Source organism: Pantherophis guttatus, chromosome 1 (genome assembly GCF_059756535.1).
Source record: "Pantherophis guttatus breed Tessera chromosome 1, ASM5975653v1, whole genome shotgun sequence".
Taxonomy (NCBI): domain Eukaryota; kingdom Metazoa; phylum Chordata; class Lepidosauria; order Squamata; family Colubridae; genus Pantherophis; species Pantherophis guttatus.
Genome location: NC_142063.1, coordinates 194150742 through 194294920, shown reverse-complemented (window position 1 = coordinate 194294920; position 144179 = coordinate 194150742). Strand labels below are relative to the sequence as shown.

General features: G+C 37.7%; 1 long non-coding RNA gene across 1 annotated transcript; it reads right to left on the bottom strand.

The window, feature by feature from the left end:
- Positions 1 to 34954: 34954 nt before the first annotated feature.
- On the bottom strand, positions 34955 to 120246 carry LOC132711085 (uncharacterized). Its single transcript, XR_009621874.2, has 5 exons — positions 120129 to 120246; positions 47036 to 47118; positions 36250 to 36395; positions 35997 to 36095; positions 34955 to 35686 (listed from the first exon to the last, which is right to left on the bottom strand). It is a non-coding gene; the product is annotated as an uncharacterized LOC132711085 (long non-coding RNA).
- Between the last annotated feature and the right edge of the window lie 23933 nt (positions 120247 to 144179).

Sequence of the window (144179 nt, the reverse complement as noted above, 5' to 3'; positions counted from 1 at the left end):
TAAAGGATGATGAGAAAAGTATGCATTTTAATTTCCATTGGGAACACGTGTTATGTGAGACAATTCTGTTATTACTTTTGTTTTGAAATACACATGGAAATCTGTAATGTGCGTGAGATATAGGCTGTGCAGAGCAAGTAAGCTGGAACAATGAAATAGGCCTTGGAGAACAATGTTGTCTTTGGGCTTCAAATAATTTATGCAATAGGCAAAGCCTTTATTAAGTGAAATACACTACAGTGTATGAAGTGGCACTTTAAACAGTGTGAACAATCCTGATTCTGTAATGAAAAATTGAGCACAGAAGCAATCTGTCAATTCAAGAGCCACGTTCAGCCTATCTAGAAGAGTGTCATTTCAAAAGTGTATGGGGACAAGGAACATTCTGGAAGGAGATTAAAGAATATGAAGGAGGGACAGAGATGTCATAAACATCTGTTTGCCCCTTAACCCCACCATACACACACTCTACCCCAAAAGTTGCTCATTCTTGAGATTCTGAGGGACACTAAAGGGATGCCGTTGGGCTGCATCACATTTTGTTCATCTTGCCCTAGTGTTGGCTGTCCTCACCAATAGGAGAGTAGGGCCAGAGATTTGCTACCTACGTTGAAAGACAAGAAGGTGTATCCTATCCCTTTTTATTTTATGTGCTAAACCTGATAGACTTTGTTTGAATCTGGAGGCAATAGGCTAACTATAGGCTAACTATGCAGGAAATTTATAAAGCTAACTGAAGTTCATCTTCCAATCTTCATGGTTACTCCCCAGTCCTCGGTTTCATTGTATGAGGAAGCTATTCCATCTATCTATCTATCTATCTATCTATCTATCTATCTATCTATCTATCTATTTATTATCAAATTTATAGACCGCCCTTCTCCCGAAGGACTCAGGGTGGTGTACAGCCAAAGTAAAAAACATAGATACAAACATTAAAAACAATTTAAAAAGATATATATAAATTTGGCCCCAAAGTTAAAAAACAGTAACAAAACATATTAAAAACATTTAAAAAGCATTAATAATACTACAGCAATGAAGCTTGTGCCTTCCAGATTGACACGAGATTGCCAAGAGTTGTAGGCCTATGAAAAGTGGCTGGAACAAACCTGGATAGAGTTTTTTAGAGCATTGTACAAAAGTGAAAAATTCATGACTCATGACCCCTATCAACTATCAGTTGAAACTACTGTCGTTAAGATTAGCTTTTATAACATACCTTTGGAAATCTTGATTATGCTATCCCTCTTTCCCTTTCTTATACTTCAGTGAATTAGGTAGGCATCTGCATGAGCCATTTCCAAAAATTGTTTTGTTCTTATGAAATAAAATACATTTCAGTCCCTTTCCCCTAGATAAAAGTTCTTGCATATTTCTATCAAGATAATCTTCTTTCTACACCCACATAAGAACCCTAGTACCCATTTCTAGTTACTAAAACACCTCCAGAGAAAGCAAGGTCAAACCTACAGAAGCTTTAAAAATGACTATTAGAGGGACAGTAATATACTTCTAATATAGGTAGTCCTCGACCAGTAACCATTCATTTAGTGACCATTCAAAGTTACAATGGTACTGAGAAAAGGGACTTACAAACTATTTTTCACACTTACAACTGTTGCAACATGATCAAAATTTGGACATTTGGCAAACTGACTCTTATTTATTTATTTATAAACACAAATAATACAAACAGTACAAATAAATCTAAATACAAAAAAGGAAAAAAAATAAAAATATTACAATGCACACGCACCCCCAGAGACCATTTTTTTCTAGTATTTCTTCTTCTATAACAACTAAAAAAATATACAATATATTCCAATTGTGTCCTTATCCCCTCTAAAATAACATATATTCTTGAGTAGATTTATTCCCTTTGCCTTCCACCAACACTGTTTTTATAAAACCCACCCCATATTTCATTATAATTGTTTGCTTTAATCATCCCTTTTTTAAATTTAATTTCTGTTGTTAATTTATCATTTGTTGCCATACTGCAAATTTCATTATATCACTCATTTCTTTGAATATCCCAATTTCGTCCCCAATATTTAGCCATCATAAATCAGCTAGCTGCCATTATCAAATTTACAATCAATTCCATTTTTTTTATTTATATCCTGTTTTTCCACCAGCAACAGTAATGCAATCCTCAGTAACATATCTAAATTTACATTCAAAAGTGCTCTAATTTCCCTAAACACCATGTCCTGTATTTTTTGTGCACTATCACACCACATATGTTTATATGTTCCAACCTCTTTCTTGCACCTCCAACAAATAGTTGTATATTTACCATCTATTTATTTCAATTTACATGGTGTTAGGTACCACCTGTTAAGGAATTCGCAGAGTAACCCTTGAGTAGCAAGTTCTTCTGGAGTTGCAAACAGTAGCATACAGAGATATCATAGAGCAAGAACAGCAAAGAAAAACAAACCATGTTTCTAGCTCCCTCTTAAGGACATTGGCTACAGAGCTAACCAATCAGGACACAGTATGATGCAATACAGCAGACTTAAAGCTACATTGATGGTTTATATATTGCCAACCCAACAAGTTAGGTAATAGTCATTTCCTAACACCACCTCCAACTGATTCATATTTATGACAGCTGCAGTGTCCCGGGGTCATGTGATCCCCCTTTGCAACCTTCTGACAAGCAAAGTCAATGGGGAGGCCAGATTCACTTAACAGTGTTACTCGGTTAACAACTGCAATGATTCACTTAACAACAGTGACAAAAATGTCATAAGATGGGGAGATCTTATTGGCTTTACAACTGTATTGCTTAGCAACAGAAATTTTGGGCTCCATTGTGGTCATAAGTTGAGGACTGCCTGTATTCTCATCGTTGTTTTTTTTTTTTAAACCAAGTTGTTCCCTCATTCTCTGTATTATGTGTGATATCACCAGGTATGTTTACTATGGCCTCGAAGAAGAAACAATTTTAATTCTGGTTCCTCAAAAGTAACCCATCCCAAACCAATACATCAGAACTCACTCCTGGCAAAAGCCTGACCTTGTGTGTATATTTTTCTTGACTGTACACCGCCTTGAGTCCTACGGGAGAAAGGCGGTATAGAAATATAATAAATAAATAAATAAATAAATAAATAAATAAATAAATAAATAAATAAACAAACAAACAAATAAAGGATTGTCAAATGAAATTAGTCCAGAGCCGGATATTGTCATTCTTAAAATAGACTCGTGTATTAAATGGACATTGATAGCCTGCACAATTTAAAATGCAAAGTGAATGCTTTACTTTATATTTCCAAGTATAGTATAAATCCATCTCTCTATATACTTTTCCTTTAAAAATTGGGGGAATGATCTTAGAGAGAGGAAGATCTGCATTTTAGACAATCATCATGCAAATGGAATCTCAGCCCTCAGAGGGAAAAGGGGCACAGGAAGGGACACTTCCTAATTTTCTGGAAAATAAAAATAAGGGAGAGAAGTACTTTTATACTTGAAGGATTCTATTCCTGTAACTTACAATAAAGAGAGCCTTGGTTTAAGCCTTATGACTTGAGCTTTTTTTGTCTGGATTATCTTGAAAGGTTGTCAATTTTTAAAATATATTGAGTAACAACCAATTATCAATCCATCTATGAAAAGAAAAGTTCTAATTTGAGGTATAATTTCCTGCATTTCCACTCAAGAAATCAAAATTACCTGCTATATAGTGATTCCATGTGGTCTTCTATCCAGGTGCTCAGCAGATCCAAAATTGTTTAATTTCAGCAGAGCAATTCTACTCTTTTCCAATTAAAGCCTGCCTTGTTGGACTTGTATCTCTAACTTAGAGGCAACATGTTTAGCTGGCTCTTGCCTGAAGCTGTATTTTAACTACATGTTGGCTATATTTCAAGTTAACATTGAATTACAGTTTCATGTTTCACCATTTTAATTTATGTTACCATTTGCCCCACATCACATGCTGTTTTATTTTTTTTTTCACAAAAGTAAATGAATTTCAGTCCCTGAGAGAATTATTCAGATTTGTTTTCCTCTAGAAAAAAAGAGAAAGAGCAATCTCAAAAGCAAAAACTCTTGTTCCAATGCAACAGAACCTCCTTCCAGAGGCATTCCTTGACTATTTGGACTGAAAGCAAAATGAGACACCACCTTTCCCTTACTTCATGCCAATCTTTAGATGTTGTGGGCTCTTGGCATATACCAAGGTCAGCTTTCAGTGAGACATTCTTTTACATACCAAGATATCCATCATCTCCAAATATATGGAATGAATCACTGCAGAATAGAAGTAGAAAACATAAGTTAAAGTAATATTAATAAGCATTTTTGGCAAGGAAATTTTTATCCTCTGATACAGGGTTATCTCTTTAGCTCCACTCCTCTCCTCCCACTTAGCATTGTTAAGATCCATAATTCCTTCACAAGACTTAGCTCTTGTTCACTTAGGTCTTGTTAAAAGCATCGTGATCTTAGACCAAATGGTTCTCAGAATCTTCATTTGCCCTTCAGAATTTTATATATTTCAATGGAAATTTGAGAGATTGTATTCACTTACTTTATAATGGAACTAGACTTTTCTCTTTTTTTTCAGGAATGTGTATACCACCAATATTCCTGACACCTAGCGATCCTATTGCCCAAGTCTTTTAATTGAATAATTGAAAGGAAAGAAAGTTTATCCCACCTTGTTAGTTGCGATGATGATAATGATGATGATGATGATGATGATGATGATGATGATGATGCCAGCTGCCTCCAAAATAAATCTGGATGGCTTACACTTAAAAACAGTAAGAAAAAATCTGATATGCATCTGGGCAAACCGCACTCTATAAACACAACCAACAGGGGCTCTACAAACAACCTACCCTAAGGCCTGGGAGAAAAGCCAAGCTTTTAAACACTTCCAGAACATTCTTAAGACAGGAAGATGCCAGGAGCTGAGAATTAGAAGACAGATAGAACATGCTCTTTTTGAGCAACAGATAAGCAAAGATAATGTCTCAGCTAGGAGTAAAAAATATATATATTCCTTTGCCCATTCCTCAACTTGCACCAAACATTTCCCACCCCGCAAAGTAGTTTTTTTTAAAAAAAAAGGTAAATTGAAAGTCTCTTCATCTATTTACAGTATCATGTCTCCTGGGATGAAAATGTTTACACTTTCCCCTTGATCCTGTTTGGTCACTTCAGGGGGATAGAAGCAGGAAGTCAGGCTCAGTCAGCTGTCCTCTTCATTGGCTGCACAGATTACACTGTGTAAACAATCACTAAAATATACAAGCACCTCTAATTATTGCTGCAAACAGAAGTTACTGCAGCAATAGAAACAAAGAACCAATTGTAACAGAAAGGACATAGTAATGTCATCAACTGAATGCTAAGAAGCTCCATCTTCTCTGTTAATAAATTGGAGCCTATTATCTAATAATGCTCACTGATTTCAACTCTTGTGGAATCAAATAGAGCATAGAGTTCACATAATATATTTAGTTTGGTATTTTTAGTATAGATCCAGGCAGTGATGGGATTCAGCCAGTTCGTACCACTTTGGGAGAACCGGTTGTTAACTTTCTGAGCAGTTTGGCAAACTGGTTGTTGGAAGAAATCATTAGGGCAGGGAACCGGTTGTTAAATTACCACTGGATCCAGGAGGCAAACAGGCAAACAATCAAAACCAGACATCAGAATTTTTTCCTCTTGCACAAAGGTTTCCCCTTCCCTCATCAGTTGAACCTGAATCAAAACACTTTGGGAACAACTTGCTATTTAAACAAAAGGTAAGTGAAGTATGAAATTTGCAGACATTAGATATGAAAATGATCATCAACATATACGGTTTTAAATGGAGAGTGCCTACACTAAATGGCAATTCTCAACCCCCCTTGACTGATTATTTTTTAAAAGCTTCTGTATATATTAAAATTATTTCTATATTTCTGCAAAGGGTCTTTGCAAAGGGAGAAATTTCTGAGGAAACCAACCATCAATAGTTACTAGTTTCACTGTCCGTTGTCCATTTCTTGAAATGCAGAAAAAATACTTTAAAGTCCAAGAGTGAAAAGAGCTCTTGTTCTCATGGCGTGCTTGAAAACTTTCTGACTACATATCCCTTTCACCTAATGCAGAATCATTTTATATTCTTACATAGGAACTACCTTACAACTACAATACATGAAGGGACCTTCCCTTCCCTTTTCTTGATTCAAGTATTAAATATAAGTTGAGATCTGAAACTTCCATGTACGCAGGCTATTTTTGTGGTCATAAGTGGAAAAAAATGTTATGCACTATGCACTCTGGTAAATTGATTTTCTTTGAAAGAGATTAGTGAAAACTTGGCATATTCTGATATATTACATAGATGTCATACATCACATAGAAATTTAGATTTCTAAATCAGCTACTAATGCCATTCCATAGAATTCTCACAGAAAACAATTCAATCTTTATGAGTGTATTTCATATTGAGTTCCAGAACTAATAATCCTTTCTTTTGATTTGGGGGGCAATTGGATTAGGTCTGAGTGGATCTTCAAAGAGGCACTTTGTTTTAACAACCATTCAGCCTCTTCTTTGAAATCAAGTGGTACTCCACTTCTAAGGAATATAGTGGTTCCACTGTTTCAATTCATCTACCAACAGGAGTTTCTGTGAGTGTTCTCTGAGGTGGAGTAATATACTTCTGAAGGCTCTTCACTTCCTTGAGGAAGCACAATGTTTGTTTGTGAGGTAAAGAGCCTCACCAAGGCAGAATAGGATATTGTCATTTGTTTAGATTATTTATTTATTTATTTATTTATTTATTTATTTATTTATTGGTTCGATTTATATGCCGCCCTTCTCCGGAGACTCAGGGCGGCTTACAATGTGTTAAGCAATAGCCTTCATACTTTTGAATATATCTGCTTAGTAGGGCTTTCACCCCCCCCCCAAAGCAGTGTTCTTTTTTATACAAAGTCAGCTTATTGCCCCCACCGACCAGGTCCTCATTTTACCTACCTCGAAAGGATGGAAGGCTGAGTCAACCTTGAGCCTGGTGAGATTTGAACTTGCAGTAATTGGAGGCAGCTGGTGTTACTTAACAGTGCTTTAGTCTGCTGCGCCACCAAGGCTCTTTTTAATTTCAGAAAAGTCCAGGCAAGATTTAGTCCCATGATGGCGAAACTATGGCAGTGTGGCATGCAAAGGTGGCATGCAAAACCCTCTGTGCGGGCACACGAGCTGTCGCCCCAGCTCAGTTCCACCACACATGCGCATGCGCCTCCTGCCGGCCAGCTGATTTTTGAGTCTCTGCTGCACATGCATGGGGGGCGAGCGCAAACATGCATGGGCTCATGCACGCATGTGCAGGGTCACATGTGCATCTGTGGGGGTGGGGTAGTACGGGGGGGTCATGCACGCATGCATGGGGGGCAGGGGGAGCATGGGGGTTTGCACACAAATGGGGGGAGGTCGCATGTGCATGTATGGGGGGTCAGCTGCACCTTGCATTATGGGTGTGGGCACGTGCGCGCACTATTGGCACACAATGACAAAAAGGTTAGCCATCAGTGATCTAGTCAGATCCGAATCCTTAGCAAGGAGGAGTAAGAAATTAAAAAGAATCCATTAAAATCTTGCTATACTTAAATGTTTACAATACTCCAAGACTACTTGTTCTCTGGCAAAAATCTAAGCAAGGTTCCAAGAGTCCCTATAAAGTTTGTCACCAGATTATCATTTTTTTTTCATGTCATTGAAGGGGAAATTATTGCATACATAGAGAAAAATAAAATTTAAAATAATTACAATCTGTTACTGGAGACAGATTAAGCAGGTAAATTGTTAGGAATTGAACCTGACTTGATGGTACTTAATTAGCTAATACTAACAATGTTGAATCCAAAAGGAATTTAACCAACTTAATTAAGTTCCAATTTTTTGTTCTGTTTCCAGCCACTTCCTAGACATATTTATTACTTCCTGCACATTTTTTCAAGGGTCAAGTGTGGTTCAAAAAAGATTATACTGTATATTCTTGAGTTGGACTAATTCTGAATGCATTAGAAGACAAACGTTTTGAATTGGCTTAAGACAGTTGCAGTACATTCTTCACAAATCACCTATATGTTATTGTCAATGGAATTTTCTCTCTTTGTTCTATCCTCATATGTTCCTTACTAAGCAAGATAATTTCCATAATTTCATTTGGATAAAGGCCAAAATTCTTGGATTCAGACTACAGGGAGACCCTTCTTACGTTATATATATGAATAAAGTCAGAGGGCAATTTGCTACCTTAGAATGCTGTGGGCTTCAGATTCCATAAACTTTAGGAGTTGTAGCAACTTTAGTCCAAACTATGAAAAATGTCTACAATTATCAATTATATTAATCCACCCTTTCTCTTTTTCATGATTGTGCACCAATTCAACATTGCGAACATTTTAGGCAATGCTATGTTAGCATAATGAATGTTTTTAGAGAAATTCAGAGAGAAATTTAGTAAAATTGTATATAATTTTTTAAAATATGTATTCAAATATGTATTTGAAGCTTTGAATGAGTTATTCTTCAGAGATCTTGGGTAAACTCAGTTGGAGAAGCCATAATATCTTTCCATGCATTTCTGATATTTCTGAATTGTCATAATGTTGTAAAATTAACAGGGATTCAAAAGGAAGAATATTTTACAGCTATTTCCTGAACCTAAAGGAAATTTTAAAAGTTCCTTTAAAAGGCCTTAATTTAACAAAATAATTAGACAAGCAACTCCATACCTGATATTTTAAAAATATGGGGAGGGATTTAATGAATCTTCTGTCTAACAAGCCTATGATGATCTGTCATGTTAATGCATCATAATGACAACATAGATGAAGTCTTGGGATATTAATTACTGAGATATTTCTCTTGTGCATATTTGTACATGTTTAAGATAAAACAGTTTGAAAAAACAAAAATAAAGTAGCAAGGAAGCCTTTAAGGTTTTTTTTTAAATTATAAAGGTCAACTAATAAAATCAATGGGCAAGAAAAAATTATTTCAATGCTCTTTAAATATTTTGGCCTGTCTTTTAGAGTTGGGTGTGTCTTAACTTAAGAAGCTATCTCCTGCCTTATGCTCCACAAATATATATGAATCAACTTGCCTGAGATAGAGATGGTAAAGGCACATGGAAACATTTCCAGTGTGCTAATGACATAAACATTTTTCAGAACAAGTGTTAGAGACCAATGTCTTGGAAACACTGTCCTGGGATTCTATACCATACAAGGCATATAGAAAAAGAGGAGACGGTCAAAGGACACTTCTTCTGATAGATCCAGAAGAAGATGGAGAGACAACATCAAAGACACACTACTACAACAGCATCAAATAACAATGGTTGTGGCCACGAGAGCTGCAAGAATTTTGCATCTCCTTAAACATCCGGTGTTAAAAGAGGACATAAAGAAGAACTGTTAGAGATGGCCCATGTATCTGGATAGATGATTTTTGAAAAAACATGGAATGTGGATTCTTTTATATTTTCACTTGGAACTTGCCACATAAATTAGCATGCTATAAATTTTTGGAGAAGAGTGGAAAATATGTCCAAATACATACTTACATACTCTTCCTTCTGTAGAAAACTCCCATTTTTGAACTATTTAAAAGTTAGAACTGCAGTCAAAAAAGTGCTTTTTCAAAAGGCAACTAGACTTCCCTTTTTTTTCTTGAAGATGTTTCGCTTCTCATCCAAGAAGCATCCTGTTTTCAGAACTGGGGATGCTTCTTGGATGAGAAGTGAAACGTCTTCAAGAAAAAAAAGGAAGAAAATCTACCTGTCTTTTGAAAAAGCATCTTTGGGACAACTATGAATCTCCATAGACATTTAGAGTTGCAATATGCACTCTAGTCCATTATTACAACAATTTAATGGCCCGTTGTTATCATGGGATAAGCCTAAGCATGACTAGGCTAGGCAAATATATTCCCCTTCTCTTAAATAGCTGCAAGGAATCTCTGAGAATTATGACAATTAGCTCATCCTATCCAAGAAGAATTAGGCAATCTGAAGAAAAATTATCATGATCTTCATCATCAGAGTTCCAGACCCCTTTAAAAATATATGATGATAAACCCATAACAAGCTGTCTCATATATAAAAAGCACAGTAAGTTGCAGGGCATAGTTAATTAGTATGTTATTACTTGGTTGCATGCAATTAACATACTATTAATTCAAATTATATGTAAATGGGATAGAATATGCTTCTAGGACAATAGAACAGATTCTGAAATTGTTTCCATCAATTAAGAACAAAACATTTACCCAGGCTGTGAAATACCTTGATCAATGGATTTACACAATCATGAATTAAAAACAATTAGTTTGGGCTTTGATTGTTAACTTGACTTTTTGTTTCTCACTCCTTTATCTCATGTGCATTTACATAGCTTAATCTTAAATTTATTCAAAAAAAAATTCATATGAATGCAAACGGACATATCCAAAATAAGCAAAAACTGGGCTTAGTGGGTAATAAAAACCAGTTTTGGAGAAGAACGATAGAAAGAAATGTGCTTTTTAAAAATGTGGTATTCCGGTAGTCTTACTTAATGTTTCCACTTCCAAACTACATAAAGTAAAATGGATTTGTAGTCACTGAGTTTGATTAGCCCCCACCCCAATTCGGAGGTTTGGCATGTTGCTGGAGGCAGCTGCTGAGCTGGTCTACTCCCTAGTTAAGAAGCCCCAGTGTTCACCCAAGCACCAAGAATGAAGTGAAGAAGCAGATTGCAGAGATATGGGTCACATTGGGGAAGGAGTGTGATGCCATGTCCCAAAGCATGAATCTGCCATTACCTGATTTAGGTGTTTATCTGCCAATACCTGATTTTTGTATTTATACGGGGATTCTTAGAATATTTTATACATTTATGTTGTTAGCCATCCAGAGCTTGTAGAAATATCCATGCAACATAAAACAAAACTTTATCTCAGTCCAAGAGATAGCAAAACAATCTTGGTGATTATTGGCTTGGTGATAAGTGTTCTGGAAGTATATTCTTATATCCAGTTGCTGTGCCAGCTCAGTCTGGCAGCATAGGAATCAATGGAGATTTGTCACTTGAAGAATGGCAGCCATCAAATGTTGACAGCAAGGTGGAAATAAAGCTTGAAAGTTGTATTTCCTTCTTTAAAATCATAGCCTTGTTTCAATCTCTGGTGGGGAAATCTAAAGAATCCTCTTTCCTGGGATGAAGTCCCAGAGATTAAAGAACAGCACCCTAAACACCTAGTGATGATTTGAATAAATTGTCTAAATTTATCTCTTACTATTCAGCTGGGTTGAATTTAGAGTAATTCTTTGAAATCAACAATTTATTCGAAGTCATTAGCTTAAATTATCCATGGAATCCCAGTTATGATTGACTGTGTGAGGTCTGATAGTTGCTTTTTTAAATAGATGCTACAAGGACAATGGAATGCCTCTTGTTCATATCACATTGATCCTAATTATTTTGATTGGGATCATAAAAGTACATGTAGTTACAAAGATACACAGGGAGATGAACATTTTGTTCTCTCTGCAGACGTGATACAATCTACATTTTATTGGCAAAGCAAGCTATTGTCTTGTGGAAACTATGTGATTCTTTTCTATTATTTAGAATAACATTTTCTTTGGCTTCCAAAGGAATTTAAAAAACCAGAGTGTACAATGTAACCCATGTATGTCTTTTAAAATCCACCTGCACGAGGGGTTTTTATAGGTAAATTTATATCAAGAAAACTATTTTTTTTTCAAATTGCGTATTAATACTGCACTTAAAACTAGCTAGAAATAGGAAATTAAGGTTTCTATTGCAATATCCCACATTGTACACTTGATATCTGCAAGGAAAATGTAATGCCTGGGGCTTCTTCCCTTAGTTTTATTATGTTTCATACAATAAAACATACATAATAAAACCTTTGGGTTTAGCTAGTCTAGAGAAAAGAAGGACTAAGGGTGCCATGATGGCAGTATTCCAGTATTTGAGAGGCTGCCACAAAGAGGAAGGGGGTCAACTTATTTTCCAAAGCACCAGAGGTCAGGATGAGAAACAATGAATGGAAACTAATCAAGGAGAGAAGCAACCTGGAACTAAGGAGGAACTTCCTAACAGTGAGGACAATTAACCAATGGAACAGCTTGTCATCCGAAGTTGTGGGTGCTTCATCATGGAGGTTTTTAACAAAAAAGATTGCCACCTATCTGAAATAATATAGGGTCTCCTGCTTGAGCAGGGGGTTGGACTAGAAGACCTCCAAGGCGGTGGTGAAATTCTTTTTTTTTTTTACTACCAGTTCTGTGGGCATGGCTTGATGGGCATGGTGTGGCTTGGTGGGCATGGCAAGCGAAGGATACTGCAAAATCTCTATTCCCACCCTATTCCAGGGGAGAGGGGGAGAAAGATACTGCAAAATCCCCATTCCATTTCCACTCCTGGGGGAAGGATATTGCAAAATCTCTATTCCCACCCCACTCTGGGACCAGCCAGAGGTGATATTTGCCAGTTCTCCAAACTACTCAAAATTTCCGCTACCAGATCTCCAGAACCTGTCAGAACCTGCTGGATTTCACCCCTGCTCCAAGGCCCCTTCCAGCTCTATTCTGGTTGGTTGGATTCATACCTACAGGTAGTCCTTGACTATTGGGACCAGAATTTCCATTGCTAAGCACGACAGTTGTTAAGTGAGATGCATCCAATTTTATGACTTGTTGGTTATAGTTGTTAAGGGAATCATTGCAGCTGTTTAGTGAACCACACAGTCATTAAACAAACCCAGCCTCCCCATTGCCTTTGCTTCTTGGAAGTCAGCTGGGAATATTAGAGATGGTGATCATGTGACCCCAAGATACTGCAACCATGGTAAATATGTGTTGGTTGCCAAGCACCCACATTTTGATCATGGGTCCATGGGGATCCTGCAATGCTCATAAGGAGGAGGGGTTGCAAGACTTTTTTTCAGTGCTGTTGTAACTTTGAATGGTCACTAGACAAATAATTGTAAATCAAGGACTACCTGTACTTCACAGGTAGTGAATTTAATAATTCCCTTGAATTTAATAAGTCTTGAGTAGACAAACTTTAGTTATAGGGCTTATTTACATTTCCTAGTTCACCAATTACCACAATAAGACAGCAACATTTTTTTAAGGGCAATGTTGTTTATTTACCTCTGTCCCCTTATAAATGCAACCTCTGGCCATGTTTTCCTCCTGTACTTTTAAAATACTGTTTTCCCTTCCTTGTTTTGATCCAAAGTGCTTTATTTCCTCACAGGACAGCCTCAGCAGTTGATTGTCTTCAAGAAACATGTTTATTATTATTCAAAAATAGTAATAGTAGTAGTGGTAGTAGATCAAAATCATGTGGGCAATGGTTTTCCTTATAACGCTTTATGGAAGTGAAAGTTGAACTCTGAACAAGTAAGGTAAAAAAAAGTATTGACCCTTTTGAACAATGAGACAACTGGAAAGAATCTGGAGAACGCCACAGATAGCCCAAAAAAATAAACATAGAATAAATCAATTCAGAGTTTTCACTCCAGGCACAAATTATTATATTTTGCATATATTATGTGAAAACGTAGCTCCCTGGAGAAGTCTGTAATGCTGGGAAAGATAGAAAGACGGGGGGGGCAGGGAGGACAATCAGCAGCAAACTGGATGAACTCAGTTACAGCGGAAACTGAGGCTTCATTGGAAGATCTGAAGAACCAGATGGTCCTAGAGAAACCATCCATGTGATTGCTAAGAATCAACATCAACTTGATTGCACATAATTAATCAATCCGTCTTGTGTATATGTGTGTGTCTATGTGTGCTTGTGCACAGGGGGATACAGTAAGATCCACCCACATAAAGAAAAGCAAATGGCCATTGTTTCCTCAGTCCAAACTGAATCCTTTTCAAAGAGTTGCTAAATTGACTCAGTTTGGGCAGATTTTTCTTAAACCAGCTTAGATATAAACTTTATCAGTGCAGAACAGGTACAGTTGATAATGCAGTGTTGATGTACCCATAGTTACTGTACAATCAGTAACTGTTAAGTGGCCTTTTTCCTCCCTTGTAAAATGCCTAAAGAGAGTGAGGAGTGAGGTAAAGTGGGAATCCAAAGAACGTAGTACTTTGTTTTTCAAGGCTGAGAAAAATGGACTCTGACAATGCAATCAACTCAACAACAATGGAGATTCAATGCAAACTATTTGTAATTGTCTCAAGCCTTGAAATAATAAACAGAAAAAGAATCCATGTGATTATCTTCTATGAATATGATCAATTTGTATCTGTGTTATGATGATTTAAAATACAATCTAGAGAGCTCTTCTGTCAACAGGTGACTGTATAGATCTCTTCCAAATTCCATCCCATCATTGTCTCAATATTTTTATTATGAAAAAAGACCCCTGTCTCCACTTGGAGATGATCTATTTCAAGACAGATGCTTCACGAAATCTCCCAGTCTGATCATAGCATTTCTTGGTTTAACCAATTGGAGACAGTTCTATGAGCTTATTCAAGAATTTGTAGATGAATGTGTCCATTTTAATGCAGAGCTATTGTAACTCTACTTGTTGAGTCCACAGGACTAGCTCCTGTACCGGTCTTGGAAATCCTGCTTGGCTTGATTGTAAATGATCTGAACTCATTGAATGTGGAAGAAGAGGTAAGACTATTTATTATCTAGATCCCAGCACCATTATACATGATCACGACTCATCAGTCTCCCATTATCCATGGCATAAAATGACATTTGATAACAGCGAAAGACAGCACAGAAAGCAGAGCTCTTTCTGAAAATTATCATTTCCAAAAGCCAGTCTGAGCTAGAATCACTCACACACTCTGAATTAGATTGGGATCCTTCTAAATTGCATCACTGAGTCATGGAGACATTTCCTCTTAGCAAAAGAAGTCACCTTTCTTGACAGGTAGGTAAAGCATATCGGTGTAATGCACACATACATTTATATGTTTGCTATATCAATTAAAATATTAATCCAAATAACTACTTTGGCCAATCCGATTCCTAAACTCGTTTTTATGCAAAGGTATAAGATTCTATTCATTTGTTTTTAAAGAATATAGTGTATATTTAGGTCCTTTGGTTAAGGACCACTCATTCAGTGACAGTTTGAAATTACAATGGCACTGAACAAATGGAACTGATGGCCAGTCCTCAAACTTCTGACCATCCCAGAATCCTTGCAGTCACATGATTGTGATTTGAGAGTTGTCAGCCGGGTCATCCTTAACAATAGCTGCAGCATCCCAGAGTCATGTGATCGCCATTTGTGACCTACCCTGCTGACTTCCCATAAGTACAATCAAGCTAGCAGGGAAGTTTGCAGGCTGCTCAGGTAAGTCTCCCCCACCCTGCAGTAGCCATTCCCAGCCCCTGTATGCTCACACCATGTCATATGGCCCCTCATGCACCCTTCCCCACCCAGTAGCAGCCACTTACGTGCCCACTTAACAACCTATGATCCTCACTTAATGACAGCAACATGGAGTTCCAGTATCCAGATGTGAACACATGTCATCATTCAGCCTCAGACATTCCAGTCCCAATTACCATTGTTAATTATATGTAATATATGTGACATTATTGGATTACAATCCAGATTCAAACTGATTGAGATCCACTTCAGAGTCAATACTATAAAATGAATTAAAGAGCCTTGGTGGCGCAGCAGACTAAAGTGCTGTTAAATAGCACCTGTTGCCTGCAATTACTGCAAGTTTAAATCTCACCAGGCTCAAGGTTGACTCAGCCTTCCATCCTTTCGAGGTAGGTAAAATGAGGACCCAGATTGTGGGGGCAATAAGCTGACTTTGTATAAAAAAGAACACCGCTTGGGGGGAAGGGCTGAAAGCCCTACTAAGCAGGTATATACAAAAGTATGAAGGCTATTGCTTAACACATTGTAAGCCGCCCTGAGTCTCCGGAGAAGGGCGGCATATAAAATTGAACCAATTAATTAATTAATTAATTAATTAATTAATTAATTAATTAATAGATACCAAACATTTGGGTCTACATTGTTTAAGACGGATGTTGAAAGATGCCTGGATTGTGCTCTTTATTTTAATACAAAGAGTATGAAATTGGTAACTATGGAACAAAAATGTATTCTGCATAGCATTGGCTAATAATATTTCAGCTCAACAGCATGAGTTCTTTTTAAAAAATGTTTAGGATTGCAAAAAGAAAAGGCCTGTATCCTCTCAACTGGATTACTTTTACTGTTCTGATGCATAATAGCAGGTTTCAGTTTTGGAAAATATGGATCAGGATAACACATACCCTGTTTCCCCAAAAATAAGACCCAACCGGAAAATAAGTCCTAGCATGATTTTTCAGGATGCTCGTAATATAAGCCCTACCCCCCAAATAAGCCCCAGTTAAGATTTGTCAGCCAGATGGATGCGTTTAGTACCGTATTTTACCCAAAATAAGATTTAACCATAAAATAAGTCCTAATGCGTCTTTTGGAGCAAAAAATTAATATAAGACCCAGTCTTATTTCCCCAGTCTTATTTCACGGTAGTATTTTGCCTCAGAGTTGAATAAAACTATATCAGATAATTTAGGTTTCTGAGACCCCACCAACAACCAAAGCAATGCTAGCAGAGCCATTGTAAACACATCTCCAGTTGAAAAACACACTATCAGCTTGGAACACTGTTTAAGAAGTTAATTTGCCAATTCTTTTTCCTTTTAGTCTTGTTGGTTTTTTTTTTTCTCCCTTCCTCTCTCCTCACTCCAATTTAAACAAGTTGCAAAGACGCACATTATGTCCATGCATAGAGTTTTGCATTAAGTTTGCTATGTCAGGTTTGTTTATAAAACTCGTATTTTAAACACTTTGCCTGGAGGCACTGTTCTGGAGCAGCACACTGATTTATTCCCCCCCTTAACACCCACCCCCCACCCGGCCCCAAGCAGCAGTTTTCATTTTCTGTGAACTATAAGTGGGGATTGCAGAATTCTGGATGGCGTGCTTGCTTTAAAACATCTCAGTACGCCACAAATTTACAATTAAGTTTATTTACTTAGCAGCGGGGAATTGACTTGTTTTACATGATTGGCGCATGACCCCGCACATACCTCAGAGAAATTGGCAAGGGCCTTTTTACCTCTCATGGGGAAAATTGCTTTCCAACAGTTTGGAGGCCTGTTTACAATAGGCTTTTCCCCTCCTCTTCTCCTATTGTTCACATCCTCCACACCCTTAATAGTTACACAGTAGCTAATAAGGGACAGAAAGTCTCTCTCACAGTTGTTAAAGTATTGCTACTGTGATGCACTCCAGCCAGGTGATTTTGGAAAATGAGAGACCTGTATTCTCGCAAAGTGAGGAACAAGAGGCCCTTTAATAATTCCAAGCCTGGACTGAGCTGCCCAATATATTCTACAGAAAGGAAATTAAAATGCTCCAAATTCATGGGTGGGGGGGAGAAGGAACCTCTTTTGAAATGGGCCAGTTTTAGTATGGCTACCACATCTGGGTTGCCCAAATCCAAATGACCATCAAGTAGAAGCAGAGGTACAAACACTTTGCTGCCCTCTAGGAGTCATCTGGATTTTTGCAGCCCTAGTTTTTCCATCAGGTTTCAACCTGATGCATAGCACTGTCACGTTTCCTTTCCTTTCCTTTCCTTTCCTTTCCTTTCCTTTCCTTTCCTTTCCTTTCCTTTCCTTTCCTTTCCTTTCCTTTCCTTTCCTTTCCTTTCCTTCCCTTCCCTTCCCTTTTCTTCTCTTCTCTCCCCTCTCCTCCTCTCCTCTCCCCTCCCCTCCCCTCCCTTTCCCTTTCCCTTTCCTTCTCCTTCTCCTTCTCCTTCTCCTCCTCCTCTCCTCTCCTCCTCCTTCTCCTTCCCCTTCCCCTCCCCTCCCGTTTCCTTCCCTCCCTTTTCTTTTATGAAGAAGACATCTATCTGCCTAAATATTTCCTGCAATTTGGAGGGTGCAGATGATTAGCACCCCCATCTGTGGACTATGTCAAATCTTAACAAATGCCCTTCTGTAGAAAGCCCTTCTGTGAAGAAGGAATAATGTGGTGACTGCTTTCAGATTGGATGGGTCAGGTTTCTCCCAGTGTGTGGTCATTTGACACACCTATCTATCAAGTGTGCACATGATAGACATGCTTTGCTCTAGGAAGCTATGGTCAATTATGCCCTCCCAGCACTTTGGTACATGAGATGTGCTTCAGTCATTCCTCTCTCCAGGCCAAGGGAGGAAGATTTGTAGGGGAAATCTCCCAGCGTCTCCTGAAGGATCAGTTGCTTTGCTGTCTGGGTTTGGAGTGCAATCTTCGCAGGCAGGCTGAAGCATTATGTTGCTGAACAACTGGGCATGTTGGGCTAGTTGGGAAGATACCCATCCACTTGGAGCAAAGGCCTGCTTCACGAGCTGCTGAAAGAGATGCCTCATTTACTCACACAGTGCCCAGATTTAGAAGCAAAGTTAGGAATTGCCTTCTTTCTTGTCCAAACTTAATGGTTCTGATTCATTCTCCATATATTCTCTGGGCTGTATGTCTCAGCCCATGGCAAGTTAAGCCACACTGTGACCTCCCTCTTGCAGTGCCTGGAGGCTGTTAAGGGATGGATGGAGAACAATGGGCTGAAATTGAACCCTGGCAAGAAGAAAAGGTTCTGAGTTTGGGGCCCTTTGATCCATGGAGAATTACCATGGGACCAAGAAAGAGGGTCTTCTCCATGGTGGATCCACACTGTGGAACATAATCCCTGCAGAGATAAGATTGGTCTTGATACTCTTTCACAAGGCCTTGAATTCATTGTCTGCCAATGGACTTCGGGACTGCAGAATGATGTGGAGCCCATTAAGTGGCTTGACCGATTGTTGTCGCTGGGGAGTGGGGGTGGGGTTATTGGTTTTTATATTATTTTTGTATTTATTCATTTATTTTTTATTTATTTTTATTTAGACTTCTATACCGCTTCATAGTGCTTTACAATCCTCTCTAAGCGGTTTACAAAGTTAGCATATAGCATATTGCATATTAGCATATTGCATTAGCATTAGCATATTGCCCCCAACAATCTGAGTCCTTATTTTACCCACCTCGGAAGGATGGAAGGCTGAGTCAACCTTGAGCCGGTGAGATTTGATCTGCTGATCTGCTGAACTAGCAGTCAGCTGAAGCAGCTGCAGTACTGCACTCTAACCACTGCGCCACCTCGGCTCAGTATTCGGTTTTTTTATCCTTGCAAGGCACTCAGAGTCACTGAGAGTGAATTGGGTGGCCATATAACTGTTCTTAAATAAATATAATAAAATGTGTTCCATTCAGTTCTAGGGATTCTTCTGCTGCCTTGATATATTTGTTGTGAAAATAATTCACTCTGTGGGTATTTTTGCCTAATGTCTCTTTCTATGCTATCTAATGTGTGGATTGACATGGATCTATTCAGACCACAGTGTGTATATTAAGACTGGCTTTTCACCCTCAAAAAAGGTACAGCAGAAGCACTTACCGAAACACTGTCACTACTGCATCACACTTTTCTTTATGTGCAAGTACTTAAGCTTTGCCCCACTGGCTATTTTGTGGTTTACGGATGGTGTTTCTTCATTTTAAACCTTGTCACAGTCTCCATTAAGCACCTGCGTGTGACTCCCATAGGCTAGGTAAACAACAAGAGAAGTGAGCCAGCCAAGGCAGGCCCCATATCAACATGGCAGCCTTTCACCGAATTCCAATAGCAATAACTGAGAAGATACATGGACAATAAGTATGTCCCGAAGATGTAGGTTATGAAGATGACCACATGCCCCCAGGCCCTTCTAGAAAGAAATGCCTTGTTTTTGCAGCTGCTAAATATACTCTGTCAGTAGCCACAGCTGCTTGCCTTGTTTCTTCTGAAGTTAGCAAGGAATGAATGAAACTAGAGAGAAGTCCATTAGCCAAACATTTCTCTCAACGGCAAGATGCTGGTCCAAGTTCTCAGCTCATTTGTCATTTTTTTTTAAGCCTCTATTAGAGTAAGGTCATGGCAGAGTACTGATTTATGTCTGTGGGACTGAGATCCACTTCTGATAGGTAAATATCCCACCATCTTGTGAAGTGACTCCCCCTTTCTTGTTCTTGTTCTTGTATAAAGCTCTTACTACATGATTGTTTATTCAATCCAATCATTTGGCTTCTCACCAAGAAATTCTTCACTGATTGGAAACCTTTGGATAAAAAGTACAGAATCTAATGGGATTCTCCTCCCCACCATAGGATTTAAACAAACCGTTCACACATTAAAAACATATGTGAGTAGGTTTCAGGGTCAGAGTAGCTAACCCTTCCTCTTCAAACCTTTCCCACAACAGTCTTTCACCCGATTGCTAAATATATGGCTTTGGAAAACACAGATTGTGTGACTGGTGTATCTCATTGTCATCGAAGCTAACATCACTTGACCCCTTACATATTGAAAACTTGATTGGGATGATTCATTCAGTTGTATTGACCAAATGCCACCAATAGTTTTGCTTCACATTATTTTTTTATTGCTATCTTACCTATTTCATCTTTAAAATTTATTTAAAAAGAAAAAAGTTTATTTTGGGGGGTTCATCAGAATTAAATTGTTTAAGAATTCCATTCATAAATGTTTTTGGCTATTGGAGGATGAAATTTCAATGCATCGAGAATGAAGAGTAGAATTTAACTGCAGATTTTTCACTGAGGCTGGAATACTGCGGATTTTATTGGATTGAGTTTGTGGTTCAGTGGATAGCTGCATTAGAGAAAGGAATAAGGAAATGGTAAAGAGTAGGAAATACAGATGGACATTATCATTTATTTGCCAGCTCAGATTCACCAACGTTGAATACATTTTCTCTTCTCAGACCATAAGAACAGAACAAAATTATGGAAATGTTATCAATATAATTAGGATTAGATTTCAACTCTTTGGAATCTCAACAATTCCTTCAAGGTATTGCTACTTTTGAAAAGGAAGTTGCAAAAAACAAACAAACCCAGCAACGTTTTAATATTATTTTATTGGATTTCTAAATTTCTTAGTGCCATACAATTTCATAAATTGGTTGACAGAAAGATATGATAGCCACATCTGTATAACTCCAAATATGTGTTTTTAAAAAGCTTCTAAAACATAGCTAATTAGCTACCTTGCTACACAGGGATAATTACAGGGACATCAAAAAAGTTAAAATGGTAGTCACAAATCTATGAATGAAGTCCCACCCCCCTTTTTTTGGTAGCAAATAAGAAAATGGATGGTCTACAGTCACATGGTTGTGGCTGTCATCTTAACTTTTTTTAATCCCTTACCTGCTTGACATTCTGCTGTTATGGTCTTTCAAAGAACTCTCAAAGAACAATTTTAGAGCAAGAAGTAAATGTTTTGTGCAAAAAAAATCCAACAACAGTTAAATAGCTGAATAAATTTACAATGCTTGTGCAAAGCTAGTTATCCATACATTGATGAACTCTAGCGTTCCTCATCATTGGTCTGCTGCTGTTCACAGCTGTTAAAAGTTGTAGCTCAGTACATCTGAACTACGACTCTACCCATCTATCTCCCATGAGGATTGTTTCTGTTCTTATACAGGAAGTAGAATTTCGCAAGACTCAAAAATGAGAATTCAGAGAACTGATCAACTCAGTTCTGCCTGGAGATGGATTCCTAAATTAAGTGAGCTTTCATTAATTTTATACTTTTATTTGGACAAGGGCAGGATGGAGGGAGCAGAATAATAGCCTTAACTTTTTAAAGTAGAAATTGGATAAGCTCCCATATCTTCCTTGCAGATTACTCCAGTAAATCACCGGCTAGTACACACACACACAAATATTTGATCAGATGGACCTTGGGCGTGATGCAGCAGAATATTTCTTATATCTTTGAATTTCAGATAAATAAAATTCATCCAGTAAGGGTTGTCTTGTATTCTTTTTGGTGAAACAGTCACCCGAAAGAGAAAGTACTGCCATGATTGTTTTCATCATTATCAGGAATCCCACATTAGAACTTAGTCTGCTTCTCTTCATAATGAAGAAACAAAAAATCCTGGTAACAAAGTAACAAACCCTGGTCACTGTAACCTTCATAATTCACTCAGATTGTTTTTTCGTTTCCAAAAATCGGGACTGAGACATCTGACATTTGGCAGCTGCATGGGCTGAGGCTGCCAAGAGAGACTGGTGATCCACCAGTGTCATGCTTATCATTTCCTTCACTGAGATTGTCCAGAAGCCTTACCTTGTATGGCATCAAGACAGCTGAATCCACCTTGATGTTATTCATTCATACCATCTAATTATTGGGTCAAAACCATTCCACCCACTCCTCCCACCTCTGGATTAAGCCTGCTATTGTATTCAAAGCAAGCCTGAAACAAACTCCCTTCTTTGCAAGAAGATGAATGGATTTATGATTTGGATAATTATTTTCATTGTCTTAAGAGTTTTCTTTTCCCAATGGCTGGATTGGAATTGCCTTCTTCTCGGTCTTAAGAGAAACCACAAGACTAAAGGGAAAATGGCAATTGAGAACAAGTGAGTGCAAAGCCCTTCCTTAAAGCTGTGATGTTCGAACAAGAGAAAACCATTGAAGTTAGTGGACACATTCAAAGTTTTGAGGGACCTTATTCAGTGTTTCTTTTGGAGAAACTTGTGTAGTGACTGAATAACTGCTATAATATTTCTGACAACCAGTCACAAAATCCATTCCTACCTTTTTAATTTGGGAGTAGATTTCATTTCTTAAAAGCTTTGCAAATTATTCAGTGGCTAATTCAACATCTGACTAAGTCAGGGCTTGGCAACCTTAAACACTCAAAGAGCCACAAAGGTCCTAACTGGAAGCTCCTGTTAAATTCTGGAACTGACCAGAAGTCCAGTTCCCACATCATAATTTCCTCCTAGCACGGCATCCTTTTTCTTCTGCCGACTGGAAGTCAGTTCTCCCACCATAGAGTCTCCTCCTAGCATGGCATCCTTTTTCTTCTACCTGTCCTAACTGAAAGCCCTATCAATTGTGGAGCTGATTAGCAACAGGGAGCTGCAGCAGAGGGATGAAAGGGCCACATGCCACTCCAGAGCCGTGGGTTGCTGACCCCTGGACTAAGCTGTCACATGTTTGATCTGCTTTTTGATTACAACTGATTTCTCATTCTGTTGGGGATTGTGGGTAAATGTGAAATATTGAGACAAGTTATGGGCATTTCACAAAATAGCCATTCATTTGCCAGCACTTCCCTTCCAAGAAGTTGTCTTCGATCCTAGCTTACTTTTCTCCAAACACTTTGATCCTAGCCAGTCTCGTGAGCCTACACTGGACACTTGTAGACAAATCTGTCTATAGCCACACATCATTCTTAGTTTTGAAAATTACTTGTGTGAGCTGATAAGGGGCCCAAGGCTATTCCTGTAAATAAAGATGCTATTAAAGTGCGAAAGGGGTGGGGAGTGTTGCTTGTTTTATAGCATGCTAGCTTTGCATTTTTAAATTTTTAATGAAAAGAAATTCTTAAACTTAAAAGTCAGGTTGGGAGGGAAGCCTAGTCAAAAGGAAGTAATGGAATAAGAAACAAAATAGTTGTTTTAGTCTTATTTGATTAAAAATTAATTTTATATCTGTAATCTGTAGCATAAGCATAGATTATTATACAATAATCTATAATTTTATAATGTAGTAAATTGAAAAATTATTTTATTTGACTCTGCTTCATTGGCCATATTTAATCATAATTATGATAATAACGTATGACCAAAGTATAGTAACATTTCTGACAATAAGCCAATTATCATCTGGCTAGTAGAAAATAGAAAATGTTCATTGCTATAAAGTTTTCTGGACCAGCTATTTTCCTATTGATTTTTTTCCCCTGTCATCCTTTTCTCTTTGTTGGCTTCAAAGCCTATGATTTTCCTGTTTTGATTCCATCAAGTTGTCTTTAAAGGATACTTATTTATCTCAAAATCTTATTTTTCATTTTGTTACCTTCCATCCTGTTTCAGCTTCATACCTCTTACCTTCAACTAAACCAATACCTGTTTCTGAGTGATTTGAGTGGTAATTGTGGTGTTGGTTGGCATGGATTGGCTTTTTGTAAATACTAGTGATTAACTCTTGTTTTCTGGATAAAGACAGCCGGGAAATATAAAACGTTGTTCTGTTATTTTTCCATTGTGACAGACTAATCCCATACTAGTTTAATGTTTATTGTTAAAATATTGAATTTTTATACTGTACTTGTGTTTTACATTAAAAAGTTGGTGCTCATGTGACCTGCAATCATAAATGAAACAGGTTCAAGTAAGAACAACAGTGATGTCTAAATGGACATTGGTGCTTGTGCTTATGATATTCACTCATAGGCTGCACTGGACCAGTTAAAAGAAAGTTAAAGGAAAATAGATGGTTAATAGTCAAATATGTGCTTTTTGTATACACTTAGAATGAGGCGGAGGTAAATATTTTTAGGAATTTGGAGTATTGGTCCCAACAAAGTTTTATTACAATTTTTTTAAAAACAGGATTATTTTGAAGAAATCTGAATCTTTTAGATGAGGAAGTTCTTGTCTAATAACTTTAATTAATCAGAATATTTAAATGGTGAGGTCCTTCCCCTCACATTGCATTATTCATGCTATTCCTTTAAGTGGTGGGCCTTCTGATGGAACGTTCAGAGAGTTGTCACTAGAGATATCATTCCCAATAAAGAAAAGCAACTGTGATAATCAGAGGGCAGAAGACAATATATATGTCTGTGTATGTGTTCATGCACACACAAAAGAAGAGAGAGGCTTAATTTTGTTTATAAGATTCATTCACAGCACAGCAGGTAGCATTCACACTGTAATAGTCTTTGTAACACAGATAATTTGATTTTCGACTTGGTTATCATGCATTCAGACATAGATTACAGGAAATAGTGCATTTTAGCAGTGCATTTTCAACAAGGTTGCACACTTCCAGTCAGAATTTATTAGGGATGAGTGTTAAAGTTAGCAGTTGGAGAGGCCCTTGAAAGCCTCCTTCCTCTTACAGTATGCTACAAAATCATTACATGGAGGCAAGGCTGATTTTACACCTTCATTTAACTGTGCAATGGGCAAATGCTGGATTTTCTTGCATTTACTCGTATTTAGTTTGCGCTGTTTTTGAAATTCTCTACACCAACTCAGTGAAAACCAAAAGGTATTTTTAAAACTGAAATGCTCTTTTGAGGAGGAAGGTGTTTGGGTCATTCCTGACAAAACTGAAATTGACAGAGTTTAAGGGTTTACCAACTGTTGAACGACCACACACACAAAGGTTGAGAATATATGTGGTAATTTTATTGCCTTACATAGTGACATTATATAGTTTGTTACTTTCAAGTTACAGCATCTTGGCAGAATATCATTGGGTCACAGAATCTTCCAGGTAACTTAAATCATAGGTAAATTATTACTGTTTTGCTTAAGCACTTCTAATATTTGGCTATAATTAAAATCTAACACACATCCCACTTCCTCTCCTCCTGTTCCTCTTGTTTACAGAGTTAGGGACTTATCTTCTAATGTAATTTCCTGGCGCTTACGTGCAAGTAACCTTCCTTATCTGAGGTTTGCCATCCAAGATAAGAAAATCCCTGCACATATGCAGATTGCGGATTCCTACAACCAACCTACTCAAAAATTCTTCGAAGTTCAACTCTAGACATCCCTTGTATTTTATACTTTTTTTAAAAAACCTGTACTTACCTGATCTCTATCTGAGGCGCACTGAGTTGTTTCTTCTTTTAAAGATAAATAATTTTGTTCCCATTTGATTAAAACCATCACCACCCACAAGTATTTTAGATGACAATGATGATGTCATGATAGAAAACAAAACTGGACAGGTTGGAATGCTTAGCTCTTGAGGGTCTTATTCAATCAAGTTTGTAGAATTACCCCCATTTTATTTTTGAAATGTTTCTTGTCCATTGCAGATAGGCAAAGCACACTCTTCTTCAAAAAGAAGACATGCACTGAATACTGTAAAGTTATCTAATTCTGATGGATGAAAATTGAACAAGCTTTTCCATAAAGGATATGAAAAAGTTTATGTGTGTGAGTGTGTGTACACAGTGTGTGTGTATTAGAAAAAAAATGAAAATAATTTTGCCAACATGATCTGCAATTAAGGAATCTTACTCACTTTCCTTCATGGAAGAGCTTTTTTTAAAAAAAAAATTCTTATGTATAGAATCATAGTGTTTTGCCAACTGAAAAGGCAACCAACAAAAGAAATATTATTTTGCTATGCACGTTAAGATCAAAAGCATAACTCCTTTGAAATATCTGGAAGCAACTAGCCAGGCAAAAAGCCTATAGTGTCAACTCATATAGATTATAGATTAATAGATGGTCTAAGAGAAAATGAGAAAGGAGGAAAAGTGAAGTAAGAATAGAGAAGGGTTGAAAGAAAATCTTATTTCTATCTTTGCTGTACAAGATGTTAGACAGATAACCAAGCCAATGGAATTTTCATGGAAATTGTCTGAATAATGAATTAAATAAAATGTAATAAGTTTGAAAATTTATTATCAAGTTACACTTTCATGGATCACCAGCTCCAGATAATTCCTGAGGATTCTTTTTAAAGTACTCAAATCTGAAATTGTTCATCTTCTAATAAATAAAAATACATTTTAAAATTGTAACTGTGTATCTACTGCAAAGCACACTTTTGTGAATCTATGTGGGGGGAAACACTTCTTTTTCAAGAGCTAACAAATTCACTGTGCTAAGGAAAAAATCCTTTATTAAATATTTGTTTCTCTTAATATCTTTGTTTTGAAATATACTTTCTTTAACTTCTCACAATATAAAATGCCGGAATTACACAAATCCATTGTATCTTGGAGGACTGTGTACAATTGTTGTTACCAGATTTATAACAGGCTTTCTGCTTCTTGCTTTTTTACTCCTGACAATGCAAAGCTAGCTGCATATTAACATTTTCTAGATATTTTGCCAGTGCACTGTTTATATATTGCTATCCTCTCAGCTCCTCAGGAGGCAAGTCTTCTTGTCTAAAAAACACATTCCTAAGTAGCAATGGGAATCAAATTCTTATACTTTTGGCCTTTATTTCATGTGCTTTATCAGATGATCTGTCCTCAGCGCTTCTTTGGGTCCTCAGCAGTACCCCCAAATCAGGGGTGAAATCCAGCAAGTTCTGACAGGTTCTGGAGAACCGGTAGCAGAAATTTTGAGCAGTTCAGAGAACTGGTAGCGGACATTTTTAGTAGTTTGGAGAACTGGCAAATACCACCTCTGGCTGGCCCCAGAGTGGGAATGGAAATTTTGCAATATCCTTCCACCAGGAGTGGGGAGGGAATGGGGATTTTGTTGTATCTTTCCCCTGGAGTGGAGTGGGAATGAAGATTTTGCAGTATCCTTCCCTTGCCACACCCACCAAGCCACACCCACCAAGCCACACCACGCCCACAAGCCACACCCACAGAACCGATAGTAAAGAAATTTGGATTTCACCACTGCCCCAAATTACTTTTGTTTACCTCAAAAATTAAATGTTGGTACCTGAATTGATGGTAATGGATTTAGCAGTTCAATTTTTGATCCAGCAGGCAGGGATTTTAAGAGAGAGAGAAGCTTATTAGCACAAAATGTTTGTCATGTGATCAACTGCAAAACTGTTGTATATCAGAAGGCAAAGCAACTCCAGGAGTACCACTCGCTACCCCACTTTTCTTTTCTAAGTTATCTCTTAAGTCAATGTCAACAAAGAAAATGCAAGTTATGTTTGAAACTAATAATTCGCTTTGAAGAGTTCTGCATTCTCAGTAACCTTTTCTATGTGTGAGGTTTTTAAAGGAGAGTGGCAGGCACCAGAGAATGTTTGTGAACCCATTGTTATCTCCAAACTGAAAAACAAGGGAAGGTAGTTACTATGTAGCATACTTCAAAAGTTTTCATATAATAATTATCAATCTTACCCAAATGGCTCCCTTCGGACATATTAGAATAAAAGTTCAGAAATGATAACTCTTTTTTCAAAAATAGCAATAGCAATAGCCCTTAGGCTTATATACCGCTTTGTGGTGCTTTACATTACTCTCTAAGCAGTTTACAGAGTCAGCATATTGCCCCCAACAATCTGGGTCTTCATTTTACCAACCTTGGAAAGATGGAAGGTAGAGCTGGTCAGGATTGAAGGAATTGAACTCCTGGCAGTGAGAGCACAGTTAGAGTGCAATACTGCATTCTAACCACCGCGCCACGAGGGCTTTTCCATAATAACTGGAGGATGCAACATTGGAGAAGACTGCTAATGCTACAGAAATACCAACTATCAATGATAGGTAGATCACAGAAGGAATCAAATATTCTGATTGTCCTCTCCGAATGAAATCTGGAACTGGAAGAAATAATCCTTTTTAACTGAAGCCAAGAAGTGTTGCTTCTACACTTGTAATGTCTTACTGGCTGCAATCAAAAGGATTTTCTAACAGCTTCTGCAAATGAAAGATTTTAAAAGACTAAATAAGAAGCAAAACAAAATTTTCAATAAGGTATGGCCAAGAAAGGGTAATAGCAAGCCTGGCTCCCAGTTTAAAGGATTCTTTTTACCTTTGAAGGTCTCTTTCTCACTGGCTTTCCCTAGAAAAGATGACTCACCTGACAGTACACCTACTGGTACAGCCATAAAAAGAATCATGTGAAGGAGTCACTCATTTCAGCACACCAAGACTTGGCTACTCAGCCTTATACACATTTAGTCATTCATAGGCAAACAGTTCTCTTTCCCACCCATAACTACATGTAAGATTGCACTGTCATCTACAGGAGCCTAAACTGGCTGAGATGAAAGAACATGCTAAGCCCTGGACCATGCTTTACACACTTTCAGCTTGGCAGATTAAAGTGAAGTTAGAGTAAGAAATAATGTGCTTGTTTTTTAAAAAAAAAGAAGGTGTGGCACAAATGTGAAATCCAGCAGGTTCTGACAGGTTCTGGAGAACCGGTAGTGGAAATTTTGAGTAGTTTGGAGAACTGGCAAATACCACCTCTGGCTGGCCCCAGAGTGGAGTGGGAATGGAGATTTTGCAATATCCTTCCCCCAGGAGTGGGGAGGGAATGGGGATTTTGTAGTATCCTACAATGGGAGCTGCACTGGCTCCCTATTGGTCTCCAGTCACAATTCAAGGTGTTGGTTATTACCTTTAAAGCCCTACATGGCTCAGGGCCAGGTTATTTTCGAGACCACCTTCTACCACATAACTCCCAGCAACCGGTAAGATCCCACAGAGTTGGTCTCCTCTGGGTCCTGTCAACTAAACAATGCTGTCTGGTGGGCCCGTGGGGGAGGGCCTTCTCTGTGGCTGCCCCAGCTCTCTGGAACCAGTTACCTCCTGAGGTCAGAGACTACCCCCACCCTATTGGCCTTCCGAAAAGCGGTGAAGACCTGGCTTTTCCGTCAGGCCTGGGGCCGTTGATCTTGCTGTTGCGATCTTGTGAGATCCAGCCATGAATGGTGTGAATGGGTTTTAATGTTTTAATTTTTAAATGTTTTTATAATGGTTTTTTTTTAAATGCTTAGTAAGCCACCCTGAGTCTCCGGAGAAAGGTGGCATATAAATTGAACTAATCCTCCTCCTCTTCCTCCTCCTCCTCCTCCTCCTCCTCCTCCTCCTCCTCCTCCTCCTCCTCCTTCCCCTGGAGTGGGATGGGAATGGAGATTTTGCAGTATCCTTCCTCTGCCATGCCCACCAAGCCACGCCCACCAAGCAACACCATGTCTACCAAGCTACGCCCACAGAACAGGTAGTAAAAAAAAATGGATTTCAGCACTGGTGTGGCATATATGTGTTTTTGCTTTATATTTTAAATTACGTTAATCTTGACTTTTGGTTTTTGATCACAATACAATATCTGGATTCTGCTGTTAATCATGTTCAAGATGACAGACTATAAGTAGATTTGTGCTATTCATTGTTCAGTCAAATTCATTTCTGTACAGAAATGGTTAGTTCAGGAACAAAGCAAGCCTACAGGCTCAGTGAAAGGAGATTGAGATTGCTAGAAACATGACCTCTTTACAACTCTTAACAATGAATGAGTTTACCTTTCCAGGATCAGATGAACTGACTGCACCTCAGATAGCTGAAGGAATTACCTTCAGCACTCATGTCTGAGCAAGTTCTAGATCAAATCATAATCAAATCAATCTGTAAATACGAGCACAAGCATAAATCGACTTTGATTTTCAAGAGCAAATTTTATCTGATCATCTGATATGGGAACTTCATTAATGTATTTTCTTAATAGAAGACATAGTGTAACTTGATTTCAACCAAACATTTGAGAAAGTACTCCATGATATGCTGATAACAGGCTACTTAATTGTGGGTGACATGTCAGGACAATTAGGACAATACAGAACTGGTTAGGAAATTATACTTGGTGCATTGCAAAGTTTCCTAAACAATTAGGGAGAAATATGTGAAGTCATGGGATATCACAAGGATTGATTCTGAGCAGGGGTGAAATCCAGCAGGTTCTGGAGAACCGGTAGTGGAAATTTTGAGTAGTTCGGAGAACTGGCACCTCTGGTTGGCCCAAGAGTGGGGAGGGAATGGGGATTTTGCACTATCCTTCCTCCAGGAGTGAGGTGGGAATGTAGATTTTGCAGTATCCTTCCTCAGGAGTGGGGTGGGAATGAAGATTTTGCAGTATCCTTCCTTTGCAATTCCCACCAAGCCATGCTCACCAAGCCACACCACGCCCATCAAGCCACGCCCATAGAACCGGTAGTAAAAAAAATTGGACTTCACCACTGATTCTGAGTCTTCAGTTCTTCAATGTTTTTATTGTATGGAGAAATGGAAGGAATGCTTATTATTAAATATGCAGGTGATACAACTTTGAGAGGTTGATCAGCTAATACCCTAAAAGAAAATAATGAAAACAATCAGTGACAAAAGCAAAATACTTTACTTAAGAAGCAAACCCGAAATGCAGAGGTATACAATGGGAAATACCAGTCTTAGTAAAAATATTCTCAAAAAAAGGGGGGGGGAGGAATAATTGTTGATTGCAAGGGGAATATTAGCCAGAAGCATGATATAGCTACCAAAAAAAAAAAAAAGGTTAAGTGAAGTTTTAGTGTGCATGGACAGAAGTATAATTTTCCAGTCATGGGAAGTAATCATTCTACTCTGTTTTGCTTTAGGCAGATTCCACCATGAACACCAAACCTTAAATAGGATTTAGAAAAAAATTACAACATTTCAATGAAGGGCAACAATGATGAGCAGGGCAGCAATGATGAGCAGGGGATTAGAAACTAAGCTAGTTGTGTTTAGCCTTGAGAAGAGACAACTGGGAAGGATAAAAATAGCACTGTTCAAATACCTGAAAGGATTTCAGTCACATAGGAAGGTCAAGACATGTTCTTACTAGCTCCAAAGTACAGAACACAGAATACAGGTGTCATGGTACGGAAAGGCAAACAAGGAAAGAGGTGAAATGCAATACGCACAAAAGAAATGTATACTGGGGGGCATTTGTTGTTCAGCCCAACCTTCTCCTTATTACCATACATGGGTTTGTCCCTTCAGGCCATCATCAAAGAATTATTTCCTTTTATTTTAATTATTCTTGGAGTATGAAATTTGCTCTACAATGGAGAAGCCTACAAGATGCAAATAATGAAAATTAGGTTTAGGCTCTACAGATGGTGTCTAGGTGTCAAAATTCACAGATATCTGGCAAACAGGTATTTTAGGGGTGTGATTTGCTTGCATTTTGCAGATGCCAGATGCCTTCCTCCCTCTAGTTCACTGTGCATGGGAAAAAGACATCTCAGCTCAGTTGTTGTCCAAGAACTCAGAGTTCCTTTTGATAGTGATAGGGATTGCAGGGAGGCATGGGAAAGAGAAAGGGAAACTGTACATGATAAGATCATAGTTCTTCAGTGTATGTTGTTGGCAAACAAGTAGAATGTGGAGATCCTGTTCTATAGTGCCCACCATGAAATGCAAATTAGAACTTTTGAGGAAAAGTCTATGGCAGAAATCTTCAAATTTGGCAGCTTTAAGACTTGTGGACTTCAACTCCCAGAATTCTCCAGCCAGCTATGCTGCCAAGTTTGAAGACCTCTGATCTATGGAGACTCTCAATCTTCAGGTTGTGGTTGTCCCAAAGGTGCTTTCCAACTGGCAACTGGACTTGTTTTTCCCCCCAGGAAAACTGTTTTAAGGAACCAGTTTCTAAGCATTGGGATAAAACTAGCATAGGGACAAAACTATCCCTATATCTGCAAATGAATTTATTTATTTACATGTTTAGTATGGATGAACCCTTATCTGCAGAACATATGAGCTAAAGAAGTATCCTTCTGAAAATATCATCTCCCAATTCCAGTCGTTTTACTAAAATGCCACTTAAATTCAACATTGCTTATTTACTGTAGTTCAGATTAGATCTTTCTCACTCATGCTACACCACCATGCTAAATTGTTGTTGTTGTTAGTTGTGAAATCATGTCCGACCGATTGTGACCCCATGGACAATGTTCCTCCAGGCCTTCCTGTCCTCTACCATCCCCCAGAGACCATTTAAGCTCACACCGACTGCTTCAGTGACTCCATCCAGCCACCTCGTTATCTGTTGTCCCATTCTACTTTTGCCCTCAATCTTTCCCAGCATTAGGCTCTTCTCCAGTGAGTCCTTCCTTCTCATTAGGTGGCCAAAGTATTGCAGTTTCATCTTCAGGATGTGGCCTTCTAAAGAGCAGTCAGGGTTGATCTCTAGGACTCCTCTAGGAATGCTAAATTAGGTTAGGCTAAAAAATGACAACTTGTGGAGCAACTTCCTGTGTCATTCACGCCCAAAGCCAATACTAAAAAAAAAATCTGATTGTCCGTTGTATTGGGTTTCTAGAGTGTACAATATTGTATTTGTCAACTATATGTTAACATTGCTCCTGGCAGGAGTTTGTAAATCCCTAGCCAAAACTGGAATTACAAGATGGGAAAATCCTCAGTTTGATTCCAGGTTTACAGAATAAAATTGCTTGATTAAATAAAGGATGTGTTATTGTTTCAAACTGAATGTCATGATTTTAAAACGGTCGATAAATAATGCCTTTCTTGAAAAAGAGTGCTTTAAAAAAATAAGAAAGAAAAAAGAAAAGGGAAGTAAGCAGTTAGGTCATTTTAAAAACACATTGGTGGTGATCTACAGTTTTAGCAAGTAAGTAGCAACAGATATTACAGCAGTTTGCAGCACCAAACCAGTCTTAACTGATTAAAATAAAATAAAAAACACCTGAACAGGTTCAGGATCACTAGGAAATCCAAGGACTTTGGGTTACCTTGGGATGAAGCAATAAACAAATAAAAAAATAAAGGATAAAACCAATTTTTATATAGTTGCCAAGAAAGCATGATGGTGCCCATATAATTACTAAAATCTGACTGGATTTCAACCAGGGGTGGGTTCTACTTACTTTTACTACCGGTTTGCAATGGGGCCACTTGCGCTAGGCGCAGAAGCTTCCTGATGACATCGGGGTCAATGGGTGGAGCCTCCCACCGGTTTTACTACTGGTTCTATAGAACCAGTCCGAACCAGGGGGAACCCATCACTGATTTCAACTCAAGGGAGATCTTAGCTTCTCTTTGTTTGCTTACCTTTTTCAAAATTTTAAGCATTCTTTTAAGATGGCTTTACCATTATGGCAATGTAATAGCAATCTGAGGTTCTGGTCAGATTGGGTTATCTTGTTCCTGAAGGCATCTGAGAAACAGTGCCAGATGATGCCTTTTAGGCTTCTAATCTGCCCTAATGTGGATCTTTCTTTCACTAAGTCAGGGTAACATTTTATTCTGACTGTTGCAAGTGTTCAAAAACCTCAGGGAACAACTCTCCAAGTTATCTTTCTTACTTCTCAACAAACCTGGAAGAGTTTCAGAACCAAAGAAAGATTCAGCCTGGAAATAAGGAGAAATTTTCTGACAGTGAGAGCAATCAACCAATGGAACAGAAGTTGCCTTCAGAAGTTGTGGGAGCTTCATCACTGGAAGCTTTCAAGAAAAGACTGCCATCTGTCAGAAATGGTATAGGGTCTTCTCCTTAGGCAGGGGAGGTTGGACTAGATGACCTACAAGGTCCCTTCCAACTTGTTAATCTGTTAAACCTGTCACACTCCCTGTTTCCAAAGTACAGGCAGCTTTGAATGTCTTTGATAAACTCAGTACTGAATCTGAGATGTCTTTCTTGCTGAGCAGTCTGCCCCATTCATTGCGGAATCTTAGCTGGCTTCCAGAGTCTTAAAATTGGAAGCAAAATATTTATTACATGGAGCAAACCCAGATCTTCCAATGCAATGGACTTCAGCTTACAGGCTGGCTAAATATGGGAAGGGGAACTCATCCACAGCAGAAACAGATTTAGAAAGAAAGTTAGAAGTTGTTACTGCTTCTATTGTTATTCTATTGTTATTACTGTTAGAAGCAGTAGGCTTTATTTCACTTGGACATAGACATTTCTGAGATTCCAGCTTGCGAAGCCCCCAATCATAATAAGGTGAAAAAAAATAAAATAAAAGCACAAGCACCTATCATAAAATCATTTGAACACTTTAAAAATAAGAGATTTTTTTTAGTTTGGTCTAAAGGCTAAATGGTTTTCTATCCCTATCCCTTGCCACCTCTGATTGACTCTACCTGGATATTATGATTATTTGCCCTATTAGCCTTTAATTCATACAATATAGGTATATGGTTGGGCGCAACTCCCTAGTAACATGAGAAATAAACCTTGGACATGATCAAAAACGACTTTAAGCTTCTTCAAAGTAAGCATGAACTTGGTTGAAGCTTCTCAATGAACTGAAACAAAGTAGATAGGGCTTTTGGTAATTCTAGAAAATAGACATTACAAACAATTGAAAGCCACTGAGTTGTGGAAATACAATTCAGTCTTTATTATTTTCCTAATTTAAATTCAAAGTCCTCTTTTCCTATTTCTCTCTTGAGTGACAGACATATTGCCTTTTACTTCTCATGCACAGTTGTTAATACTAGTTGTACATTTGCATTCACTATATTCCACTTTTGAAAATCTCTGGCCTGTAATAAACTCCAGGCAAACTTTTCCTGTTATCATTTACATATTTCTATAGTCTGCAGAGCAGAGGTCCATGGACAGCATGCAGATCTCCAATCCCCATGTAAAATCTCACTGTCAAAATTCAAATTCAATGGAAGGAAGGAAAGAAGAGAACATCAGCCTTGGGGATAAAAAGTTTAAGAGTATCCTCAGACCAAAAGGGGATATGTTGGTTCAGTGGCTAAGACGCTGAGCTTGTCGATCGAAAGGTCAGCAGTTCACCGGTTTGAATCCCTAGTGCTGCGTAACAGGATGAGCTCTCGTTATTTGTCCCAGTTTCTGCCAACTTAGTAGTTTGAAAGCACGTAAAAAATGCAAGTAGAAAAATAGGGACCACCTTTGGTGGGAAGGTAACAACATTCCATCCGCCTTTGGCATTTAGTCATGCTGGCCACATGACCATGGAGACGTCTTCGGACAGCGCTGGCTCTTCGGCTTTGAAACGGAGATGAGCACCACCCCCTAGAGTTGGGAATGACATATGTGCGAGGGGAATCTTTGCCTTTACCTATACAGACCAAAAAAAAAAAGCCTGATTGGCTCTAGAATCACTTCTCAAATCAACCCATTTGTGGAGGGGCAGAAAGAATGATTAACAATTAGGTTTACTGAGGGATATGAGATATGAATATTGCACAGATGCCAAGACATCAACCTAGTAGTGAAAAAACTAAGACTTTGCCTGAATGGGTGGAATCTCATTCAAGAATTATGAATTTAGGCTATTCAGCATTTGAGCATTCTACCTAACCCCTCAGAACAAGTCTTATAACACTGGCTTCCCTGCAGGCATTTATGTGTTCAGGATAGATGCTTACCAAACAGAAGCTGACTGGACTGCATACATGTAGGCTTTCTTCTGCAGACATTCATACTGAGCTTGCAAATGCTTCCAAAAAGCCAACATTATTTCATAACTAAGGAGAAGGAAGAATAGAGACTTAGGTAGAGAGCTTGTCAGTTTGATAATGCCTAAACAAGGCTCATAGATTAGCTAAGTGAGAAAATGCTTTAATTTGCATAATCTTTGTAGCAATTCTATTATATTTGATGGAAATCTTGCTTGCTTACAAAGTAGGGAAGAAGAGGCAAACACAAATTTCCACCCTTATGTAGTTGCTAGTAGTGGTCTCGATTTCTCTTGGCTGCTATCAAAAGAGCTTCTGAGAAGCAATCCTGTTTTGTCAGGATACATGTAGAAGCAAATTAAACATGACCTAAGAACAGAAAGCAAAATGAGATAACAACAAAAGCAGACTCAAGCAAAGAGTAGAAATAATGGAACACCTTGACCTAGAACATTCCTATTCATGTTGGCTATTGAAAAAGTTGCTGTTGTCATGCTTTTTCTCCTTCTCCATCTGAAGTGGCTCCCTGTGAATTACTGTATGTCTTTAATCTGGAAGTCAAGGACAAGACTTTGTTCTTATAAGCCACTGTGGGAATCTCTTCCTCCTCCTCGGAAAAAAGCTAAATTCTGGAACAAATAAATAAAATACTCTATATTGAAATCATGAACAGTTCAAACAGAGCCTTAGTAGTACAGTGGTCTAAAGTACCCTGTTATTAAGGCCAGCTGCCTGCAATTACTGCAGGTTCGAATCTCGCCAGGCTCAAGGTTGACTCAGCCTTCCATCCTTTCTAAGGTAGGTAAATTGAGGACCCAGTTGTGGGGGCAATAAGCTGACTTTGTATAAATATACAAAAGGATGAAGGCTATTGCTTAGCACATTGTAAGCCGCCCTGAGTCTCCGGAGAAGGGCGGCATATAAATCAAATATTAAAAAAAAATGTGGAAAGTAAGTTTTGTCTGCTTTTTTTTTTCTTTTGCTATTCCATTTGAGTGTTAGTTCTGCAGAAGAAATGGAGATTTCAGAAGGACCCTTCTAAGTATAGAAAGTAATCTTCAGAGAATATAACCAAGAGCCAGATAGCCGTATGTTTGAATCATTGGCTTCACATGTGCCCAATCAGGACTGGCCAGGTTTCTAGTGCAGCCTTAACCCTCAAGAGCTGCCACTAATCTGCCACCAATTAAAGATAAAAATAAATATTAAGTTTCATGATTTTACAATTACAAACATGTATGGGATAAACTAGATTGATAATAATGTTGGGAGCAGTTTCTGAAAATGCCTGTTTCTCTACACACACATACACTTTCCTCCCCACCCACCTCACGTGCAACTTGTAACACATTCCACAAGTCTTCCTTGCCAATCTCAATCCAAGAAATACGTTTGCTGGAAATAAAAGGTGATTTGTGCTGCCAGACCTTACCATTTGGCACCAAATTTCAGCAACATGATCTTAATCATCCCCAGGGATTGCCAAAAGGGGAGAAGAAATCCATGCAGCCTTGCTAGTTATGGATTGTTATACCTCTGGTACAGGGAGGAAATCTACTTACCTTCCTTACCAGTTCAGAAGCGCATGCTCCCCGTGCGTGCACACCTTCAGCGCATGTGCAAAACCTTCTGCACATGCACAGAAGGTAAAAGAACATTAATTCCTGGTTAAAACCAGGAAGTAATGACACCCAGGCGGCAATCGCTACCGGATTGCAGAACCGCAGGGAAAAATTGCTACCAGATCAGGTGATCCGGTCTGATCCGGGAGCATTTCACCCCTGCCCTGGTATAACAGGAACCAAAACTACTGTATTAAGACAGAGAAGGAGAAAGTTGTTTAAAAAAAACAAAAACAAAGGTACTGCAGAGTCAAGGAGTCAGCTTTTGGTTAGGACCTGCTCCCTATATTCACTATGCCTGAATTCCTTACTATTTAAAACCAACCCAGTGTGAAGCATGTATTATATGAGAGAAGACAACCGGCCTTTGCAGTAGAACCTGAAATTGGCCAAGGGAGGGAAAACATGCCTTTCTGGTTTGAAACAAAAGCAGGCTGTACAATAAGCATGCAAAAAATCCCATCCCACAAGTCGGCTTGCACTGGAAACCTCCCCGGTCAATAGGAAGAGATGAATGGAGGTACCCGCTGAATAACCTCACTTTGCAACTTTTATGTGAAGGGTTGATAAATGAAGGCAGGGAGAGGTACAAGAAAGTGATTAAAACCAGCCTGCAGAAAAGGAAATCATAACCTCCCTAGGCTTTAAACATTTTTCCCCCCTGTGCTTGAGTTGGTTGGATTTTTAACCCCTTCTCATCTATGCACATTCATGCTGACTGCACACAGGTATGTGTGTTTTACAGCAACCAACCAAACCATTCAACAACCTCAGTGCCTCTTATCTTTTAGGTGTGGGTTTGCAGACATTGTACTGGTATAATGGGTGGCCAAAGTGCATATATGTGGCTGTCCTGCTCCCTTGCATTTCACCAAGAGGTATATGCCATTTCCAAGAGAAAGGATGAAGAAGTCAACTTTTTCTGCTCAACATTTTATTTAGTGGTTCTTCAGGAAATGATTTGCCTTTTAAAAAGTTTCTTGATTTTTTAAAAGAATATATAGTCTACACTAAGGGTGTCAAACTCAAGGCCCAGGGGCTGGATTCGGCCCATGGGTACTTAGATCTGGCCCACAGGGCCGCACTGGAATCAGCGAAGGACTGGCCCGCAGTGCTTCTGCCAGTGAAAACAGGCTCCCAAGCTCCATTTTTGGCTGCCACAGCCTCCTACAACCCTCAGCCAGTGAAAACGGAGCTCGCGGCCCTCCTGAGCTCTGTTTTTTACTGGTAGAGCATTGCAGGAGGGCGTGGCAGCTGAAAACGGAGCTCAGGAGCCCATTTTCGCTGGCAGAATGCTTGGGCCACCACAGGCGCCCCCAACAGGAATGACTGAGCTGGTCACGCCCACTCTGGCCATGCCCACCTCCCAAGGTGAAACACAACCCTGATATGGCCCCAATGAAATCAAGTTTGACACCCCTGGTCTACACTCTACAGGCTTGGGATTTTAGAACTATACTCCTTACTTTTCTTACATAGCATTTAGGGATCTAAATTATCCAGCATCAGTTGTGGGTTTCAAAAATTTTTACTACCAGTTCTGTGGGTGAGGCTTGGTGGGCATGGCAGGGGAAGGATACTGTAAAATCTCCATTCCCACCCCACTCCAGGGGAAGGATACTGTAAAATCTCCATTCCCTCCCCAATCCAGGGGAAGGTTACTGCAAAATCCCCATTTCCTCCCAATCAGCTGGGACTTGGGAGGCAGAGAATAGATGGGGGCAGGGCCAGTCAGAATTTTTACTACCGGTTCTCCAAACTACTCAAAATTTCTGTTACTGGTTCTCCAGAACTGGTCAGAACCTGCTGAAACCCACCTCTGTCCAGCATGGTACCTGAAACTAGCAATCTCCTAGTTGCATTGGTGGAAGTAAGCAGATGCAGCACCACTCAATGGAAATTAAACAGGGTTGGAGTTGGTTCATACATGGATGAGAGATCATCAAGGAATATCTGGATGGTAGGCTACACTGGGTTGTTACAGTAGGGAAAAAACACCTCAGGAAATGGCAGTGGCAACCTAACCAAGATGTTCATGAAGTGACCAGAATTTGGCCTAGACATGAAAAGAAAGCAAAGCTGAAAGATTTTCTAATTTTTTTCTTAACAGCAATATATTTTAATATTTATATGGATTTTTCCCAACTGCATTCTTTGCCTTTACCAACAGAATGCCAGACAATTTCCAAATGTTGAAATTGTCATGCTGATATATTTGAAGATCATTGGAATGGAAAACACTACTACTGATAATGCTTTTCCTGTTCATTCTTCTTACTGAGAATAGCTGCATGACTGCTTTGATTCAGAGTGGGAAATAGAATCAAATGGATTAGATTAGAATGGATGCTACTGTATGAAAGACCTAAACATCAGCCATTTTCCAGAAGCAACATCTGAAATTAATCTCCAACCTCTATTAACAAGTATCCAAAAGAAAAGAGAGGGGTAAATGGTAACTCTGACATTTCCTATAGATGCAGGGAATCCATGCATGCAATCCAAACAACTCGATCCCAAATTTCTGTATACCGAATAACAACTGCAAATTCTTATAAGTCTAGAAAAGTTGCAAGGCAGTTTGGGCATTGGAACAAGCCTTTTAATAATTATTCACTGATTAGGTGAATGATTAGGATTAGAATTATTGTGTTAGGCTGTGGTTTGCTAAACTAATAACTGTTGAACAGGCCATAATTGGTAGATCTCTACCACCTGTTATTCCATAAACTATGATTTATAAATAAAAATGGCTGGGTTTACCCAACACACTACGTCAAAATCAAACAAACCACATGAGGGTTCATTGCACTGTTGAATTAACTACTGAATCTTTGCTCTGGATTTTGGAAATTTACATGGTGCATGTATTTATCCATTTATTTATTTATTTTAAATATAATCCTCTGAAATGGAAGGGAAAGAACTAGACCACATTTATCTTAAACTTGACTAGTTACTCAACAATCTAGTGGTTGAGTAACTAGCTGAATCTGGAAAATGCAAGACTTAAATGGTAAAATACTATCAAACATTGTTAAATTGAATAAACATGCCTAGAGTTGCATCATCAAGTTCAACTTTAAGTATTACATCAGGCATTAGACTGACGGTTTTAAAATCAGTTCCATCAGTCTTTTCAAAGGATGCCGATTATTCTTTTGCTGCTTGAAGTAGATATATAGCTAGATAGTTTTTAAACCATACAGGCCCAAGCAGATGCAATTTCAGACTGCTTAATCTGAAATAGTATCATTAAATTCTGCGAGGCTATTTCTGATTAGAAAATGCAGAAAGAAATTGCTACACTAAATCAGCCATTTCTGAAAGGGAAGCTAGCTAAACAAGAAGTGATCCATTTAACAATATGCAGCACTTACTTTAAATCAAGTAGTATTTAATTATTATGGGTGTACAGGTCTGTCTCAACCAATCCATATCGCTAATGGCAACTTCTATGCAAGCCTTGTGCTCAAGTCAGTATTATTGAGTGAAGTGGTGCAGCTACTTCATTTTTGCTATGTAGAACTGGAATTTTTGTGATTCTCAGATTCTCAGGTTGTGTGATTCAATAAAAAAAAAGCCCCACTGCAGAATTCTGCAGAGTATTACTGATTAGGGATGGGATTTCAGAATTTATGCATAACAAACCTTCTAGTGAAGAACTGCACATAAGACTTGGTTTGCCATGCTCAGTATACGAGGTATAGTATCATATAGACAGTATCATATCATATAGTATCGTATACACCATCTACGTTCCAACCTATGCCTAGTTCATAAGATTATTTACCAAAAGGTCCTACCTGTAAATGAGTACTTTAATTTCAATTAATAAAACAAGGGCTATCAATAGATTCAAACTCAATGTAATTTGCTCTAACCTTGATTGTAGGAAATATGACTTCTGCAATAGAGTAGTAAATGTCTGGAATACCTGATCCTGTTGTTAGTCTCTCTAATCCCCATACCTTTTACCTTAAACTGTCTACCGTGGACCTTTCATGTTTCTTAAGAGGTCCCTAAGGGGGCGTGCATAAGCACACCAGTGTGCCTACCATCCCTGTCCTACTGACCCCATTTATATGTAATCATTCTATGTATTTATGGCTATGTTTTGTCTATTTATATCCTTTTATTTGTACCAATTTTTTTCATGTGTCCATGTCTATGTCTATACTGTTACTTGTTTCCTTGTACTTGTTGACAAATAAATATAGATAGATAAATGAGTGGCATATAAATCTAATAAATAAACAAATAATAAAAACTAATTAATTAACTCTAAATATACCTTGTGATTAGTCTCCAAGCATAAACATAATATTTGGCCCATTCTGCCCTTATTGTTTTATTGTATTTATTGTATTATCTATTATTGTATAATTGCCAAATTGTGCAATAATAACTCCATTTGAGTAAGCCTGCTTATATATATATATATATATATATATATATATATATATATATATATATATATATATATATATATGTTTTCTCAGGTTTTCGCGGGTGTTTGTATGTAGGTCTTTGGTTATTCGGGTCTTCTCCCACGTAAAATTGGAAGTGTCTTGGCGACGTTTCGACGAAGTCTCATTCGTCATCTTCAGGCTGGTGTTCTCGGCTTCGTGCTTCCAGGAGCAAATATGACTTCTGCAATAGAAGTCATATTCGTGCTTCTCCTGGAAGCACGAAGCCGAGAACACCAGCCTGAAGATGACGAATGAGACTTCGTCGAAACGTCGCCAAGACACTTCCAATTTTACGTGGGAGAAGACCCGAATAACCAAAGACATATATATATATATATATATATATATATACAGTATGTATGTGTGTGTGTGTGTATGTATGTATGTATATATACATACATACATACATACATACATACATACATGAACTTTAGCTTATGTCAAACGTTTTGCAGTAACCTTAATCAAAGCCTGACTTGAACTGGACTTAAACTGGTTTTCAGGGGGCATGTTTATGTTGTATGCATGTGCACGGGACTTTTCAAGAGCATATGTGACAATGAATGTGCACATGCCCTTGGCATAACATTGCTGAGCTAAGCATGCTCAATTGTATGTTAATGTGCCAATGAATAATGTATCCAGTGACTGTATAAATGGATGCTGTTAAGATGAGAGTCTTGCACTTTGCCACTGAACCTTGGTAACTCCGCACTCTCCCTTGAGGGTCAAGCAAGAGAATCTGCTGCAGCCAAATCTCTCTGTCACCTTATTGGGCAATGGACAAAATCTGCAATAACATTTGACCAATTATAATTTGGGGGAGGCACTGAGGAACTTGTACTATGGCCTGCAGGGGTTGTGTGTGGCTCTTTACTATGATTATGAAATGATCTCATAAATTCATTTCAAAGGGCATCCTCAAACAAGGGTGTTATTGTTGGTGTAATTTAAAATAATTGGTTTGATTGGTGATCTCTAAAACAAACTGGATCCTATTTGAAAGCTGACAATTATAGGTGGGTCGTGCCAGTGAATTGGGGACGTGTAAATGAAGACACACCCATACAAATATACATATATGTAGTGTATTCAGCTAAAGTCAATCTACCAAAGAACGGAGAAAGTCTCTTAATTGAAGGTTAAGGACTGTCATCTACCATGATGGTCTGGTATGGATTTGTGGATAGATATTTTTCAACTTCCTAGACTAGAACTGATAGTGACTAGCCCAAGGTCACCCAGCTGGTTTCCATGCCTCAGGGAGGATTAGAACTTGGGTCTCCCATTCCTAATTCTTCCCTTTAATCATTACACCACACTGGAACATTCTCTTTCTCCTTCTCCCAGATTTAAGGAGCCAAGACAGAAGCAAGATTTCCCATAGGAATGATCTTTTATCCTTCCTTTCTTCCTAAACCTGAAGAGAAGATTCATCCTGCTTCTCAGCTCAAGATGAAAAACAACTGTTTGTTTGATAGCTCTACATATCCGTTCATCCCGCCAAGGTACTTCTGAGCATGCCCGGTTGAAATGATTTAACACGCGGCTGATGACTATCAGCAGAAGAACTTCATGGAGAATGGTAGTCTGTCACAGCTAATGGGCTGTTGTTGCACAGGGACTCTGTACGTGCATTACCAGTGGATGGAGAAGGTGCAGAGAGGCCTTGGCAGACATTAGGAATGGAGTGTTGCTGATGATGAAAAGGCACTTTGCTCGTGAGGGAATGGTGGGAGAGAAAGGCCTTATCTGTCTTTTTGATTAGAAATGCATGCTTCCTTTCATCATCTCAGCTGAAAAATTGGCTCCCGCTCTTGGTTTATGAAACCATTTTTCTTTTTCCTTTCTTCTCAGGTTTGCAAACCCTTTAATAAATTAGTCGCTCTGAGGTGCCGAGGTGTCACAGCAACCTCAGAGGCTTTTCCCAAATGTGTCTTTAATATTTTATAAGTATTTTAAATAGATTCATTTGGTTTGAACAATCTGATTTATTCATGCCACTGGTCTGCCCCCCACACGCAAGTAAAATGGAGGGGGGCTGTTTGCTACAAATGGGACTGTGTCACAAATTTCTCTGAATCAGATCTCAATTTAACAATAGATGTTTAAGAAAAAAAGACCATTATCCTCTAGTTGTTGGCATGATACCACCCTGCAGCAACGAGTTGGGCCAAAAACAATAGGTGGAGAAAATAGATGCTTTCTGGGGAAGACTGGGAGAAGTCTTTTATTTTGAAATCCCTCTTTAAGAAGATGCCAGCATAAAAGTCTGAGGAAGCCATTCACTATTCAGCTTTCTTCTTATCTTGCAGAGCCTGCTAAAACAACTAGCTATGATAATTGAAGGCTTAGCATAAGGTTTTACTTTGGCAAGTGTGTACTCATTGCAATACATGGCAACTCTCTTGATATCATGGATTTAATAGAAACACTCAGCACAGAAGGCTGCAAGCGATATTATTGCAAAACAACTGTGTGGAAATTGGAGAATTTGGATTACTACCTCTGGATTAGCTTTCCAGATATGATTGCCTGCCAGAGGTATGGGACTATAACCTCTATTACCTCCATTCAGTACATGTACTGTAGCTTCATACTATACTTGCTGTGAAGAATGAGGAATTGTAGTCCAGCAAAGCTGGAGGAGCTAAGACTGGGCAATGCCAATGTCAGGGCTTTGAAGGAGGCCAGGTCAAAAAACAGGCACCACAAGAAGTACTACAAATATCCCATCTCCACCCCAATTGCATATTGGTTCCTATTTAGCTACGTTTTGTTAATTTTAATGTTATCATTTTAATAGCAATAGCAATGGCAATGGCAATAGCAATAGCACTTAGACTTATATACCGCTTCATAGTGCTTTACAGCCCTCTCTAAGCAGTTTACAGAGTCAGCATATTGCCCCCAACAATTTGGGTCCTCATTTTACTGACCTTGGAAGGATGGAAGTTTGAGTCAACCTTGAGCCTGGTGAGATTCAATCTGCCAAACTGCTGACAGCCAGTGATCAGCAGAAGTAGCTTGCAGTACTGCACTCTAACAACTGTGCCACCATGGCTCATCTAATTAATGTTTGATATTGTCTGTTTTAACATGTTGTAAGCCAGAATTCCCCAAACTTTCCGGCTTTGAATACCAGTGGGAAGGGATGGTTCCACACAAGCAGCAGGTAAGTGTATGCGCGCATGCAGCTCCATTTCCACAAGCGGTAGGCACGCGCTCCCACTGCTCGCGCAAGTCGGGATGCATGCACATGTGCTGGCCTGTCACTTCCACACTGGTTCTGAACGGCTCAAGGCCCGGTAGTGGGCAGCAGCCCAAGGGTTGTTGTAAACCATGTCACTTGATTGCAAGATGGGCAGCATATAAATTTAATAAATAAATAAATACATAAATAAATAAATAAATAAACAAACCCCCATTTTATTGATATGGACTATAATAACAGAATCATGAAAGCTTGGCTGCATTTCTCCTTCTCCCCCTTTTATACCAAAGAGAGCCAAGAAGGACTACCTTGAGTTTCTTTTTAAAGTTTTCTTATATTCCTGGACTGAGCTCATATTTTACTAATGGCTGTCTTGTATCTTCTCCAAGGTCATCTCTGTTCTCCTATCCAGCTGATTTCCAAACGTGATGGAAGTGAAACCATTTTTTTTTTCAGATTTAGTTGCCAGTTATGCTCTCTGTGTCTCTCTAGTTTTTGGCTATGGAAGGCTGGATATTTTTTAAAAAATGCAATCTTCATGTTACAACATGCTGTAATTGCATAATACCTAACTTCCTCAGTTGATGAGATTTGGCAATAAAGTCATAATGGTCAACACTGGTATCTTAACTGCCCTGGCATGTTATCTAAACTACTCTAGGATATGATCTTAACTACAACTTGGACTATTATAAAAGCTTTAAGCACACTCCCAGTTGTCAATTAACTGTACTATTCCTTTAACAGAAATAGTTTAGTGCAGGGCACTTTCTAACATTGCAGCAATAATGACCCAGCCTGCAGTGATAGCTGAATTGCAATAAATTATGTCTGATCAACAATATGAATAGAAAAAAAAATACTTTTAGCTGTGCATTACCAACGATGTCCTCGTTCAACCCTATCGACATCTCAAAAGTGTTATTAAAAAAATAAGATAATGTAATGTTGTAAAATTACCCTTAGCACCATATAAATGCATGATAAGTAGAGATGTGGACTGGCAAAGAAAGTGAATTCCACTGGAATTACAAAAGCTGCATGCTTTAATAAATTGGAGAAGGCTTATTCATGTGACTTTACAAAGTCAGTTCTAATTGTGTACGAGACAGGGTAAAGAAAAGTTTATGCCTTCCTATAGGCAGCTGTCAATTTGATTAAATTCAGAGGTGAAACCCATTTGTCTTTTTTTAACATTAAAAAAACATGTGTGCTCTCTGTAGAGAACTTAACCCTTTAAATGAGGAAGAGGAGCAGTGTTCCTTATATTAGGAAAGGGGATAATTGTTATATAGGTTGTTTTCCTATAATTTTGTCCACAATAAGTATTTTCATATCTTAGTGAGTGGGGTTGAAGTCTGGGTTGAAAAAAACAGAGAAATTGTGCCAAAATCATAACAAAGTCCCATTTATGGAAGTTCAATAAATGCCTGAGAAAATTTCAAAATATTTAAAAAATGATAAACACTTTTATTTATTTATTTTTTAAAAAATATTTCAGATCAGAGATGGTGTTGCCATGACTGGCCAAGAAAACTTTCAACTGCAGCCTCTTCAAATTAAGAAAAGTTTCCCAAATTCTCAGGCAGTGCGGTCTCTAAATGGTTCAAAGTATCCAGAAGGTACCAAGTTGGGTAAGACTGAGAAAAAAAACTAAGATTAGTAAACTCAATGACTTCAGCAGACAGAAGTTGCACATACCTGGTGAATGCACAGTGCTTCTTCTTTGATTGAAGGGGTGCTCTCTTCATGGGAATTTGGGTACCTGAGACAAAACCCTTCCTCTGTAAAGCAAATGGGAATTTGGTTATACAGGTAGTCCTCGGCTTATAACAGTTCATTTAGTGACCAAAGTTACATCACTAAAAATAGTGACTTATGACCATTTCCACACTTACGAACGTTGCAACATGGTTACAAGATCAAAATTCAGACAGTTGGCAACTGACTCACATTTATGATGATTGCAATGTCTGGGGATCATGTGATCCCCTTTTGTGACCTTCTCACAAGCAAAATCAACGGGTAAACCAGATTTACTTAATAACCATGTTACTAACTTAGTAACTGATGTGATTGACTTAACAACTGTGGCAAGAAAGGTGATAAAATGAGACAAAGCTCACTTAACAAATGTCTTGCTTAGCAACATAAATTTTGAGCTCAATTGTGGTCATAAATTGAGGACTACCGGTATGGAAAAAAAATCTGGAGAATAACATCACAAGTTGAAAGCCATGTGCTTGTTGGTTTGATTTATACCAGAGCAGGGGTGTCAAACTCATGGCGTCACATTGTCGTCACATGACATATTGCAACTTTTTCCCCCTTCGCTAAACCGGGGGTGAACGTGGCCAGCATGTGACACATCCAGCCCGTGGACTGCAAGTTTGACACCCCTGTACCAGAAAATACTAAACCATTACAAGATTCCCGTGAGTTTGTTGTTGTTTTGGGGTTTGTTTTTACTATTTCAGCTGAGTGAACTATATCCACAGACAGATTTCAGTGCACCTACATAGAGAGATACTTTTTTTCCTCCCTCTCAGTGAATCTAAAGTGTTGCAATTTGACTGGTAATCTCTGTGCCTTTTCTAGGATATGTGATTTAAAGCTTCCCTCTCCCAGCCTTCCTTCCTAGTATAACGTGTCCCTGCCTGGTGTGAAAGCCTTGTTGGAAGACTTTTAAGAAAGAAATGAACTGGAAAGACATAGAATCTTAAAGGAAGCTATAAATGGGATAGGTCAAGGACTAGGCATGTAAGCGAAAGGGGAAAATCTTCCCTTTCATTTATACAGCTCCAGTTTCCATGTCTGTGTAGACTCCAAATAAGGCATAGTAGCTTTTCCTAGTTGTGGGCCTGTACATTTTGCCTGACCTTATAATTCTCACAGTTCTAGACATTCCAAGGTAGAGAGCGGGTCATTGAGAGAGAGAGGGAGAGAGAGGGAGAGAGTTTGTAATTTCTGGTGCATATTTGCTTCTAAAGTATCTTCTGCATAGTTTCCCAGTGAGATCATGTACCAGGCTTGGAGATTTTTAAATAGGTTATTTTTCAAGCCTGCCTACAAAGGACCTGTCAAATTTAACCACTTTGGACTTACTAAGTAAAAGTGTGAGAACAAAAGTGGTAACAAGGCTTCTCAAAATTACTGTTGTTTATTGGCTTGTTGTTAAACCGGCAGCGGGCTGGATTACAGTGACCTGCAGTTTCACCGGAGTTGTTGTGAAATTTCATTAATATGGACATTATTTCTGATTAACACTTAGATTAACAAAGCTGAACAACTCGTTCTTCCCACGGGTTATTGTAAGGCCAACAGTATGGATTTTTGTTGACTGATATTTTGGATCACTGCAGGAAACATTCCACGCTGATAGAAAAATTCTGAGGCAGGGATGAAATCCAGCAGGTTCTGACAGGTTCTGGAGAACTGGTAGCAGAAATTTTGAGTAGTTCGGAGAACCAGCAAATACCACCTCTGGCTGGTCCCAGAGTGGGGTGGAAATGGAGATTTTGCAATGTCATTTCCCCAGGAGTGGGGAGGGAATGGGTATTTTGCAGTATCCTTTCCCTGCCGTGCCCACGAAGCCACGCTCACTATGCCCACCAAGCCATGCCCACAGAACCGGTAGTAAAAAAAAATTGAATTTCACCACTGATCTAAGAGCATATGGATCCCTGACTCAAGGGCAAGGACGCTCAGTTCAGTCAGTGAAAACAAGAGACAGCCCAGCAAAGCTCAGGGGAAAAGCTAGTTCTGGGTTAGTTCTCTAAATGATACATTGGAGTTTTTACAAAATTATCTATAACTTTTATGTTAGGGCAGATAAGGTAATCTTGCCATCTGGGGCTCCCTTACTCACTTTTTGAGACATATGAAGCCCCCACTTGGACTGCTAATGGAGAATTCCAGTAGCAAAGCATGAAACTATATTTTTAATTTTTTCAGCAAAAATGCCAACCATTATAACCCATTTTATTATTCTGAAAATACCAAAGCTTCCTGCCCAGTGGTGGGTTTCTACCGGTTTGCCCCAGTTTGGGCAAACCGGTAGTGGTGGTGGTGGGAGGCTCCACCCACCTGCCCGGACATCATCACGGATGCTCTGCGCATGCACAGAAGGGCCGCGCACGGTCACAGTTCCGAACCAGTAGCAAAGGTAAGTGGAACCCACTACTGCTCCCGCCCCAAAGCCTCACATATTTGGTGATAATGTTAAAATATGATCCTTGAAGCTCCTAGAGGCTGAAGAATTTCTTTTCTAAATGTATAACACAAACAATTTTCATCACTGTCTTTTGCCATGAGACCTAGAAACTTGTTTAATTAAAAACTAAATACCACTTGTTGAATCATCTACCACTGATCCTCACCTAAGTTGAAGATCAGTGTTTTCTGATTACCTGCCTCTATTCAAACATGTTTTTTTCAAATATAATATTTTTAAAGAATGCCCAATAATTTTAACACTAGGTAATTTTCTAACTTAGAAAGAGCTATTATATAGGTTTAAGGTAAAAGACGGCATTTGTTAAAAGAATATTAGAAGAGGTTATTTAATGAGAACAAGGAAATGAGATTTCTCTTTAAAGTGATGGGGTTCAACAATCTCAAACATATACTGTAGTATACAATCAACCATATTTCAATAATCATTGGATAAATGTGTTTTATTTGGAAAAATCTGAAAAAACCCAGCTGAATGGGTTTTTCTATTCTCTTTTAGAATCACAGCTGTGAAATCCAAAATGTTTCTTAATGAAATGAATTGCTTTTAAGATGTTCCTTTACACATTGCCAGAAAAGATAACATAGTCCAAAAAAGAAGACAAAAATAAAAATAAAAATAAATCTATAGTTTTTTGGGTTTTTTTTACAGAATTGCAAATATATAAATAAAGAAGTAGGGGTCCAATATGGGCTGAAGCCTGAACCCAGCATAGAATAGAGTAAGCCATACTTTCTTTCTTTCTTTCTTTCTTTCCTTCCTTCCTTCCTTCCTTCCTTCCTTCCTTCCTTCCTTCCTTCCTTCCTTCTTTCTTTCTTTCTTTCTTTCTTTCTTTCCAATTTCTTGTCATGGAAAGCTTGCAAGGACCTACTTTAAGCTGATCATTGCAATTTTCTTTCTTCTTTGTAAAAAAAGTTGCATACTTCCTATTTGTCCTCTTTGTCTGATTACATTCTCAGCAGGGAAACAATATTGTATGTTTTTCCAAATAGTAATGAAATGACATCAAAATGGCTTCACAGCACTGAACAGAAAACAAAGAACGTTCCTCTTAGTATTTATCATTATACAATGCAAACTGTCTGACTGCAAATTCACTACCACATTTTAAGTGACTGCTTGTCTGAACTGTAAATGAATGACCAGGTTCAAAAGACTAATAGCAGGATGGACGCCTCTAATTTTTATCTGTAGTTAGTCCTCAATTTACAAGCATTCATTTAGTGACAGTTCATAGTTAACATTGCCAATGAAAAAAAGTGACCTACAACCAATCCTCACCCTTATGACCATCCCAATATCCCAACAGTCACATAATCAAAATTCAAGCACTTGGCAACTGTCATGTACAATAAATACAAATGTTGCAGTGATTACCATTTGCGATTTTCCCAGCTGGCTTCTGACAAGCAAAGTCAATGGGAGAAGCCATTTTTTTAATGACAGTGTGTTTCGTTTAACAACTGTAGTGATTCACTTAAAATATGCAGCAAAAAAAGGTCATAAAATCAGGCACAACTCATTTAACAACCCCTTTGCTTAGCCGTGGAAATTCTGGTCCCAAATGTAAGTCGTATGTTGAGGATTACTTATCATTTCAAATCCTGCACAAGATTTCACTTCTCCTATGAAACCTGGAACAACATGGGGTTGCAAAGATCAAGGCATCATCACAGCAGCCACACCTGAATATGGGTGTGTACTAGTTTTTACCCAATCCTCCTCCATCTTTCATTTACCCATTCATTATCTACCAACTCTCTGTGTGTGTTTATGATGTAACATAATTGCAAATAATAGCTTTGCTTGTGTGTCTTTTTTCTCTCCTTTGACCTTGTCAGCGGTATTTTTTTTCCCTAACCCATTTTGGTGCCACTTATAGGCGTGTATGTCTTAGTTTGGTATACTTTGCAGATAGTGTCATCAGAGAGATTAAGAAAAGGTAGGGCAGGGCTGGGTCTAAGTCAAATTGCAATTGCCAAGGATTAGTTGAAGCTTTCAGGATGCTGAAGAAATAATCAGGCATTGTCATGATCAATACTCTGCTTTTAGAACGCCTGATTCCTATGAACTTTGGCATGCTTCAGCCCCTGATTATCTTTTCTGAAAATGCCACTCCCTTTTAGCAAAAGAAAAAGAAAAGGTTATCAGAAGTTTGGGTGTTCGTTTATTTTTGCCTCCATGGGAAAGGGGGACCTGTTTCTCAACTGGGATCCAGAATTGGAAAGACCCCCAACAGGCTACGCCTAGGAGAATATGAAATGAGCAGCGGCAACAGGGGTGGGTTCTACTTACCTTTACTATCGGTCCACAATGGGGCCGCGCATGCGCAGAAGTGTTTTGATGATGTCAGGGTCGGTGGGCGGAGCCTCCCGTTGGTTTTACTACTGGTTCTATAGAACCGGTGCAAACCCAGGAGCAACCCACCACTGAGTGGCAAGAATTATTTATGTGCAAAATTGGCAGAATGAAAGCATTTCTTCTGATGGAAAGGCGATAAGGAAAGTGCTAGAATGTGCGGAGATGGATAGGCTGACAATGGAAATAAAAGACAGAGGAGAAACTGACTACTATTTGATTTGGACTTTATGGTACAACTAGTTAGAGAATAGAAGTAAAGATTAAGGATGTTAAAGTAAAATAAATTGTGATAAAAATGAATATATACTATTTATGTAACTATAAAAAGTACACAAGATCAAGCTCCGTGGTTAATTTATAGTTAACTGGACTGAATCCAGTTTTAACGGGAATTTTAATTTCTTTTATTGTTTGAATTTTAATCTGGACTTGCTGTCGTTTATTGCTGTGAGCCGCCCTGAGTCCTTGTGGAGAAGGGCGGCATATAAGTCCGATTAAATAAATAAATAAATAAATAGTCATGAATTATAATGTATATAAGAAAAAGGGAAATAACCTGTATGCACATATGAGGTATACTGATACCGAAGTGCGGTAAAGATGAAAATTGTGATAGAAAACAGAAAAAATGTTTAATATATTTTTAAAGAAAGAATATGAAATGAGCAGCCTGTCTCCTGGGCATCAGATCTGGACCCAAGATGAACAGACCAACACTTGAACAGGATAAATGATTTTTTTGGGGGGGGTAATTTAAGCATAATATGATTTGCCTCAGTGTCATGATAACCTTTTTGCCTGTTCAGTTTGTGGTCAGATAGTTGGGACAATGGGTAACTTCAAAATCCTATTTGTTCTCCTTTCTGATGGTTTGTTACATTTGCCTGGGATTTAGACTATACAGGCTTTCCAATGGAGCCAGTTTATTTGTTTGTTTGTTTGTTTGTTTGTTTGTTTGTTTGTTTGTGTTTGTCTGCACACATGTGCCTTTGAGTCAGTATTAACTCCTGATGACTGCTTGGACAAGTCCCTGCATTTTTCTTATCAAAGTTTTTCAGAAATGGCTGGCCATTGCCTGCTTCCGAGGGCTGAGAGAGTGACTGGCCCTAGGTCACCAAGCTGGCTTTGTGCCCCAGGCAGAAATAGAACACATGGACTCCGGGTTCCTAGCCTGGTGACTTAACCACTATACTACAGTGGCTCTCTAGAGTAGGAATGGACAACGGTTTTTCTGCAGGGGCGACGTTCCTAATGGAGGAATATCTGTCTCTGTCTCTGTCTCTGTCTCTGTCTCTGTCTCTGTCTCTGTCTCTGTCTCTCCCTCTCCCTCTCCCTCTCCCTCTCCCCCTCTCCCTCTCTCCCTCTCCCTCTCCCTCTCCCCCTCTCCCTCTCTCCCTCTCTCTCCCCCATCCACCTTCCATTTTAAGCAGGTTCCTGAGAGCCATGAAGCCATGCATCATTTCACCTAAAATCTGAACAGACCGCCTGCACTAGATTTTGAAATTAGGCTGTGGAGAGTTATTATGAAAGTGACGCTGACATGGGAGCTAGACGCTGCACCATGTGTTTTCATGAAATAGATGATCGCCCTTTATAAAGTAAAACTCATGACCACACTTGGAGGTTCCTGTTGAGATATGAACTACTATTCTATAATCCAAGTTTTTGAAAGTGGCTTGTGAAATGCCCAAACCATATATTCATATTCTATATTACTTGAAGATACTTGAGAAGATTCATGTAACCGAAAAGCAGGTTAACCGAGCCAGAGTGTAATAACCATTTGGGTAGATAGGCAAAACAAGCCTTGTAAACTTGTTTTTAAAAAATGCAGAATGTGGCCTTCATGTTGGCCTTCAAATGCTTCTGAAAGTCTACTGCAAACATGCTTCACCCTTTCAACCAATTTTGGCTGATGCTGCTGGAAATTATGCTTAGTGACATCTGGGGAGCCTTATGTTGCCCACCATTATTACAGAGATTAAGGGAGTCTATCAAAATCCAACTCTTCCCCACCTCCCACTCTTTTGATGATTTTCTGTCAGTCTTGCCCAACTGGCGCAGGATTCCTGGAGGCCTCTCGACAAGGTTAGTCCTCATTCACTATTTTAGGTTTTTGTTCTGTGTCTCTTTTTCTTTAAAAAAAAAAAAAAAGTTGCACTTCTGCATACCTAGAAGTTAAGCAAGCATGCTGACATTTCACTCTTCATTCTTCAGTGACTTCATTTCAGCTCCAGCCCTGTTGACATTCACTCTTTGAGTTCATTATTAGAGGGAGTACTCTACTTTTTTTGTATTTCACCTTTAGTTTTCCCTCCTTTGTAAAATTTGATTGCTTGATTATGCCAGCTTCTTCTTCTTCTTTTTTACTTTTCTATTGTCTATTTTATCAACTTCTACAAATATTTCATTATTTTATAGAACTGCTTTATCGTAAAAAAAAAAAAGTGCTTTCTTGCTTTTTACTGTATTCCAAATTAAGAAAGTTTTTCCCTTTCCCAATTTCTTAACTGCTATTATCTCCTAAGGATATTACTTTTGTCATATTTTGTTGTTTATGCAAAGTACTGTAACATGATTATAGAGACATTTTATCTGATACTATTAAAGTATAAACAGCCTTATTGCATATTGTGAATGTATAGAGGGATGTATTTCAAAGAAAATTGAATTAAATAATATCCAGGAGATAAATGCTGAAATTGCAGGAAAATAATTACCTCTTACCTAAAGACAAATTTGATTTGATTTGAAAAGGAGGGGATTATACAGTATGCCCTCTCATTAATATATAAAACTGCCTAATTTGGTTCTTAATAATGACATTTCGAATGTTGTATTAAGGCTCCTAAACATATAGGAAAATCTGAACTTTCCATTCATGTTGAATTTCCTATTTTTCAAAATTTATAAAGAGGAATTGTAAAATATTCAAAATATGTATATCATAAGGTAAGATGTATAAAGCTACACATATGAGAGGGGAGGTGCACAAAAGAGGCCCTGGAGCAGATCTATCAATGAAATATTTCCTCAGTAGACACAGGTTATCTTGATATCTCCAAACACACCTTTCTTGTACTTTTATTTTCCCACCTAAGGTATTCTCTCTGTATCTCTAAAATATAAGATGCCATAAAAAGTAACCAAAAATAGTACTTTCCAATTAATTTAATTCAATGTAAATTATATTGCATTGTATCAATCTTTACTGGCAATGTGACTCTACCACTTTTAGGGCTGCAGATAGCCAATCACTGGTGTCCGTCTAGTATCACATTATTTATTCAGAAACCTAATATATTGAAAGATAATGCACATAAAGATTTGATAGGATCATAGATCTTCTTCTCCTGAGAGAAGAGGACCAGTGTGCCAATTAGTTATTGATCCTCACAAGTATAAACCAAAGAAGCACATTTACTTATGGTGTTGATTTGATGCTTTACCTTCAATCTTACTGAGCTGAAAAAGGCATTTGGTTATACCCATTTCAGTCAAAATACTAGGAAATGTACACTGGGCCATTTCCATCTACAGATAGTCCAGCCAATTTATATAGCTCCTTTTATTTTTATATCGAATTTGGTAGGAAGGATAGAGGTAAAAAGCATACATTACCTACATCCTGTTAAGTCCAATATGTAGAAATTTCCAATTACAAAATTACAAAATTTAGTTTACTGAGTGTGCACTAGAGGCTTTAACGGCATGCTCTTGATCAAAGATTCAGTTCTGGAATATCCTGTATACTTTTTTTTTTTCTTTTAATATTTTAATGTACAAATGTGTTTTGTATCTATCTGGAATAGTCATTACTTGTAACCTGATCCTGAATTTATTTATACAGCGTTCTTTTCTTTTAAGTAGAACAAAATGGGTTACTTTAAGTTTCCTTCGACTGTATACAAACATTTCTGTCCCACCCTTCTAATGCAGATCCATCACTCAGGCTGATGACTAAATCTTCTAAACCAGACTTCCCCTTTCTGGCACTCTCCAGATTTGCTCAGGGGTGCAGTGCCTTTGCTTGGCTGGCCAGGAAATCTGGTGGTCCTGATACATCTGGAAAGAACCAGTTGGGGAAGGCAGGTCTAAGCAAAGACCACTAGAAAACATTTGTTTTCTAGTTCCAAAAACACGGATTTGTTGATTCTTAGTAAATATTAACTAGCAAGAAAGTGTCAACTGTACAATAACTTTCACAGCATTATGGGTCAAAATGTTTTCAATTTTTCCCCCTTTTGCATCTTTATTCCAGAGTTAACTTTTATGGGTCACTTGCTTCTGATATATCAGAAAACTGGGCTCACATAGTTATTACTTATTGGTCATAATCAATTAGGGAAGTTTTTAAGATCATGGCAGTTTTATATAAATATGCTGGCAAAGTTCAGCTCCTATGATTTCTGACAATTAAATTGTTCTGTCACTTTGGGACTCTCATTAATCTCAACTTGTCATCCTTGTTTATGCAGGTTATAATGGGTTGTGTGTGTATAAGTAAAATGAGATGCTTAAAAGCCCTCGGCTGTTTAACTCTTTGATGAGAACAGTTTAAATCCTTACATAAAGGTGCTGGAATAAAATCCATACCGTCCCCCAACCCAACCCACAAAAAAAGAAACACTGTTTTGAAACTGAGCTACTTTCTGTCCTTAATAATTTATTTAAATACACTTAGAAATTAAGGAGGGGAAGAAGTAGATAGAGATAGAATTCTTTATTGGCCAAGTGTGATTGGACATACAAGGAATTTGTCTTTGGTGCATATGCTCTCAGTGTACATAAAAGGAAAAAAAGAAAAAATAAACATTCATCAAGAATCATAAGATACAACATTTAGTGATAGTCATAGGTTACTAATAAGCAATCAAATCATACTAGGAAACAAATAAAACAATATAAATCGTAAAGATACAAGCAACATGGTTATAGTCATAAGTGGGAGGAGATAGGTAATAGGCTGCTGCTGGTTCAGACTGGTTCGGGAAAACCGGTAGTTCCGGTGATCAGCTGCCCCCCCCGCCTACCCCCGCCCTATCCTGTCCTATACTTCCTTCTTTCTGGCTCAGCTGATTCGCACAGCACAGCTGATTTCTGCACCTCCGCTATACTACTTACCGGGGCTGCCTTAGAAGGTAAGCAGCTGAGCTTCAAATTGCTGTATTTTGAATGCTGTGCACGAGCACGTTAGGCACACATGCGCGAGAAGTCCATGTGCGCACACAAAGCACATGTTCACAGAACCAGTTGTTAAAACCAGTTGCAGCCCACCACTGGTTGGATGAGGAAGGATGAGAAGAAGAATAGTAATACAGACTTAGTAAATAGTTTGACAGTGTTGTGGGAATTAGTTGCTTAGCAGAGTGATGGCATTTGGGAAAAAACTGTCCTTGTGTCTAGTTGTTCTGGTGTGCAGTGTCCTAGAGTGTTGTTTTAAGGGTACAAGTTGAAACAATTTATGTCCAGGATGTGAGGGGTCTGTAGATAGTTTCGCAGCCCTCTTTTTGAGTCATGCAGTATACAGATCCTAAATGGAAGGCAGGTTGGTAGCAATTGTTTTTTCTGCAGTTCTAATTATCTGTTGAAGTCTGTGTCTGTCTTGTTTGGTTGCAGAACCAAACCAGACTTAATGCTGCTGTTTTTCCTGGATAATTTATATATTTTTTCCACAGAAAGAATAAAGGTGTAAATAAGAAGGCAAGTATATCTTTACAGGAAGCAAACCCCATATTGTACCCTATATTGTATATAAATACAAATTCAAAGATTTCCCCTTCCCAGTAGTGTCTGACTCTAGGCAGAGTTGCTTATCTCCATTTCTTACCTGAGGGAGACAGCATTGTCTGAGGATATATCCGTGGTCATGTGGCCAGCAAGATTATATGCCAAGGTGGACAGAACACTGTTAACTGTATACAAACAGTGAGCAAACTCCACACCTACTAGCACTGATAGTATTACCTAGTCAGGTAATGAAATATCTGCAAGCAAATAGCCAGGCTCAGATAGGACCAAGGACTCCAGGGTCATTTCTTGTACAAAAGTATTTATGAGGTGTTGCTGGGATGAAGATGCAGGACAATGTCAGAATAATAGAATAACCTTTCAGTGTATAATCCTCTGTCTGACAGCCAGTGATCTCATTGGCTTCCCTCAGAATCCCTTATTTCATTTAAAGCCCTGATGAAGACAACATAAGGAAATTCTATTATGCTTTTTAATTTGGCAGGTAGGAACAGTTGGGGGGGGGGCTTGGGCTCACTGAAACTTATGTCACAAAAACTCCGCTATTTATAACAAGATTATAGGCTTAAAGGATCATAAAGAGAAATCCAGAAGAAATTCTGAAGCATCTTGAGAATAAAAGACAAAGGCAGAAGCTGGTGTCTCTGAGGGAGATAAACTTTTGAGAAATTGCAAGTCAAAATTCAGCACAGCATCCATTTTTATGCAGCAGCCTTTGCTCAAGAACCCCCCTCTAACACACACAATTAGCTTTAAAATATGTATGACTCAAGCTTCATTGGTGGTTCAGCACTTAACATAAATCCTAAAGTGAATTTTAAAAGATTAATGTTACTGTTCCATGCTTGGAAACCATATAGAATTATTTACTTTTTCCTTAATTGACATACACAAAACCAGGAACAGCTCATTGAATTATCCCAAAGGCTAAAAGAACTAGATGAGCACTAACCTAATAAGATTCAGCCATGTCCAGTTTTGTTGCTATGATAATAGAGTTAGATATGAAATTAAGAAAATCTATAATTTTAAGTCCATTGCATCATGGATATTTTAACCTGTCCATGTCCTGAAAGTGGTGCTTGTATAAACTGTATAAGAGAAAGAGAATGAAAGACAGCAGCTTCTGTTTTAAAAGCTATGTTTTATAAAGCAGAACATGACCTGTATAAACTTAAACTAACTGTAATACAGAGAATTAAGGATGAAATACAAAATAAAAATCAATATCAGCAATTATTTTTAACCTATCAAAACATATTTCTGAAAAGGAAATAGGAATAATACAGAAATAGAAAAAGTTTTCCTTGGGAGCAATAGATAGATCTAAATAAACAAAAATAAATAGAAACACAGAAAGTATTGGGCATAGTATAATTTCTTGCATATTCTATTATTGAGGAAGGAGTACAACTAGTAAAAGATAATATATAATTGTTTTGATCCAATTTGAAGAAAATAATAATCATTTATTTGATATTTAAATATTTAAACCAGGAGACTAATAATAATCTACCATGGAAGTGGAGGCAGAAGTTTACTTCAGGTCAAACTGTCAAAGAAGAAAAGTGTGCATTGGTTGATTATATAAAAAATGGCCAAGAATAAACAAGTTAAAATTGGAGCTTACTAAATGTAAAGGAAACAAAAAGTGAATACTGAAATTATGTAATAAAAACATGAACAGATTGCTGACAAGGAAGCATCTCATTGTCAATTTCTACAAAAGATTGAGGGGAAAGTAGATAAAAATAAAACCTGGCAATGGTTTACAATTGGAACATTTAAAAAAAAAGAAAGAAAGAAACTGAAGGCTTGATTTTGGCTATTCAAGAGCAAGCTATTTGATTCAAAGTACAGATTGTACAACGAGGCAAAAGAAAGAGTAGATCATAAACACAGCTCATGAAAGAAGATCACATAAATAACGATATAACACAGTCACCAAAATGATTCATTGGAACTTCTGTAAAAATTATTATGTACCAATTGTAAAAAAAAAAAAAAATGGTGAGAACATATAGTTGAAACTGAGCAGGTTAAAATATGGTGGGATTTCCAAATACAAACTGATAAAGTATTGGTTCATAACACACCAACCTTAAAAACAAATGCAAGTGAACCCAGAACTGAGTAAGCAACAAATAGCAAATGTTGCCTATTCAAAGAAAATGAAAAAAACAACGAAGAAACTACAGCCACCTACTGTAGTTACCAACAGGAGACCAACAAAATATTTATGGTCCCTTGATCTGATTCAGAAAGTAAGCAAATATCAAGACACAGAGGGACTGGAAACAGGAGAACTAAATGAAGTAGTGTTGTTCAAATCAGATAGATTTCACCTTGGGACCAAAATTATGTATAATATTCCTGCAAGACCTGTATCATATTATTAGATGTCTTGCCTTCCTATCAGCACAGGAGGATTTCAGAGGAGAGTTGGAGAACATACTTCCATTGAAGGCCTGCCTTCTCCAGGGTTTTTATTGTCACTGCTATGAATGATGATAATGATATAAAAGAGGTGATAGTCTATACAGCAGTCAATATTTTTACTAGATAAAATACCCCAAAATAAATCCTTGATTGTACTTATATTTTTGTCAACTACAGCAGACCAAACTTTCTGAAAATAAATGTTATCAAGTAAAATTACTACACAAAAGTTGTTTTGCCCATAATTAGCAATACATCTTTTCTTATTAAAGTGATAATTTAAAGAATATATTCAGATGCCATAGAGCCAATGCTTACAATGTGTTGGTGATGCCTTCTGCATAATCTATAAGGCATATATGGAACACATTTCTTGTTGTAATGCCGACATTTTAACTTTAAGTGAGATGAAAGCAAATATAAAATTAGCACTGTAGGGAAGCTCTAGCCCCTCAATTTATGTTTGTGTTTAACACCTTATTTTGTATAACCTCCTACATAAACAGTTTTTATATTAGCTTTTGATAGGGTGCCTTCAAAGAATTAAACATCGAGCTGTTTAAAAACACTAATTAGCAGCCTCCGTACAAAGGGGAACACATTTATTAGTAAAATCTTTAAACCTACAATGCCCTATGGGCTTAGTCAATGCATGTGCCCAAATGTATGTGAAGCAACTCAATAAAAATATTATGTGGTTAATCACAAAACCTTTCAGAAAATGATCGGCCTGAAAAGTATGGTAAATGGTTTTTGTTTTGTTTTTTAAAGGAAGAAAAGCAGCACTTCATATTAAATCTAAACAATAAAATCCCCACAGAGCATAAACTCATACTAAAAGCAAGCATATTTTATACCTCTAGTCTGAGAGGTCTGCAGCCTTATGTACATTTGCCAAAGGATACATGTTAATTATGTTTAGTTTCTCTGCAACCAGCAACATGTTTCTTAAATTAACACTTCATTCCTTTCAATCACATCTTAACAATGTCAAGGCTTTAAAAATATATGTATAGATGATGGTTAAAAAAAAGTATTGCATACACACACACATCCACACTTTTCCCCTCATTCCTTCATGCTCCAAATGCATCTAATTTGCAAACCACGTAGAGCAGTGTATTATATGAAAATGGCATGTTTTCCACTTTCAACATTACAGAGGGAAGAAAAGATTATTTTGATCTAGTTTGATCAGACTAATTCTGACATTTGTAATCTTTTTATAATTTCCCAGTACTTTTCATATGTTTTGTGTTACTGGCAAATATGTTCAATGCATGTCAAGAATTACTGTGTTCCAAAATTTACTAATTCCTATTAAGGAAAAAAACTAACTTCAATTGGAAAATTATAAATTATGTTAGGTTCTTCATAACATATGTAAATCTGGGAGAGAGAGAAAAAAGGGGGGAAGCAAATTAAGAAAAAAAGACATTTAAATCTCTTTTTAGTCTTGTACAAAATTAAATAATAATTTTCAAAATAACATAAGTTTATATGACAGAAAAGAATAATTTTAACTATTATTGAAGTAAGTAATAAGCATTAGAAACCAATATAACCAGCGTTATCAATCAGAATAAAAAATTAGCAGGAGTTTCTGCCCCATTTAAGAAAATCTAATATTTTAAATTTTTATCTTGAGAGAAACTTTAAGATGTGGAAAGATTCTATATACAGAATTATAATTATAGTTTCCATGTTAAATTCTCCTTTCAGATTTTTTTAAAATACATACTTATTTTTTACATTAATGCATACTCCTACAGCTTAGTCGCCCTTTCATCTGAAGCAGAAATTACATATATTTTCCCATGAAAATTATACAGTATCAAAATAACTATTGGGAATGTAAGGTTTAGTAATGCTTACACAAAAACAAGCTACTTAGAAAGAAAAATCAGTATTTATGATTTATTCCATTGTCTGGTGAATCATCTTTAAGAACTCTTGAGCTTTATAACATTGTCACCAGATATGGCAAATAATCCAGCCTGATTATTGTACTTCTTGGATTTTTTTAAAAAAAAATATGAATGATCTATTTTGGATAATAAAAATGGGGTAATATATACTAACAAAAATCTTTCTGTTTTCTCAGAGTATAATATTCACATTAAATTTTATATTTATCTTCTGTTGATATTCCCACTGTTACATATCAGTTGTCCTTTTAAATTTTGCATCCATTCAATCATACAAACTTGGCTTGTTTACTTCGATGTTGATAATGTTGTTCCTGAGAGTTGTTGAAGCTTCTCTCCCCGCTTAGGAATCACACCCCTGAGTGCTCCTAGAACTACTGGGACCACTTTGGCCTTTACTTTCCTTATCTGGAATGTGTAGTGATTAGAACACTGTCTTTGACACAGGAGACTAGGTTTCAAATCCTGACTGGTATCTTTGGGCAAAGACCCTAATGATTGAACTGCCTAACTCAATGATGAAATTGACACAAAGTAAGAAAATCATGCTGGCTTGGGCATCACCTGGATTAACATGTCAGAGGTCAGGGAACCAGGACAATCTGATGATAAGTGGGCTATCACATATACAGGTATACACACACACACACACACACACACACACACTATTTTCTCATTCATACATATCAAAATTCAGTCAAGTCTCTGGGTGTTTCATCTTGTTATTGTAACTTATTTTGAACAACACTAGTTAGATAACACTAGTTATCTAAAGATACTGAAACCAGTGATGTGTTCCAAGGAAAGAAATATCAAAATATTTTTTTTGTTTTATTAAAAATTAAATCATGCAACCTATACAAATTATTCTCTCTCCAATGTTCAAATATTTGGTATGTTTACCTTATGAAAATAAATATCTAATACTGAAGCTGCTTCTTCCATATTTATTAGATATTTTTAGTACAGTATTAAAAACTTATTAATTTCTTAGAGATGGCAGAGATTTGCATCAACTAAAGCCTTTTGGGAGTTTTTCAAATGAGGCAGTCCTATTTCAATTTGATCCAATCTGTAATGAAAGTAAGATAACTGCCTTGATAATACATACTTGATAACTACATATTCTCAAGGCTTAGAGAGATCAATACCAATGCAGAGGTCAAGTTTTTGCATACATTTCAACTTGAGTTCCCATGAGCATTGCTCAACATTGTAGTTCAGAAGAGGGAATTGCCTTGTAGTACTGTGTGGAATTTTAATTTTGTGGGATTGGCTAGAAACTGGATGTTTCTTTGGAAGTATCAACTAGTGATTAGGAATGGTGTTGGTTCTATTCTTATTGGTCTGCCTCATCAGTCTTGGGTATGGTTGGAACCTGGTATCTTACTGGATTCCAACCATGCCTAGTGGTAGAAGATCATATCTGAGTTCACTTATTCTAATTGCTCATTTATTTAAGTGAAGGGATTCCAGGAACTCCCTGGTACTTTTAATGTGTTGTCAATTATTCTCATATTTTTCAGTTGAATGTATGGTTCATAACCATACACAGAGACTTTGCAGAATTAAATCCTCTTAATTGCTGCAAAAGTTGTTTTTCCTCTTCGGATCAATTTCATGTAATAATTTACATGTTGTTTTTGTTAATCCAATGTTTTGATCATGAACCATATTGCTATATATGTTCCATTGTTGATTCTTTAAAAAATTGAAAGGGGAACTGTAAGTACAACTCAACAACATAATTTCTAATTTAAACTCTTGATTTGGCAACTTGTTTCCTGAAATTTTATTTCCTTGCTCTATGTACCTTTCCAATGATTCTAATATCAGCAAAAATAAAGGAGAAATGGGACAAAATTGTCATTTTATAATAAATTTGGGGGATAAAAATAAATTTACAATCAACTTCTAAACACTATCCATGTGAGAAAATCTAAACTACAATTCATCTCCTTCATCTTCCTCAATGTCACAACTATAAAAGATTATTCCAAATTATAAAAAGCTTTATCTACATTAAAAAAAAACATAGGTGCTTTCTTATTTTATTATTATTAGCAGAGGCATTCAAGATATATTTTATATTGTCTCTTATGGTCAAATATATACTGTATACTGCACAAGTCAAAAAGAGAGCTGTGAAAGTATTTACAGACCCCTCGCATCGTGGACATAAATTGTTTCAACTCCTACCCTCAAAACGACACTATAGAGCACTGCACACCAGAACAACTAGACACAAGAACAGTTTTTTCCTGAACGCCATCACTCTGCTAAACAAATAATTCCCTCAACACTGTCAAACTAGTTATTAAGTCTGCATTACTATTAATCTTCTCATCATTCCTATCACCCATCTCCTCCCACTTACGACTGTATGACTGTAACCTTGTTGCTGGTATCCTTACGATTTATATTGACTGTTTCCTAATGTGATTTAATTGCTTATATGTTCCCTATGACTATCATTAAGTGTTGTACCTTATGATTCTTGATGAATGTATTTTTTCTTTTATGTACACTGACAGCGTATGCACCAAGACAAATTCCTTGTGTGTCCAATCACACTTGGCCAATAAATAATTTTATCCTATGCTATTCTAAATTCAGACTGATCAGAGCAAATTAGTTCAGTTAGAAACCTAATTTGTCTTCTTTCAATTTTTAATCTTTGTTTTAATTTGAAGACATATGAAAAGAGACCCCAATTCACCAAATTATTCAACCCAGGATTTACCTGTAATTAAAAATAGCAATACCACATCATAGGTGCAGTATCCCACACAAATCTGCAAAAGTCAGCGGATGTGGCTCTCATGAGAGTCATTTGCTCTGTGTTGTTCCAAATATCTTTCTTGGTCCTTGTGAAATAATCCACTTCTGTTTGGGCCTGCAATCATATGACTACTTACTTGAGACTAAAATCTGCTAAATAAAGTGGGATAAACTCAGAGGCAGAAATACACAAATGGTTTGAAAGAGATCCTTTGGGACAAATGGAAGCCAAATGAAGTACCTCTTTAAATCATTAAAACATCCACGTGTGGAAACTGGAGGTAGTTTCTGAAGTACTATGGAAGAAAGAGATGCTTCATCTGCACCTTGCACAACCTTAAGCACTCTTTCTGATGACTTCCACAATCCTACTCAACAAGAAGTTCTGCTTTTCCACTGGAGATGAGTTAGTCAAACCCAACAATGTGAGTGAAGTGTGAACCATGCCTTTAATCACCATCGAAATCAATGTCACTTAGAAAGGCAGACATTGGCTGAAACACAGACTTTCATTTCTGTAATGGTACGTTATTATATTTCTGCTCATAGTCCTGAAGTTCAGCATAGTTTTCTACTTCACTGAAACAAAAAAATGATCCCCTTATTTCTGTCTAACATCCAATATTATTTAAATTTGGGTTGATATCAAATTGTTGCCTTCTTTCCAGCTTTTAGCCTCCTTAGAAACAGATCACCTCAAGGCTTGCCATGCAATGTTATAAGCATTCCCCTAACATAACATTATGAAGCTGGTCAGACCTTGGTTTTTTATAGTGTTTTATGTTACAACCCAATTAGACTCTTACAGTGCCCTTGCATGTACTTAGAGTCTAGAATTTCACTAAATACACTGAATGCTTTATTTGGGGGGACCTTTGTGACACTGCCTAAGCAGTTTTAAGCAGGCTGAAAAATATGTTTCCAGTCAATCTCGCTCTTCAGAGATACATTATACACCATTGGGTAGCGCAGAGTCATAAACCATCATCTTTCCTGATTGCAAGATGCAGACGGTTATTATACCAATAACTGCCCACAGCTATAGAATTTAGCAGGGGAAAAAAAGACAATTATTTCCAGTATTTCACAGAGCCCTACTCTAACAAATTATATGAAGATTAACTAATGGCAGCTGCAGCCACTGGATAGTTAGTCAAATTGGCCATGACGTGTCTGCCTAATGCTCTGTCTATTCTTAGAGAAGGTTCTTTGCCAGCCTTTGGTACCAGGTACTTTTTTTTCTTTTCTAAAACCAGACTGGATGTTAAGTCTTTCCCTTGCCTAAAACAGAATGGTTGCCTAAATCTACCATTAACATCCCAGACATTTCCAAACATTTGGAAGTAAATCTAATATATTCCTGCCTTTTTGCTAAGAAAGAAAATCCAGTGTGCATAATCATGTGAAGGAAATACCTTTCCCAGTCTAAAATATCATGATGGATTAAGAACTCCAAATGGTTTAGTCTCCTTTCAGGGGGAGCGGGCCATCCATCAGCCTAGAAGGAAGGGCTCTGTCATCCCTTGAACTGTGGAGGTCTTCAATGCTTGGCTAATTTCATTGATGGGCATAAAGATTTGGTGCCATCATTTCTTAAAAGAAAGGGGGGAAAGGCTCTTGAGCACTAGGAAAAGGGTGACACTTATCATTAACAGAATAACAGAGTTGGAAGGGACCTTGGCGGTCTTCTAGTCCAACCCCTTGCTTAAGCAGGAGACCCTATACCATTTCTTAGCCATACATGGCTTAGGCCCAGGATACTTATCGGCCATCTGCAGCCAGCAACGGCTTCCTATCACCCGGTGCGTTCTCACAGGGAGGGCCTTCTCCGGGTGCCGTCGGCTAGACAATGTCAGCTGGTGGACCCCAGGGGTAGAGCTTTGTCTGTGGGCACGTCCACTCTTTGGAATCAACTCCCCCTGGGGCTTCGGTTGGCTCCTGACCTTCGCACCTTCCGCCGTGAATTAAAAACATGGCTGTTCACATCGCCCAGCCTGGACTGAGGGTTTTTTTGATTATTTTAATGGATTTTAATATATGTTTAAACTATATATTTATACATTTATATATTTTATGTATGTATACTTATGTATTTTATGTCTTTTATTGGTTTGTTTCTACTTGTTGTGAGCCGCCCTGAGTCCTATGGAGCCCTATGGAGATAGGGCGGCATATAAATTATATTAAATAAATAAATAAATAAATAAATTTCAGACAAATACTGTAATTGTCTAATCTCTTCTTTAAAAAAACCCCAGTGTTGTATCACCCACAACTTCTTCAGGCAATTCGTTCCATTGATTAATCATTCTCACTGTCAGGAAATTTATCCTTAGTTCTAGGTTGCTCCTCTTCGTGGTTCTACCTTACTTTTTTTCAAAAAAGTATCCTTTGTTCTACTTTTTTAAAAGTATCCTGCTTTGAGAAGGAGGAACAGTTTGTCCATGCCAATTCTGTTCAGTTCTCAAGTAATGTGCCAGGAACCAGAGCATGTTCCGAGCTACTTGGGACTCCTTAGAAGATTGTTGGTATATTTAAAATACAGAAATATATCTTCATGTTTCAAGCAGGTTTATCAGATTCCAAAAAAGAGGAATCTTCACCAATACAAATAAAAAAAAGGGGGGGGTTTGATTATAGTTACTCTTAGCTTGACAGATTCAATCCCACCATCTTTTAAAACCAAGAAAGGTGATCAGGTTGAAAACACCATTCAACAGAGCAAGGATGGGTTTCTACCAGTTTACCCCGGTTCGGGAGAATCAGTAACGGCGGCGGCAAGAAGCTCCGCCCACCCGCCCAGATGTCATCAAAAACACTCTGCATGTGCGCAGAAGCTTCTTTGCGTGCACAGAAGTGCCATGCGCTCATGAAGTAGCGCGTGCACCCATGAGCTACCAATAGCGAACTGGTAGTGCCAGGATTTGAACCCCATCTCTGCAACAGAGATGAAACAGGGAATGGAGAATATGACGACTGGCTTAGGGTTCTCAGCCTTTCATTCTTCTGAGGTTGGTAAAATGAGAACCAAGATTGTTGGAAGCAATATGCTGACTCTGTAAACTGCTTAGAGAGGGCTATAAAAGCATTGTGAAGCTGTATTTAAGTCTAAGTGCTGTTGCTATTGCTATGCATAATGCTACTGAAGAAAAAGCAGGTTCTGGAACTACATAATGTGTTGCTTGCCATTGCTACAAAATCTGGGGATCTGCAAGAATGGGTGAATTTATTTTTAAATGTAGGATGACAGTCTTATGTTCTCTGCAAAGGACAATGAAGAGGAACCTGATCAGGCCAAACTTTCCATTCCCAAACAAAATCCCAGCTTCTGACTATTTGCCTAATTATCTCTCCTCGTTATCTGTCATTTCTTGAATATCTCATTCAGATACCAGGTATTTCTGATATTATTTATGTAGCTAAAAATAGCATATTTTCATGCAAATGGACTTTATTACGTGAAGTGGGGTGGGTGGGTAGAGAGCAAGACCCTTCCTTTGAGCAACAGGAGCCCATCTGCACCAAGAGGGGTCTGAAACCTCACATGCTACTTTCTCAAAGAAGATGTGTCCCATGACCTCCCAGCAAAAGTTCTGCATCCCTCCCTAGGAATTTGTTCTTTGTGGCTTTTACCCTGGGCCTTGAGGCATGATAATTTTCCCCTATTGTTTCAGGGTGAATGATTTCCCAGCCCTCACAAACAAAGCTTTTTCTTCTTCTTTTTCTTTTGCACAAGTCTCAGGGCAGAAGAATCTGGTGTTTGCCTCTTGCCATCCTAGGTTGCAGTATCCAAATAGGACTGTCAAAAGAAATGAAATTTTCCTTGACTAGTTCTATAATTCTTACAAGAAAAGTAAGCCGCTGGACCTATTTTCTTAGCTGCAAATATTCAGTTCATGGAGTTTTAGAGAGGAATATGGACAGTCCATATGCCTTGCCTTTGTTTCCTCTCACTTGCAATGTTAATGTCCAGCATCTATGTTTGACTCCACATTCAATGGTGGTTAATAGGTTATAAGAATGCCATCTGCAAGCAAACCCCAATCCTTTTTTTTTTCCCTCTCATTTCCAGAGCCCCTCTACTTACTGTGGCTAAATTTGGTGATGTGATTGACTGCCATTTTGAAGAAAGGATCATATGACACTTGTAGCACAGATTCCTTTAAAAAAATGTAATGAAAAGCACTTCTCATAAAATCAGGTAAAAAAAATATCACGAGACTGCATGTTTGCCAAAATACCCCACTCTTAATAAGCTTCATAGTAACTGAATTGAGTTCATGCCCTGGATGGAAAGACAAAAGATACCAATTCTATACCGTAAGATGAAGAATCTGAAAGGGGTTGTGTAAAAGATTACATTCATTGGTTGTGGGTGCTCTCTGACTGAGTAGTGCTCCTGGGCTATCAGTAATTGTGAGTGTGAGTGTGCTAAGCAGACCTCCTTTGGTTGTCAAGCACCATCTTTTCTCAGTCAGACTGATTTGGTAAAAGTTTATCCAAGCCTGGCTTGATATCTCTTTACGTTATAGCATGTATTCCTTATGAAGCCGCCAGTTTAAAGGAGTAGTGCGTGTTACAGTCCTCTAAGCTTTGAATGGCCAAAGTGTGCAATGATTACGTTCTGCAGGAGAAACATTTTTGAGAATACCATTATCCATTATCGGACATTCAGGAAAGAACTTCCTTCTATCTTTCCCTAATAATGGAAGGCTCTCTTTACAATTACAACTGGCCCCTGCTTTCTTAATTTTATAGGAAATAAAGACCCACCTTTTTTATTTGACCTTCTAGGGGATAAAAGATAAGAAATGGAAAGATGCTTATAGTTCACCAAGCAAAACCCTCCTGCTTGATACAACAGAGGTGGGTTTCAGCAAGTTCTGACCAGTTCTGGAGAACTGGTAGAGGAAATTTTGAGTAGTTTGCAGAACCGGTAAATACCACCTCTGGCTGGCCCCACCCCCATCTATTCTCTGCCTCCCGAGGAAATGGGAATTTTGCAGTATCCTTCCCCTGGAGTGGGGAGGGAATGGAGATTTTGCAGTATCCTTCCCCTGGAGTGGGGAGGGAATGGAGATTTTACAGTATCCTTCCCCTGCCATGCCCACCAAGCCATGCCATACCCACCAAATCACACCCACAGATCCGGTAGTAAAAAATTTTGAAACTGAGATACAGGGATCTACTGAACTATTCCCATATATCCATATAGACACCATTTAAAAACCTGTATTGAGAGGGAGTCCACCAGACCAATTAGTTCATCACCCTTACAAGCAAGAATTTCCTTCTAATATTCACCCTGATTCTCCTTTGATTACAACCCGATGCTTGTCATGATCTCAATTACAACAGAGCTCAGTTCTATATCCTTTATCCATGCTAGACTTCAAGATACATGTAGACTGCTATCATATTCCCCCTTAGATTTCTTTTTTTGCAAAGACAAGAACTTTTATACTGTCTACATCTGAACCAGGGGTGGGTTCTACTTACCTTTACTACCGGTTTGCAACAGGACCACGTGCGCATGCACATGCACAAAAGCTTCTGCGCATGCGCAAATCACCCATGAAGACGTTGTGGCGGGTAGGCGGAGCCTCCCGCCGGTTTTACTACCGGTTCTATAGAACCGGACTGAACTGGGAGCAACTCATCACTGATCTGAACATATGTTCTTCAGAACAATCTAGATCATATTTTAGACTTCTATTTTCAGCTTGTTGTGTTGTACATAAGCCACTGCAGAGCAGCAACAAGCTTCTTTTCTTCTCCGAGGTCATCTCTAAAACCTATTCAGAAGTTATCTACTCACTTTTTAAAACCTACTTAATTTGCACATGGGACTGCAGGATAGAGGAAACCTGTTTTACCAGTGGATGCTATGCTGCTGGTGGATAGATTCACGCATTCTGAGTTCAGTTTGCTTCTTCCTAAGACAGATTTAATGAGCCCAGCAACCATTAAGTTTAGCAGTGCTACAAAAATACACTGTTCTTTTTTGTGTAGAGTGTAACACTCTAATGTGTTACATAATTAGTCAAATTATGTGTCTGAAGACGTATTAGCCCCAATAATTCATTCAGGCAAGTGGGCCCCTTCTCTGTGTACAATAACACATTTCCAAAGTTCTTACAACAGCACCATCTCATTTTCTACTCTTTTGAGCTTTGAAATTCATGCGCTAATGAACTGATACCTTTCTTTGGTGGTTGTGGTACAATGTAACAATATTAATTCCATGTGACGCAATCTAGCATTGACTTTAAAAAGACAATAAAGTGTAATACACTTATACTCACCACGTCCCTATTCTTTTTCACTTATGAAGGCAATAGGGACATGGTGAGTGTAAGTATATTCCAATTAATATATTTAATTTTAAGTATTAATCATAAACATTATGATATAACTTTAAGTTTAAAATGAAAATTCCAGTCAAAATCCTACTCATGTTTATGAAGATGAACCAAGTGAGTTACAGTATTGCTGAGTAAAGTACACATAGAATGGAGTTTCTTTTTTATTTTAAATGTATTACACGTCTTCTCAGTGCACACAAGATATGCCAGCTGACAGCCATTTTTTGGAATAACAAAAAATGTCTTCTGTCTCTGTTTGCTGTCATCAAGTGATCAACTGGATTTTTGAAGCCCAAATCTGGAGGCCTTAATTTCATGGAACCAAATTTCAAAGTAGGCTTATGTTATTGCATAGCTCAAGGGAGGGATTCTTATCAGTGAACATTTCTCTTTTATCACATGCATTACACTGTTTATTGATGTTTGTAGTAGCGGTTCTCCTTGATTTCTGAGAAATGTTCATTGCCTATAGGCTGTAAAGGAGATAAACATCTTACAACCCTCTTTTTAATTACTCAAAGACACCAAACATTGGAAAAATCCCCAAGTCACTTCCGATTTTCTTGGAGCTGCTTTCATAGCTAAGCATGTAAACTCTGGGGAAAATGAGTCACAGCACAACTGGAGTTGGAGTGATGTATTTTGGCTCTTTCAATGCTCTTGGAATGCTCTATAAGAGAAAGAAAGGTAATTTCAATCCCTTTATTTTAATCCTGATCCTAAGAAGTGCATATATGGGGATCGGAGATAATATATTATTGTAGTCCCAAGCAAAGTGGTTTCTGGAAGACCCTTCGCTTCTTATAGAAGAGGCCTTTTGGTAGAAAGTCATCTGAATAAAGAAAATGGGGATTGGCATTTTTGTTTTCTATCAGGCCATGAGATAGTAAGAAAAACTAAAATAGTGGTTCTTATGCTTAGTAGTGATGTCTGGCCTGGAACCTCATTATTTGCTGATTGTTTTAATCAAAGCTGGGCTGCTGAGTCCAGGAGATTGATTTTACTATCTTTGATAGTTGCCACAAAGATGCTTTTTCAATAGTGAACTGAAGTTTCTTAGTTTTTTCCTTGGATACGTTTCACTTCTCATCCAAGAAGATTCTTCAGTTCTGACATTTTTCAAGGAAAAAAACAAAGAAAGTCCAGTTGCCTTTTGAAAAAGCACTTTTGGGAGAACCATGACCTGGATGACTGAGAATCTCTATAGACACCTTGACTGTTGCCAATTTTTCTCATAAGTCTGGTGCACATGAACGCCCAAAGCAAGCAGAGGTTTCCACCAAATAAAGAAACATGCATCATAACCTTGCATGCAAGTGGTGCCCATTATGTACTTGCGATGTCACAACTCCAATACAAAATGGGCAGAGTTTGTATCACCAATTGCATTTTGGCATTTGCCTCCTTCCCCTCACTCGAGGATGCCTATACTGGTGCACAAATCCATTTCTTTGCATCTATATTTAAAAATATTCTGACTGCGATGATGATGATGTTCATCCATTGTGTTCGAAGAGGACCTTGACATCTAACTGTACAGGCATTCTGACTGTAAAATAGGATCAAAGGCCAATGTTGTGACCCAGGCCCAAGTAAGGAATAGTAAAATCAATCAGTGAAAAAACAAACTAACTTTATTCGAACATCTGAGAATAACTTCATTCCCAGCATCGTTCAACTAAATTAAAGCAAATTCCTCCCAATACAAATTCCTTAGTCCTATCGCAAACCTTAGTCCAATTAGGCAAATGCCAAAGGCCTTTCTTGGCAAACATTCAGAAGTCACAGATACAAAAATAAATACAAGACATAGACAAAGACGAAGACGAAACTACCAACGTTGTTTTCCGGCAAAGCCCAAACACTGTTGCTGGTCTGTTTTAAGCCTTAGGGAGAGGCCAATCATCTTGGCCCTACTCCCGAGTTGTCCTCTTTGCTTGAGCTGCTCTTGCCTTCTGGCAGCTCTTCTCATGCGTGCATTAGGAACAGGCTCCTCCTGTTCATCTGCCTCACTCCTATCAGTCTCTGGAGGCTCTGGAGTCCGCACCTCACTCCCCGATGGCCCTGGCCCCATCTCTGCCTCTGATGCAGAGCCCTCATCCGGGCCTTCCCCAGCCTCCAGGACTGGCCCATGTTCTTCCTCAGCCTCATCGCTTTTTGACTCCACTGCCAGCTCCGCAGGCTGCTGGCGGACCACAACAGCCAATATATTTGGTAGGGTTATGATTTAAATTTAAATAAAGTTAAGCATTTGATAAAGTAAAGCATTAGTAAAGTAGACCATAACCTACTACTAGATAAAGTAGAAAAATGTGGGTTAGACAGCATCACCACCAGATGAATTCGTAACTGGCTGACCAACCCCACTCAATGTGTAGTCCTCAATGGAACTGCATCTACATGGAGGGAAGTATGCAGTGGAGTACCCCAGGGCTCTGTTTTAGGCCCAGTGCTCTTCAACATCTTCATCAATGACTTGGACGAGGGGATAAATGGGGAACTCATCAAATTGGCAGATGACACCAAGCTGGCAGGAATAGCCAACCCTCCAGAATATAGGCTCAAGATACAGAAGGATCTTGACAGACTTGAACATTGGGCGCTATCTAACAAAATGAAATTCAACAGTAAAAAAAAGTAAGGTTCTACATTTAGGGAAGAAAAACAAAATGCACAGGTACCATATATGTGGTACCTTGCTCAATAATAATAACTGTGAGAGGGATCTTGGAGTCCTAGTGGATAACCATTTAGATATGAGCCAGCAGTGTGCAGCAGCTGCCAAAAAAGCCAACCCAGTTCTGGGCTGCATAAACAGACGGATAGAAACAAGATCATGTGAAGTGTTAATACCATTTTATATGTTGCAATATTTTCAGGATCAGACTCAATAATAATAATAAGAGTTAGAGGTTTAAATATAATTCTCTTTAATTATAATAGGCATTCTATATTCACTGAATATTCACAGATAGAAGCAAAGAAAATGGTGAAGGTGGCTCCTTATATATACAAAGGGTGGAGCCAAGAGTGGGAGTGGTGAATTATGAATACATTAAGAGACAAAGAATAAGTTAACCCCTGATATCCCATATATACATTATTTACACATTAGGGAATAAGGCATTTACATCTGACAAATCCCCCTCTAAATGCCGGTTCGCTATACAACACCAATTACATTCAGATTCAGGACAATATAAAACATACAATTTAGAAGTTAAATACTTGTGCTGTTTAGAAGGTAAAGGCTTCGTCAATATGTCAGCTAATTGTTCAGATGTATCACAATGTACTGCTTTGATAAATCCATCTTGAGACAATTGTCTCACATGCTTAAATTTTATATCTATATGCCTGGATCTTTGTCCAATGGCATCGGATCTAGATATTTCAATGGCTGCTTTATTGTCTTCATGCATAACAAAAGGCAAAGCAGGTTTTTTCCAAACATCTGAAATTAAATCATTAAACCATACAAGGTTATTTGCAGCTTTGGATAAACAAACATATTCCGCTTCTGTGGTTGAAGTGGCTACCAGTTCTTGTTTACCAGTGTACCAGTAAACTGGACAGTCATTTAATAGAAAAATATAACCAGAAGTACTTTTTCTGCATGATATATCTCCAGCCCAATCTGCATCTGCGTAACATGTAAGCTTTGGTTCTTTATTATCACTAGGTTCTAATACTAGGCAAAAGTCTAATGTACTTTTCAGATATCTTAAAATTCTTTTGACAGCTTCCCAGTGATACATTGTTGGTTTGCTAACGTGCCTTGATAATAAATTGAGTGGTAATGCAATATCTGGCCTAGTCCAATTAGATATGTAAAGAAGTGAACCTATGACTGATCTATAAAATGTATTATCCTTGAATTCAGGGGAAGATTCATCAGTATTTCTAAGAAAATCAGTTTGCATAGGAGTGTCACAGGGTTTGGCATTGTTTAAATTGCATTTGTTTAGAAGTTCAATAATCTTATCTTTCTGAGTAAGTTTGAATCCCTTTCTAGTTTTGTTAATTTGTACACCAAGGTATTTGTTTACTTTACCTAGAGATTTCAACGAGAAATGCTCATTTAGCTTGTTTACAAAGATTTCTCTTCTCTCTTTGTGTTTTCCTATATATAAAATATCATCTACATAAATCAATACGAATTCAACGTAATCATCACTCTTTTTGACAAAGAAACAGTTATCAGCAGTGGTAGCGTTGAAATCCATGGTCTTAAGTACTTTTACCAAGCAATCGTACCATCTTTTGCCAGATTGCTTTAATCCGTATAAACTCTTGTTCAATAGCCAAATTTCATTTTTATTAGTGTATTGACTGTGAGGTGCTCTTACATATATTTCCTTATCTAGTTTTGCGTGTAGATACGCAGTCTGTATGTCATATTGAAATACATCAAGATTGAGTGCAGATGCTACTACTAGAGCTGTTTTAACACTCTCTGTTCTTACTGTGGGAGAGTACGTGTCAGTATAGTCCTCCGGATATTTTTGTGCATAACCTTGTGCAACCAATCTAGCTTTGTATAGAGTATTGCCTCCTTCTAGGTTCTTAATTTTATAAATCCACCTGGTACCAATAATTGTTTTATCTTTAGGTGCAATCGCAGGTGTGAATACATTTAATCCTTGCAAACTTTCCATCTCTTTTTTCATAGCTAGTTCCCATTTTTCCTTTTCTTCACGAGGGAGTTTTAATACTTCCTCATATGTATTAGGTGTTATTTGTTCACCATCCATATGCATTATGTAATCTCTGTATTTATTTGGCATTTGATTTCTGTTGTTCCTAATAGCTCTTTCAGGTTTGCTATGGTTGTCATGCAAATATCTTGCTTCCTTTTTTGTTAATGTGTCTGTCTTTATTTTGTGTTGACTATTTGTCCATGTTTTGGTTTTGTTTTTATTTTTGTTGATATTTTGATTTTCTATTGTCCCTTCCTCACGAGATTTTGTATCTTTGCATTTATTTGGAAATATTTCATTAAGATGTAATTTAGACCAGTTGGCCTGTTCATGGAACACAGCTGTCCTGGAAACTATAAATTTGTTATTATTATCAATGAATCTGTACCCTTTGGTGCCAGTTTCATATCCCATAAATCTTAGTCTTCTGGATACGTTTTCTCCCTTTCTTCTCAACTGTTTAGGTATGTGTACGTCTGCAGTGACCCCAAATATGTGCATGTGTGCTAATTTTGGTTTCCTATTATACATCACCTCATATGGTGTCTTATTCACAATACTGGACCAGGTTCTATTTTGAGTGTAATTTGAATAATGTAAGGCTTCCGACCAAAATTGTTTGCCTAAACCAGCATCCTCTAATGTGCACCTAATCATGGTTTGTAATGTGGAATTCTTTCTCTCTGCAATCCCGTTCTGGAACGCAGAAAATGGACTAGACGTGTAATGTAACATTCCTCTATCCTTTAACCATTGGGAGAATTCTTTAGACATGAATTCACATCCCCTATCTGTCATAATTTGTTTTATTCTGATATTATGTTGTGTTTCTATGCGTTTGTAAAATTCCTTAAATTTTTGAAAGGTTTCATCCTTGTGTTTTAATGTGTAAACAAAACCATAGCGACTGTAATCGTCTACTATTGTTAGGAAGTAACGTTTTCTATAAGTGATTGATGGAGTTAATGGGCCAACTAAGTCCATGTGTACTAAGTCAAAAATTTTGTTAGTTGATCTGGTGGATTTTTTTGGCCTGGGACTAGTTTTTAGTTTAGTAGATTTACATACTGAGCATTCCAAATAATTTTCACAATTTTTTATTTTGACACCTTCTGCGTGTTCAGTCATTTTTTGTACTACAGGAAAACTTGCATGTCCTAACTTCCTATGTAAGATGTGAGCGCACTCATCATGAATTGGTTTACCTATTTTTGGTTTCTTCTCATTGTGTGTATCTGCGTGATCATGAGATATTTTACATTCATCATTGTCACTGTTACTAATATTTTCATTATCTGCCTCAATACAATCTTCCATATTTGAATCAATGTTATGTAACCATCTTTCTTTTGTTATCAGATAGGGTAGGCCTCCTTTAATCATCACAGTGCCTACATTTGTTTTATTCTTCTCTAAAGTTGCTTTTCCTTTTGAGAAAACTATATTGATGTCAGAATCTCTGCTTAGTTTTATGGCACTTAGTATGTTATGGGGTATTCCTGGTATTAACAATACCCCCTCTATTTTTCCTAGACCAGGCAATGTCACACTCCCTCTGCCTAATACTTGAACCTTTTCTTGATTAGCTACCTTTATTACAAACTTATCTTCTGTAAATGAAGACAATATATTTTTGTTATTAGTGGTGTGATTAGTTGCCCCAGAATCAATAAGCCAATTATTGTTCTCATTTTGTTGCGTTTTAGTGCTGTCTTGTTTATTTAGTCCATTCAGTGAACCAGATTTCCTCTCTTTTGAATTTTCTCTGCCCCCTCTACTTTCTCTGTAATTTGGTGGGCTTCTATATTTATGTCTATCTGTGGAAGATTGTCTATAATTGTATTTATTCCTATATTCTGACCTATGTCTTCCCTTCGAAATTTTGGGACAATCTCTTCTATTGTGTTCCCTGGACCCACAATTGTGGCATTTAAAAGTTTCATTATATTTTTCTTGGAAAGCTACCTTCCTAAAAGATTTGTGTTCTGTGTGATTGCTAGAACGATTTTTTCTTGAATTGTCTTCTGCTATCAATTTGTTAGATAGACTTTCTATGGTTAAATATTCTAGATTGATGGTGTCTAAGTGTGACATAAAACTATCCCATGATGAATCAAGTGAATTGATAATAACACTTTTCATTGTTTGATCTGAAATCACTTCCCCCCTCAATTGCAGCTCAGCTCTTATTTTGTTTAAAGATATTAAATGCTCACTTATGGAAACCCCTGGTTTTACTCTGGAAGAAAAGAAGTCCTTAGACATTCTTGTGGTGGTAGCTACACTATCGCTGTGAATCAAATTAAACATGCATTGAATTATTTCTGAAACAGTTAGATTTGGTTTGATGCTATGATACATTGCAGGAGACACGCTAGATATTATTAAGAAAAATGCTCTATGGTGTAAACAATCTATTTTTAAAGTCCAAGGTCTTCTTGGGGGACTAGTGATAAAGAATAGTAAATTTTCTTTCATAAATACAACCTGGAGCTGTTGATACCATTCTTGCAAATTAATGCCATCAACCCTAAGTTTTGGGAAGTCACTGGGTAAGTTTCCCACATTATTTTGTCCATTACTTACAACCTGAGGTAGTCCGTGGTCTCGCAAATGTAGGAAATTGCAAAACGGCATGGGGATGCTCGCAACGAGTCTGCGCGGTTCTCCGGCCAGTTCAAGTCTTTCCGGACCGTCTACGTAGTTTCGCACATGCGCGTTGTTCATTTCTTCTTTGGCGTCGTTGTGGAAGGTTCTCTCCATTGTAGCTCGCTCGCTCCGCTCCTCTTCAGACGAGTCGGTCTCTGGCTCGGTCTTAGGAGTTCTGATGGCGGCGACTGCTCTTCTCTTTCTTTTGGGTGCGTTGGCACTTGCTTCGGTCTGCGGTGTAGGGCGGAATCGACATGGCTCTCTGGGCTCGGGCGTCGTCGCTCTCGAAGTCAGGATGGGAGCGTGCAGGTCTTGAGGTATCGGCTTGTTCGCTTGCTTCTTCGTTGGCACTTTGGAAATTTTTAATTTTGGCCCAAATGCAGCAAAAAGCGTCTTTATTGCTGACTTTACTTGAGATTTCGTTAAGTCGTCTTCACTTTCTGATTCTGGCTCTTCCGAAGAGTTTGAATCCTCCTTTTCACTTTCGTTGTCTGATAACGTTTTTCGCGCCAGAAATTTTGAACTGAGCATCTTGATTGGCTCTGCTTCGTTCACTTTGGAGGCTTGTTGAAACCAAGATGGCTGCCATTCAAAATTTCGCGCGGGATCACATTTTTTCTTTTTCATAACGACTTTCTCTGTAGTCATATCACTCACAGTTTTTTGGTCTTTGGGTTTCTCTTTAGCGATGTTTTTCTCTCTCGCTGCTCCGCTGTTCTTCAGCATTTCTTGGAGGTTCGCGATGAGGCTTTCATCATTCTTCTGGCTTTTTAATAGCTTCAATATCTCTGACCTGAGTTCGTTATTTTCTATTTCGATTTCCTCCTGGTCATCATTTTTATTTATTAATTCTTCTTCTTCAGTGGTATATTCTTCGGATTCTCTCGAAATCGCGTTTGTGGATTCGTTGATTATTTCTTGTTCAGTTTCTATTTCTTTGCTGTAGGCCCTGGTGTTGGGCCTATCTTTCTTAGACATTTTTAGGTATTTATTGAGTCAATTAACCATCCTCTGCTACCAGCTTGTTGCAATATTTTCAGGATCAGACTCAATAATAATAATAAGAGTTAGAGGTTTAAATATAATTCTCTTTAATTATAATAGGCATTCTATATTCACTGAATATTCACAGATAGAAGCAAAGAAAATGGTGAAGGTGGCTCCTTATATATACAAAGGGTGGAGCCAAGAGTGGGAGTGGTGAATTATGAATACATTAAGAGACAAAGAATAAGTTAACCCCTGATATCCCATATATACATTATTTACACATTAGGGAATAAGGCATTTACATCTGACATTATAATGCCTTGGTAAGGCCATACTTGGAATACTGTATTCAGTTTTGGTCACCACGATGTAAAAAATATGTTGAGACTCTAGAAAGAGTGCAGAGAAGAGTAAAAAAGATGATTAGGGGACTGGAGGCTAAAACATATGAAGAACGGTTGCAGGAACTAGGTATGTCTAGTTTAATGAAGAGAAGGACTAGGGGAGACATGATAGCAGTGTTCCAATATCTCAGTAACTGCCACAAAGAAGAGGGAGTCAAACTATTCTTCAAAGCACCTGAGGGTAGAAAAAGAAGCAATGGGTGGAAACTAATCAAGGAGCGGAGCAACTTAGAACTAAGGAGAAATTTCCTGACAGTTAAAACAATTAATAAGTGGAACAACTTGGCTGCAGAAGTTGTAAATGCTCCAACACTGGAAATTTTTAAGAAGACATTGGATAACCATTTGTCTGAAGTGGTGTAGGGTTTCCTGCCTGGGCAGGGGGTGGGATTAGAAGACCTCCAAAGTCCCTTCCAACTCTGTTATTCTATTTCTATTTCTAATTACTTAATCACCAGCAGCACCCAAACAAGGTATACAACTGACACAAATCAGAGAAAGCAAATTTTTTTTATCATGGGAATTCAAAGGAGCATGTCCCACTTCACATACAAACACACATAGAGAGGGGGGGACATTTTAAAGGAATCACAAAGCACATGTATGTAAGTTAATATAAGAAATACAAGGTCATAATTTTAATATTTACTCAGGTCTTGATAACAAAAGAAACAGTTTAATTCCAGACCTGGAGTACAACTTCACTAGAAAAGGACCTCAGATCTGGGTGTTTCCAGGTGAGTTAATATTCTGTATAAATATTTCCAGCATTTATCATCATTAGCCCTAATGATGGATACCAGTATAAGAAACAGATTGACACACTGCTGCATGATTTAGGTGGCAACTAGTAACACCAGAAAACTTTCCCCTATGACAATTCTAATCTACTTATTTTATTAAAACGTTAATAAGCAACTTGTTTATGGAACATAACTACCTACATGGGAGATCTCTATAGTGTGGTCAAAGGCTGTATATTACTAAGACTGAATTTGGGGAGTGAAAATATAAGCTAGAAATCAAATGTACCATTTGATACAGTGAATGTAATTAACCATTGAAATAAACTTCCCATAGAAAGGGCTTAATTCTATGTTAATTCCCCCTCTTTTACAAGGTATTTAAGAGATAGGAAAGACTTTAGATGAAAGAGATCATGCTGGATTCACAATTTGGGTCGTTTCAAATATCTTCTGCCATTGTGTTGATTAGAATCATCCTCAATATCAATTCTAAGCAGCCCAATAGGGGGGGAAAAACCAACATAGACCACACTACTCTTTGTTCAATAAATGCTGGAATTAATATATCTTTTCAAGACTTTAAATGATTAATTTCTCACCCTGAACCAAAGAAGCCAAACTGATGTTCTCCAGTATTACAGATGGAAAATATCAAGTGAAACAAGATGGATTAGCACAGGCAGCTCTCAGTTGAAAAAGGAAAATGTAGAGAAGCAAATTTGGTTTAAAGGCCTTTTGAGCTGGATAGCACTTTAGGTTTTTTCTATGTGTGACAAAATCTTGTCCGGAGTCATTGTGTGTGAGTTGCATGGCTACATAGATTTGTTTAATATATAAATAATAGATAAAAATAATCTGATTTCAAAGTGGTGTCCTGGAAGTATAGGTAGTCTTTGACTTGCAACCACAATTGAGCACAAAACTTTTGTTGTTTAGTGAGACGTTTGTTAAGTGAGCTTTGCCCCATTTCATGATCATTCTTGCCACAGTTAAGTGAATTGCTGCAGGTGATAAGTTACTAACCCGATTGCTAAATGAATCTGGTTTCCCCATTGGCTTTGCTTGCTAGAAGGTCACAAAAAGTGATCACATGACCCTGGGACACTGCAATGGTCATAAATATGAACCAGTTGCCAAGCATCTGAATTTGGATCACATGATCATGGGGATGCTGCAAAGGTTGCAACTCTGAAAAATGGTCATAAGTCACTTTTTTCAGTACCGTTGTAACTTTGAATAGTCACTAAATGAACTGTTATAAGTCAAGGATTCCCTGTGCCAGCTTGCAGACACAAACCTGTTCCTCACTTTTCATATATAGCCAATCTAATAATGCACAATTGTCTTTGCGGCCTTACTAACTGGTTCATCCCTGAGCCTTCAGACATACATAAAAACGGATTCAGAGTCACAATTTTGACTTTTTAAACCCACCCACCCCGGGTTTACCACATCTTCGTGTTGATCCTACTGATCTAAAAGCGAGTCTGAGTGAATAAATTAACATCAAAGTTTGGTGATTGTTTCATTTATTACATAAAATATAGTCCCATAACATGTGATGTGTCAATGGGAAAAGTTATACTTCCCTCTACCCTACACAGTTCAATCATTTCAGTTCAAGGGATAACTGGAGCCACTTGTATGAATACTACAATCAACATCAGGGTTGGATCATCACTGCCCTACTTAAATTAGCACCCCCCCCCTTCTAGCACAATGAAGTTCTCACCACATAGATGCTAGATGAACATCATGTCTTACTCAGAGTAAAAATGTCGAAGACATCTGTAAAATAACCTCCAGATGCTAAAAGTCTAATAAAAGATTACAAGCCTACCTTTAAAGCTTTCAGTCTCCACCTATACACTGTCAGAGAGTTTCAAAATAAGACTTAAGACAATTGTGAATTTTCCCAAGAGAGGGTTTCCTGTCAAAATCATTCCAGGGAAACAGAAGAAAATGATCGAGGAAGACACAAAGAATCCCAGAACAATGTCAAGGGATATGCAGGCCTCTTTCACTTTAGCCAAGGTCAATGTTCACAATGCCACCTTCAGAAAAGCACCAGGTAAAAAATGGAATTCTTGGAAGAGTAAGGCTGAAGCCTTTGGTTACTTAAGAGAACATAGCACTCACCTCAAGTCTACCAAAAAGTACCTAGATGACCCTCCAGATCTCTGGAGGAATATTCTATTGACAGAGGAATCAAAAGTGGAATTAAATGTACATGGTATTGTTACATCTGGCAGAAACCAATCAAGTCAAGTCTCTCTACTTCAGACACCCACCAGCAAAATGAAGCCTTGACAAATAGTTACATTCCTCCTGTTGAAATAATAGTATAAAAAAATGAATAATTAGCTCTAAGTATAAAATCATAGCAATACTATTAAAATGTTAAGTTTAAGATTTAAAATTTGTAAACCTATGGAGTCAGAATAATAAATAAACTAACCTGAAATTTAAAATCATGTCACCCAAATCTATGCATAAACCATTAATATTAATATTGTGTTCATAGAAATTATAATGGTGTAGTATATAGAGTTTAAAAAAGTATATAGGAGAGTGATTATAACTTAAAAGTCTAAACAGTTAAATAGATCAATTGGAACAATGCATTTGGTTGATAATAATAATAACAACTCAGCATGGAATTTACAATTAGTAGTGGAGTGAAAAACAATATCTAAGTACTTGAATAGCTTGACTTATTCTGTTAATGACATGTTGCTTAAGGTGTTTAGCAAGCATCATAATCTTAGGTTTAGAGGAACTGTCTTTGTACATTTCTTCTTGACAATACTCAGCAATAAAATAAGCATCTTATTAAATAAGCCTATTTATTAAATTTATATGCCATCCATCTCACAATCCAAAGTATGAAGAGTGTAAACCAAACACACCATTCATAAAAAGGTCATATCAACTGCTGTCTGAGGGCCTCAACAACTTGCCATCATTGATAATAGCATGAGTTGTGCTTTGTATCAGGAGAATATCAAACCATCTGTCGAACAGCTGTAGCACAAGGGGGTCATGAAGCAAGACCTTGATCCCAAATGCACAAGCAGGTTTACAAGAGAATGGATGAAAAGGAATAAATCTATGTTTTGGAATTGCCAAACCAAATTCCAGAACTAAATCCTATAAACATATCATGATCAGATCTGCAATGAACATTTCTTGCTAGAAACCTTTCAACTGTTATGGAGTTGAAGCAGTTTGCCCTGGAGGAATGGGGCAAAATGGTTAGGAAAGGATGAGAGACATTGATTACTTATTGCAGGCAACATCTGTTTGCAGTGATTGCAACTAAAAATGTTAAATCAATTGCTTAATCTAATGAGAGTTATTACTCTTCCACATTGGCACAAAGTGTGGTAGATGACTTTGTTTATAGAAAAAATGAAACAGGCACCAAATGTTGATCTTATTTGATCACTCGGGTTCCCATTATATAGAACACTCTTGAAGCTTTAAATTGCAAAGATATGCAAAAATTTAGAAAATCCAGCAGGGATTATTTTTCCCACACACAGATTTTACTTACTTACTTACTTACTTACTTACTTACTTACTTACTTACTTACTTACTTACTTACTTACCTACCTACCTACCTACCTACCTACCTACCTACTTAGGGCTCATCCACACTGTTCCATTTTTATTGCCAAATTCCTCCACCTGCTCGAGCAGGAGACCTTATACCATTTTTAATAAATTGTTATCCAATCTCTTCTAGAAAATCTCCAATGATGGAGCACTCACAATTTCTAGAGGAAGCCATTCCACTGATTAATTGTTTTCATTGTAAGGACATTTTTCTTTAGTTCTATGTTGGATCTCTCTTTAACAATCTTCCATCCATTATTTCATGTCCTGTCCTCAGGTGCTGTGAAAAATAGGTTGGCCCTCTCTTCTCTGTGACAGCTCCTCAAATATTGAAAGACTGCTATTACATCAACTCTAGTCCTCCTCTTTCTCAATGTAGACGTACTTAATTCCCATAACCTTTCATTGCATAGTTTTGTCTCCAGTCCCCTAATCACCAGTGTTTTATTTTTATTTTTTTTATTTTTAATTTGATTTATATGCCGCCCTTCTCCAGAGACTCAGGGCGGCTTACAATGCGTTAAGCAATAGCCTTCATACTTTTGTATATTTTTACAAAGTCAGCTTATTGCCCCCACAAACTGGGTCCTCAATTTACCTACCTTAGAAAGGATGGAAGGCTGAGTCAACCTTGAGCCTGGCAAGATTTGAACTTACTAATTGCAGACAGCTAGAGTTAAATTACAATGCATTAGTCTGCTGAGCTATCCAGGCTCAGTGAGCCACCAGTATTGCTCTTCTCTGCATCCTTTCTATAGTCTCAACAGCTTTTATATATTGTGATGACCAGAACTGGTCCAAGTGTGGTCTCACTAGTGCAGTATAAAGTGGTACTGTCACTTCATGTGATGTTGACAGTATCCTTCTGTTGGTGCATCCTAGAACTGCATTGGCTTTTTTGGCATTAGTTGCAGCACACTGCTGGCTCATATTTAAGTGTTGGTCCACTAGGACATTTACATCTCCCTCACAGTCATTTGGTCAGCACTCCAAAGTTTGACGTATGAACAGCTTCTGCATTAACAAATCCATGCCATGCAGACAGGAAAATATAAATTGTTGCCTATTCTCTCGTTTCCCTATTTTCTAAAGTGTACAAACATTTTATAAAAACTTGGAGCTCTGGGTGTGAGGGGACAGCTGATTTCATCAAGACATTGTTTTCTCTTTATGTACTTTCCAATTGGAAATTGCTATGATAGCCGCTTGGCAACCAGTCTTTTTTCCAAAGTAGTTTTAATTTTTTTAAAAAGAAGAAGATATGAAATATCTTTTGGCCACCTCCTGCCAGTATGCATTGTTGGTTTGTATCTTTTTTTGCCTTTTGCTTTTCTAGGATAGATTTAAATCTCAATCCTGAGGATTCATAGGCATAAGGCTATCAATGGCTCTTATCTCCCAAGGTTTAGAGCACTGTTTTGTTTCAAGAATGGAGAGAAAGCAAGCTGAAAAGAAGCCTCCTCTCCAAATGAGAATTGCTTTGATACTTAAGATTAAGAACCAGGAAAGTGTCTGCCCAAATGTGTACTGCTTTTAAGAAGCAAGGCTGTAACCAAGATGGGGGAGGATGACAAACATTGGATGGGGACGGACCTCAATCATTTTCTCAAATCTGAACTTTCCTAACTTTATTTAACTAGGCAGAATTTTGCCAGTATTTCATTTTTTGTGCTGCAATTGCTGGCTCTTTTCTATGAACCTGATATGCCAAAATGGTTCATGTCAGAGTATGAATATTTATAGACTGGAATCAGTGGTGGGATTCAAATAATTTAACAACCGGTTCTCTGCCCTAATGACCAGCTGGGTCAGTATGGCTTGGTGGTCATGTGATTGTGTGGGCATGGCCAACTCAACGTTACTCACATCGATGGTGATTCACCTTAGCTGTTACAATGTAATAAGGGTTAACCAGAGAGGCAGTTTCTGTAAGCAGGGCAATAAAGATTAGGCTAGAAACAACACCAGAATGTTTCCTTCCTGCCTTCCTTACAGGATTAGCCCTGTAAAGTGGAAAAAAACAAAATAAAATTTCTTCCAACAACCGGTTCTCCAAACCTCTTAGAAAGTTAACAATTGGTTCTCCCAAATAGGTGCGAACTGGCTGAATCCCATCACTGACTGGAATAGACATGGTAACAAGGTCAGCCAATGTATAAGCATAGTAACAAGGTCAGCCAATGGGAGGTGATTGGTGACTGAAACAGTTTTGGAGCTGGGTGTGGCTTAGATTTAGCTTAACTGCCCTGTATAGAGGAAGTGCTCTTTGTCTGTATTAAGCTCTGAGTGCTGTGCTGAAAAATAGTCTGCTTTCTGGAACTGAAACCTATCTCTTCTCTCTACCACATTGGAAGAACCACTCTTGGTATTGTATATAAGTCTCATGTGTTATTATGTATATAAAGAGAAGTTAATGAATCCTGCTGAATCAGTTACCCGTGTGTGCTTTCTGGATTTGATTTCTGCAACAAACTCTGACAGTTCAGCTATCCTGATGACCTCTGAATGAATGGAACTGGGCATTACTTTTTGCTCTCCTTTGCCTGATTGCCCATATCTGCTGGCTCTGTAGCCTGATGTGGCTATCTCAATAAGCAATGGAATTTCTGCTCAATATGCCAGCCTAACTACCTGCCTCCTTCCCTTGTGTCCACTTAGTGCAGTCTCTCAACTCTGAGAATTTTTGCAGCAACACAAGGCTGCCAGCCAGTCTCAGCAATTCTAGCATTTAGTTTGCAACATGATTACTAAGGAAAGGGCAAAGTCCTCACAGTGAGCCAGCTTGTCTAAATGCCTAAAAACTATAACCCTCGGATATTCATATTTTCTATATTATGATTTATATACCACACGACCAAACAATGCTCTAAGTGGTTTACAAAACAAGACAAACATTGAAATAGAAACAATGACTTTAAGGGCTCCCAGAAACTAAGCAACAGATCTTTCCTTAGAGAAGATAACCTTATAAACCAGCTACATGACCCTCATGATACCCTGCAAAACTCAAGGACTAGGCAAGGCAAATCAATTGACATTCTTCAGTGCTGTTCCCAGGAGAAACCAAGTTTGCCAGTGTGTTATGCCAAATATGCTAACCCAAGAAAGCAGGTGGGAAAGTAAAAAATTTACTTTTGAACACTCTGAAACTTTTTTTATTTAAAGCTGGGATAAGACAATTGCCTTGTGAGACTACAGCACCTTCCATTTCTCATCCATTCAATCTCTGCCTTAAAAGTGGTATAGGAGGATATTTCAAAAAAAAAAAAATTACCGCAGTAAAGAAGCTATCTGGGGAAAACTTGGCAGGCTCATGTCCTAAAAGGTTTCCTGTGCCTGCTATTTCCATTCTAATCTGCCACAAATCAAAGCAGCTGCAGCATCTTGATGTTTCCTCATTATAGCATATGGTCAGATTTTTTTTTTTAAATGTCACTTTCTTTTCTTTTCTTTTTTTAAAATCAAATCTCAAATCTTGAAGCAACCCACATTGGATCAGATCAGATTGTCTCCAAATCCTGGAGTACAAAATCATATTGAATCATGTCAGCTCCAGCCCCAAATTTCCATTTTGGATTGGTTTGAGAGATAATTTGCATAGATCTACTAATTATAGCCTTGCTCCTCTGAATGCCTCTTCGCACTCCCAGGCAAAATTATAATTGAAACCCAAGGAAATGTTTGAACTATTCTTACCCAGCATTTCATGCTTTACTTTGGGGGGGGTGGGGAGACCCGGTTTGCTATGTCATGTGGAATGCTATTCCTTCTTTAGCTGCATACATTCAACATTTGTATATACTTCTGAAAATTTAAAGAGAGGAAATAAATAAACATCTGTGTTTTATAATGTATTCATTGTGTAAACATTGGCAACTCTGGAATCTATCTATGCTTGCCCTTTGGATTAAATAAACCAAAGCCTTTCACTCTGATGCTTGGTTTGTTGCTAATGTAGAGTATTCTCACAAAACAGCCCAGTCTCATGCAATTCATTGTGCACATTCAGGCTCTGCTGCAAATTTTCAGTTTTGGAAAACATTCTGATTTATCCAGGTGTTTTGAAGAAACCAGAAAATCTCATTTTAAAAATGTTTAATGTTACTAGGATTTATATGAGCGGATGAAAGACTGAGGCCACTGTATGCCCAGAAAGTTTTCTTGGCATAATGTACCATGCCCTCCTTGATTAGTATAAGGGTCATTTAAAAAGAATTGCATTTTGTACTCACTCTTTCAGTTAAAATAACCTTTAGATTTCTTCCAGCTATACCATTTTGTACATTAACCCAGTTTCCCCAAACTTATACACTTCCAAATGGTAGGTTGGCTAGGTCAGGCAGTGACTCACATACACAATAAAGGAAAGAACATTATGACAAAAATTAATATTTTTATTAGGGCATAAGCGGTGACAGATCAAAAGTAAATTCTGATCTCTATGCCAATAAAGTCACAAAACTTTTTGTGATTTTGACTTTCATTTATCAATGCATGCACTACTCCACTGTGATAAGGAGTTTCATGCCTTAGGTGCACTTATTATTTTTATTGTTTATTAACCAAACAGAAAGTGGAAATATTGCTGTTTGACTTTGCTAATATGCTCCAGTTCACACTGAAGCTAGAGTGAGAGAACAAATTGGTTTTTGACTAGTCTGTTGTCATCTTGTCCTATAATTCTGTTTGTACTTCAGGAAAGGGAAATTTTCCTGGAGGCCTTCCAAATATCTGGATTTTAAGTCCTAGAATGTTTAGTTGGGAGCTAATCCATACATTTGGAGGGCTTTTAGAGTGGGGAAGCCTGATCTGTGATGATCTAGGACAGGGGTGTCAAACTTGCAGCCTGGGGCCTGGATGCATTACGTGCTGGCCACGCCCACCCTCAGTTTAGCGAAGCAGGGAAAAGTCATGATATGTCACATGACGACAACGTGACGCCACAAGTTTGACACCCCTGATCTACCATCAGTATTCAACAAGCGTCCCAGAAGGCAGGACGGGAAAGTAAAAGGCAACTATATTTGTTGATGTACACCAATATTAAACTTGTACAAAGTGCTTTGCAATCCTTATTTATATTCATAAAGATGCTGCAAAGCAGATTATTAATATATGCATTTTATAGGGGTCTTCCTTCATATGGACATTTAAACTCAGGCTCAGTGCTTCATTCTCAGGATCTCATTCTCACTCTATTCTTTAAAAAAATCAGCACTAATAAAGAAATAAAAAAATCTACTCATTCTGCAGGAGGCATAGAAAATTTATAAGAAGGGAGGTGTAATGGAAGAAATTGTTTATTTGTTTGCTTGCTTTTATAAAGCCCATTCGGGAGGAACATCAGTATATCTACCATACATCAGTTATCTAGCTTACACCAGTTAAGCTGATGCTGTGGCCGTCCTTTGTTAGAAATTAATGTGCGCAATAAAGTTTTACATTTTTCATATGTTTTGAAGTATGTGGGCTATAATTCTTTTGACTGCATAATTACTTTTTGCACAGAAGAAAAATGAGATGCTTAGTCCTTCGTAAATAACTCTCAAAGAAAACTCAGAACAACAGTTTCTTGCTTATTTTATCATGGCAAACTTAACACATAAATATTTCTTTGGAAATATCTTCGGGGGGGGTGTTTATCTGCAGCTATATTATTTTAAAAAATAAATTGCAGTTCTTCCATATAATTTTTCCTAGAGAAAAGAAAAGAAAAGAAAAGGCCTACAGGGATCACATACAAGAAAGAGTGCAATTCTGATCAGGAAAAAAAAGAGAGAAGATTTCTTAGGGGCCATTTTTACTTGCCCATCGTTTGCAGTGAGCTACAGAAGCAACTCTGCTTATGCCACCTTAGTTGGTTTACTTTGTGGAAACAAAGGAAAGGGCTTTTTCTAAGATGTGGGGGGAGGAGGAATTAAAAACAATCAAGGTCAAACCCTGTTCCCCTTTTTAGGGTCAAGTCTTACCATTCTGCCATTTCTGACTCTCTGGGACAATCTTCAGATTGATTGCAATGGCTATTGGGCTTTTATCTTGCCTTCTTTTCTTCTTCTTTTTTTTTATCCCAGCTCAGGGCATTTCACTTTGCCTTTTGTTTCATAGCTTTTACTTTTCTTACTTTCTTATCTCGTTCTTTCACAGCTTAAATTTCAGGGTTATTCTCATGTAAAGCGAGTCCTGAATCAAATAACTAAGATCTCACTTCTACAGAGAACTTGTTATTGAACATGATATAGGATTTTGCTGTATATAAAGAGGTAATTTAAACCCCTAATTTCAGTAAGATTTCTGGTCAGGTAGCCCCAAAATGTCTGCAGGCTAAGCAGATAGAAATCATAAGCAAAGTCTTTTATACATACATCTCCTTTTAACATTATCTGTGGTAAAAATTGGCGCAAAAGCTATTTATTGTGTATAAATATCTGCCTATATTTTCAAATAGCAATTTTATTTTTCTACAACTATAGGACCAGTTCATCCAAGAAGAAAACAAATCAGATATAAAATGAATCTAGAAAATAATGTGTTAGAGAAAATTCTAGATATTGAACAGATTAGAATATATTACCAACAATTACAACATGATGCAGCAATGATTCCATTCAAATAAAAGGATTTTTTTTAAAAAAGATTTATTTGAAGTGTTAAAGCTGCCTCAAAATATTTCCTATCGAAATAAGTCTTTTCAGTTTTCGACAATATGCTTCCGATTATGAAAATCTCTGAGAATTTGCCTATTTTGCTACTGATACACAGAACCTAAATAGGTCCTAACACGAGTTTTCATTCCATTCTTGCAAAATTAACATTGTCTTTTCTGTAATAGAGAAACTGGAGAAACAGTTTGGTCTAATGATTCAGATACCAGGCTAGAAAATGGAAGAGTGTGAGTTCTAGTACTCCCTTAGGCATGAAAGCTGGGTGAATGACCTTGGGCCAGTCACTTTCTCTCAGCCCAACTCAACCCACCTATTGTGGGGAACAATAGGAATAATATGTTTGCCACCTTCAGTTATTTATAAAAATGATAAAAGTGGGGAATAAATAAGGGTATAACATACATGACAATCTTGGGTGAATCTAACGTTAAGTTTTCAATGGGGCAATAAGTCCTTGTCTGAACAGTATCACTTCAGATTACAAAATGGAGAATCACGCACATGTTGCCTCCATTAAGAATAGGAATTTCTTAGTCAGAATGATAGACATGAAATCTTCTCCTCAGTATCTAGCACAGTTTCCTGAATCAGGAAATTATGTATTATGGAGGCCTATTTGATCAAGTAAACCCTCATTGTCCATCCAAAGGGCTAAAGCCCAGACACTGTCTTACTATTTGAGGAAGAACAACCTCAACCATTGCGAGGAATCACTCAATGGAATAAACAGATACTCTACACCTTGACTCATACATACTGTTTAAATGTTCCTCAGTCATTACCCCAATAGGCAAGCAGAAAGGGGAGTCCCTCATATGGCCCTTCTCTTGATGAGTAGACATTGTAGACTCATCCCCCTTCATGCTTATAAACCAAAAGTCTGTAGAAATAAGGCTTTTGTGCACTCAGGTTTTCTGTGGAAATAACTTCTTAATGGATTTGAGGGAGAGAAGATACATAATATGTTAACATTGAGGGGGAGGAGTTACTTAGCTCAGGCCCATGTTTTTTACTGTTAAGGATGCTATGATAGAGCTATGTTCATTTATTACAAGTACTTGTTGTTACTACTCCAGCATTAGTATGCTCTATTCCCTTACATAACATATTGCAACGTATCTCAGGGTTGTTTCTGTATCTTTTTTCCTGAAGTCTTGGCTTCTGTTTTGCAAAAAATATTTATGTTTGAGTTGTAAATCCTTGAAACAGACTGGCACTAGTTGAAATGCTGATAAAGAATTAAGAGACCCTTAACCTGAAGTTTAAAATGCCCTTGTTGTAATTAAAGGTCCGTCTTTTGTTTTCAATAAGAGTCATCACATCCTTCACTCTTTTATTTTTTAATTAAAGGAGAGCTCAGGAAGGGAATTATTACTAAGTTGGGGTTTTCACACTCTCTAAATTCAATCTTTATTAAACATATAAAATGCTGAAGAGGCAAGATTGATTTAATAGCTTTTCCTCCCCTTCTTCTGGCCTGGCTATTTGTCCTCTTTTTTTTTTCCTCTCCTGCAACTGAAATTTTAGCTAAAATCTTAAGTAAAATGAATATCTATGAATTGATTCCCCAGGTTCCCTAGTCAGCAATGAAACTGCCTGTACTATACACTTTAAAGGTTAATTAGCCAGGTACAAGTTGACATTTTATGTGGGAAAGGTTCCAATGGTGCAGATACTTATGGTTCTAAAGATATATTTTTTAATCTGAAAATGATTAGCTATAATGGACCTGCAGTGCATTTGAATGCTGTAGCTCGGCATTTGCAAGCTACTTGGTGTGGCTTACTTAATATCTTTTTTTCCATTGACTTATTTTTATTCTTTAACCATTTCAGCAATTGAGAGCAAGGCTCAAAATATTTCTAGCCATTGTATATTTTCAGGGATATTTTGATACTTCTCCCTCCCTAAAGGTGAAAAGTTTTCAAAAAAAAATATTTTCAAAAAAATTAAAGCCAACACATCTTTTTATAGGCTTTTATAGGCTACCATCTCTTTTACTGTAGATCCTAAATTTCTTAGTCTGCCAGCTGTGGGTTCCTCTCCTACCCTTTGTTTAATCTGATCATTCCCCAGGCAGTATCTCTTCCCTTTATCTCCCAAGTCATTCCACATACAATGGCATCAGTCTTCAGAGGTCAAATTTCTTTCCTTCCTCCCTCCCTCCCTCCCTCCCTTCCTTCCTTCCGTCCTTCTTTCCTTCCTTCCTTACTCACTCACTCACTTACTTACATACTTACTTACTTACTTACCGGTACTTAAGTTTCTGGCCATGAAACTTTACAAGGACTTGCTTTTTGCTGATCATTGCAATTTTCTTTCTTCTTTGTAAAAAGGTTGCATATTTCCTATTTATCCTTTTTGTGTGGCTACATTCTCAGCAGGGAAACTAAAACAGCATTGTATGTTTTTCCAAATAGTAATGAAATAATTTCAAAATGGCCTCACAGCACCGAACAGAAAACAAAGAACATTCCTCTTAATATTTATCAGTACACAATGAAAAATGTCTGACTGCAACTTCACTACCACATTTTAAGCAACTGCTTGTCTGTATTGTAAATTAATGGCCAGGCTCCCTGCACTGGAGCTATGGGATGAAGAGTATTCAGCTTAAAATTTATGAATGTGACTCAGTGTTTGAATCTCTCAGAAGTATAACTCTGAGATGTTTTAAACTACAGTGCTGCTCCTTTACACTGTATCAGACTGTTTGCCTAGAACTCCCCTTTCCTTTAATGAGATTGAAGAAAAATAAATGGGAACAATGCCATGAATGTAATTGTAATTGTGTGGGTGACGGAACAAGAAGAATTATAAATTACCTTCAGTTTATTTATAAATCTCCCAGACAATTGCCTCCCAATATGCCTGGATCCTAGGGTCCATTCCATTCCTCACTTAATGGAAGCAAGAATACCTAAATTCTAGAAGTAATTAACCTTCATTGGTACCATATGTAATTTTTTTCCCCTCAAATGTTTAGGCTCGATGTGTAGTGGCTTAATATGTAACCTGGTTTCATTGAAAAGCGCTCTATCTAAGGTGATGTTGGTTGACATTGCCTATTATAGATGAGACTCAGCCCTAGATGTTGCAGTCAGTGAGGAGCATGTGTACGTAAAACAGCCTTTCATTGGAACTGGACCTAACTTAATCCATAAATTGTTGCCTTGATATGTTTCATCTTTTGACTTGGACATGGTACTTTCCCACCCTTCCCTCCCCCCCCTGAAATTCAGACTATAAGGCAATACAGGCCAAAAAATGGGGTCTGCATTTACCCATGAAAAGACTAATAGTTTGAATGAAGAACATGCATGAAAAGAAGCTTGTGTTAAAATACTAGATTTGATTGTGATAAAATACTAGATTTTACCGATGATGGAAATGAACATCTAAACCCAGGACTGCCTTTTGATTGTATAGCCTCTGTAATTGGCAATTTATGGCCCTTTGAGTATAATGGAACCTCAACTTTTTTCTGAACTGAGTAAGACAATATTACAAAAGATTACAAAAATAATGAAAGGTATAATTTAACAATATTGGAAAGGCCATATGTTGCCCACCCTTGATCTACCCAGTGAACTGCCACTCAGTTTTCCACATTTTAACGTTTCAATCTTTCTAACACAAAACTATTTGCCTGCTTACAGCATTTGGAGCAACTGCTTCCTGAGGTAGATTCTCATAAACTCTTCATATTTTTACAGGAGAGTGATTGTTGTCAAGGGAATATGATTTCAAAGACAAGAATGAAATTGGAATGCTTAACACCAAGGGATTCTTAATAAAATGTAGGTTTCCAGTGTCTTTGAATTTCTCGCTTCAAATGTCAACATAAATTAACAAAGTACCTTTTTAATGTTTGCTCATTTTGCTTGATAAATTGCCAGGCTGTGAAGTTGCACTGGGCTTCCCAGTCATGAGGGGAAAGGGGCCATTCTCTTGTGTTTCTGGATGGAGCAAAATGGTGATCAGTAAAGGATTAGGAGTCTTTTTATTGTTTGAACTTTCACATTACTTAAATCCAGACTTCTAGATCTTCAAAAAGAAACCATCATTTCATAAGAAACTTGTGAAATGTGAATTATTTATTTCTCCAGTAAATATGTAATTAGGCACATTTTGAAACTCTCTAATTAATCCCTCACCCCTTAAATCCATAAGAAATGCTAATATGCCTCCAAGGTATATAGCAGATTTTTTTTCTTTTTTTCTTTTTTTCTGTTCTTTTTTCTTTTTTTAAAAAAAGGGGGGATTAATATAATCTGTTCTTATGTGTTGTGTAATTATATTTGCTGTCTGTAATAATTAAGAAAAAATTAAAAGACCTAGGGAGAACAGTGTGGGAGTGAAGAGGTTTAGCTAAATCTATACTTGATATAATTAGTAAATGACAAGATGCAAAGCTTTCAAAACTGTTTCTTGGTTAGTTTTTTTAAAAAATGTAACCTGCTTGAATCAAGTACACAACTGTATCATTCTAGAAAGAAAGGGAGGGAGGGAGGGAAGGAGGAAGGAAGGAAGGAAGGAAGGAAGGAAGGAAGGAAGGAAGGAAGGAAGGAAGGAAGGAAGGAAGGAAGGAAAGCTGTTTTCTTATCATATATACATTCAAAACAATAGTATAGAATTGTATCTGCAAATGTGTGACATAGATACAGACAAAATTTTGGATAATCCCCCTACATACAAACTATTACATTAAATTTGACTGTACTATAGAAGTATAAATATATAAAATGTATGCATGTAATGTTAAAGGGATATAATCAGAACCTATTATTATTATATAAGTAAATTGCCACTTTAAAAAAGAACTTTAAAGTTCTGCCTTCCCTTCTTAAATGCCTCCCCTCATTTTCTTTCTTTTTTTTTCTTTCTTTCTTTCCAACCCAAAGGAATTTTGGAATGAGATTACATACAGAGTTTTGGTCTCCATCTGTCCATTAGCAACATAATTCTCCCCAAACTGAACTAAATTTGCTGTGATAGGAGAAGCTGACAAACAATAGATAAAATTCAAAGATGGAGCAGATCTGGCTTGGATAAAGATTCAGAATGTTGCAGACTCCCCCATTCTATCTCCACCCTCCTCTCTTCTCATCACTTGGCCCATAGCAGGGCATGATATGCACCCCACCCTAGCCTTCCCATTGCGCACAGAGGCACAAACACAACTACTCTCCTCTCCAAATATGCAGATGCATCCTGTTATTTTGTATGCAAAAGAAAATATGGACACTCCATATGTGGCAGTTGCTGGACAGAAGTTGGAAAGAATTCCAGAAGGTATGCTCAAAAGCAACCATGTCCAATCTGCACCCTATGGAGGCAGGCAGCTCTGGATACCGACTAGTGCAGTTCCACATGACTGTAAACCTTTAACACTATATTATGTGATTTACATATATTAATTATATTATATATTTTATATGCAGCCCAAGGCAATTCCTCTTCACTCAATGCATCCCAAGTGAGCCAAAAAGTTGGACACCCATGCTTTCAAGTCTTGTTAACTTATTGAGATAGCTTATGATGGACGTTATAAGCCAGGGGAGAAATACATACCATCAGCTATTTGCCCTAAAGCAGCAGCATCTTGGGGTAACCCTGCTCCTCCTCCTTCTCCCCCTCCACTTTGTTTTTGGTTCTGGTATCTATAGCAATAAGTCAGTTTCTTCCTTCATTGAGTATGTCTGTTGAGTATGTGGATGTTTCTTGTGTAAGTAGATTTTGTTTATTTTATTTATACAGGTAATCCTTGACTTATAACAGTTTGTTTAGTGACCATTCAAAGTTACAAAGACTCTGACAAAGTGACTTATTACTGTTTTTCATGCTGATGACCGTTGCAGCATCCCCCATGGTCACATAGTCAAAATTCGGATGCTTGGCTACTGACTCATATTTATGACGGTTGCAGTGTCCCAGGGTCATGTGATCACCTTTTGCAACCTCTTACCAGCAAAGTCAACAGGGAAACCAGATTGACTTCACAATCGTGTTATTAACTCAACAACTGCAGTAATTCACTTAAGAACTGTGGCAAGAAAGATCGTAAAATGGGGCAAAACTCACTTAACAAATGTTTCACTTAGCCACAGAAATTTTGGGCTCAGTTGTCATCGTAAGTCAAGGACTACCTGAATATCAATTTTAGAAACTGCCCATCTCACTTACAGAGCAACTCTGGCCGAAGATGCTAAAAAAAGGAGAACAATGGGATTTTGGTGATTCTATTTAGGTTTTCTAGTATGAATCACTTATATAAGTGTTTGGTCCTAGAACACATGGAAGATTTTTTCCCTATCATTTATACACAAAAATGTTTTTAATAATGTATGTATATGTAACTTCACAGTCTTCATAGACTGATGGGCACTTTACAACTCCTAGACCCATGATGGCGAACCTATGGCACACGTGCCACAGGTTGCACGCAGAGCCATTTCTGCAGGCATGCGAGCTGTCACCCTAGGTCAGCTCCACTGTGCATGCATGCGCATGCCTCCCACCAGTCAGCTGATTTTCGGGTCTCTGCCATGCATGTGGGAGATGCGTGTGCATGCCCACGTTGCCCTGCCCCTCCTAGGAGTCTCCACGCGACCTGTTTTGGATGCCAGGTAAGTACAGGGCTTGTGCAGAGGCTCTGGGAGGGTGAAAAATGGGCCTACCAGAAGTCCGGAAACAGACCGTATCTGGCCTCTGGAGGCTTCAGGCCTGCTAAGCCCAAAACAGGGCACAGGGGGGTCGTGCGGGCATGCGCGGGGAGGATAACAGAGGGGGGGGTCAATTGCACCTGTGCAGGGGGGGCGGGGCAGCATGGGGGGGTCATGTGCGCCTGCGAAGGGGACAAGGGCATACATGGGGGGCATTGCATTATGGGTGTGGGCACGGACGTGCGCACTATCCCATGAGCACACTCACTTTTGGCACCCAAGGAAAAAAAGGTTAGCCATCACTGCCCTAGACCATCATGAGCCTGATCCACCCTATCTATATTCAGTTATTGAACATCATGTACATGGAAATAATTTTGGTGGATTGTTTGAAAAGAATACCCATTTACATTTAATATAGGCTGCTTTTTATTGCTTTATTAATATGAAATTGGGAATTTTATAAGACTTGGATTCTTTAAATAAATATATCACTTATTTGGGTGAGGGTGGAGTGCGGGAGAGATATTATAAATCCTGTGGCTCATATATCCAGAATTGTAGCAAAGGAACAATATGATGATCCAAGTTTAATCTACTTATAATTAATCAGCTTTTTTCTGATTTGGTTTTTTTCCTGATAATAGTTCTAATCAAACGGATTTCTAATCTAATCAGATTTTTCATATCATTGAAATGCTGTAAATGTGACACAAATTAATCAGAAACATAAAAAGTGTGCACATTTTGAAAGTGAGGTTTGCTGTACCACGAATCTCGTTCCTTAAAATGGGAACTAATTTTGACACAAGAAGCAAAATCAGTAAATTGGTAATAGACACCAGAATTTAAACATAAATCAGGAAACTACGGCATTACTGCAGCAAAGATCTGCTTTACCAGCAAAAAAAATTAAATAAAAACACTGCAACAAGTAGGATAGATAAACATAAGCTTTAAAATGATTTGATTTTATGTGCTGCAACATAAATTAACATATTTTTAGAGTTTCAATAAGCAGAAAATCCCAAAGCCTTTCTAGCTTTGTTGTTGTTGATTGTTGTTGTTGTTGTTTTTTAAACTAGATAGCAATTTGGAGTATTGCCACTCCTGTAGTAGCAATGCTACCTCCATGATACTAGCAGGAAAGAAGCTATTTTAATCGTAGACTGCTTAATGTGATGGAAAGGCAAACCTGTTAATAGAATGCATTCTCAGCACCTAGAAGTGTGATTCATCATCACACTACGTTTGAGAAGCGGGAGTTCTGATGCATGAACCAACTGTAGTGTTAGTTGTGTTGTTTGGGGTGTTTTTTTTTTATCACTGTTCCCTTACTATTACTGAGGAAAGACTAGCAAGTATGCTATTACCTCTACAGACAAATCAAGCATCTGCAAAGAATTATGCATCAGGTGACAATTGCAAATTAAGCCAACATGTTCATGCTTTCAGGTCATAGAAAATGTGGGGCTGGAAGAAATTCTGGGGTTTATACCCCTTATAATAAAGAAATCACAATTCTAAATAATTCCTCAAAATAATATGTCATTATCTTTAGATTACACTATTATAAACTAGAAACAAAGGCAAAACTTGCAGCACAATATACTTTAGTGTTCATCCTTCCTTGGGTTTTCCAATTCTGGGATTTTGATTGTCTGGTTAGGAGGTGAAAATAATCATTAAAATATTAGCGCATAACATTAAAGGAAACTGCTTGCTAACAGCATCTCAGGAAAAGAGCATGCGGCTTAGAAAAAATGTTCACGCATATTCTCCAAATAATGGCATACTTTCTTTTTCTTAAAGAAAAAGGGTACTCACAAACTTACAAAATTTAAAACTGAGGGTTGGGGAGCATATGAATCTGTCCTAAATTAAACTTGACAGATTCAGTGATCCCTATTATAAATTTACCAGTTTTGGATAAACTGGGATTCAGGAAAGTTTGTTTTTGATAAATGTGTTTTATATCCAAATTGTACTATTTTAATTCTAGTATACATTTACATTTTACAAAAATCTATGGCTGAAATTAGAGAGACTTTCTTTCCTTTGTATATTTTTGCTGGAAATGGCAATCAATTGTTTTATTTGTAGTGTCTCTCTGTGTGAATATACATTAAAAACTGAATGTTCAGTCTCCAGCAATGGAGTGAAAAACAGACTTTATTATAATTTTATTTTCTTTTGTAATTGAGATATATTTCAGAATATTTTTTTAAAAAAATGGCAGTGTGAATGCTAACAAAACAATTGCTCATTCATCCAGACTTGTAGGAACTGATATGATTTCAGGGTTAAGAATCGATAGACAAGGAAGAATTTCTATTAACTGGAATGTTTCATTATCATCACATATGCTTCCCTATGAACTTTAAGTGAAATGTTGGACCACCTCTGTTTAAAAAGTAATTTGTTTAAATATTACTATCTCAAATTCCAGATTAAGCTATGGGAATCTGGAATTGGATGCTAACAAAATTACCCACCCATGAGGATGTTCTTTATTATGTAAAAAAAACACCTTTGGTTAAATAAGAGGCAAATACGATCCATAAAACAGCAGAGAAATCAAAAGCCACTTCTGAGGTTTTTTAAGTAGAATGTGTATTTATCCAAAAAATAAATAACCTGCAAAAAAACTTTGTTTTTATGCTTGTTTTGTTGCTACTTTGGCTGGGTTTATGACAAAAGTTATTTTAATTCTTGAATTCCTGCAAACTTTTAAAAATGCATTTGTAGATCCTGAATGAAATAATAGCTCAGAAGCTGTCTGAGGGTTGAGATAATATGGAAATCCAAATTAGAGAAGGCACAAGAGCTGAATAACTGATTTACATTAACGGTGCAATTCTTTCTGCCATAAACCATCCCCTAAAGAGTAATCAGGAGAAAGTCCATGCACAAAAACTTCCCCCTCCCCAGTTAAGAATGTCACAGCCATAGAGCCATATGGGAGTCAATGTGGTCTAGTGGCTAAGGCACCAAGCTAGAAAATGGAAGACTGGGTTCTAATCCTGCCTTAGCCATGAAAGCCAGTTGGTTGACTTTGGCCTGGTCATTCTCCCTCAGTCGAACTCACCTTACAGGGTTGTTGTGGAGAAAATGGGAGGAGGGAGGAGTTTTAGGTGAATTCATCGCCTTGAGTTGTTTACAAAAATAATAAAGGTGGGGTATAAACAAACAAATAAACAAACAAATAAGTAAATAGCACTATCCTGTGGGTTGATAGTCTCCTTCAAAATTATTCCAGCCTTTGCTTCTCCTGTGCAATCCAAATCAAGATTGCTTGGTTTTGCTGTTAGATCATTTATGTAACTGCCCATTTTCCTTAACCCTCAACTTGATTATAGTTGATTCTTTTCAGCATTGTGAAAAGAGAATTTAGCAGAATTTATAGCAGAACCTTGGGAACTGGATTTCCTTTATGTTCTATCAAAAACATGAGGCCAAACCCTTAAGTAGCTGACAAAAACATTTGTTGGGATTACACCGATCGCTCCGACTTTGTTTTATAAAAACTATCCCTGAATGCAAAATCTTCATTTGTCAGCAATTTTTTTATTCCCATTTGTTTTACTGCATATTTTCTTAGGGCCAGCATTAGAATATTTCCTGTTTCTATACAATCCAATTTTTTTGGATTAAAAAAATCAATTTAATCTGATAATGTTTTTGTCTGTAAAATTTAGATCTCACATATTCATTCTTCAAAATAAACCTAGGCTTTCATAATACTTTCTGAGAATACTTTCCTCATTTAAAGAGAAAGCATTTTAGTATTTTATAATCTTCCTTTTACACTTATATACTGAGAATAATCATTCAAATGTCAGATGAAATACTGTTCAGTCCATAATAAATCTCTTTGCTTTTAATGTATCAGAAGGCACCTGGCTATCATGCCACAGCAAACTATCTCACTGGAAATTCTGACTGTTGTGTTTCTTGCCAAATCCTAGTGTTTTGTTTTAAATTTTACATCAGTTTACCAAAATTGCTTTCTCTTACACATGCCCAATTACACAAATATATACAAAATAGTATATACATTTATTCTACAATGCCAAGAAGAAAAACTAAACATTGTAAAGGAATTGAGATTTTAAATTGCTGAAAAGTAAGAGTAGGCTTTTTACATCTGAACTCAGAATTTTTCCGGAGCTGTAGTTACATCCATCTTTCAACTCAATATGTTTACAGATAATTTGGAAACAAAACAAAATGTGTCTGTTTCTATTTTCTTTTCCTTTTTTTCTTCCAGTGCATAGAACCAGTCCCGTGCACTCATTCTGGTTGTAGCAAATAAAAGCAGAAGGTTTCAGAAGCAAACCTCTGCATTTTAACAACTCTACTACGTGGGAAGCCACTTATGCAGAATAAATATGCCCTATAATTAGTGATGTGCCACTGTTATTTATGGTTACCTTATACATAAATAAACTCGAGGCTCTGACATTTCCATCCCAAAGGCTTTTATCTCCATAGCCATAGATCTGCAGACAGATTTGTTGTAAGTAACACTATCATTGTAATAAGTTTGAAAATCCATTATTGTTCCAATTCGTCTGCTTTTGCATCTGCATAGCTCCAGGCTGGGCCTGTGGTTCTGATATTGTCTGGTTGATTAACAGCCACCGAGTCGCCATTGCGGCTACAGCTCCCCAAAGTATGTCATTTGACTGAAGCTAACAGGAGGTGACTGGGCAAAGCAGTTTCACCTGAGGGTGGCCAGGGTCAGAGGCCGCTCGTAATAGCTTCTACATGCATCTCCAGACCTGTAAATGAGACCAGAGCCTGCCTTGCTCCAGTCCACTTTCTTTGTCTTAGACGGATGCTCTAATCAAAGCAATTACCCAGCCCGTGATCACAGCCACTGATCCAGAGATGTTTTTGCAGACACTCGTCTGGAATGTTCTGAATCCCCTCAACCATACTGTGTTGTTTAAAAATAAAGGGCTAATGTGCTCCAGCAAGGTAATAAATCAGCCTCAAAGAAATCCCTTGGAAGGCTAGTGGACACCCTTTCACCATTAACTTAAACAAAATGCTTATGCTGGCGATATTAATAGAATGGGAATGTTGATTGGACCTATTTTTAATTATTCATATTAATATTTCATTGAGTGCTCCAGGTCTTGCATTGTTTTGCTGACTCTTATAACAACGGGATTGCTCACAGAGCGAGAAGAAAAAGAAGGAGCTAAAATTAGATTTTCAGTGTATATTACTGAGATAGCCACACCTTCTTACACTGAAATTATATACAACTTTGTGTAGTGGATACTGGCATTTTAATTAATTTAATTTTGATTCATTAATCAATGACTGTCACATATCAAATGCAAATTCAGGACAAGGAATAGTGCTTTTAATATTATAAAAAGCCTGAATAATTACCTCAGAAGAAAAGTACTTTCAAGTAATGGTTGCTCATACTTTTGATGATTATTCATTTAGTTTATTTTTTTTCAACACAATGTTTATTTGGAATGTTTTTTTTCTAACAAGGCAGAGAGAGAGAGAGAGAGAGAGGGAGAGAGAGAGAGAGAGGGAGAGAGAGAAAGAGAGCACAGTTTAAATTTGGTCAGTACTTTTATAATGCAATGATTTTCTCAGTAGAAAAACATTTTTTCAGTAGAAAAATTATTTTTTTAATTTTATTGAGATTCATGCCTTCCCTCAGATCCCATATTTCTCTTTCAAATACTGTCTACATATGACAGTTCAAGCCTAAGGATGACAAAGATCTGATAATAAAGAAGGAAATGCAACATTATATTTACACAAATCTGTTTATTTTTTTTTAAAAAAGGAGCGGCAATTTAAATAGGTCACATCACCCAGACCTTTCTGTTTTAATATCCTTCTTAAATGGATTAAATCACTTGCTGCTCCACAAAATGCTAGGGATTGGGACCTAAAAAACCTCTAGCTCTGAAGCGGTTGAGGGTGTAGAAGGTACTACAGGAAGCGTTTGTGAGGCTGCACAATCCACGCTGAAAGTCTATCAGGAAATATGAGAAGAAAGATAAGAGGGGTCCTCTTATTTGTGTGACTTTGCCTGATAAATAAAAAGTATCTTACTATGAAGTTTTGGAAGTTCTTGGCCAATGTTCCTTGTTCCCCTTAGTCATGTCTTCAGAGTCATCAGACTGTCTGTATTAAGGTTGTGAGTGACAGGCAGATATGGCCAGCAGAGTTAGCCTCCTGTCCCAGGCTCTTTGAGGCTCTACCTGGATGAAAACTCCTTTTGTAACTGGGCCTGATTAGTAGGGCATGTAGACAGAACAGGGCACCCTTTCTTGTTGTCTGTTCAAGTATAACCTTTCAAAAAACCCTGTTTGTAACTTATCTGATGGCCATCAGATTATATATCAAGGCTTCCCGAAACCCTGTTGGAAATTCAAGTCCAGATTAGCCAATGTCATAATGAAAATGCTTCTTTGGCCTTGATTGGGCTCCGTCAGATCTTCACAACCCACCCTAAAAATCCTGTCTGCATGCAGCACAGACTGTTTTATTTGTTGTGTTCATAGGCCTTTCATTTATTATAAAGAGGGGAGAAGAAAAATTTAAAATTTAGCCTTGCTATAAGCCATACAATACAGCCTTGCAGCCTTGCATTTATCTCAGGGCAGCTCACGTTCTTCGTCTTCAAAAATGAGCTGCGGGGGGGAGGGACTTTGTCACCTGTAGGGCTGATCTACTTCACAAGAGAGTGAATTGTCTGAATGCAAAACATGATGGTGGAAACAGGACAGGTGGGGAAATCTTTTTTTTAAAAAAAAATAGGGTGTGGTGTGTCAGCGTATTCTATGGAAGACAGAGCTGGGAAGGAATATTAATGAATAATAGTCCTTCAGGACTATATTTTTCAGAAGGGAAGGTCAATGACCTAATGGCAAAGACATCCTCTCATACTTCCATTGATTGTATGCCCTCAAATGCAGTGTTTAGTTGGATTCGGCTTGCTTCTAGGCTAGTAACAGTAACAGAGTTGGAAGGGACCTTGGAGGTCATCTAGTCCAACCCCCTGCTCATGCAGGAGACCTGTACTAGGGATTCGAACCACCGACCTGCTGACCTTTCTGATCGACAAGCTCAGTGTCTTAGCCACTGAGCCACCTAGTCAAAGTAAATTCCAAAGTTCCTCAGCAACCTTAACCAGTTGACTAACACAGCACCCCTTTCTTTAATACTGGCCACCGCCATCACTGCAATGGGAGATGGGGATCATTTATAGACAGTCCTATAGGATGGAGTTCTGGAGTTTGATCTTATTAGGGCCACTGATTTAACTTCAAGTATAGAGAGATTTTTAAAGATCCTTAAACTGAATGACTTTTGCTAAGATAGACAAAACATACCTCAACATTTACCTGTTGCTACACTTTATACTTTGGTGCAGTGGTTAAGATATTAAGCCAAAAAAAAAAAAAGGAGACTATGAGTTTTAGTTTTGCCTTTTTTCTTGGGCACAAAGCCAGATGGGTGAGTTTGGGCTAATCACTTTCTTTCAGCCCTAAGAAAGAGGCTATGGCAAGTCAGTTATGAAAAACTTGCCAAGTTTTGCAAGGACTTGAATTGGACACAATTGAACAGGGGGGAAAAAGGGCGGGGGAGAAAACATACTAGGAAAGTACTATTTCCTTTGGTAGTCATTGCTAACTAACAGTTTAATATCATTAAACATTACAGTTTTAAAAAATAAAATTATTAAGAACTAAGAAAAAGAAAAGAGTAAAAAGAAAAAAAAAGAAGTGCAGAAAATAAAAAAAATAGAAATGAAAAAAAGATATAGTAAAGAAAAAGAGCCTTGGTAGTACAGTGGTCTAAGGCACCCTGTTATTAAGCTGGTTATTAAGACCAGCTGCCTGCAATTACTGCATGTTCGAATCTCGCCAAGGCTCAAGGTTGACTCAGCCTTCCATCCTTTCTAAGGTAGGTAAATTGAGGACCCAGTTGTGGGGGCAATAAACTGACTTTGTATAAATATACAAAAGGATGAAGGCTATTGCTGAGCACATTGTAAGCCGCCCTGAGTCTCCGGAGAAGGGCGGCATATAAATCAAATTAAAAAAAAAAGAATAAAGGCCTGACTTCCCCCTTATCTCAAAAAGTATTAAATATTTTAATAAGTTATCATCTTTTCTTACAATACAACAAATGCTATTTTTCTTCCATATCTCATCTCTTATCTTTAAAAAAATCCTTAAAGCCTCATCATTCAGTCCTGATTAGCTAAGTAAGGGTTACCAGAGATAATAATATATGTATTTTAACCTTGATCAAGTAAACAAATTTTAAATTCCTTCCTTTTAATAGTCCTGCTCTTAAACACTTTAAGTAATGTTGTAAAACTTGCTTTCATTTTTTTTGCCTTTTCTCACAAGATTCTTCTAAATGTTAACAAGTCTATTTTGTAAATTTAATATTGGAAAGTGATACAGGTCACTTTTTCAGTAAGAATATCCTTTTAAGTAGTGAAATATCAGCTGGTTTCATTTGTATATTCAGTGTAGCTTCTCTTTTCCATGTCATTTTTGTAACCTGTCATGTTTAAATTCCCTTTCAGAGCAGGCTCAGTATTATCCAGTAAAACATGTTCCTCTTCCATAACATCTTTTAAGGACAATATCTATAATGGCAGGCACTCTTAAAATAAACTTCTAGGTCCATTGTTCATAAATATCACTCAATATATCAAAATGCATTGATATTTTAATGATAAAATGATTATCCTCCATTCTATATTAGTAAGTCAAATGTAGGTGTTCTTCTCTTTTAATTGTAACCTTTGCTTCCTTCTGGTTTCATCTAGTGTCCATCCTTCAAAGTCCCGTGCTATCATTAACAATCCAAAGCAACAGTATATGCCAATCACAGTTTGGGCTAAGATGGCATCTCTTAAAGTTCTAAAGTTGAAGTTTAAGAGATGAAGGAACTTAAAGTTCCTTCATCTCTTAAAGTTCTAAAACTACTGCAGAACACTGTCTTGCACTTTCCTGTGAGGAGCAACTGTATGGAAGACTTGTGGGTGATTCCAAGTTTTCTCCTTGTCCAGAGAGGAATCCTGAAAAGTGGATCCATTTGCCAACTCTTCAGTTTGCTACAGCCATCAGTTCTACTCTCGATCTTTCATTTCTTCCCCAGAAATCTTGTTAGCTAACAGTGTTGGTGTTATATTTTTTTCTGTTTCAATCCTTAATTAAAAGCAAAGAGAAGAGAACTAGGCTCATGCATTCATTCCATTTATTCATTCAAATAGACTCTGTTATTCTGTTCTGTATGTATAAATATTATCTTTTTATCTGTCCTGTCCCAAGCTAAGCACACACAAATGCACAAGAGTGCCTTATTTTTCTTTACTAAACACACACATTTGCAGTATAGAGAAAATTTCCCCCCATAGTTCAGGAAGTTTGGCTTACAAGAGTTCCTAGTCAAAACCGCATGCAAGAGAGTAGTCATGCAGAGTCCAAGGGTCAGAGTTTGTAGCAGATTCATCAGCTGGTCCAGGTTCAAAGTCAAGATTGTGAGGTTCACAAGGCAAGGCACATAGAGTGGGAGTTAATAGACAGTTGTTATCAATGGATAGGTTGTGCTTGCGGCTCCACTTCAATAGAAGCAAGGCCAGTGTAGTTCATTTAGCAGGACAAGACTCTTTCCATGCAAGTAGTCTCGCAGAGTGCCTTTGCTCTATTCTCTTTGCAGCCCACTGAGCTCTTGCATTGGAAGGGAGGGTGAGAAATCCATGCCCTCATCTTCAGGGAGCAACAGCAGCTGTTTTTTTTTCTGCGTGCTGGTTTGCCTCAACTCTTCCATCTGCTCAGACAGCAGTCCGTCTGGTGGTGCTGGAGTTGACTGTTCATTGTCTGTCAGCACTTCTGAAGCTGGCTCTGGCACTGGCTGCTCCTTGTCAGTCCCTTTCTCTGATTCTGAATCTGAGCCCACCATGACAATATGCAAAATCACAAATTGCCCTATTGAAAAGAGTTTTCCAATAGGAAAAAAAAATGCTTGTATGTTAGGCTAACATATAAGCAGTTTTTTTTCTATTGGAAAACTCTTTTCAATAGGGCAATTTGTGATTGTGAAGAATATATATGTGGGCAGGCTGTTTTCACTTTATTGGACCATGTTCACAAATAACTATAAAGTTAGACTTTGATCCTATGAATAGAAATAGGGATAAAAACTCTTCACTGACACATATGATTGTTCTTACCTAGAATGAATTTCCCTGAAACTGTTTCCTTGGAATTTGCTTTCAAGTCAGAGGATGAAGCTTCACAGCCTGTGTGTGGTATGTGCATGCTTTCAATTTCACTCTGATAAAATGGTTGTTTCTATTGCTAGAACTGCTGTAGAAACGTAGTACCTTTTACAGGGAAAACATACAAGAATTTTGTTTGATACAACATGTATTGCATTGTTAAACAGGCTCTTTAAACTAAATCCTTTGAGGCACTAACAGCAGAACCACAAATTGCTCTAATAGTTTTGGGTTTGAGCAAGTAAGGAGCTGTGGAACAGATGCAGATGTGACTGGAAATAGTTTGTGTTTTGATATTGTGCTGAGAAATGCTCCTCATAGAAACTGAGGAATTCAAAAAAAAAAAAAGCCTTCTGGTGCTCTCTTCATTCCAGTAACCCACAAGTGCTGCTTCTCAGCATCTAAAAATGAAGCATAGATGGAAATACTGGGGAATAAATCAGTACTTGCTTGGAAAAACATACTTTAGGATGGTTGGGCTTTGGGAGAAACACACAGAAGTAGATATAGTATAGAAGTACATAAAATTATACAACAAATGGAGAAACTCTGTCTTACAATATTAGATGGCAGACTTGACCAAGCAAAGCAATTCAACACAGACAAAAAATAAATGTTATTGATTTATTCATTCATTCATTTGCAATATTCACATCCCACCTCAATAATATTTTTTCATGAACTGTGGGTGGGTAGCAACAAGGATAGTATTAAAAAAAGTTAAAGAATAATGTAAATCCATAATAAGGCACTGAAGAACAACAAAGAGCCAAAATCAAGCTGGACCTAGAGGGTTTCAGAAATGCTTTAAAAAAATGCACACCACCCTTAATCAATCTGTGGGATAACTAGTATAAGATGCTTGAGTGGCTGAAAAGAGGGGTTTGAATAATGCTATTGATAAAACTGTACATGCCTGCTAAGTACACTGGTTACATTAACCACAATGTCAAAGGCATTAGGACTTTCAATACCAGCGGCTAGAGAATACAAATGGGTACCGTGATTATGTGTCCTTTAAAGGATAGTTCTTTATTTCAGAAAGCTGTCCTTTAGATTTATTCATTTTTCAAAAACTCACTTTTGTCCTTTATTTTGATCATTTAACTTTTACCGTGCCAACTCTACCACTTAATGCAAAGTCTTTCACATTCAAGTGGAAAATATGGAAATTGAATTGTCCTTTTAAAGTCAATTTACATACACGATTTGATTTTAGATATTTTTCATTAGAATATGTCTTTTGAAAAGTTTTTGAGGTTTTGATCTTATATTTCCCTGTGTAAAGCAAAGTTATGAACATAAAGAATTCTTATGAACCTCTTTCAAATGTGTCCCCTTGTCCGGTTTGTCCTTTATTTTTTTTCAAGAAAATATAATCACCATGTAAATGGAAGACCTCCTACTGTACCATTGCTTGACCTGTTGTCTTCTCAGAAGCATTTCACTGATCATTGTGGGATCTTATGTGCCTTTATTTGATCCTGACTAACTATGCTTATATTATTCTCTTACATTTAGTATCAACATTAATCATTATCTCTGGTACCTGGGGAAGAAAAACAGGTAGATGTATGATAGATGACATGTAATACAGTCCCACCATTCCCTGAAGAGGCAAGTAGAACCACATAACTATTTCCACAATTCTGACTGTTCAAAATTACAAAGCCTACGTGGCATAGAGAAGAGATGTAAATTGGCGGCCCATGGGCTGGATGCGTCATGCGCACCCCAGCTCCTCAAAAGGAAAAAAAGTTGAGATACATCATGTGACAGCAACATGACGTGGCAAGTTTGACACTTGTAGCATAGGGCCTGTTTACTTGAGGGACAAGTTGTCTCCCATTTGCCCAGTTGGTTTGATCTGGCAGAGCTGACAGACTCTGGATTCTATCAATTAAACAATGTTTAATTAGGACACTGAAAGCACACCTTATATGTAGCATAGACTGCCCTCTGGAATGATGTCCCCCCCCCAAATTCAAATGTTCCACCCTACAGGTATTACAAAGGGCACTGATGATATGATTCTTTGCCCATGCCTTTGGAGAGAATGAGTGATGTCATTTTTCTCCTTTTCTTTTCTTTCTTTTTCTTTTTTTTTTTTTTTGTTCCCTTCCCATGAAATACCATTTGAAGTAAGAACTGGTGAGACCACATAATAGACAAAATAATTGAAAACAAAGAAGCTAAAGTGCTTTGAGTCTTTAGAATTCAAACAAACAAGCCAGAGGTGGGTTTCAACAAGTTCTGACCAGTTCTGCAGAACCGGTAGTGGAAATTTTGAGTAATTCGGAGAACCGGTAAATAACACCTCTGACTGGCCCCGCCCCCATCTATTCTCTGCCTCCAGAGTCCCAGCTGATCAGGAGAAAATGGGGATTTTGCAGTAAATTTCCCCTGCCATTCCCACCAAGCGATACTCACCAAGCCATACCACGCCCACCAAGCCATGCCCACAGAACCGGTACTAAAAATATTTGAAACCCACCACTGAAACAAGCATTCTACCATGTAACACCTCAGATTTAACAATTATTGATAGAAAGACAAAAAAGTTAGACTTTCTGTTCTCTGGAGAGAAAATAGAAAAACTGGAGAAAATCATGACATGCAAAGACCTACAAATAGAAGAAAAAAAACTGTGACAAAAGAAAGCAAAGTTAGTATCAATAGTAGCAGGCACTTTAGGTGCAATCCCAATACATCTGGTGGACCACTTGAACGCCATCACCATTAACAATGTCACCATCAGTCAGTTGCAAAAAGCAACTTTACTAAGCTTATATTCTGCAACCAAATCTTTAGCACCATCAAGCAACAACATCAACATATCCCTAGGGAAGGACTCAATAGGTTGACAAAAATGCCAAATCCAGTCTAAACACCTGGCTGACTGTATGGCAAAACATAATAATGCTTGCAATCCAGCAGAATAAAGATGGACCATTGAAACCCATCAATTACATTAAAGTGCAGAATTAAAGCACCAGTGTAGAATTCACAGTCCTTCCAGATTGTCATTTTGAACAGTTATCTACATCCCTGAAAAAAAACAACCCATTACAGGTGGGATCTACTTCCCCACAAATCACTCTTCGTTGTAATATTGGCCTCTCCATAACTCATCACCTGCATTATGAAGGATCTTTATATTTGTACTCAGACAGATCCTATTTGTCTTGTGACTGTATCTCAGTTGCCATATTTTCTATTTTTTCAGGTCATATAGTCCTGAGCAGTAATAGAGATTATCTGCTTTAGGGGGAAAAAAGCTTGACTTCCTTAGATGGTGTTACCAATGACTATATTAAATATAATGGATGGTTCTGTAATGAATACATTAAATAATACCAATAAGAATTCTATGCTGGGACATAGACACATATCTGCTTTGATATGTTAGCAGCTGCCACATCCTGAAATGCCGTAGTAGTTAGTGGCCATCAGTAAAAATCAAATATTGAAATGCTTTTAACTTAATTCTAGTTTACTAACCCCAACCATTTCACCCCTTTGCTTTGGAGACGGCCCAGTCTGATACTGCTTGGTGGCTCCTGATAGAATTATTGCAAGGCCATTCAGTTGTCTTTGCTAACCCAAGAGTGAATTGGCTGCATCATAAATATTCTGCATAATTTGAAAGGGTAAAAAAAGAAACATCTGCAATGGATTTAATTGTAAGTATAGATTATAATTTCTTCAGCATACCTCAAACCAATTCAGTAATCAAGCATTTTATTTCTAGGACTCCTCTGGAAGGTAACATGTTTTTGCATTTTTATGTAGTTCTTAGTTGAACTACAGATTTTATTAAGTTTTAAACCAGAATTGCAAAGCAGAGCAGCCACACTGATCATTGTTTGGGCAGCTTTGATTCTAGGCAAGACTGTTTCACTGATATTAACATATTTGTTTACTGAATTCATTTTTAAAAATATACCACCTTTTTGCCCTAAGCTCCTTAGTTTCCACAGAGTTTTTGTTAATTCAAATGCACCTTGAATGTTAAATCAGCAAAACAAAGCTTAGTTTGGCCATACAATCTCAAGATGCACAAATTCTTCTTTGAACCATGACCCACTCACCCACTCACCGACTCACCCTTCCTTCCTTCCTTCCTTCCTTCCTTCCTTCCTTCCTTCCTTCCTTCCTTCCTTCCTTCCTTCCTTCCGAAATTGACCCCCTAAATTAATCCAGCATGATGGCTCCTGAAAGTCTTTTTACTTCTTTTTAAAGAAATAATAATCTTGTCTCTAGTCTGTGAAAGTGCTCTAAATCCCAGAAGTGAGATTGCAAGAGAAATTTCCCTTTTGTGGAGGCAAAGGCTTATATTGAAGTCTGTGATGGTCCTGGTCATTTTATTAATTAAAGCCATCCTTCCAAATTCAAGCTTTCATCCTATCTATTTATTACTCCAATCTGATTAATGTGTATGTCTCTGTGTTAAGATAATTTAGAACAGGGTCTGGCTTGATTGGATTGGAATGCTGCATCCCGAAAGAGCTTGGATAATGTTTATGGCTTTTGGGAGCTGTGGGTTGAAAAGCTATCCATCAGCCTGGCTTCCCCTATATTGTGTGACTATAAAGTTTTGTTGATTAATAGGAATTGAATGCAAATATTCATCTATTGGGGGGAGTCTTAGGCATGGACAACTCTGCCTATTAGTTAGTTGATTGTTTACCTAGCCATATCTCTGTGCCAACTCTTAAGCCAAGTTCTTTGAACCACATATGTAAAAATATTTTGAATATAATACAAAACAGTAAGTATGCAATTATAGTATCACCACAGAGATAAACAATTACAAACACAGAGAAGCAGCTCTTGAAATTTCAACAAACAAAAGAGAACCTCAAAAGCCATTACAAACTTTTGAAAAGTCTGGAAGCACTTTTTAAAAAGAGTTTTCACTTTAGCCAAGGAAAGAATACAAGAGTACTCACATTCAGGATGCTACATATGCAAAGACCCTCTACTTAGCACCAAAAATCAAATATAAGTCAGTATTTTGACAGAGTGCCTTAAGAACAGTTTACACACACACGGACACACACGCACGCATGCACACACACTGTCTAACTCATATCTAACTCATAATATTTGACAGAGTGCATTCAGTTAAATACTAATTTAATTTTGTAGTCATGAGATGAACATTCTGCTAAATTGGAGTTATTCATATGCATGCACTTGGGGAATACTGGCATTATACCTTACAACTGTTCAAACATTTGACCGAATAGCAACTAAATAAAACAACACTGGAAAAACAAGCAAAAGATGAGCATTAGACCTGCAGTTTAAAGATGTTCAACCAAAAAACATTTTTCTTGGCCCTCAGCAAAAAGTCTGATTTTATTTCTCAATCACCCTTTTAAGGTCCTTTGTCTTCCTCACAGTCCCTCATGGTTTCCTCCAAGGACTAGATTTGCCCGCCCCCCCAAAGGATTTTATTTTCTTAAATCCTTGGAATCTAAATGTCCCTCTTGCCAAAAGCACAACTATTTCTGTTTCACTTGCTGGTGTACAAGCTACTGTAAAACCAGCTCAATATTTGTTGAATTTTATATTTAGGTCAGTGGTTCCCAACCTTTTTTTGGCCATGCCCCACCTAAGCATCTCTAAAATCCTGATGCCCCCCTCCCGCCTGTGACATATAATTCTTACTATTCAAAAAGTGAACTCCTACTCACGTGGAGGAAGCCTAAAAGGCCATTATCTTGGTTCTGATTGATTAACAAGGTTCTGATTGCCCCCATTAAAAATCAAATTGCCCCCTATGGGATGTGGGCCCCACGTTGGGAATCACTGATTTAGGTAATTGAGATGACCCTTTATAAAGTAGATTGGTTGTCTGTTATTTTCTAGGCTAAATGCAAAATGCTAGTGTTCAATGTCTCAAAATTTGGGTGCCCTAAATTCTGTCCTGTGGTCTTCATCATCAGCTCCAGCCTTCTGAAGCTAGGCATGCATACATAAGATCTAAATTCTTCTTGGAGGCTATTCCCTTGAGGAATGCTCTGTTGATACAGATTTATTAGACTGCAACCTTGTATTGCTTAAGGCTGTCCATGAAAACATGGGTTTTCGAGAAGGCCCTTGTTTAAAAATTCATAGCCTCTGAATGTACTTTGGCTTTTTTGTTTTCTTGTTATCTTGATAAATGCTATTATTCTTGGAGTTTTAAGATTGTTTAAAAGAGTTTAATTTCTTGCTCAGATTTCAAAGATTTTTAATCATGGTAGGCTTTGTTGCCTTGAGTTCCCTTTCATGGAATTAGGTGTGATATAATTAATTAGTTATTGTCAAATCTAGTTGGCTTCCAAGTGACTACATAGACAAATGCTTGCCATCTTGACCTCCTTTAGTGATAATTCATTGCTCTTCCAGGGACATTCCACATGTCTCTTTGAACTCATCCATCTACCTTCTCCTTCCCTTAGCCTTGCCAAGCATAATAAGCATCAAAAATAAATAAATTAGATGTGAATGAACTAAAGAAGCTGTTTTACTTCTGTAGCAAAGCCTGCATGACAGGTTGTACCATATCATTTCCTCAAGGACCAATTCTGGGCATAGCTGGACCAGAAAGGAAAAAGAATTCTTCTTTGTTGTTCTTCCACATGCACCATGTCAAGTTTACTGCCCTAGATTTTTCCTGTGAATTGTAATAACAAATACTTGAGCTTTTGAAAGAAGTCTGGCGTATGCTGCTGTTCTCTCAGAGACAGTATCTCTATTGCAGAGCACATGACCCAAGGAACCCTGTGCTCTTCACTTGTCTGCTGACTGATTGAAACAGTCCTTTCTTTTGTAGTCATGAGCTCACAGCCCAAAGTTAGAAGTTCATCAAGCACCTGGTGGACCATCAGGCTTTGCTGTAGAACTGTATTTGAGTTTGGAATGCAGCTTCTGCTGGCTCTCATTAACACAGTAGAAATAAGAGAGGCGTTTTAGTTATAATAATTTGCCAAATCAGGCTTTGTTGTTGTTAAAACAGAATCAGTAACAGTAATACTATAATAGAGTCTGGGTGGTTTTCTAATCCAACTTCCCGCTCAAGCAGGAGACTCTACACCTTTTTGGACAAATACTTATCCAAATGAATCTCAGAGAAGTACCCAGATAGCAATCAGTAGACTGGTCTTCCTCAATCTGAAGCCATCCCCCCAAAAAATCAAGTTATTCCCAGAATGCCCCATCAGTTATAATTTAATTTTATATCATTTATTCAATTTAGGCACCATCCAAACTGATTCTGGGTGGGATACAATAAAATCAAATAGAATAGAAAATATAATATTGTAATTTTTTAAAAAATCTCCAGATTGGAGAAAATTGTTCCAGAGATATATCGCCTCTTCAGTTTCTAATCTTAGATGACGTGTTTATCTTCTGTTCATAAAGTAGTAACAAAAAAGTTTTAAAACACACACACACAGAGAGAGAGAGAGACAAATATGTATCCTGAATCCTGAAAAATTAAAGTAATTTGGATTTCCATATCAAAATGGAAAGCAGCAGGAACATGAAACCCAATTCTTGAAAATTTGCACAACTAAATCCTATGAAATCCACTGCAATTCAAATGGGAACCTGAGAATTTCCAGATTTATGAACAATTTTGTTGGTTTAAGGAGATCAGGTCCGATAAGATGAGGAAGATAAACATGCTTTTTCAATTTTTTCCAGAATTTTCTCCAAATTCTTTCAAATTGTGTTTCATTCAAAAATGGATATGGAACAGGTAGAGTTTCTTTATATATTTATGAGATGTCATAAGCTCTTTTCCTCAACTCAGTTTTTCTTTTGCTGCTAAAGGAAGCTCAAGTAAAAATCTGAAAACTTGAAATTATTTGAATGAACCACAAAAAAAAAAAGTCCTTTCCTGTTTCAAAACATTCCTGATGCCAAATCACAGAGCAAAACACAACTTCTTATTTCAATTATGGAAGGCAGCCCAAAATATAATATTATTTCAGAACTATAAATTGTATTGCTGGAAGTAATAACAATCTCCTTCTTAAATCTCTGAGGACACTTCTTTGCCTCTTTGGTCAAGGATTTGAATTCGTAAGGCTGTAATATATGTGCTTTATTCTACTCCAGTATCCTAACACCAACTATTGAGAGTGCAGTGTTGGATAAAACTTTAAAAAGCAGTTTGATTTGTTCATGCTATGGGCAGCAATTCTGACTTTGGAGGAAGTGAGTTGTTGTTAGAATTTGGGGCTCTCTTCTTACATGTGTATATTACCTGTAAGCATATGTCACTTCTGTAAATGCAGTGTCATCTTTCCCATATATTAATTTTAACAAAACAAAAGAAACAACTTTACAAAGAATAGCATATTTCTTAACATCCTTTCAAAGAACAGCATATTCCACCAATCATTCCCCACCCCCTTTCTTAATTTTCATGTGTATTCTAGAGCAAGATGTGATACCTGTAACTTTCCCAATATTTGTCCATACAAACCACTCCTAGCATCCCTGATTTTTGGATTTGTTGGCTGAAGTTTTGAAAACTGTAGTTCCCAGTTCCTCATCTCTGTTTAGACCATTGGATAATATGTCTAAACAAATAATATTTAAACATCTCGTTCATATTTCTGTAATTCTTGTAAGTAGGAAAATGTGGGAATCATCCAATTTGGGCTTGGGAAGTTAAATTCAATGTGACAATTAACAGCAGGAGAAGACTAGGCCTTAACAACCAAGTTAACTTTGATTCCTGAAAATAATGTTTCCATATGTTTTGTGGAATGCTTCTTCACTCTTTTCTTTGGAACTGAATCAAACATCTCATATCCCATCCCCTAACACACATCCACTTAGAATTAGACCCATACAGATGATGAACTTTAAGGATTTCCAGATGAACATGCACTCTCCGTAGCTGGGTAGTATGAACTTTTATTTATTTTTTACGTATTTATTTGATTTTTATCCCACCTTTATTACTTTATAAGTAACTCAAAGCAGCAAGCATATATAATACTTCTTTTTCCTCCTCCTCTTTTTTCCCATAACAACAACCTGTGAGGTGGATTGGGTTGAGAGAGAGTGAGTAGCCTAAGGTCATCCAACTGGCTTTCATGCCTAAGGCAGGACTAGAACTCACAGTTCCTAGTTTCTAGACCAGCAGATTCACCACTGTTCCAACTGTTGTGGCAGAAAGACCCTTCCATACCAAACTAGGTCTATCAGAGTCATAGTTGTAAATATACTAATGTGTGGCAAAGTCTGAAGGTTCATAAAGTGGAACACAGTCTCTCCCATTTATCAGTCAAAGCAGTTGACTCTGTCTTCTAGTATCCCATGGCAAATGGTATTGTATATTTATTTAGGCTATAAAGCTTCCCTACATTTTCTTCATGACCCAAATTCAATTTCTCTTCCAAATAGTACTTCTAAAATTACAGTTCAGCATACAGTCTTTAGAGAACACTTGGAAAACTGGGTGTACTTATTTATTTTGACTTCAAGATGTAAATAGTCTATTATTTTACCTTAATTTCCCCTCTTTGGGATGTACTCGTATGCATGTCATTAATCTTTTTGATCTTGGTCATGAAGGTGGCAAAATAGATAGAGAAACTATCAAAACTAGTAGGTATATCTACTGATAGGAATGAAGTTCTACTTAATTTAATTTCTTTGAGCAAATACATTGCTCTATTGTGAAAACAGGGAAAATATGTGTTTAGCATATGCCTTGAAAGAATGCAAAAGATTATTAACTGAGACCAATTAGAGATTGTAGACATTGGATATAGGCTTCTTGATCTCTCTTTTAATACAGCTTTCAATACTCTTGACCATAGTATCCTTCTAGATTGGCTCCAGAGGTTGGGAATTGGTGGCACTGTTTTCCATTGTTGCAATCAAGGAAAGGACCAGTTGCAATCAGTATTGGCTAGGTCCATCCTTTGTAGGAGTGTTCAACGCTCTTTCACCTTTACGTGAAATTTCTGGCTGAGGTCATCCAAAGATGTGGAGTTTGGTGTCATCAGCACTATAATTATTTATTATTTATTTAAATGTATTATAGCTGCCCACTCCTATAGACTCTGAGCATCTTAGAAATACAAATACAAACAATATATGCAGTTAAAACATACAACTCCACAGGCATCTTAGGCTAAAACAATCATAACAAATCAAGCCAAACCAGTTGTATCTTTTGAACCCAGGGCACCCGAGTGAGATCTCAAATTATGTTCCTGTGCTTGGAAGTTGAAGGGGTTTCCAACTCACTCCTACCAAGACAGATTATCTGTGGGCATTAGGGTCACCTGGATCTGGGAATATTCCATCGTTAACCTTGTATTGGCAGGTACTTCATCATTTGGGAATGGTGTGCATTCAAGAGCCTTCCTGGACTCATAGCTCTTGGTCAATGAGCAGGTGATACATGTGGCCAAGAAGGTATTTGCACAACTCCATCTGATATGCCTGTTGCATCCTTTCCTGGATCAGGAAATCCTTCCAGACAATCACTCATGCTTAAGTACTGCATGGGGCTGTCCCTGAAGACTACTCAGAAACTTCAGCTAGTCTAGAATACAGCAACACAGGCAGAAACAGGAGTGCCTTGATATGTCCATGTGACATCCTTGCTTCCTGAGTTGTACTGTATGTACAGTATGGTTCCAGCTGTAATTCAAGGAATAAATAAATAAATAAATCCCTAGATGGTATAGCACCTTGTTATTTGAGGGAATGCCTATTTGTCATAGTGTCTACTCAGCCAGTATGAAGCAATAGGGTTGGCACACTTCAAGTTCATAAATTAAACAATGTCATCTATCAGGATCCAGGAAGTGTGTCTTCTCTGCCATGGTATCTGCCCTCTGAATTGAGGTGCCTCCCCAGCCTTGGCCTATGGTGATTGCAGTTCCTAGAGGATATGTTTGAGGATGTTAATGTAATTAGCTGGACTCATCATCTGCTCTTGTTCTTTATTCTTGTTCTTTTTCCTTTCCTTTTCTTTTTAAATTTATTATATCGTATTTTCAATTTTATTCACTTAGGCACCTTAACAATGCCTAAATGAAGTTTGGAGTGGTTTGGTACCTAAATTAAATTATACTAATCTAATAATGCATGGGCTAGAAGGTACACATAGTAGTATATAGGGTACACATAGTAGTATATAGAAACAAGGTACACATAGTAGTATATAGGAAAGGCAAATATTCATTTAGATAAAATTTTCAAAGTCTTTGTAAGACTAAATATCAATAGACTATAACCAAGGCACATAAATGCATTTAAAACAGTACCTTCAATAAAACCCCATCTTCTTCTACAGAGTCTGTTTGTGCACTCTAATCTTCTTCAAAGAGCTTAATTTTGGTCTTCCACCTTTCAAGATTAGGCAGGTTGTTTTCCTCTATGCAATACTCTTTTTAGGAAAACTCACCTGACAACAGCATCTTTTCCACACTGAATTCAAGTTGATAGTATAACTATAAAAGATTTAATTGACTCATCAGCTATGCTTTCTCTGCTTTTCTTTGGCCTTTGCCTTTAAGATTTTATTGCTACCGTTTACCACCCTGGAAAATGTACATGCATGGCAATTTACAAACATTTATAAATAAATAAATTAAGGAATTATACTAGGGATGTGAACAAAATGGAGAAGATGTTTTGTTTCAGGAACAAAATAACCCTGTTCAAAATGTTCCATTAGAATGCTCAAATTGGCTATGCTTTAGTTAAATAAAAGTTGTGTGTTATAAGAGGAGGAGGAGGAAGAAGAAGAAGGAGGAGGAGGAGGAGGAGAAACAAGAACTACTACTACTACAGACCCTACAGCATATACTCACTTTGAAAAATGCTCCAAGGCTCAAGAAATCAACCCAAATAAAAGCAAAGGTCATTTGAGCTATAAATGTTTTCTGAAACTCAACATGGCTCAACATGTGATACAAAAATCTGCATAGCACAAGATTGAACCAGAATTCAACAAACTAATGCAGACTATTAACGCACAGCAAAAAGCATAAAACCTCAACAATATTAGCAAAGAATTGTGTCTGAAACAGAACAGGCCTTGGACATGCTCATTGACTTTCTTTCATTTGCCTGTTACCTCCATACACCAGAAACAAAATATATCCCATACGCAATCCATCCACATGAATTCTAACTTCCACAAAACAAGTCGTTTAAGAATAAGCAATACTGCAACTTACTTCCAGGCAGCTGCCAGGAGTCGTGAGTCCTTACTGAAGAAATAGGAAACAGCAGAGTTACTCTTGACATAAGGCATGTGGTTATAAACTGCTGCTTTCCCTCAGCTTTCCATTTCTCAGATCATCCCATCCAGGCTAGGCTTATAACAACAGGGACAGTTTCTGTGTCTCAACATACTAAGCTAGGGGAAAAAAATATATCCCCAACCTAATCACAAGTCATAAAATAGAAGTTCAGCTGCAGTGCTCAGGATAGCTAAAATACTTGACACAGCACCACTGGGAACAGCAATGTTTTCATCTGAAATATGGGGTTTGTTCTGATAGCTTGGAACATTTTGAACTTGGAACATATGCCTAAACTATATTATTTAAACTGTCTCCATATCTGAACCTGTGATAGCTGTATAAAATATGGATGCATACATTGCAGCCTTCAGCTTAATATTACACAGCTCATGATTTAACTCAAAAGAGATTCTTTCAGACTTCTAAGAGTGAGCTGTCCCATTCCTGCTGTATGATGTTCAGGACAGAAGTAAGATATGAGAATGTCAGAAAGAGAAAAAAAGAAAGGTATTACAGAGACAGCAGAGTCTGCTGTTTCTGAAGTAATGTGGCTCTTTGCGAAACGAAACGAAACTGGCCTCGCCATTAGCTAGGAAATGTTCACATTTTGGCATGACCTTTTACAAAAGAACAAATAGTATATTTTTTGTGCGTGCAGAAACATTCCAGCGTAAATGCTCCACTGGCAGGTCATTGGAAATTTGCCACTTGAAGAGAAATGACACATCATGGCCAGTAGTGTCAAGTTAACATTTCCAAGCTGGACAATGTACAAATGGTGTTCTTGGAATGGAAATAGAATTAGATTAAAGTGATCTTGGTGCGGTGCAAAATCCAAACTGGCATCCAGCTGGCCACTGGAAAAGAGAAGGCTGCCGCTGCTGTGGGAATATGCTTAACAGCAGAAATATTTTAGTTTTGCAGATAAGGATTAGCCATAGGCACCGGGGGAGGAGAGCTCTATAATACAAACCACATGATCCAATCTTGCCGGCCTTCCAATCACTAGCAATGTATCATTTATTTTTAGAAGGAGTGAGGGTGTATCCTTTCTTTTCTGGAAAGAAAACATTTGAAATTAAATGTCAGCATTTTTATCCCAGAATGTTTAGGAAGAAGGGAAGATGAAGAATTTAGTTTCAAAGTAGCAATAGTCATTTGATCAAAGATCTTATTCCTTTTAAAAGGGGAGACTGAGGACAAGCTAAAAGGCAAACTAAAAAACATATATACAGAAATCAGTAGAACTTGTCTCTAAATTTAAAAATTTACTTGACAGTACTGTAGTGTACTGTAAATTTCTAGTTCCCTGAAACAAATATATTGACTGAGTTGATACAATATTTGTGTCATGCAAGGTGGCTTAGTATGGAATCTTCTTAAGACTCTTAGAGACGTGGAAATAAAATGAACTCTTTTCCCATTTTTTTCACTAATTTCTCTATACCAGTATCATTGAAATTAATGGCTCAGTAAAGAGGAATGAGTGGAAAACTCCCAAATATCAAAACAAAAAATTTATGGGATTATATTTCAATTTATTTGTTTTACTACCTTCAGTGAAAAACACTGATCTTCCTGACTGTTTCAAATGGTGGCTTTAGAGAGGCCTACCATATGAGGTTCCTCCCCAGAACATCCCTAGATTATAGCACCAAAGGCATTTTGCATCTATTCAGAAAGACTGTGGAATTTCCATGCATAAACTGAAGGATTATTAGATCATGCTGGTTTTGCTGGACACTTTCCTAATTGTGACTGTGAGTGTTGCTACTGACCTTCACTATGGATTTCACTTTTGTCCATTATATGTGGTTGGTTTGTTCTTACTCATCGGTTATCTTTAAGGAAAAGCCAATAATAATGTTTTCTAAATAAATAAATAAGCAACCTTGTAAAGCTGCCTAAGCCACCTGTAACAACAGAGTAAATAAAATAAGCATGATCTGAACAGAAGTATTTTTTTTCTTGTACTCTGAAAAGATTCTCATTGATTTCATTAAGACCAGTGTTAAAATCTTCTGGATCAAATCAGCCCTGTACCACTTCCAGCATTCCATTATCATGGAGGCCATTCCAAAGTCAACTAGAAGTCAATCAGCAGAATACAATTCCATTCATTTTCATTCCCTCCAACGTGGTTTCCCCTGAAAAAGCATTCCGGAGGTAAGGGCCTCTATTAGCAAAGTTAATATATAGCTATTATTACTTATCATATGTTTATGAAAACACTGAAAACTTTCATGTTCTTCTGTAAGAGAAGATCACCATGATTCTATCATAGTCTTGTTTCCTATGTTACAGTAGTTTCAAGGGGATTTTCCTCCATGCACTAACTATGGGACAAACAACTGTTTCTTCAATCTTGACTTCATTGTATATCTTCATCTCATGCCCAGCCCATGAGTAAAACAGGTTTAAGTTGTCCTTAGCTGGGTGAAAGCTGTGAAATGTGAAGAACTTGTTAGGCCCTTGGAAGAAAGTCAGGAATCTACAGAGACAGTATAGTTTTCTGCCAAGTCAAAAATGGGTGGATAATACTCAGACTGGAGAAATCCCCCCCCCCAAAAAAATATCTGATACTTTTTTTTTATTTTGTTCAATATGGAGAGCAGTGGTGAAATTCAAATTTTTTTACCACTGGTTCTGTGGGCGTGGCTTGGTGGGCAGTGGTGTGGCTTGGTGGGCATGGCTTGGTAGGTGTGGCAGGGGAAGGATACTGCAAAATCTCCATTCCAACCTCACTACAGGGGAAGGATACTGCAAAATGCCCATTCCCTCCCCACTCCTGGGGGAAAGATATAGTAAAATCTCCATTCTCACCCCACTCTGGGGCCAGCCAGAGGTGGTATTTGCCGGTTCTCCGAACTACTCAAAATTTCTGCTACCAGTTCTCCAGAACCTGTCAGAACTTGCTGGATTTCACCCCGGATGGAGAGGCTCTAGATTTTGGACTGTTGGAGATCCATAAGCCAGAGTGGGCAACCGTCAGCCTCTTGAGCAAAAACATCAAACTTCTAGCCCACTAGAGGGGTTGCGGTGGTTCACGTGGTAAGATGCTGAACCTGCACTCCGCTGAGGTCGGCAGCTCAGCAGCTCGATTCCTGTGAGCAAATAAACCATGTAGGGACAGGAAAGGAGCCTCTCCCGATTGCCTACTGGCATTCAGGCATCCCAGGGGTAAGATAACACCACCCAAAAAATTCCTTTCACAGAGGCAGCCAGCCACTTCAGTGATCCCTGGGTAACATGTGCCATATGCTAAATAAATAAATCTAGCCCATTTATAACTCTAGAGCTCTTCTGTACAGAATTATATTCATGGGAAAGGATAGAGGGTTGGGGATAATTCTTCAAAGTGGTTTCAGGCTTTTATTGGTTTCATCCTCCTCCAAATCAGATTTTTTTTACCTGTTTTGGAAGCTTTATGAGGTAACCTGAATATTATAAGAACCTATAAGAACCGAGCCACTCAGTTTGTCTCTTAAAATCTCCCAAAGCCCCAAACAAGAAAAAGCAAATCTGAAACTTCAGCAGCTTCATCAAAAAAAAAAAAGAAAGAAAAAAAAGAAATCATTGATCATGGCCGCAAACAAGCCAAAAAGAAGAGTTGTGCTCCCAGGGTAAAAAAAAAAATTGCTCAGTTCTTCTTTAATCTATTAAGCAACTAAAATTAGCAAAGATGGCAACCTGTAGCATTGGGAAAGTTACTAAGCTACAACTTCCCAGCAGCCCTCACCTTTCTGTAATTCTCCATGAAGTGCCTACTCTTAAATCTAAGTGCCTGCAGAATTTCCAGTCCGCAGTTCTCAAATCCATAACAAATCCACTGAAAGGAATAGTTGGCAGGCTGCAAACAAAAGACAGAGCAGACTTCTTGTTCTTTATTGTGCCAAAGAGCAGAACTAGAATTGAGAGGTGGAAACTGAATATTCAGCTAAATGTTAGGATCAAGTATCTAGTGGTTAGAGCTTTTCTGAGAAAGGAAAAGTTTTCTCAAAAGATGGCTGGCTCTCCTTTATCAGGTATACCATATTTTTCGGACCATAAGACGCACCTAGCTTTTGGGAAGGAAAACAAGAAAGCAAAATCTGCCTCTGCCTCCCAGCAATTTGCCTCCTTGCAGCAAACAGCAAACAACATGGTCAGCTTCAGCACAGCCTGATTTAATGCAAGCAGCTGATTAGCAGCTGGATCAGCCTCCCGGAATACTGTCAATCAGCTGTTCCAGGTGGCAGGGATTTCCACTGCCTGGAACAGGCCAAACACATGACACATGGAGGCCAAAAATAGGGCGCACAGAGACGGTGATAGGTGGTGGTGACGATGGCGATTGGCGGCAAAGGCACTGATGGGTGGCGACAATCCCCGCAGCCTGGAACAGCTGATCAGAGGTATTCCGGGAGGCAGATCCAACCACCAATCAGCTGCTCGTGCTAAGTCAGTCTGTGCTAAAGCTGACCAGGCTGTTTGCTGTTTGCTGCAAGGAGGCAAATTGCTGGGCGGCAGAGGCCGAAGGGTGGGGGGGCGACGGGTGGGGGGGTGGGGGCTTTGGCAACATTTGCTCTGTAAGATACACAGACATTTCCACCCACTTTTTTGGGGGGGGGAGTGCATCTTATAGTCCAAAAAATAAGGTAGTTAAAACGAGACATGAAAACCTTGTCTCATTTTACTGTAAACAGCAGCCTACACCGTGTGAAGTCTACATGGGCTAGGTGGTTGAGCTAGATATTCTCCAGGTTACTTTCTACAGCTCTGCAATTTAAACTGATATATTGTTGCATAGGTTGTGAACTGCTTGCAGCCACAGAAACATTATGTGCCAGCTGTGTGCTGTGTCAAATAAGGGGTCTGGAATGTGGGTAGCCCATGCCGAAGGGCGCCACTGTGCTCCAAGGTCTCACAAATAAATCAATGCTTTGAATTCCACTGCTAGTAAAGCAGGGTTTGTGTCCTTTGCAAAAAGCATGCAAATGTCCTTCATCACTCCAGAGGGCCATAGGTGATCAAATTTATTAACGCTCATCACAGCACTGGCTTAAAACTAAACAAGGGAAGGGGATTAAAACATCTTGACAAAACAAGTAACTTTTTTGTTTGTTTGGTACTCTCTTTATCTCAGAAACTTTCCTAGTGGCCCATTGACAGCCTCACATAATAAAAACTTCAACTTTTGTACTAATCTCTATTTATTTTGTCTTGATATATTAAGGCTGAAATCAATGCCATTTACTAATACCCCAGTACACTTTGGCTGTATGCTCTTTTTCTGGCTTCATTCCATCTTTCTCAAAAAGAGAAATATAAACAGTGAGTGATGTGGAGTCAGCAGAAACCTGATGGCTGTAAAATTTTGTAGATTGATCAGTAATATACTTTCAGAATGTTATCCCCCCTTTTGTCAAAGGATCTTAAGTGAGAATGAAGAGTATATCATCAGGGTGCATGTGTTATAACAGAACGAAGAGGCAGGTCTCTCTCTCTCTCTTTCTTTCTTTCTCTCTCTCTCTCTCTCTCTCTGTGTACACACAAGCATGTACAATCTTATCCTGTTCTTTGCTCCAATTGTAAAATTTAGGTTTAAATCAATTATGTTCTGCTGAAGTCAGTAGAATTATATGAGCGGAATTAAAATCTAATGATTTCAATTTAATTACTTCAGGCAAAATACAAAGTGAAAAAATACTTTTGTGGTTCTGAAGAATACATTTGTACCCCAAATACAAAAACCTAGATCAATATAATTCCAATCCTTTCTAACTCCATGATTATGATTTGATATGCCTAGTAGATAAGCAGCTTCATAAATATCTGCATGTACAGTATGTCTGCCTCTCTCTGTACAGGTAGAATGACCACGTTTCATAAGGCTTCTTCCTAGGCTTTCCACCTGGTATGTTCAAATTCAGTAGATGGTCCTTATCCTCATCTCCTTGTTATGAAAATCACCACCTGCTTAGTTTCCTGCATGAGAGACAATGTAAGAACTGTAAAAGAGATGCAGACAAAGAGGAGTTGCAGATGTCTTATGTATATCCCTCCTACTGGGGGTTTCTATGATAAAACCTTTCCCATATGTAACTTGATGTATCTTTATGCCTTCCTTGGCATTTTCCCAAGCTATGGAAATCTCTTTTTGTCTTTGAAATATACATTACCTTCCTAATTATTCAATGAAAACCTCTGCCATACTTCTGTAACCCAGAGGAGCATTTGCTTTTCTGTAGGAGGAATCTCTGGTCCTGTCACGTACCAAATGAGAGCTGGAAAAATCCAGACGACTGTTAGATGGCAGTGAAAAGTTAAACGTTTTCTGTATCTCTTTGTTGCTGTCTAGTGGTCATCAGGTTATTTGCAGCCCAGAATAGGTAGTTCTACTAAACCTACAAACTCTACCCATCTTAGGTTTTTAATTGCTCTGTATGCCTCCCAGTTTAAGAATCCTGCCTCCTATCATTGAGGGAAACTGTATATTTTGAATCTTGATATCAATATGAATATTGAACAATCTGCAAATAGCATTCTTTCTCTGTAGTTTTTTTTATTCCTGAGGCTTCCAGTTACCTATTAATGTATGTTTCGTTCGCACCGTCCTGTCTACCCAAAAGCTATTTTGTAATGCAAGCTTAAAATATAATGTGACTAAGGCTACTAGTTCTAGGCTGCAAAATTAAAGAAGCACCTCAAGATGGAAACAAAGAAAATGATTTTTAGAGCTCTTTGCTGCCACTTAGATGTTGGCTAGAATTGAACATCACAGTTCTGCTAGGCCAGATTGTAGCCACTCACATTGGCTTCTTTATGCTGGGTCACTACAAGGTCACAGGCATCTATTACATGCCACAATGATGAGATGTCAAAAAGCATATTGTGATATCAAAATGCAGGTGCTGTTATTTTTTCATAATGTTTTGTTAATAGACCCCTATGATGTCAACCAATCAAATACTTCCCATACTATCTTAATTTAGTTAATAGCCAAGGTTTTTTTTTTTTTTTTTTGATCCCTTCATAGATTCTCCAATATGTAAGGTTGGTAGCTAACAAAAATCCCTTCAGTTCTCTCAGGATATTTTATTATGGATGATTTTGTGGAAAAGTTAATGGGAGGGAGGGAGGGAGGGAGGGAGGGAGGGAGGGAGGGAGGGAGGAAGGAAGGAAGGAAGGAAGGAAGGAAGGACACTTTGAACATAGCAATTCCTTGATCATACTCTCTACAAATTTGTGACTCATAAAAATACAGAAATGTCCATGATCATAGAGCTATGAAAATCAGCAGAGGCCAGCAATCAATAAAGACAATTTCTAAGCATTTAAAAAGTTTGGAAAATGGTTATCCTGGTGAGCTAGAGAATCTAGACTACTTCAAAAGCAGAAACAAGAAAAAGCACAGGATATATGATACCATATCACTCCTAGGAAAGAACAGAGAGAAGGGGCATGAGGAGATATACAGCATACAGAATAAGGCTTTATATAGCAATAGCACTTAGACTTCTATATCACTTCACAGTGCTTTACAGCCCTCTCTAAGCAGTTTATAGAGTCAGCATATTTTCCCCAACAATCTGGGTCCTCATTTTACTGAACTCAGAAGAATAGAAGGCTGAGTCAACCTTGAGCCAGTGAGAATTGAACTGTTGGCATTCAGCAAAATTAGCTTGCAATACTGCATTATAACCACTGCGCCACCATGGCTCTCTAACACATTTAATACATAACACATTTGGTTCAAAATTAGAAACTTGAGGCTGAGATGTCAGATGGGAATTCATAACATTTTTTTCTATACAGGCTACTAGTGCAAAAGTCATTCTAACGGAATAAAAGCTATATGGAGAACATGCAAAGTACTATAAGGAGCTGTGCAGCAATGCTTCCTTATTAATAATGAATAATTCAGCTCTTTCCAAGGCTTCTGTAGCACAAACATTATAAAATATATACAACTGTATATTAACTTAAAAAAAATCAATACCCCAGCAGATTTGTGGATTCCAGAATACAGAGATGAAAAAATGGCAAGTGAGCCAATATTTATTTTTTTAGTATGTCCTCCAACACCTGGACCCAGCTTTTCGAAACACACAGTATTGTTCCTTTGGTTGCTGAATCTGGATGGTTGTACAGCTAGGCTGATTTTTTTTCCAGATACAATTTGCTGCTTGAATTTGATGTTTTCTATCAGTAAAAAGTTCAGAGTAAGGCTTCTTCACTTAGTTGTTTCATTTTCACTATTCTTCTTCATTTCTGATAGCATTTTAGGTTCATTCAGGGCCAATTTTGTTTCACTGGGAAGCATCAATAACCAAGATACTCTGAAAGTAGTACATCTCCTTGAACATAAAGCTGAAATAGAAATATAATTTTAAAACCTCTGCATTTGAAGGTTTTATGGAGGACAGGTGCTCTTTTCATTATGTTGTTCCAACAGCCAATTCCCTGCTCCTCTTTGGTTATGTTTTTATTGTGTGGGTCTTCTTTTTCTTTGGGCTTATTTTCTTAAAAGTCACCAAAAGACAAATGTTGCATTCAGATATCACACCCAAACTTGAATTGGCATTAGGCTTGAGCTTTTACCAGATTTCTAGCTACTGTTTGTGAGGAGCATCAAACCAGGCTATTAAAACTTACCTTAAAACCAGTCTGCAAGTTATCATTTGTATTAAGCAACCATATATAAGCACCATCACTAATGACTTTTATTAAATGTGCTTTGCTATTATATCTGAACTCAGAATCTGTGAAGACCATTCAAGTATAAACTCAAAATAAAAACTGGAATATTTGCCTATGCTTCTACAATTTCTAGAACAAAGATTCAACTTTTGTCAGATTCACACAATATGGGATTCCAGCAAGAACTGATCTTGCTATTAACACAAGATTATACTTGTTGTCCTTTTCAATTTCACTTCTATGATTCATTCTGGGAACCTGGAACAGTTTGATGATGAAAAAGAGAAGGTTGTCACAAGGAGGGCAAACAGCAAGGCCACCCCTGATGATTCCTCCTGGTGGCCTCATAAAGATGCCAAATAGCATGGGAACATAATCAAGCCTTGAGGCACCTCATAATCTAAGGACTATAAACAGTGGTGGGATGCTGCCGGTTTAACAACCAGTTCGGTGATCACGCACTTCGCTGTGCGCATGTGTGCAGTTTTACAAATACTAACGGTTAGATCGAGTGATAGAAGAGACAGGACGCAGCTCCAACAGTAACAACAGCTCTTTATTAGAAGATTAGTAACCCAGCAGCCGGCTCGTTGGACAGCTTCCCTTTTTATAGGGAGCTGTCAGATGACTCGGCCAATGAGCTTCAAGTATTTTCCTGCCGGTTTGGCAGACCTGAGTGGAACCTACGTGTTGTGATCCAAGCCCAAGTAGTTAGTATTAAATAAAAACAGTTCGAAAACAAACAGACTTTATTAGAACAGCTGAGAATTAACTCATTCTTAGCATAGTCCATACTAAATTAAACCAAATTCTTCAAAACACCATTCCTCAGTTTATCCCCGACCTTGGGATAATTAGGCAAACTGCCAAAGGCTTTTCTTGGGAAAAGTTCAGAAGCAGAAGACACCGACAAGAAATGAATACAGTGAACAAGAAGCAATTCTCTCAACGTTACTTTCCGGCAAAGAGACCAAGAGCCGTTGCTGGTCATTTAAGCCTTATGGGAGAGGCCAATCATCTCTTGGCCCTACTCCCAAGACGTCCTCTCCGATTTATCTGCTCCTGCCTTCTGGCAGCTCTTCTCATATGTGCACTAGGAACAGGCTCCTCCTGTTCCTCTGCCTCTCTACTATCAGCCTCTGGAGGCTCCACACATCACTCCCCGATGGCCCTGGCCCCATCTCTGCCTCCGATGCAGAGCCCTCAACCGGGCCTTCCCCAGGCTCCAGGACTGGCCCATGTTCTTCCTCAGCCTCATCGCTGTCCGAATCCGCTGCCAGCTCCGCAGGCTGCTGGCGGACCACAACACTTCACTCCACTCCTATTTAATATGCAACACTAGCCTTCTGTGTTACCACTTGGGAGTAACATAGCTGAGGCACTGCAATCCGCTCTGCAGCGCCAATCAGCTGAGAAGATAAAGATAAGTAAAGTGCAGGAGTGGGCGGGTGGGCCGACCTGATTGTCGGAGTGAACCAGTTTACCAAACCAGTAGAATCCCACCCTGACTATAGAGGAAGGCATCCCTCAGACTACTATCTGAAACTTCCAGGTAGGAATGGAACCACAACAAAACAATATCCCCAAACCAAATTCTCAAAAGTAGATAGAAGCATTCCATACCTGATACTATGAAAAGCTACTAAGCTATCCAGAAGGAAAGCAGGGACAAATTTTCTGTGTTGCATCTCTTAACAGATGATCTATTAAGGCAGCCAATGGTATCTAGTTATTCTGTTTCATCAAAGAGAACTTGGAGGTTTTTCTGCCTTATCAATCACTATATCAAAAAACAGGAAGAGTCAACAGTTGCATAAGAAAAGAGGATCTCTTCACGTACAGAGGGAAATATTAACAATTATCAACTCCCTTCCAGCCAAGAGGGAATAGGCTCTGGAGGACTTGTTATCTAAATTCATCTACCACCATCCTCATATCATGAAAGAAAACAGGTTGAAGTTGATTAAAGTACACAGGAGAAATTGGTCTACTAGCTTCTTGCTGACAACACCACTAAAAAAATTGTCAATCTCATCACAGGGAAAGTCCATAAAGCCTTCTGTTTACCACTGAGAGTTCTTTTTCTGCCATTTAGTTAATTAGTTAGTTATTTGCTGCCCATCTCACCATGGGGCTACTCTGGACAGCTTACAACAATAAAATGGAGAAAAAAAATGATTAAAAAATGTAAAACTTTACTGAATATTTACTGAATAGCCTTCACTGAATAGCCCATATTCTGGTAACCTGCAAGTCACGGATGCAAAATCCGATCACAAGTCGGATCCGGTAGTGATGGCGGCGGGTGGTTTGGAGAACCGGTAGCAAAAATCCCTGTGCGCCCCCCGCCCCCATGCCCAGCTGAGCCACGTGATCATCAGAGGTTTTTTTTTTTACTTTTAAAAGAATTTTTTCTACAACCTCTTCGGCTGAAAAAATGCTTTTAAAAAAAAATGATTGCGTGGCTCAGCTGGGATCGTCAGAGCCTTTTAAAAGCATTTTATTCTGCAACCGCTTTGGCCAAAGAGGTTGTAGAAAAAAATGCTTTTAAAAGTAAAAAAAGAGAAAGAGTTGGCCACGCCCACCCAGTCACATTACCCCCACCATCAAGCCACAGCCACAGAACCAATAGTAACAAATTTTACATTTCACCACTGCTGCAATTATTTAAAAAATGAAGTTCATTAGTTTATTCAGACTTCACATAAATAGGAGTTCTGGGCAAGGAGACGAATTTCACCTTGATGAGGTGATTGGTACAATGGAGACAAAAAGAAGTATTTCTGACTACTGGACACGGTGGAGATCTTAGACGCCACAGAAAATAATGTGACAATTTTACTGTGTTTTTTAGAAGACTGTAAGAAGGGAAGACATTTTTTTTTTAATTTTTATTTTGCAAATCAGTTATGAAGGAATATGGGCTAAAAGCATCCCGTAAAGAGATACTGCATTTTTCTATTACAAAATTGGTGAATAAAGCATGTAAATTTATTCCATAACTAGATGATAGATTGAAATAGGTGATGGGTGATGGATTCTATTCTGTCCTGTCCTGTCCTGTCCTGTCCCATCCTATCCTATCCTATCCTATCCTACTCAGTTCTGTTAGAAAGTATTTTATGCTTCAGTTTTATAGAATTAGTTATTTTGGTGCTTGTTGCAATTATTCATGCAAATGGTAGACATGGACAAGAATCAGAGTTCAACAGAGAACACTTAATATCTGTGACATTATTTTTCTATAAAGTGTGTTTCTTTTGAAGATACTGCTTCTTCATAAAAGTGAAGCTATCTTCTCCATCTTTTTCCACTGTGCCAGGTTGCCAAGGCATAAAAAGAAAAAAACCCAAAAAGGACTGTTATTTTTTACGCTTCTTCTCACATGAGTCAATAAAACGCTATCATGTAGTCTTAGTATGTATCATAAAATATCAGGTTTGCACATCAGTTGCTTTCCTGGTGCAACTGGGGCTTAGGTGATTAATTTGAAAAAAGCAAATGTTCCACAAAGCAAGTAGTTTTAAATGTGCAGTTTATCTTTACAGTGGCTTGTGGTGATTCAAAGAATTGTCATTGGTGTATGCACTTAACTTCTATCTATAACATAGGAGTGCAAGTAAGTGTGTGTGTGTGTGTGTGTGTGTGTGTGTGTGTAATGGGTGCATAAGACTTTCTTATAGCCAAAGGGAACACTACATCTGTGCCAAAAAAGTCAGTGAATGAAATGATGACAGTGCTATTACCTTAATCACAGGTTCTATAGATTTAACAATCTCTCCTTTGATTTGGTCTGATTGTCTTACTCAGTCAATGCAGCTATCAGATTATAATATAATTAACCTGAAAATGAACTTCACTGAATGCAGAAGAATTTACTTTTGAGGAGACATGCATCGGATAATGAGAAATGGCACAGAAATACTTTTAATTAAAAAAAAATTCAAATAATGAGCCTTTTCCCAGTTTACTCTTTTCATTTAACCTAAATACCGTATTTTTCGAAGTATAAGATGCACCGGAGTGTAAGACGCACCTACCTTTTTTGGTGAGGAAAAGAAGAAAAAGAAATCTGCCTCTGCCTCTGAGCAATTTTGCCTCATTGCAGCAAACAACAAACAGCCTGCTTTACTTTCATTTTCATTTTCAGCATAGCTTGATTAGCAACAAGGAGAAAAAAAAATCTGCTCCAGCAATTTACCTCTTTGCAAGTAAACAGAAAAGCTGAGAGCATATCAACTGAGAATCGGGAAGCTGATCCAATCAACTTGTGCTAATTAGGCTCTGCTGAAGCTGAAAGGAGCTGTTTTGTCTTGCTGTTTGCTTGCAAGGAGGTAACTGCTGCGAGGCAGAGGCCAAAGGGAGAGGGCCAGTGGGTGGGCAGGGCTACATTCAGTGTATAAGACGCACCTAAATTTTCACCCCCTTTTGGGGGGAAAAAGGTGCGTCTTATATTCCGAAAAATAAGGTAGATGCAATGGCACCTTGGTAACATAATAGTATTAATGCAGGTAGTCCATGACTTATAACCATAATTGACCCCAAAATTGAGACATTTGTTAAGTGATTCCCCCCCCCCCCGATTTTATGACTTCTCTTACCATGGTTGCTAAGTGAATTATTGCCATTGTTAATAACCCAGTTGTGAAGTGAATCTGGCTTCCCCATTGACTTTGCTTGTCAGAAGGTCTCAAAAGGTGTTCACATGATTCAGAGACACTGCAACTGTCATAAATATGAGCCAATTGCTAAGCATCTGATTTTTTGGCCATGTGACCATGGGGATGCAGCAATGGTCATAAATGTGAAAAATGGTCGAAAGTCACTTTTTTTCTGTGACGTTGTAACATTGGATGGTCCCTAAATGAACTGTTGTAAGCCGAGGGTTACCTGTAGAATGCTGTATTATGCAGTATATTGCATAGCTTTGTCACAGTGACAAGCCAGACTGTTAGCCTAATGAGGCAGTCCAGCCAGAAGTACAACCAGGTGTACTAGCTTTATCTTTATTGTAGGATTACATTAAGAGACTCTTGCAAGTCTGAAAGTGCCCCTCCCGTTCCACACTTTTACTCTCCCCAAAGTTAGAGAGGGCCCTTTCTGAGATGCTTTTGCCAACCTTCCTCTTTCAGACCCACATTTCGTTTATCGGATGTTGTCTAAGCTGCAGCTCTTCCTCCTGTCACCCAAGGTCATTCCCACATAGCATTACATAGTCCCAGAACCTTAAGATTAATCACTTTTGCATATTTCTAAATGAATATAGTAAAATATACTTTTTGAATTTAGTATCTCCAGTTTTTTGTTCTCTGTAGTAGACTTTAAATGTTCTTCACATTCTTAGATGTATTTAAGTATAAATAAAGCAAATAAGAATTATAGTCGGTCTCTTTGCTCATATTTATGTTTCCATAATTCCTTCTATTGAAATTGTTTAACAACCTTTTAACTACTGTCTAGCTTAGTATATTAAATTCTCTGAATGAATTTATTGGTGATGGCAAAGAAAAAATATGTAGGAAAATGAATTCCCCTTGAGATACATGGTATGACATGAACTTCCTGAAGTTATTTTCAAATGTTTCTGCCAGTGCTAATAAATCTTTCAACTTTCAGAATAGGCTGTATTAATTAAAGAACTGGATTAGGTATTTTCAAATTGCTGAAAGTTATATCTGCAATCGATTATGCCTGAAATGTAAGTTCAAAATGAAATATTTGGTATTTTAACAAGCAGACATCTAAACTAGTAGCAATAGCTTTTCAGATGTTTGATTAGTCACATTTGTCTTGTAATTTTGCTTTACAGGATATTGGGTCTAATATTTTTATATACTCTGTCTGTAAGCGACTGTTTATGTGAATATATGGATAGATAATGGCTAAAATGATGATGATGATGATGATGATGATGATGATGATATACATGTACATATATACATACATGTGTGTGTGTGTGTAAATCACTTACAGAAAAGGAGGAACTTACCTGAGTCTTATTCCTCCAACTTTTTAGAAAGTTTTATGAATGATGTTTTAATTCAATTTTGAAAATGCCAGTGATTTTCTGCCACAAAAGCAAAATTTGGTAGCAAAACAAGTTTTCTGTGAAGGATTGTAATAATACACATGAAATGCCACTGGAGTTGAGCCAATAAATTAAATAGATTAGATAGATAGATAGATAGATAGATAGATAGATAGATAGATAGATATGGGATTTCATCAAAAACATTAGTGCTGTCACATTTCATAAGCCCTAGCACTTATATAGCCAATTCAGAAAGCTCAGATAACTTCACAGATATCGTTCTAATCTTTATACCAACTCTTTAAGGTAGATGGAAATGGTGGTAATGATGATGACCATTTTGCAATTATGAAGCTGATAAAGATGTGTTTTTTTCATAGCAGACAAAATTCAGAAATTCTCTGTGCACAAAAGCTCCTCATTAAAAAGAATATACATAGTTCAGAGTTGAATATGAAGTTCTTAGTGCTCTCTGAGCTTGGTTGTTTGCTTGCAGACATTTCATTACTCAACTAGGTAACATCAACAGTGCTATGGAGTATGAGGTTTACTTCCTATTTATATTCACTAGCTTTCCTTGCCAGTATTGGTGGGGATGTGATTTTCTCCTTGGAGGTTCCTTAATTAGGGTACTGTTTTCTGCTTGTTTGTTGGGTTAATCCCAGTTTATTTGGGTGTTGGCTGCTGGAGAGGATGGGTATTGGTCTTTTTGTTTCCTTTTTATGTTTTTATTATCTCTTTTGAATGTCATGTAAATGTGGTTTCTCTCTGTCTGTCTATTGATGATTGATTTATCTGAATGCCAAACTTGCTGAAATTCCCTTGATTAACTTGTCTAGCATGCTCAAAGTTTCCCAGTTGAAACTATTCTTGAACCTGTCCATGAGTTGTGAGATTAAGAAGTTTTCATTGTGTCTTTTGAATGCTAGTTGGTATTCATGGATGCATTCTTATAGAATAGAATACAAAATAATAAGAGTTGGAAGGGACCTTGGAGGTCTTCTAGTCCATGCTTTTCACCCTTCTTGTCAGCCCTCCCAGATAAACAGACAGGAAAGATGGACTTATTGTACTTTGTTGTAAGGCTACATTAACAGAAACATGAAAGTCTCAAAGTACAAAGTTCCCACCCATCATTTGTAAGTTACTGATCCATTAGGGTGGGTCGTTTCTTTCTGTGACTATTAAACAATTGCTGGCTTATGCTGCTCTTCTCTGATTGTTCCGTAGGCAGTATTTCTTTCCTCAAGACCATTAATGCATTCCATTACACTTCTGCTAGTCATGGACTAGAATGGACTAGGCTACCAGAGATTAAGACTAGCAGAATGCATCCATGGACTGTAAGCAAACAACCTAGCTCAGAGAGCACCAAGGAAACATGGGTTCTCAGTCACTAAGTCTCCCAGCTTGGAAAATGAATCAGTTCAAAATTTGAACTTCAAATCATGGCCAATCAGTGATGGTGGCAGTGGATTATCTAGTGAGAAGGGAGAGAAAGTAAAGACACCATTTGTGTGTTGTACATTATATAAAACTCCATGGATGCTGTATAAGAAAAGCCTTCTCAAAGATTGGTGATGAAGAATTGGGATGGAGAGAGGAAAGTCTTTTTCCCTCTTTTCCTTTTTTCTTTCTTTCTTTCCTTTCTCTCTTCCTTTCTTCCTTCCTTCTCTTTCTTTCTTTTCTTCTTTCTTTCTTTCTTTCTTTTTCTTTCTTTCTTTCTTTCCATCCTTCCTTCCTTCCTTTCACCACCAGCTTTATTTGAATAAAGGGAAGAACATCCAACAAGGAACACCACCAAGATTGTAAAAATGAGGCGCGTTTTGAGACTTGTCCCAAACCTGTTACCTGTAAGATGACATGAAAGCTTGCACCCCACCTGTACAGCGAAACACCAAAGTCCAAAATTGCCCCCCCCACTTTTCAAAGCTGAGCCTCTCTTTGGAGTAGTAACGAGCCCTTTTCATAAGCTGTGCCCTGAGTTTCATTGGCGCTCTGAGCCATGATTGCAAAAAATGACCACGAGAAGCTAGGATCTATACCAAGGGGCGCCTTCCAGGGAAAGAAACAACTGGTGGGGCTACTGTTTCACCTGATTTCCTGCTCTGCTTCAGCCTCTCATCTGCTTAACTGAAAAAGGGTGGCTGCAACCAATGTCCACCCAAGACAATTTTGTGTTGTGGTAGGTTGCTAGCCAAATGCCACGTACCAAATCCGTGGCCAGATGGCCAGCCTTTTAGTGCTATCAAAACGAATCTCTTCCTTCCCATTGCGAGGGAGAGAAAGAGATTTCTCTCTCTAGGTTACTTTATAGTGCACTCTATCTCCCTTCAAACCCATGCCTATGAGCAGCTACTGCTAGTGTTCATAAAGGATATTAGGACTGGCAATCAGAATTGCAAAAAAACTGTGCCTATTGATTTTTCTGGTAGCTCACAGAGAAGAAGTGAGCATTTTACCTGGGGAAGAAAACATGTTGTCCCTTCTGTAGGGTTGTACACTGCTTCATATTCAGATGCAAAATGATCCTTGACAGTATTTGCAAGTATGAATGTTGCAAGACAGCATATCTGAGCTCTTTCCAGCTGGTCAGTCACTCAGCTCATCTCTTGATATAATTCTTTTAGGGCTTGCTGTGTGCATACTGCCAAGTGGTGTGGAGAAACCTAGTACTCTTGACTTCTTTTTATAGGTTTATCCTGAGCAGTGAGAATTTGAGCTGAAGTAAGTTTTATCAACTTAAATATCATCCCCATGGATATATTTCATCTCTAGACTTCCCAGTCGCAAGGGCATAACTGAGAATTCTGGAATCCATATAGTACTCAGTTTCTTACCTCTTGGTGGTATACGTTGATGGCTTTTACAACTATAAAGTACCACTTGATATACACAAAAGCACTAGTTCCAATTTGTGTCTAACGTGAAGTGGTGAATCTCAAAAAGAGCTAAAGCTTGTTTAGAAATTTCACAAAACTGGAAATACAGCACTTTTATTTTATTTCAAACATTTATATAATTGCTCATCTTATAACAAAATCTAGTTTTTTCTCAGTCAGGAATTTTAATACAATATCAATAATAAAACAACATAAAACAATATTAAAACTATTAAAACCATTTATATATAAAACGTTTGTTCCCTTTAATTCCTTTAATTGGGTGAAACACTACCATAGGGCAACAATTTTTGAACCAAGGTACAATGGGCTAATTCACAGTAAATCTGGGAACCATAACTCCCATGGAATTGAAATGTGGCAAATTTTATAAAAGATTTTATGATATCATGTGATCATAAAACAGTTTATGGCATAATACAAAATGCCATAACACATTTCTTCTGCTGATGTTTGACTGTGCTTTTCAGTTTAACCTAGGCTATGTTCAAGGCAGATACATCTCTGAATGTAACCCAACTTTCCAATGAAGGTAGTACATTAAAAGTTCCATCAGGGTTGAAAGCATTGAGGAATTTGGTGAGGAAATATTTCTGAAAGTATGACCCAATGGAATCATGGGTTGGCGTGTAAATACTAAAAACAAAACCTTGAAACCAAGTTAACCTTTCACCTGGTTGGAGAATGTTTATATAGCTCTTGGTACAGGAAATAATAATTTCAAATCTCCTACATCACAAGGTACAGTAAGTAATACAATATACAGCATCATATATTATAGAAAATTTATCCTTGTTTCTCATGCAAGAAGCAAATAGTTGCCCCCTCTCAATAAAAATCTAACACCAAGGCAACATATGCCTCTAATAATGTTTTTAATATCCAAGAAGCACAAGCTGCTGTTGTAAATGAAGATACTATTATAATATGTTGAGCCATGAACTATTTCTCATTTTATCTTTTCACCTGTTAGACAATTTATTTTTTATATACTTGCTTTATTGATGTGACAAATAGTTCTTGTTTACCACTGTCTGTTTAGCCTTTTCAAAGTATACATTCCCCACAGTGCACTAAGAAGCAGTCTCATGGCTCAGCGCAGGAACTTATCTGTCAGGCAAGAGATGAATGAATTACAATTCCCTTCATTCACTTTTTGACCAATTGTTTTTTTTATATTTTTGATCCTGATGTCTTTCTAACAAACCTTGTGACTGGAGATCATGGTGATGCACTAGTAGTATTTTCCCAAGTATTTCAGTCTTATAATTTTACTTCAGTTTTAAGTATCTTATTCATTGCTTTGCACTTCACTGTACAATAAGTAGAGTATGAGATTATTTTAAAGGGGAATAGCAAATCTATGTAAGATAAGGTTATCAATGGTTTCTAATCATGATGGCTCTATATTACCTTCGGAACCAGAGATAGGAGGTAAATGCAAATACTATTTAGTTTACATGAGAAACACAATCATACTTTTGATGGAGAGCTTTCGACTAATCTAGGAATGTTTCCTTAGTTGTTAAACCAGTCCTCAACATCAGTACATTATTACTCTGAATCTGCAAAATAAAATTAATATTGCCTTATCTTCCAGAACCATTATAATACTCAGAATATAGATACGTGACACGATCTCTGCACTTACCATTAAAACAATAAAAATATATCATATTTATTATTATAAAAAATAAATTTGGGAGCACAGCAATATTTGAGGGCAAGAAGATGGACATCCCATTTCAATAGTTACAACAGTTCTATAGTTTTACCATTTTTCTTGAATCACACATGTCTTTTTTCAAGTTGAAATGAATTTATACAGATTTTTTTAAAAAAAATCATTCCATGCTTACAAGATTAACCTGGTGGTTGTTTAAATTGAGACCAAATAAATTGGGTATATAAGGTTTCCTGGATCATTTAATAATCAGTCCAATCAGCAAATGAACACAAATTACCTGCATGGGGCTATTTAATTATTTCAGACTTTTTACATTTGTACTTTGGCAGCAAATTCCATCAAACTTCCATTAGAAAGGGATCCCATGCCAGTAGGCTGAAACAGAATAGCCCCAATATCACCATCTTTGTAGATAACTGTCTGACAGTAGCATGTGACCCTCATATTTGAAAAGCGATAATGTGCACATTTTGACATAACTACCAGAAGTTCCCAGAAGGATGGAAAAATCTAAGTTTCCCAATCCCTGAAGGTAACATAATCCTGAGTTTATATCAGATGCTTTATGGGAGTTTATTGGAATATCCAGCAGAGTTCATGTCGTGTGTCATAAGGTAAGCCTGTTCATTGGTGATTTAGTAGCAGCATGTGCCAGTGTTCCTGTAATTTATAGAGCACAGATGGTCAGGGATTGCTTCTGCTGACTTGTACCTCAATAAGAAATGAAGCCCCAAGTGTGATGTGCTAGGGATGCTGCCGGTTGATTTCGCAACATTATATGCTGATACAGAGATCTCTTTTAATGTTAAAGATTCCAGCAGTTTTGCAGTTTAAAGGCTTACTTGGAAAAAGAGGGAAGTGCAAATCAAGGCAGATACAAATGAACTTCATGAAAGAAAAATGAATTTTAGGAATTATAGCTTCCTTTCTTTCCTTTCTCTAGGGTTCTGTCATCTGGTAAATCAGTCAGAAGCAAAGGAGAACTCTTATTATTCTTCCAAAGCTAGCATTTGGTTTCCACTGAACTTAGTGCTTTTGTTTCTGAGGTTCAACTGATGGCAAACATTTCTAGACCAAATTAATTTCAGGGACAGAGTAAAGCATGGAAACGTAAACATGGCTACTTCTATACGGCTACTCAAAATAAATCCTATCAAGTTTCGTGCCACTTTGTAGGGATTCATACTACAGATATTCTGGTGTCTAACCAGAGAGCCATTTTGTCTCACATACTGTCATGTATGTCGTGTTATGGTGAAGAGGCCACTTTTCTACCATAACATTATGGGGGATTGTGGGACAGCTGCCTAAATGTATGGACTCAATCAAAATATTTTCTATTCTTATTGTTTGCTCATCTGAAAGCTCATTTTTCACTGATGGCTAGGATTGGATCAGTTTAGCATTTTTATTTTTCCTAACAAACAAGTTGGGCAGAATTACCAAGAAACAGAAATTTCATAATATTGATTTACTATACTAGGAATAATATTGAATACTTGAATACTGAATATTGAGTACTGAATACTGAAATATCCTTGCCTTGCTTCTCCTTGCTTGCTTCAGGAAAGTCACAAAATAAATGGCTGGAGCATTTAACGAAACTGAATTTTCTACTTAGCCTAACTTAGCTCACAGAGTTGTTTTAGTGATAAAATACAGGGAGAACCATGTATACCATCTCACGAGATGCACATAAAATAACTAAAAGGGTTGTTTTGGGTTATAGTTTCCCCATCTTATTTCATCAGTAAGGTATTAACCGAGAGAAATAAATATCATTGAACTGAGATGCTGAAGTAACATTTTGAGAATACCTTGAACCATAAGAAAATAATTAGGTGTTTTGCTTTTACAAAACGTAAGAGAGTGGCTTTAAAGTATCACTGATGATATCAGCAGGAGCTTACAAGAACTCAAAGAAGCTGTTGTCAGACAATCTTGGCAAAATGATGGCCACCAGGTTACAAGGAATTAGAAGCAACTTAACAGCCATAACAAATTTCCACCAAACATTTTGGACTAACATTTAGTCTAGTACAGCGGTTCTCAACCTGGGGGTCGTGACCCCTTTGGGGGTCGAACAGCCATTTCACAGGGGTCGCCAAAGCCCTCTCTCGCCCCCCCCCCCACGCCTTCACTCACCCTCACCCTCTGCCTCTGTTGGATCACCGGTCGTCGGTCGCTTACCCCGCCCACTCCCAATCTATTGCTGTCTCCGGAGTCCCAGCTGATGGCTAGAGGAAAAAAAAACTTTAAATTCTTGCCGCGGGGCTTCAAAGAGCTAGCTGCAAAGAGGTAAATTCCTGGAGCAAATTTTTTTCCCCCTAGCTATGCTGAAAAGCGAAATTGAAAGTAAGGAAGCAGGGTCTTTGCTGCAACATGACAAAATGGGGGAGAGAGATTTCTTTTTCTTTTTCCTCACCAAAAAAGGTAGGTGCAAAACTGCAAACAATGGGAAATTTAGAGCAAGAGGAGGTTCAAGATTTTAAAACACAAAAGAAAAAAAGCTCTTTTTAACTAGGAAATTGTAATAATTGAGATACTATTAATTGTATATTGTGTTGAAAGCAGAAATGGTTAAGTTGTGGTTTGGAGGAATATATGGGGGAAATTATTTGGTTTATTATTATTGGTAAATATAATTAATTGATTTGTAAGAAATTGGATTGCATGGAAATAATTGGAATATTCATGTTCATATTGATTAATATACAAAAAAGATAGTTATATAACTAATTGATTTATATTAAAATGTTGAATTTGTATTAAACAACTGTATTACATAATTAACCAATGGGAGGATAGATATAAAAATAGATGACAATGCGAAGGGGTATAATATAGAATAGAAGGGAAAAATTGAATTTGATTAAGATTAGAGATGAGGATGAAGGGTAATATTGGTTTTTTTAAAAAATAGATGAGGAATAAATATGGTAAAAAGGAAATATAGAAATTGTAAATTTAATTGAAATGACTAAATACTGTGTTGGAAGAAATATCCTTCTGGGTTCTGCTCCAAGTGGGGAAAAAGACACTGGAAACATGGAGACTGCTTGGAAAGATGGTTTAATGGTGGACAGGATCACATGGCTTGATGGGGCCCATTGTGTTAGTTTCTGTTGCTATTGTGTTGCAAATGTCCTTTGACAAAGGATTGACTTTCTGCCTCTAGCCCATTAACAAAGGGTGGGGGGCAGGAAGGTGGGAGGGTGCTTTGTCTGTAAAATATGCTTCTCCATTTCTCATTCAGGGAAATATAATATTCTGCCTTTTTAATATTTCCCAAAATATTTCATTCTTCTAGGAAAGGGGTGGGTGCTAACCTCCTACAACTGTTTAAATTTGTGAACCGGCCAAATACTCTGTTCAAAGAAAATACGTTGTATGTTTGTATGTGTGTTTCTAATTATTGCTATTTATTCCTATTTGTTCTCTTTTATTCTTTAAAGTTTAACAATTCATTCTTTATCTTAATATCTTAATATTTGTTTGGGGTTGACTTTCTTCCCTTTCATCTTTTTTATTGTACAGCAATCTTTCTCCTCAAACCTACCACCTCTGTCTTTTCTTTCTTACTTACTTTCTCTTCCCCCCCTTCTTCTCCCTACTTCCTCTTTCTTTCTCCTCCTCAAACCTGCTACAAATGGCATAAATGATGACCAGTCATAACTGCGAAGACCGGTCAAAAGTGTGAGGACTTGTCAGAAATCACATTTTTCAGCCCTCTGGGTAATCCTTTTGTGCACAGGGACTACTCAGAGGGCTGAAAAAGTTATTTTTGACTGGTCCTCGCACTTTTGACCAGTCCTCGAATTTATGACTGTCCTCACATTTTACGTTTTTTGCCCTATCTTATACCATGTTGAAGAGAAGCAGTTGTGAAATGAGTGACATGGTTGTTAAGAATGGTGCACAGGCATAAATGTGAGGATAGTCATAAGTGTGAGGACCAGTCAAAAGTGCGAGGACCTATCAGAAATGACTTTTTTCAGCCCTCTGAGTAGTCCCTATACACATAGCCATGGCCACCTGGTCACATGACCAGCTAGCCACACCCACCCGGTCACATGACCTCCAAGCCACACCCACAAAATAAGCCACGCCCACAGAACCAGTAGTAAAAAAAATTAGAACCCACCCCTGGTTGGGGGTCACCACAACATGAGGAACTGTATTAAAGGGTCGCGGCATTAGGAAGGTTGAGAACCACTGGTCTAGTACATGGCCTTCCAACCTTTTGGCTTGCCTGGGCTGCATTGATTGAAGAGGAATTGTCTTGGGCTGCGTATAAAATATATGATATAGTTAATGTATATAAATCACACAATAATATTAGAAGTTTACAATCATTCCTAGCTTTCCAGGGCTGCATGCAGCCCATTGGCTGCAGGTTGGATACACCTAGCCTAGTGGTTAGCTCACCAGTCTACAAACCAAGAAACCAAACTTAGTTTTAGTCCTGTTTTAGGCATGAATGCTGACTAGTTGAGTGGGTGAGTCACGATCACTCAGCCCAAATCACTTCACACAAAAAAATGGGGGGGGGGGCAGAATAGGAGGAAAAAGAAATATTAGATACTTTGCCACCTTAAATGGTTTATAGAAATTATTAAAAGCAGAATAAACAATATAAAAAAAAGCTTTTGGATATTCTAAATTTATCTGTGAATTCA